At 46.0% G+C, this 144,179-nt stretch overlaps 4 protein-coding genes across 7 annotated transcripts in view; 3 read left to right on the top strand and 1 right to left on the bottom strand.

The window, feature by feature from the left end:
* Positions 1–20,738, top strand: part of LOC139228641 (dedicator of cytokinesis protein 7-like) — a 265,121-nt gene extending 244,383 nt beyond the window's left edge. The window contains exons 42-46 of the mRNA XM_070859854.1: positions 150–239; positions 2,347–2,583; positions 14,577–14,720; positions 15,767–15,873; positions 20,578–20,738. Of these exons, the coding sequence (XP_070715955.1) occupies positions 150–239; positions 2,347–2,583; positions 14,577–14,720; positions 15,767–15,873; positions 20,578–20,734 (735 nt within the window). The 3' untranslated portion in view covers positions 20,735–20,738. The remainder of the gene's footprint in view (positions 1–149; positions 240–2,346; positions 2,584–14,576; positions 14,721–15,766; positions 15,874–20,577) is intronic.
* A 15,131-nt stretch (positions 20,739–35,869) lies between these two features.
* kank3 (KN motif and ankyrin repeat domains 3) lies at positions 35,870–106,450 on the top strand. Of its 2 annotated transcripts, XM_070859852.1 has the most exons (12): positions 35,870–36,192; positions 74,367–74,516; positions 78,940–79,043; positions 80,210–82,144; positions 83,441–83,540; positions 84,761–85,018; positions 89,815–89,902; positions 93,008–93,227; positions 93,806–93,948; positions 97,499–97,699; positions 103,183–103,278; positions 106,187–106,450. In XM_070859852.1, the coding sequence occupies exons 3-12, from the start codon at positions 79,007–79,009 to the stop codon at positions 106,196–106,198; spliced, it is 3,090 nt and encodes a 1,029-aa protein (XP_070715953.1). In that variant the 5' UTR covers positions 35,870–36,192; positions 74,367–74,516; positions 78,940–79,006; the 3' UTR covers positions 106,199–106,450. The 2 variants fall into 2 exon arrangements, with proteins under 2 accessions (XP_070715953.1, XP_070715952.1); XM_070859851.1 differs by lacking the exon at positions 74,367–74,516.
* A 6,588-nt stretch (positions 106,451–113,038) lies between these two features.
* On the bottom strand, positions 113,039–119,762 carry rps28 (ribosomal protein S28). Its single transcript, XM_070859850.1, has 4 exons — positions 119,698–119,762; positions 118,375–118,422; positions 117,495–117,644; positions 113,039–113,147 (listed from the first exon to the last, which is right to left on the bottom strand). Exons 1-3 carry the CDS (start codon positions 119,734–119,736, stop codon positions 117,522–117,524), a joined length of 210 nt encoding a protein of 69 aa, XP_070715951.1. The 5' UTR covers positions 119,737–119,762; the 3' UTR covers positions 113,039–113,147; positions 117,495–117,521.
* Positions 119,763–120,074: 312 nt separating this feature from the next.
* ndufa7 (NADH:ubiquinone oxidoreductase subunit A7) lies at positions 120,075–130,769 on the top strand. 3 transcript variants are annotated; one of them, XM_070860845.1, is made up of 4 exons: positions 120,075–120,173; positions 124,498–124,547; positions 125,335–125,484; positions 130,406–130,769. In XM_070860845.1, exons 1-4 carry the CDS (start codon positions 120,123–120,125, stop codon positions 130,536–130,538), a joined length of 384 nt encoding a protein of 127 aa, XP_070716946.1. In that variant the 5' UTR covers positions 120,075–120,122; the 3' UTR covers positions 130,539–130,769. The 3 variants fall into 3 exon arrangements, with proteins under 3 accessions (XP_070716946.1, XP_070716947.1, XP_070716948.1); XM_070860846.1 differs by having other exon boundaries at positions 120,076–120,173; positions 130,471–130,769; XM_070860847.1 differs by having other exon boundaries at positions 120,099–120,173; positions 130,474–130,769.
* Positions 130,770–144,179: the final 13,410 nt, after the last annotated feature.

Raw genomic sequence — 144,179 nt, 5'->3', positions numbered from 1 at the left:
GAAAGATTATTAAAGGATATGGGAAAAGACCAAGGATATGCGATTACAGTAACTAACTCTAAAACGATGTTAGCACCCAACACGGTTTTGATGGGCTGAATGGCCTTCTTTACTGCTAAAATTTCAATGAATGTGTTTGTTTGTTGTAGGAATTTTACAAAAAGAGGTTTGGAAAAGATCAAGTGGAGGTTATCAAAGATTCGTTACCTGTTAAGAAGGGAAGCCTGGATTCCAGCAAGGTGCGTTGGCAGCTGTCACTGGTGTCAGCAAATTCAAACGTTAATGAGACCAAGAAAATAAAAAGAACCAAGGAAATGGAGCCAGTGTGGGACATGGTCTGTGTATAGGCAGAACAGGGGCACTGCGGCAGTGTGGGACATGGTCTGTGCACAGGGGCACTCACAACTCATGAACTTCGGGAAATTTTCTCCTTTTGAAGAGTGCTTCTACCTCCTCAATGGGTGTTGATTCTGGTACATCTCGTAGAATTACAATGCAGCGGTTTTGATTTGGCCTTACTTTTTCTCCCTTCTCATCCACATGGACCAAAGGCAATGACCTTTGAATCAGAGACCGATGCACAACAGGCTTACAGATATCTTCAAGAAGAAGTAAAAACCTTCCAGGCAAAGCCTATAAAGGCAAGGATAAAAGCAAAGCCAATGGCTATCAATACTTTTCTACCAAAGAATGGTTACAGACTTCTTGATATGAACCTATACACTCAACAGAGGTACACATCATTTTATGTGCCTCCGATATACAGCTCCGAACAGCAGTTCCCACTTTATAGCCTTCTTACTCCTCAGTCTTGGTCAACAACCCACAGCTACCTGGATCCTACATTGTCTGAGTGGCCCCCGGCCTGCGAGTACTATCGGAGCAGGCCGGGGAGTGGAAAGAGCAGCGTGGCAGTGTACCACTCCAGGGAGCAGCATGTGCTGGAGCAGGAGAGCAACGGCAGTGAAGAGGGACATCAAGGTCCAGGTCGCTGATTGTTTCGTGGGCAGGTACAGCAGGAGCGGCGAGGTCGGGGCGAAGGAGCAGCGAGAGATTGTAGAGGGATGTGATCGGAGCCCAGGAGAGGCGTGAGTTCGGGGCCCAGAAGAGGCGAAGGCCCAGGGGCAGCACGGGTCAGCCCACACTGCGATATGTGTGCGCACTAGGTCCATGCAGCAGAGCTGATCTCCAGTCGTCTTGGTTAACCCTTGCTACTGGACCAAGACCTAGCTCTGGTGTGCAACGGTCACCACACATTAAAAAAAAAAATCCAAGCACAGGCATCTTCCACCCTTCAAGATTTAGTTCGGACCTGGAATTTTAGGGTCCATCATTGAAACACCTGTGAACTTTTTGACGTGGAAGCAAGTCATCCTCGACTCGAGGGACTGCCTATGATGATGACGGGCACTGCGGCAGTGTGGGGGATGGTCTGTGTACAGATAGAGCAGAGGCATTAGGAGATGTGGAGTTCATAGAACATAAGAATTAGGAGCAGGAATAGGCCATTCGGCTCCTTGACTGACCTTTGACCTCAACTCCACTTTCCCACCTTATCCCCATATCCCTTGATTCCTCTAGAGTCCAAGTTGTCTCCAAGGGTATTCTCTAGAGTGAGAGGTGATCTCATTGAAACATATAAGATTCTTACAGGGCTTGACCGGGTAGATGCAGGGAGGATGTTTCCTCTGGCTGGGAAATCCAGAACCAGGGGTCACAGTCTTAGAGTAAGGGGTCAGCCATTTAGGACTGAGATGAGGAGAAACTTCTTCAGAGAGTGGTGAATGCTTGGAATTCTCTATCCCAGAGGGCTGTGAAGGCTCAGTCTTTGAGTATATTCAAGACAGAGATCAATAGATTTTTGGATAATAAGGGAATCCAGGGATATGAGGATAGTGTACAAAGTGGAGTTGAGTAGAGGATCAGAAATTATCTTATTAATGGCGGAGCAGGCTCGAGGTGCCAAATGGCCTACTCCTGCTCCTGTTTCTTACGTTCTTATTACGATGTTGTGAGGTGTGGTTGTACAGATCCAGCGAGAGCCTCGAGCAGGGGAAATGTTTAAGCTCCGTGCTCTGGCTCGACTAGTTATGGCAATAAGGAGCTGAGCCACACAGATCAGGAATATCCTGGGTTCACCCATTCTTGGTCTGTGCTGATTTCAGCCAGGGTGGCAATGGGGTGGGGGTGGGGGTGGGGCACAATTGGCCTCAGTGCCATTGGGGTAGAAAGGGTTAAAATCAGCCAGGGTTACTGCTGCTGATCCCATGACTCGGAGGAAAGTGCTGGATAACGTGAGTTCCACGAGGAAATGATTAAACGAATGAAACACTGTTTCCTTTGCAGGCCTACCTACAGATAACTTACGTTGAGCCTTACTTTGAAGACTACGAGCTAAAGAACCGAGTGGGCAACTACGAGAGGAATTCTAACTTGCGGCGGTTCATCTACAGCACGCCATTCACACTGAACGGCCGGGCGCACGGGGAGCTCAGCCAGCAGTATAAACGTAAAACCATCCTCACCACCTTGCACGCTTTCCCTTACGTGAAGACCAGGATCAGTATCATAGAGAAGCAGGAGGTGAGGTGATGCCGTCTCGGGCTTCCCACACGCAAGGGTCAGCTTGGCTCAGTTGTTAACGCTCTCTGTACCCGAGTCAGAAAGGATGTGAGTTGCAGCCCTACTCGTGGGAGCATAGGAACAGGAGGAGGCCATTCTGCCCCTCGAGCCTGTTCCAGCACTCAGTCAGATCAATGCTTGATCTATCTGCACCTCGACTTCATTCACCCACCGTTGCTCCACATCACCCGATACCCTTACCGAGCAAAACCCATTGATCTCAGACTTGAAAGTTACAATTGACCCAACAACCACAGATTTTTGGGGGGAGAGAGTTCCAGATTTCTACTACGCTTTGTGTGAAGAAGTGCTTCCCGATTTCACTCCTGAATTTCTTGGCTCTAACTTTAAGACCTTGCCGCCTTGTTCTGGACTCCCCCACCAGAGGAAATAGTTTCTCTGTATCCACCCTATCAAATACTTATATCATTTGAAACCCCTCAATCTTCTACACTCCAGGGAATACAAGCCAAGTTTATACAACCGGAACCTCATAATTTAACCCTTTAAGCCCCAGTCTCATTCTGGTGAATCTGTGTTATACTTCCCCCTCCCCCCCCCCCGCCTCCTTCCCAGGGCCAATATATCCTTTCTGAGCTGGAGTGCCCAAGTTGCGGTCCCCAGACTGAATGTAGTACTCCAGATGGGGACAGACCATGGCTCTGTACAACTGATGCATCACTTGCTGCCCTTTGTATTCCAGTCCCCTTGAGATAAAGGCCAGCATTCCATTGACCATTTTGATTGCATTTTGTGCGTGTGCACTAGCTTTTTGTGATTTTACAGGAACATTTAAATCTCTTTGCTCCTCCACAGTTCCTAGATTCTCACCATTTAGAAAATACTCTGATTTGTCTTTATTGGATCTAAAGTGGATGACCTCAAACTTCCCCACATAGAACTCCATTTGCCACAGTTCTGCCCACTCATTTAATCTGTCTGTGTCTCTTTGTAACTTCCTGCTCCCATCTGCACTACTTGTTGTACCTCCAAACTTCATGTCATCTGCAAACCAAGAGCTATGACTCTTTCTTCATCCAAGTCATTGATAAGTACGATGAAAAACTGAGAGCCCACTGCAGATCCCTGGGGAACATACTTGTCACTCCCACCAATCAGAGTATGTACCCTCTATCCCTACTTCCTGTCTCCTACCTCTCAACCTATTTCCAACCACTCTAATACTTGAGCTTATAATGAGGCTGACATTCCTTGCAGTTGTGAGAGAGTGCTGCACTGTCACAAATACCATATTTTGGATGCGACATTAAAGATCTATCTGCTCTGGTGGTCCAAGTGGACATTAAAGATTTCATGGCACTGTTGGAAGAGAGTTGGCTCCTGGCCGACATTCCTCTCTCAGCCAAGCCCGCCAAATCCCATTGCTATTTGTGGGATTTTACTGTGCACATATTGATGTGTTTGCTACATAGCCACAGTCACTACACTTCAGTCTAATTAACTGTACATGAAGCAATTCCAGACTTGTAAATGTGACACTGAGCAATGTAAATGCAAGTATAATTTATTTAAATGCTGTTCAGGGGCCATGTGTGTTTGGCGTCAGAAGAAAAATTAAAAATGATGCTTTTAAAGAAAGGATTCTCTGTGTTGCTGTAAAATACCACATGTAGATTGTGAGCTGGCAATCTCATCGGGTTAAACTGCGGACTAGATCACGGGGCAGTAACCGAGCAAAATATCCAGGGTGGGTGTAAGGCAAGTGGTTCAGTAGTTAACTATGGAAGTGAAACAGAAAGCAAATATTAAGTATTAAGGCATTTGAAATCAGAAAGAAAATATATTGAGCCAAAAATTGTGGTTGGAGGCTTCCCATGGGTGGATGCCTCCGACCGAAATTTTGTTAACGAAAATACCTGGTGGTCCCAGAGGAACGTAGACCTGTGCTCCAAGGCCTAGCTGTGCAGTCCAGCGTAGGGGCCCAAGTATTCCAGGAGCGTATGTACAGCCTGGGCCGGATTAACCAATGAAAATGGCGTATCCCCATTCACAGTAACAATGAGTTCCATTTGTATGGAGATTACCATTTCTGTGAATGGGGATACCCCTAAAAACACACACACATTTGAAATAAATAAGAAAAACACTTCACATATTTAAAATTAATTGAAATTGAATTTAATTAAATGATTTAGACAAAAAAAATGTTTTTGAAATGTTTTAATAGGGGTAACATTAAATTTACCTTAATGGACAGGGTTTTAATATAAAAAATTATTGCTGACATTTTATTTTTCTATCTTTTAAAACTCTTACGCTAGTAAAAACAGGCCTTATGCTTTTACCAGGCGTAAGAGTTTGAAGGACATTAGCTGGGCAGGAGCTGGGTAAATAGCCAAAATCTCCGCCTGCGAAGGCCCTTCTCCCGGTGATGCGTTGGAACTGTCAAAAGAAATGCTGACAGTTTGCAAATATTGGATTTCAATGCATGCGCATTGTGCGCGGAGAACTGGCACTTGCTGGGTCTCTGGGTGCATGTGCACATCGTACGCGCCCGTAGAGACCGCGATTTTTGACCCATTGTGCGTCTATGTGTGTGTGTATTTGTATGATTGTGTGTTTGTAACGCAGTGTGTTTATGTTTATATGGGTGTGTGTATTTATTTAAATGTAGTAAAATGTCCCTTCACAAGAGCGTAGTCAGACAAAAACACTGAGCCAAAGAAGGAGACATTAGGACAGGTGAAAGAGATAGGTTTTAAAAAGCTTCTTAAAGCAAGAGAGAGAGAGGTGATTCAAACAGAAATATTAAAAGTTCAGGGTAAAAATACACTACAGCTGCTCAGAATACTTTCATCCAGTGACTCTGCCAGTGCTGGATAAACCTTCCTTCACACCTGGACTACCACACTTGCTGTCTTAGTTGTATGTCACTGAGTCGCGTGGATCCCATATAAACAACCACAAAGAAACATCACATTCATGGAGTGCTCCTCAGAACATAAAACTTTCAATCATTGGAAAACTATTGAACCATAGACCTTTACAGCAGAGAGGGAAACTATTCAGCCCAGTGTGCCTGTGGTGGCTCTTCAATCCCAAACCAGTAGCGCATCGAAGGTGCAAATGCATGTGTCGACTGGCCTTCCTTCTCCAGAACCTTCAAGGACAGAGGTATGTCCAATAGGGATAATGAAAAGAAAGACGTGCATTTATATAGCGCCTTTCATGACCACCGGACGTCTCAAAGTGCTTTACAGCCAATGTTTCATCCGAAAGACAGCACCTCCGACAGTGTGACACTCCCTCAGTACTGCACTGGAGTGGGACTTGAACCCACAACCTTCTGACTCAGAGGCTCAAAATTGGTGTTAATGTGGCGGAAACAGAGTTAAAATCAAAGTGGTTCGAGGAACAAGCAGCTGCACTGAAAGGAGTGTCCCCACCACCTCCTGCCCCATTAACACCAACGAACAGCCCGCTACCAATATCAGAGGGGCCTTTCACTGGAGGGCTGAAGCATCTGCCTGTTACAGGCGGTAGGTCCCTTTTAATATGCAAATCAGGATCCTATGCCCTACATAGGGATCAGATTGCCATTTTAGGATAGAACTGGTCAGAACGTGCACTAAGTAGTCTCCAACCAGCTTCAATAGCGATAGAGCCCAAGTGGCCCTGGAAAGGTAAGTTCATTATTAGAATGAGCAGGCGTGGGGGGAGGGGAGAGGCAGGAGAAGGGGGAGGTGGTGGGGGCATTCCTTTCAGTGCAGCTGCCTGTTCCTCGAACCACTTTGATTGTATAATCCGGTCCCAACATTACACAGTTAAAGACATACTGAACCGCTCCTCAGGCCAGCTGCAGCACTTTGAGACTCAGCTAGAGGCACTTTTCACATAATCCAGTTGGTGATGTCTATTGCCTTGAGTGACACAGCCATTCTGGCAAACCAGGCAATTAAAGCAAACATGTTGCTCCATGTTAGGGGAGAATTATTATCACTAAAAGGGATTCATATACCCCAAAGTGAGCCACCAGGGGGAAAGTTGAGTAGTACCAAGTTTAATTCTATTTTATAAGACACAAAGGTGGTGGGGGGAATATTGAATATGCTTCCGCCTGATTTTGGGCAAAAAAAATTACCATTGGGCTGACAAATGTCAGGTTGCGAGCCCCCTTGATCGTGTGGCAGCTGCCAAACAGGAAGCTGGTTACTTCTAGATGTCCAGGGCACCTGCCTGAAATAGGTGATAGACCCCAATTTCCACATGCAAGACGTCTAATGCCAGTTGTAGGACCCTGATGCAAAATTAATTATTCAATGGGCGGAGCTTGCGTGTGCAGGTTGTTCTGGGTCTACAGCAGCCTAACCAACAGGCCCCAAAAAGGTAAGAAATCTTTTTTTATAGTTTCACTTCTGTGGCAGCCAGCCCATGATCGGCGCCCCCCCGATCCGCTCCCACCTTGTTTGGTACCCAACCTCCCCTCGCTGGCCTGCTGGTTGTTGGAGCTGGCCAAAATTCCTCAGGCCCTGACCGGCGAGCATCATTGCGACACCCGATTTGGTGTCCACAGCTCCCTGGTTTAACTAAATGTGGCCCGATGCCGAATTTGGCACAAACCTCCCGCTGTCATCCTCCGGAAAGTGTCAAGCTTTTGGCGCCGTAAAACCAGTGCAAGTCAAACTTCTCCTGGCTTCTTCTGTACTATGTTCAGCAAGAGTTGCATTTACATAGCGCCTTTCACGACCTCAGAACATCGCAATGCGCTTCCCAGCCAATGAAGTGCTTTTAAAGTGTAGTCACTGTTGTAATGTAGGAAACGCAGCAGCCTATTTGTGCTCCCTGGTTGGTGGGAAGTCCCCGGTAGGTGCAGGTGAATCATCGCTGGCAACTACACGATGTATGGAGTGAACTGGAGAGGGTGCGTCTCACTAAAATATAAAACCTCAACGATAAAGGTGAGGAGTGAACCGTTATGTTTTCAGTACGACATCACAAACACACAAGCTGTAAGATGGCTGATAACTTCAGGAAGCCAGTCACGTGATTTGTTCCCTCTTTATTGTTGTAAACAGCAATGGTTGCAATGCCACAGTAGTCCACTGGGTGGAGCTATATATATATTACACTTCTCCCTCCTTAATGAAGAAGTAATTATAACAAACAATCATCATACATAACTTGCATGTGATATGGACTTATTTTGCCATATTTACAAATCAAGCTTAACCACTTGTTTTCTGTTTCGAAGAGGTTACCTTCACTCTTGAACAGAACCTTCCAAACATAATGTCAAACTTAGACTTATTTGAGACTGATCCTGAGGAAAGTTTTCCTCCAAGGGATGCCCTTGATTTACATTTGAATTCTCTCTAACTCCAGACTGTTTGTCTGCCTGACACGGACTCAGACTTAAATTATGACTTTCACTTGCTCTGGTTTCCAGTACATTTGATGTAGGATACGCTACTGGTACTTTATTTGTATCAAAACTATCTGATGAGTCAGAAATAATCGAATCATTCCAACCTTCAATTTCTTCCACGTCTGTAGGTAAAACATGATCAATGTGAACAAACCTAACCTGTCCATGATCAAACATCTTGAGCAAATATGTGCGAGGACCACATATCTTCACCACTCTTCCTGGTAACCACTTTAACCATTTATGGTGATGGTTCTTCATTCTTGCCTTCTGATTTAATTTCACACTTCTCTCTTTTACTCTACCTCTATCATGATTCTCTTTCTGTCTTAATTGTTTTTCTTCTACGGACTGTGCCAAGTTTGGTTTTAACAATGAGAATCTGATTCGTGGCTCTTGTTGGAGAAACAATTCTGCTGGTGTTTTACCAGTAGTTATGAGGAGTATTACGATACGTAATTAGAAAATTAGAAAATTTTTGGTCCAATGACAACTGTCGTTTCTTTGGATTTGGATCCAACATCTGTTTGATGAGGGCACATTTTACAATTTGTACAGTGTGCTCTGCTGCACCATTTGAAGCAGGGTGGTACAGTGGAACCTTGGTATGTTTCACACCATTTTTGCTCATGAACTGTGCAAATTCTTCTGAACAAAATTGTGTCCATTATCAGAAACAATTTATTCTGGGAGACCAAATGAAGAAAATAATCTTTGCAAAATGTCTAATGTTTTACTTGTTCTTATTTTCTGCATTGGAAACATCTCGACCCACTTCAAATGGCTATCAATCACAATGAACAATTATTGTCCTTCTAGCTCAGCAAAACTGATATGTAACCTTTGTCACACCATGGGATACCATTTCCATGGCTGTAATGGTATTGATGGTGGTTTCTTGATTACCGATTGATATGTCGTACACTGACTGACGATGTACTCTATATCTTTATCGAGACCTGGCCACCATAAGTAACTGTGTGCAAAACTCTTGGTCAAGCACATTTCTAGATGCTAGTCATGAAGATCTCCAAATAATTTGGACCTGAATTTATGTGGTAGATCCACACTTGCACCCCACATGATACAATCTTTATCGACTGATAATTCATTTCTATGAATGAAGAATGGATGTGTATCTTTGTCTGTTATCTGGATTGGCCAGACATTTGCAATGTTATCATACACCTTTGACATAACTGGGTCACGTTTAGTTGCTCTGCTAATTTATTCAGCTGTGACTGGCAGTTCATCAATATAAGAAAAATAGAACACTTCTTCCCTATCGGGTGTAACTTGTGATGGGGAAGGCAATCTAGATATAGCATCAGCATTACTGTGATCAGCTGATCGTTTGTAGTCAATATGCTGATGAAATCAAAGCCCATCTCTGAATTCGGGCTACAACTAATGTTGGAACTGGGGACTTTGGATGGAGGATTGCTCTCTGGGACTTATGGTCCGTAACGATGGTAAACTTACGACTATAGAAGTATTGTGGAACTTCTTGACCCCAAAAATTAATGCCAACGCTTCTCTTTCGATTTGCACATAATTGCACTCGCTGTTACTGAGAGTGCATGAAACAAAAGTAATTGGTCTCTCCTCCCCACTAAATAGTACATGAGAGATCACTGCTCCAACTCCATACAAAGAAGTGTCCTGAGATACGTCATAGTGAACTAACATGGTGCTCTCTACCAATTGGCTTTTACACTCCTTGAATGCTGTGTTGCATTCTTCTGACCACTTCCAATGTATCTGTTTTTTCAATAGTTCATTCAGTAGATATAGTACTGTAGCCAAATTTGGTGGGAACTTTCCATAATAGTTCAAAAGACCCAAAAATGATCGAAATTCAGTGACATTCTTGGGAGTGGATGCATTTTTGATTGCATCCAGCTTTCCCTTGGTTGGATGTAAACCATCTTTGTCTACTCTGTACCCTAAGTACTCCTCTGAGGTTTGAAATAACTCACACTTGTGAGCATTCACTTGTACTCTGTGCTTCTCTAGCCGTTTGAGTACTTCATTCAATATGTTGTTATGAATTTGCCTGTTTGGTGCTGAAATTAGTATGTCATCTAAATAACATATTATCCCTTCAATACCTTGCAAAATCTGATTCCTGCTCCTTGGAATATGGCAGAGGCGGAAGATACTCGAAATGGTAGCCTATTAAATTGATATAGACCTAGATGAGTATTTATAGTCAAGCATGACATGGACTCCTCTCCTCTTCTCTTCTAGTTCAAGTTGTAAGTAGGCATTCATAAGATCCAACTTTGAGAAGACCTGACCACCTGTCAGTGTTGTGAACAAATCTTCTTTATTTGGCAATGTATTGGGGAGATTATCCTCGAGAACCTGGTTTACGGTTACTTTATAATCACCACACAACCTTATCTTACCATTGGACTTGGGTACAACAACAATGGGTATAGCCCAATTATGTAGATCTATCTTAGAGATAATGTTCTCAGTCTCTAGTCTTTTGAGTTCTTGCTCAACTTTCTCCTTGAGTGCATATGGTATGGGACGTGGCTTGCAGTAAACTGGTCTAGCGCCCTTCTGTACCCTGACACTCGCCTTGAAGCCTTGGATTGGACTGCCTGTTTCTCAGAACACCTTCGGATACTTCTTGATGACATCATCCTTTGATAAAATCTCGTTTCAACACGAAAAATCTCACTCCAATCCAGCTTCAGAGATCCCAACCAATTTCTTCCTCGTAAGGCAGGCTTGTCTCCTGTCATTACTAATAGAGACAAGCTCTGAAATTGATCTTTGTATTTCACCGGTACGATGATACAACTACCACAGGAATGTTCTCTCCTGAGTAGCTTTGCAGTTCTACGATTTCTCCAATGGGAAATCACGCAATTTGTCGAGTTATAGCGATTCCGGTACTACACTCATGGATGCACCGATGTCGATTTCCATGGGTATCTTGGTTCCAGCAACATCTACGTGGATGATGATACTTTTCGAATTGCTGTTAGTTACCCACGTGCTCCTGATGTGTAGCTCTAAAACCTCCTCATCCTGTTGTTTTTCTTCCATGCTATGTAGTCTCTGGAGATTTCTACTTATAGCTATGAAAGTTGGTTTACCCTTCAGTCAGCATGCCTTCGCAAGATGCCCAGTTTTCCTGCAGAAGAAACACTCTGCCTTCACATATGGACAACTTTGAGCAATGTGTTGTCCCAGGCACTGATAGCACGACTTCAATGTGCTGTTACCTTGGCCAGTTGCTGAGACCTTGGGGCCCAACTGCCTTTTACTTTTAACCAGCACCTCGGTTGTCTGACGACTGCAAATGGTATGAAATTCTCGGGAATATTGGTCGGCCATGTCCATTGACATAGCTGACAAGCTAAATCAAAAGTCAAATTAGGAGTTGTCAATAACTTTCTTCTGATTGCATAATTTTTCATCCCACAAACAAAGCGGTCACGCAATGCTCGGTCCTGAAAGTTTCCGAAATGACAGTGAATAGATAGCTTTTTTTAATGCTACCATGTACTCACATACTTTCTTCAGTTAACTCATCTTGTATTCTGAAATGTTAACTTTCAGCAATTTCCAGGGGCTCAGGACTGTAGTGTTGTTCTGCTTAAGTGATGTGTCCTTTGGCTTGACAGGCATAAGCAAATTTTTCAGAGTTTCATACACTTCGGGCCCTGCTTCAGTTAAGAAAATAGCCCATTGTCTTTCCAACACCACCCGGTTATGGTTTTCATCATTGGGGATGTCGATGATATTATTTGCAGTGAAAAACATTTCTAGCCGCTCCACATACACTCCGAAACTTTCATGGTCGCATTTCCTATAGGTGCAGCCAGCTGGACTCTGGCAGTTCAGCCAAGTATGCTTGTAATTTACCTTGGATTTTTAGCTGTTAAAACACAGAAGCTCTCAAAGTCTGTCTGTCAGTTGGCTGAATCATCCACCAACAAAAATTTCAGCTAGGTTATCCGATTATCCTATCCTCATCGCAAATGTTATGTTTTCAGTACGACCTCACAAACACACAGGCTCTAAGATGGCTAATAACTTCAGGAAGCCAGTCACGTGACTTGTTTACTCTTTATTGATATAAACAGCAATGGCTGTAATGCCACAGTAGTCCACTGCGTGAAGCTATATATATTACAGCGACACAGAGAATCTGTACAGATGCCACGCATGAAAAGGTAGATTAGTTAGAAACATAGAATGGTTACAGCACAGATGAAGATCATTCAGCCTGTCGAGCACATGCCAGCTCCCAGCTAGTCTCACTCCCCTTTCCCCATAGCCCTGCAATTTTTTTCCTTCAGATACTTATCCAACTCCTTTTGAAAGATAAGATTGAGTCTACCTCCACCATCCTTTCAGATCCAGATCTTAGCCACTCGCTGCGTAAAATAATTTTTTCTTGCGTGTGTCCTCTGGTTCTTGACCCTTCTGCCAATCGAAACAGTTTCCCTCTATCTGCTCTGTCCAGACCCCTCATGATTTTGAACACCTCTAGCAAATCACCTCTCAATCTTCTCTGCTCTAAGCAGAACAACCCCAGCTTCTCCAGATTATCAACGTAACTGAAGTTCCTCATTCCTGGAATCATTCTCGTAAATCTTTTCTGCATCTTCTCTAAGGCCTTCACATCCTTCCTAAAGTGTGGTGTCTTGGACACAGTACTCCAGTGGTTTATACAGGTTCATCATAATATCCATACTTTTGTACTCTATACCTCTATTTATGAAGCCCAGGATCCTGTAAGCCTTTTTAACTACTTTCTCAACCTGCCCTGCCACCTTCAATGATTTGTGCACACATACCCCTGGTCTCTCCCATTTAGTTTATATGTCCTCTCCTCATTCTTTCTACCAAAATGTATCACTTCATACTTTTCTGCATTAAATTTAATCTGCCACATGTCCGCCCATTTCATCTTCCTGAAGTCTATCACTCTCCTCACTGTTCATTATACTTCTGAGTTTTGTGTCGTCTGCAAATTTTGAAATTGTGCTCTCTACACCCACATCCAAGTCATTAATAGGTATCAAGAAAAACAGGGTAACACCACTGTGTACTGTCCTCCAGTCTGAAAAATAACCGTCCACCACTACTCTCTGTGGCATTTTGTCGAACGTCTTTTGGAAATCCATGTACACTACGTCAACCGCATTGGCCTCATCAACCCTCTCTGTTCCCTCATCAAAAAACTCAAATCAAGTTGGTTAAACACGATTTGCCTTTAACAAATCCATGCTGGCTTTCCTTAATTAATCCACACCTATCCAAGTGACTGTTAATTTTGTCCCTGATTACTGTTTCTAAAAGCTTACTGAGGTTAAACTGACTGGCCTGTAGCTGCTGGGTTTATCCTTGCACCCTTTTTTGAACAAGGGTGTAACATTTGCAATTCTCCAATCCTCTGGCACCAGCCCCATTGCTAATCATCGGACAACAGACAAGGAGAAAATGCGACGTCTAATATAATGAATGTGAAATGAAACTCTCTGCTGTACGAGTGCGGTCATGTGCTGGCAGGGGCAGCAGTGATCCGATGCCTTGGGCTGGATAATCCGCCTCTCGGGGGAGGAGCTAAACTTCAAGCTCTGTAGTACAGCACAGCACACCTGGCCTGGAAATATAACAAAACATGGCAAGCGGCAAGTTCACTGAATTTGTTCATACTGGTTTCAGTTGATGAACTCAGAATTCCTGAATGTAAACTCGTGCATCCTGTTTCATGTTCCCATTTCTCCATTTTCTCTGTCTGGCCTGGTTTTCTGGGTCATCCGAGACTTCAAATCTAGGATGACACTCCAGCGCAGTACTGAGGGACTACCGTTGATTTTATTTTATAGTTAAATAGCAAAGCTTACAGCAATTTGGGAAACACACAAGCACAGTTGATTAGAGCAAAGGGATTTCCCTGTAGCACGGGTCGAGGGGCCTTGAGACGTAAAATTGTGATGCCAGGGAGGTGTACTTAAAGCATGCCAAGGTGACATAGTCAGCAGTATAAATGCGGACATTGGAATTGATGGTGAAAAGAATTAGCACAAAAGTGTGACAAAAACATAGCGACAGGAAGAAAGGTTTAAGACAGGAGCTGTGTGCAGGTGTAAGATTTTAATATATTAATAATTCCTTCTATTAAACTTCAGCCCAGAGTTTGCAGCAGTAATGGTCACTGGGTTAGGGACCCCCCCAGGTGTGAGCAGGAGTTTAACTTGCTAAAACTATGCAGTTTACCATGCATGACGAGCTTCGCCCTGCTCACCCAGCCTGGACCCAACCTGTCGGTCAGGGCACTGGCCCATTGGACTTGAGCTCAGCGAGAGGAAACGAGAGTTTGCCTCATCAGATATTGTGCAGCAACAGGGCAGGATTGCCACCTGAGTCACCTGACCTCCCACACAGCAGAGGGTGGGTGGGGTGGGGCTGGGGGGGATTATAAATACAAAAATAACTCTTTGGGATTTGACCAGGTGATGATTTGCTGCAAGTTGCCCAGATCACTCTCTCTGTTGCACGCTCTGTTGGATTCCAGCTGATATTCCATATTTTGCAGATTATCCTGAGGCCGATTGAAGCTGTGATTGAGGACATGCAGAAGAAGACACATGAGCTGGCACAGGCGACGAGTGAAAACCCACCCAACATGAAGATGCTGCAGATGGTGCTGCAAGGCTCTGTGGGCACCACCGTCAATCAGGTCTGTGCATTCATCGGGGGTGGGGGGCATGGGAATAGAGGCTAAGGCTTACCATCAATACATGAATATATTTAGCCACATCTGCTGTAATGGGGAGCTTCAGGGAAGTGGGACTGAGGAGGCTGCTGATGTTCTACAAGATAGGGTTGTGATTTGAGCCTGCTGTAGTTCATTAAACCCCAGTACTTCCAGGAACGGTGCAGTGGCTCTAGGCCTTTTGGCTAAGAGCATTGGCGCAGAGTGATCCTTGAATGGGCCCAAGGTGACCTCTGGCGTTTGTGATTTGACAAAGAATTGGAACGATTGGCTACGAATTTCAAAAAAAAAAAAAAAAAATTAAACCCCACGAACTGATGCTGAGATTGTGATTCTATTTACTGAAGTTGGTACACTTCTCTAACTGAGGTGAAACCTCCATCTTACATAGCACCCACTAACTAAAGGTGCATTAGGGAGCAGGACCAAGCAATAACACACAGAGCGGTTCAAGGACAGAGCCAAGGTATAACACAGTGTGGTATGGGACAGGGTATAACGTAGTGTTGTACAGAGCCAGGGTATAACACAGTGTGGTATGGGACAGGGTATAACACAGTGTGGTACAGGGACAGGGTCTAACACAGTGTGGTATGGGACAGGGTCTAACACAGTGTGGTACAGGGACAGGGTATAACACAGTGTGGTACAGAGCCAGGGTATAACACAGTGTGGTATGGGACAGGGTATAACACAGTGTGGTACAGGGACAGGGTCTAACACAGTGAGGTATGGGACAGGGTATAACACAGTGTGGTACAGGGACAGGGTCTAACACAGTGTGGTATGGGACAGGGTCTAACACAGTGTGGGACAGGGTATAACACAGTGTGGTACAGGGACAGGGTATAACACGTTGGGGACAGGGTATACACAATGTGGTACAGGGACAGGGTATAACACAGTGTGGTACGGGTCAGGGTATAACACAGTGTGGTACAATGGATGGACCAGCGTATAACACACAGAGCAGGTGCTAAATGCCAGTATTTTGTGGATTTTTGTTGCAGGGTCCCTTAGAGGTAGCTCAAGTATTTCTGTCTGAAATTCCTGATGATCAAAAACTTTTCAGACACCACAACAAACTCCGAATCTGCTTCAAAGACTTTCTGAAACGGTAAGGAGCCCGGGGTTTCTGGGAGTGCAGTAACACTTCCTCATTTATAGTCCTGTGCTCAGACACAATTCCTGGAACAATCAGCTGAAGCTTGGGTGATCCTGTTGTTTATTCTGGGAATAATGTATATGTCACGATAGACACTGCCCCCCGGCCCCCCCACCCCACTCCCCTCCCGCAATGAAGGTGAGGTTAATGAAACCCACATTCATCTACCAAGCCCTCCCTTTTCATTGGACAAGCCCAGCTACCTCCCTTTAACCGTGGAGCTAAGGACAGACTGCTCAGGGTCAGAGTGCAGAAGGTCAGAAGGAATGATGAAAAGGGTCTCGCTGTATTTTGCCAGTATCTTCTGTTTAAATTTCAAATCTGATTCTCCAGGTTTTTCATCGCTCCCGTTTTACTTAGGCTTCCCGCTGCCTCAGTTACTCACACGTCCTTTGCTTGTCAGCCTTGGCTCAGCTGGCAGTGCTCTCACCACTGAGTCAGAAGGTTGTGGGTTCAAGACCCACTGCAGAGCCTAGGCTGAGGGAGTGCTGCACTGTTGGAAGTGCCATCTTTCAGACGAGTTGTTAAACTAACAATAACTTCCATTTGTATAGCATCTTTAGGGTAGTAAAATGTCTCAAGGCACTTCACAGGAGCGTTATCAAACAAAGGTTGACAGTGAGCCATATAAGGAGATATTGGGGCAGATGACCAAAAGCTTGGTCAAAGAGGTAGGTTTTAAGGAGCATCATAAAGGAGAGAGAGGTAGAGATGCAGAGAGATTAAGGGAGAGAATTGCAGAACTTGGTGCCTAGGCAGCTGAAGGCACGACCATCAATGGTGGAGTAATGGTGGAGCAAGAACCAGAATTGGAGGAACGCAGGGACGTCCGAGGTTTGCAGGGCTGAAGAAGGTTACAGGCCTGGGAAGGGCAAGGCCATGGAGGGATTTGAAAATACAGATCATTTTAAAAACAAGGCACCATCTGCCCACTCAGATGGACATAAAAGATCCCATGGCATTATTTAAAGACCAACAGAGGAGTTCTCCTGGTATCCCTCAACCAACATTGTATAAAAAAAGAATGCGTCTATTTGTACTAACTGAAATGCAGCCATTTCTCTGATTGGCTCTCCAGAGCTATTGCTGATTGGTCCCCTTGGAGGATAAGCCACACCCTGAAGTTCCTCTGGAATGTGTAACTGGAACTGCCCAGCCCAAGTTCTGAGTGAATTTCCAACTTGTAATTCGATCTATTGATTTCAGAAGCCAGAGAATAGATCTCCCCAAAAGCCACCAATTTCCAGCCGAAGTCCATTATCCCAGCCCAAGTGCATCCCTCCCCCAACTGAAAACCCGTACCCAAGCGCAAGGCGTTACCCCCCCCCCCCACATAGATGGGGCATTGTGTGCAGCTTGTTAACATGTTTATTAGGTATGAAGTGAATAGTGACAGTGTCGTGACTTCTGGATTTCATCCACCCCAACGATGTCCCTTGTAACACACGCACTGAGCTTGCATGCACCAGGGAGAAGAACATGATCCGTCTTCTGAATTCCCTCTCTCCCCTCCAATTCCCCTGCCCTCCCAGACTCTCTCTCTCTCCTGCCCAAGCTCGCTCTTTTCCCCCCCCAATCTCTCTCTCTCCCCCCCCGCCCCCAATCTCTCTCTCTCTCCCCCCCAATCTCTCACTCTCTCTCTCTCTCTCCCCCCGCCAAGCTCTCTTCCCCCCCCCCCACCAAATCTCTCTCTTTCTCTCCCTCTCTCTCTCTCCCTCCGCCCCCAAGCTCTCTCTCTCTCCTCCCACCCTCAATCTCTCTCTCTCTCCCCCCCCCCCCAAGCTCTCTCTCTCTCTCTCTCTTTCTCCCCCCCCCGCCCCCAAGCTCTCTCTCTTCCCCCCCCCCCCCACACCCCCCACCACCAAGCTCTCTCTCACTCTCTCCACATGCCGCCCGCTCTCCCCGGCGCTGTGGGAGGCTTGGTGGATGCATTCAGCTGCTCAGTGGAGGTCATGTGGTGTTGGACGTATGCACCGAAAAGGGTTAGCAGGAATTGCACTGGGGGTGGGGGGGGGGGAAGCGGAGTTGGTGATACTTGTCTGAACTCTCGCTTCTGCGCATCCATTGGGAGACAGAAGGGAAACTTAGTACAAATAGTTACTCTGATAAAAAAACATATATCTGGTTATTTCTCTCATTGCTTGTGCGTAAATTAGCTACTGCATTTGCCTACATTACAAGTATTTTATTGTCTCTGAAGCACTTTGGAATGTTCTAAAGTCATGAAAGGTGAGCTATAAATACAAGTTGTGTCCTTTCCTCAATGCTTCTATTACATGACTGCTCGAAAACCCAGAACTTGCGATCTGTCCAGGTTCGCCTTGACAGATCATACGAACCGACCACAAAATAATTTCACTGGTGCAGAGTTGGGCTATTTGCCCAACTACTGCCCAGCAACTGCCCACGAACATAAGAACACAAGAAATAAGAGCAGGAGTAGGCCATTAGGCCCCTCGAGCCTGCTCCGCCATTCAATAAGATCATGGCTGATCTGATCTTGGCCTCAACGCCACTTCACTGCCCACTCCCCATAACCCTTGACTCCCTTATCGTACAACAATCTGTCTATCTCCACCTTAAATATATTCAATGACCCAGTCTCCACAGCTCTCTGGGGTAGAGAATTTCAAAGATTCACGACCCTCTGGGAGAAGAAATTTCTCCTCATTCCCCATTTAAATGAACGACCCATTATTCGGAGACTATGCCCCCTAGTTTTAGATTCCCCCACAAGGGGAAACATCCTCTCTGCATCTACCCTGTCAAGTCCTCTTAGAATCTTATACGTTTCAATAAGAGTACCTCTCATTCTTCTAAACTCCAATGAGTATAGTCCAAACCTTCTCAACCTTTCTTCATAAGACAACCCCTTCATCTCAGGAATCAATCTAGTGAACTTTCTCTGAACTGCCTCCAATGCAAGTTTATCCTTCCTTAAATAAGGAGACCAAAACTGTACGCAGTACTCCAGAAGTGGTCTCACAATGCCCTGTACAGTTGTAGCAGGACTTCCCTACTTTTATACTCCATCACTCTTGCAATAAAGGCCAACATTCCATTTACCTTCGTAATTACCTGCTGTACCTGCATACTAACTTTTTGTGTTTTAGATCCCTCAGCATTTTGTAATCTCCCCATAATAATAATTTGTTTTTTTATTTTTCCTACCAAAGTGGATAACTTCACATTTTCCTACATTATACTCCATCCGTCAATTTTTTTGCCCAATAACTTAGCCTATCTATATCCCTTTGCATATTATTTGTGTCCTCCTCATAACTTGCTTACCCACCTATCTTTGTATCATCAGTAAATTTGGCTACATTACACTCGGTCCCTTCATCCAAGTCATTAATATAGATTGTAAATAGTTGAGGCCCTAGCACTAATCCCTGTGGCACTCCACTCGTTACAGTTTGCCAAACGGAAAATGACTCATTTATCCTGACTTTCTGTTTTCTGTTAGTTAGCCAATCCTCTATCCATGCTAGTATATTACCCCAACCCCGTGAGCTCTTATCTTGTGCAGTAACCTTTTTTGTGGCACCTTATCGAATGCTTTCTGGAAATCCAAATACACAAAACCTACTGGTTCCCCCTTATCCACCCTGCTCGTTACATCGAAACCCTTGCACCTGGTAAAAGCAGGTGTAGGGCCTGCTTTCACCAGCCTAAGGGTTAATGTTAAATTTAAAACATTTTAATTAAAAACTCATCCACAAACATTTAAAATTAACATTATATACATTTTGACCCCGAATAAAATGTTTAAAATTATATTTCAAAAATTAAATTTTTATTCTAAATGCTTCATTAAAAGAATTTTAATTAAATTTGAAAATGGGAACATTTATTTTTATTCCATTTGTGCAAATTATTTAGAGATTCCTCATATGCCATTGGGGATTCCGTTCGTAAATGGAATACGCATAAGCATATGAGGAATCCTCCTTTCTGATTGGAGGACCTGGCCCACATGATCCCAGAAATGCTTCCGAACTGCCTGCGTCCCTGGGATCAGTGGGTCTTTACGCAAGCCTACTTCCTGCAGGCCCAAGACCCCAAGACTTCGAAGCCCGGGAGCCAGCAGGTAGGTTCAGAATTTTTTTTTCGGGCCACAATTTCCAGCCCATAGTCCATAAGTGTCAGCTGTGGCTCAGTGGGTAGTACACTCACCTCTGAGTCAGAAGGTTGTGGGTTCAAGTACCACTCCAGTGACTTGTGCACAAAAATCTAGGCTGACACTCCAGTGTAGTGCTGATGGAGTGCTGCACTGATAGAGACGCCATCTTTCAGATGAGACGTTAAATCAAAGGCCTGTCTGCCCTCTCAGGTGGTCGTTAAAGACCCCATAACACTATTTCGAAGAAGAGCAGGGGAATTATCCCTGGTGTCCTGGCCAATATTTATCCCTCAATCAACGCCACTAAAAAACAGATTATCTGGTCATTATGATATTGCTGTTTGTGGGAGCTTGCTGTGTGCAAATTTGCTGCCGTTTTTCCTACATTACAACAGTGGCTACACTTCAAAAGTACTTCATTGGCTGTAAAGCGCTTTGGGATGTCCAGTGGTCACGAAAGGCGCTATATAAATGCAAGTCTTTATTTTCTTTATATTGTAGTTACCTTGTTCCTCTCCTGTCTATTGCAGATGTGAAGATGCCTTGAAGAAAAACAAAAGCCTGATCACGTCTGAGCAGCTGGAGTATCAGCGTGAACTCGAGCGGAACTATGACGCTCTTGAGCGCAACCTGCAACCGTTCATCAAACGCAGGATCCCACACCTTTACGTCACAACTCACTTCTAGTCATCTCCGATGGTGTGAAATATGCTGTGCAAAATGTGCCAAGCTCCCTGTAGCTGAAAGGAGCAGTGACATTACTACCTGTTTACAATTGAGATGTGAATAGTTATCTAATGTAAGAATAGGAAATGTATTTATATGACTGGAATGTGGCTTCAGTCAAAACTCACTTCCCCGCACTCACTGACTGAACCTCAACATTACACTTTGTTCAAATATCTGGAAGGATTTAAGTTTGCTTTCTGATGGCCTTCACTATCTTCGCCTCTCCCTGGGCAGAGTGTGGATTCTCTCACCTTGCTTACACTCCTATCACAACAACATTTCCATAAAGCCTTTAACACAAGACAATTGTCCCAAGACACTTCACAGAGACAGGTGGGAAATTGGCAACGAGCCGAGAAAGGGAAGCTCGGGAGCTTGGTGTCGGAGCTGGGTCTAGCCGAGATCAGTAAAGGGAGATAGGCAGTGGAAGAACTCTCAGGGTAGGACGCCGTGGGCTGAAAGTTCAAATCCTTTGCAACACACAAACTGCTCTGGACAGAGACAGAATGAGACTTTCCACTGAGAAATATAAATAATAGAGCATTTATAATTCATGCACAAACAAAAGCTACAACCACCATGGACTCCGTACCAAAATGGCGCCCAGATCTCTCTCTCTTGCCCACACACAAAAAATACTCAATGTAAACGTTCCCTGAATAATACTGCCAAAATTTGCTCTCTACTTTTTCTTTAAATAATTTTAAAAAACACAACTGGGCCCGAGGCTGGAGAAACATTTCAGCAATTGGCTGACTCGATGTGACTGCTGCATCCTGGGTAATTCTACAGGCCGCACATGCTCAGATTGCAAGGTCTGCCTTTAGCTGGAGGAGTCACAGCTCGGGGCAAAAGGTTTCACTTGAAGCCATTCTGAGAGGCTGAAGCCTCCAAACCAAACCTATTCTAGGCAGTGGGTCACTCCTCTGCTCTGCCTCTTTTGGCTTTGCAGAAACTGCCTCTACCTACTGCTAACCTGATGCATTAATCTGTCCACCTACCAAATGGACTTATTTGTCCTTTAAAAAGAAAAAAGAATGATTTATATTTATATAGCGCCTTTCATAACCACCGGATGTTTACAGCCAATAAATTACTTTTGGAGTGTAGTCCCGACACCTGGGAGTCCCTGGCCAAAAACTGCCCTAAGCACCTCGAGTCTCGTTGCCGAGAGCATGCAGAAAGCAAGCAGCAAATCAGACTCCCCACCCACCTTTTCCTTCAACCACTGTCTCCCCCACCTGTGACAGAGACTGTAATTCCCGTATTGGACTGTTCAGTCACCTGAGAACTCACTTTTAGAGTGGAAGCAAATCTTCCTCGATTTCAAGGGACTGTCTATGATGATGATGATGATGACTGTTGTAATGTGGGAAACACGGCAGTCAATTTGTGCACAGTAAGCTCCCACAAACAACAATGTGATAATGAGATAATCTGTTTTTGTTATGTTGATTGAGGGATAAATATTGGCTAGGACACTGGGGATAACTCCCCTGCTCTTCTTCAAAATAGTGCCATGGGATCTTTTACGTCCACTTGGTTTAACGTCCCATCTAAAAGATGGCACCTCCGACAAGTATGTCAGCCTAGATTCTTTTGTGCTCAAGTCCCTGGAGTGGGACTTGAACCCACAACTTTCTGACTCAGAGGCGAGTGTGTTACCCACTGTCATTTTACACACTGTCTCAGCACAAACATGCACTGACCATACAATAAGCTGATTACATAGTTGCATAAAAGATGCACTTATGCGTCGGTCATGGAAGCATTTGTGTTCCAGGAAGTATTAACCAATATTAACTGAGGCAGCAAACTGTGTGTTTGCTCTGCCCCCTACAGGGCCTGGTTGGTGTAACGGCTAAACTCCAATGCCTCCCTTCAGGCCAAACATCACTCGGGTTAATTAATACACACTGGCATTTCTTACACATTCTGAACTTATCGGTAGACAAGAGAATATTAATATGTACAATTGTCTATTGTGACAATTCGGGGAGAGTACAGCTTAGTTATCAACATCTCTGCAGCATTCCATCACAACGTATTGGGCCAGAATGTGCTGCAACATGACATCTAACGGCCCCAAACCATGAGCGAGACTTGCCCCTGCACCCTGCAGCTCAGCACATTGTTGCCCACAAAGTTGTGACAGTGCAGTGAGGGCGCCTGAGTGAAGAGGGAAAGCCAGGGGGTCTCTCCTTAACCAATCAGATTGAAGGATTGGGAAATACACAGCGGAAAGCTGAGAAGACGGGTGAATTATAGGGGTTGACAAATCAGGTACAGAAAGAGAAATAAAGAGAGGGGAAGAAAGATTGGATTAAGAGAGAGGGGAAAAGAGGCAGAAAGGAAACGCAAGATTAAAAAAATTCAAACTTGACTTTTTTTAAACTCCACAAAAAATTCTACACCTGAAGGAGTGAGACGCCACACTTGTAACAGTTAATTTTCAGTGCCAGAGAGGTTGATTATCAGTCATTAGAATTAACACGTTATTAGCAGAGTACTTGCGCTTGTAATGACAAGACTTAACTTTCTATGGCCAGTTTAATGGGCAAATCCAGCAAGAAAACAAACTGGGGAGGCTCAGGACGAAGTACCCTTTTCGCGAAACTTATAGCGGAACCACACAACCCGGACAGCAACTTTTGGATATTCGCGTTTACCTACGCCTCTGTTCCTCGCCTGAAGCTGTTGGACCAGTTCCCCATAAATAACAGCCAGTGCCATTAGCCGCACCGTTTGACAGCAAATTCTGGCCCATTGTTTAAAACCTGTTTAAACGGCACAAAATGGAGATTCGGTCTGATCTTGCTGTGGGATTTCGGGAATTACGGATAATGAAAGAGCATCCTAAAGGCTCAGTGAGTAAAGGTGCTCTGTGGTGTGTTACTGAACCGTACAGAGCAGGAAGGTCCTTGATGTAAATCCCAATCGGTGCGGCGTTATCTGTATCTGATCTCAGTCGGGGCAGCAACAAGGGGCTGAAATTGGCCTCAGTACCAAGGGGTGAGGGTGGGGAACATCCAGCCAGGAATCCCATTCCCGATCGTTATCCAGTGAGTCTTGCTGGAAAGTGAGACAGTGAGAAAACTGGGCCATACTGATGTTCCCCCCATGGCTGAATAGTCTGCAGATCCTCGCTGTCCAGCTCGCACATAAAGAATGGCCAATCAGCAAGCTTCCAAATGCACTTGGCAGCTGGGGAACTGTATCCCACTGAGTCAGTACCCGGGGAACTGTACTCCATTGAGGGTCAGTATCGGGGGAACTGTACCCCACTGAGAGGCAGTGCCCAGGGAACTGTATCCCAGTAAGAGTCAGCACCCGGGGAACTGTACCCCAGTGAGAGTCAGTATCCGGGGAACTGTACCCCAGTGAGAGTCAGTATCCGGGGAACTGTACCCCAGTGAGAGTCAGTATCTGGGGAACTGTACCCCAGTGAGAGTCAGTATCCGGGGAACTGTACCCCAGTGAGAGTCAGTATCCGGGGAACTGTACCCCAGTGAGAGTCAGTATCTGGGGAACTGTACCCCAGTGAGAGTCAGTATCCGGGGAACTGTACCCCAGTGAGAGTCAGTATCCGGGGAACTGTACCCCAGTGAGAGTCAGTATCTGGGGAACTGTACCCCAGTGAGAGTCAGTATCTGGGGAACTGTACCCCAGTGAGAGTCAGTATCCGGGGAACTGTACCCCAGTGAGAGTCAGTATCTGGGGAACTGTACCCCAGTGAGAGTCAGTATCTGGGGAACTGTACCCCAGTGAGAGTCAGCACCCCGGGAACTGTACCCCAGTGAAAGTCCGTATCTGAGGACCTGTACCCCACTGAGTCAGTATCCGGGGAACTGTACCTCAGTGAGAGTCAGTATCAGCACCCACGGAACTGTACCCCAGTGAGGGTCAGTACCCAGGGAACTGTACCCCAGTGAGAGTCAGCATCCGGGGAACTGTACCCCAGTGAGAGTCAGTATCCTGGAACTGTACCCCAGTGAGAGTCAGTATCCGGGACCTGTACCCCAGCGAGAGTCAGTATCCAGGGAACTGTACCCCAGTGAGAGTCAGTATCTGGGGAACTGTACCCCAGTGAGAGTGAGTATCCAGGGAACTGTACCCCAGTGAGAGTGAGTATCCAGGGAACTGTACCCCAGCGAGAGTCAGTACCCGGGGAACTGTACCCCAGCGAGAGTCAGTATCCAGGGAACTGTACCCCAGTGAGAGTCAGTATCCAGGGAACTGTACCCCAGTGAGAGTCAGCACCCGGGGAACTGTATCCAGTGAGAGTCAGTATCAGCACCCAGGAACTGTACCCCAGTGAGGGTCAGCACCCAGGGGAAATGTACCCCAGTGAGGGTCAGTATCCGGGGGAACTGTACCCCAGAGTCAGCATCTTCGGGAGAGGAGGGGGAGACAGAAAAAGTGGTGTTAACTAGTGTTGGAGTTGCATCAAAATTGCAATCTCTGCCGCAGCGCAGCTTTACATAATACATGTCAAATAACAGCAACGCTCCGGGTAACTGCAATACCCAACATCTGCCCAGCCTCTGACCTTGAACTCCGGGTTTCCCAATTGCCCGCTCACTGCTATATTTTGAAAGTTCATAATGATTCTGACTTGTTGGTTTCTACATGTTACAAACTGACACTGCACTTGCCATGACAGCGTGGTGTGTGATATCACTAGTTCTGGAGTGGCTGTGCCTTACCTTCCAAATCATACCTGTAAATGTTAGATCATTCTTATTTATATGACTATATTTTAAGAATCGTAAATATGCGCTAATTATCAATAAACATTATTTTAGCTCGTCCATATGAATCAAGTCTGCATTTTTGAGTCAAATATGCAATAATAGGCAGTATGGAACCCAACCAAGCTATGTGACAGCTTGCTGGACATATCATAGCCTGACTGGGCTGACACAGCCCTGGCTATCCAAAGTGAGGTGCTCCCAATCGTTTGGTGATTTACTGTGCCCTCTTGTGGAGAAAATGATAACCATCAACAGATACAGGGAATCCAACCTAACGGAATTGCATGGAGCTCAATTATTGTTTATTGCTGTCGAAATACCCAGGCTCAGTTTATTGAAACAATCCAATCTCTGAATGTGTTTCTGGGTGAATCTTCGCACCTTCCCCTGTGCCTGATAGTGTGGTGGAAACAGATTCAATGGTAACTTTCAAAAGAGAATTGGATAAATACTTGAAAAGGAAAAAAAATGCAGGGCTATGGGGAAAGAGCAGGGTGTTGGGACCAATTGGATAGCTGTTTCAAAGAGCCAGCACAGGCATGCTGGGCCAAATGGTCTCCTGCTGTGCTGTATAATTCTTTTTGAAGATTGAGATTGAAACATAAGCAAAACTAAAGGGGAAAAACATCAGAATTTTATATTTTAAAAGTTTCTGCATAAACATTTTACAGAAATCGGAATTGCACGTGGGCAGATTGTCATTCCGACTTGTCCATCTACTACTAGGCAAACCCTCGTGATGAGGATGACGCTCTTCACACAAAAAAAAGGTGGGCTCACAGGTGTTACAATGAGTTGCATCTTAAAGGGTGGAAGCTGCCTGTGTGTGAATTTTTTTAACGTGGGGTGGCCGTTGCACACCAGCCACCACACGGGCTTAACAGAGCTAGGTCTTGATCCAGTGGCGAGGATTGATCAAGACAACTGGAGACCAAGCTCTGTTGTGCTTCAAAAAACTGAGTGCAAAAGCTTCTATAGATATGTGAAGAGAAAAAGATTAGTGAAGACAAACGTAGGTCCCTTGCAGTTGGATTCAGATGAATTTATAATGGGGAACAAAGAAATGGCAGACTAATTGAACAAATATTTTGGTTCTGTCTTCATGAAGGAAGACACAAATAACCTTCTGGAAGTACTAGGGGACCGAGGGTCTAGTGAGAAGGAGGAACTGAAGGATATTCTTATTAGGCGGGAAATAGTGTTAGGGAAATTGATGGGATTGAAGGCCGATAAATCCCTGGGGCCTGATAGTCTGCATCCCAGAGTATTTAAGGAAGTGGCCCTAAAAATAGTGGACGCATTGGTGATCATTTTCCAACAGTCTATCGACTCTGGATCAGTTCCTATGGACTGGAGGGTAGCTAATGTAACACCACTTTTTAAAAAAGGAGGGAGAGAGAAAGCGGGTAATTATAGACCGGTTAGCCTGACATCAGTAGTGGGGAAAATGTTGGAATCAATTTCGAAAGATGAAATAGCAGCGCATTTGGAAAGCAGTGACGGGATCGGTCCAAGTCAGCATGGATTTATGAAAGGGAAATCATGCTTGACAAATCTTCTAGAATTTTTTGAGGATGTAGCTAGTAGAGTGGACAAGGGGGAACCAGTGGATGTGGTGTATTTGGACTTTCAAAATGCTTTTGACAAGGTCCCACACAAGAGATTGGTGTGCAAAATCAAAGCACATTGTATTGGGGGTAATATACTGACATAGATAGAGAACTGGTTGGCAGACAGGAAGCAGAGAGTTGGGATAAATGGGTCCTTTTCAGAATGGCAGGCAGTGACTAGTGGAGTGCCACAGGGCTCAGTGCTGGGACCCCAGCTATTTACAACATATATCAATGATTTAGATGAAGGAATTGAGTGTAATATCTCCAAGTTTGCAGATGACATTCAACTGGGAGGTGGTGTGAGATGTGAGGGGGACGCTAAGAGGTTGCAGGGTGACTTGGACAGATTAGGTGAGTGGGAAAATGCATGGCAGATGCAGTATAATATGGATAAATGTGAGGTTATCCACTTTGGGGGCAAAAATGTGAAGACAGAATATTATCTGAATGGCGGAAGATTAGAAAAAGGGGAGGTGCAACGAGACCTGGGTGTCATGGTTCATCAGTCATTGAAAGTTGGCATGCAGGTACAGCAGGCGGTGAAGGCGGCAAATGGTATGTTGGCCTTCATAGCTAGGGGATATTAGTATAGGAGCAGGGAGGTCTTATTGCAGTTGTACAGGGCCTTGGTGAGGCCTCACCTGGAATATTGTATCCAGTTTTGGTCTCCTAATCTGAGGAAGGACGTTCTTGCTATTGAGGGAGTGCAGCGAAGGTTCACCAGACTGATTCCCGAGATGGCTGGACTGACATATGAAGAGAGACTGGATCAACTGGGCCTTTATACATTGGAGTTTAGAAGGATGCGAGGGGATCTCATAGAAACATATAAGATTCTGACGGGACTGGACAGGTTAGATGCAGGAAGAATATTCCCGATGTTGGGGAAGTCCAAAACCAGGGGACACAGTCTTAGAATAAGGGCTAGGCCATTTAGGACTGAGATGAGGAGAAACTTCTTCACTCAGAGAGTTGTTAACCTGTGGAATTCCCTACCGCAGAGAGTTGTTGATGCCAGTTCATTGAATATATTCAAGAGGGAGTTAGATATGGCCCTTACGGCTAAAGGGATCAAGGAATATGGAGAGAAAGCAGGAAAGGGGTACTGAGGGAATGATCAGCTGTGATCTTATTTAATGGTGGTGCAGGCTCGAAGGACCGAATGGCCTACTCCTGCATCTATTTTCTATGTTTCGATGTTTCCCCTGGGCCACAACCCTGACGCTGTTAAATGCTGCACCATCCCTCGGTGGGCTCAACCTCCTCACCTGCTGGGTCCTGCTCTCATCCCCTCGCTGGGCTCGAGCTCCGCCCCTCGCTGGGCTCGACCTCCTCATCTGCTGGGTCTGGCTCTCAGCCCCTCGCTGGGCCCGGCTCTCATCCCCTCGCTGGGCTCGGCTCTCAGCCCCTCGCTGGGCTCGGACACCGCCCCTCGCTGGGCTCGACCTCAGCCCCTCGCTGGGCCCGACCTCCACACTGGCTGGGCCCGGCTCTCAGCTCCTCACTGGACCCCGCTCTCAGCTCCCCGCTGGGCTCAGACACCACCCCTCTCTGGGCTCGGTTCTCAGTCCCTCGCTGGGGTCAGACGCCGTCTCTCGCTGGGGTCGGATGGCGCTCCAATGGGCTGCCTGGACTCCAGTGACGTCAGTCCAGTCACCCTTGTCGAATTGGTCGCACTCCTGGGTCAGCTTGCTCCCTGCAGTGACTAGCGCTCCTACTTTTACCCCCGCCTGCTGCTGCTGTCTTCTCCCAGGTCAGAGGGGTGTCGCACTGGGTCCTGGGACTGCTCTCCTACTTATACCCCTGCCTGTTGATGCTGTCTTCTCACAGGTTGGGGGGGGGGGGGCGCCGACTTGTCCATCAATGCCGCATCCATCCACACAAAGCCAGCAGAGAGAATAGTGAGATTGTCTGTGCCACAATGTCATCGATGCTATTTCATGATGAACCAGCAGGAGGCGAAGCTGAGCAAGGGCAGCTATCTGCAGGATTAAATCTTGTGCCCAGACCCTCCACTGTCTTCAGATTTTTAAGCAATTAATCAGATCCTATTTGGTCGGGTTGTGGTTGGCTGCAGCTGGCAGGGTGATTTTACTGTAAACTTTGAGACTTTGATGTTGTATCTGACTAAAAACAGGTTTGAGGTGCTCAACATTTTGCACCCTATCTCCTTTGTAATTTTGAATAAGAATGAGACCCTTTGCGGGTGCTGCAGTTATCAACTAATCATTGCCCTGCCCGCTGCAAACATACTCAATTATGGCTGAACAGCAAGTCCCGGCAGGTCAGCTTGGGATCTGGTTCCCATCTGACGCCCATTTCCTGTGAGAATTTGTAATAACCAAGAGATTTGAAATTTGTCTGCTTATGGGGAAATGCCAGGATGGGAGTGCTCTGCAGCACTGGCATATCTGGCTAGGTAATATCTGGGGCCTTGTCAAGTTAGCAGTGAGATTCATTACATCAAGTCACACAAGGGTCAGGGAAAGGAAATTCAGCAGGTATTAAAGAGAGTGAGAGGAAGGGGCTGCCTTGTACAATCAGTGTCCATTTTCCATGTTCCCAAACAACAGCAACAACTTGCATTTATATAGTGCCTTTAACATAGTAAAACATTCCAAGACACTTCATGGGATCGTTATCAAACAAAATTTGACACCAAGCCACAGAAGGAGATATTTGGTCAAAGAAGTAGGTTATAAGGAGCATCTTAAAGGAGGAGAGAGAGGTAGCGAGGCTTAGGGAGAGAATTTCAGAGCTTATGGCCTCGGCAGCTGAAGGTAATGATAGAGTGATGACGACGGGCGATGCGCAAGAGGCCAGAATTAGAGGACCGCAGACATGTCGGAGGGCTGTAGGGCTTCAGGAGGTTACAGAGATGCAAATTGGTGGATGGGCTAAGCAGAGATAAATCTCACCCAATTGCAGCAAATGGACGGAAGTGACTGGCAACACCCAGGCTCCAGGGCCAGAGATCAAAGGTTAAAGGGTGCCTAGTCACAACTTTTCGGTGCAATGCCATTTCTCTCTTACTCCAACTCATTAAAGGCAAACTGTGATAATAGAGAGATGACATGTTGATTCCAGGAGCCTGTCCACGGGTGATCATAAATCCAACCAGCCCATTGCCAGGACCTGTGCAGCCTTGGAACTGCCAAGGGAATACCCTTAAAGAGGACGGTTTTACTGGCAGTCTCCCTGTGTACAAATCAAATCTTTCAGAACCAGTGATCTCATGAGAATAGAAACACTCAACAAGTCAGGGAGCATCTGCAGAGAGAGGAAGAGACTTAACAGTTCAGGTCAATGACTTTTCATCAGTTCTACTGAGCGTTTCCAACATTTTCTGTTCTTATTCCAGATAAAAATAATAATTCTGTTATTTCCAGCAACTTTTGCTTTTGATCTAATGAGAATGTTGTAAGTCATGAGAGAGTCAGTCTTGCAATCTATATAATATCCCAGGCACAGACTGGATTCCAGCTTCAGTCATTCCTCTATCTGTGGGCTCGGTTCCATGTCACCAATCCACGAGAATGTTTTTATTATTAAGAAAATCCACGTGAAGGGCCGAGGATTAGGAGAAAAGGTGAAGTAAACCCAAAAGTCATGATTAGCTAACAACAAGCTTGGGTTTTTAAAGCCAAGTGTTAAAAGTCTCCCTGCAGGTTCGGTAGAAATTAGGTAAAAAGGGTGACATGTGGTATGTGTAATTGAGGGGTGAGCAGAGGTCCTGCTGTGATGCAGCATGTGGCCGCATACAAGGAAGGGAGGGGGCCCTTGAGCACAGGCTGATGGAACGATCCTCATGTCACAGTGCCGGGCCTCAGTCAGGCTGGCATTGCTTCGGATTTCACCCATAGAAGTGAAACTCCCGGCTGTTTAAAATTTACAAACAGGAGGTAGAATGCTTGGGAGTGCTCCACTGCTGGTCCTTATTCTGGAACAACAACAACAAAAACTTGTATTTATATAGTGCCTTTAGCATAGTGAAACGTCCCAAGGCACTTCACAGGAGTATTATGAGTTACAAAATTTGATACCGAGCCGTATAAGTAGAAATTAGCGCAGGTGACCAAAAGCTTGGTCAAAGAGGTAGGTTTTAAGGAGCGTCTTGAAGGAGGAAAGAAAGATAGAGAGGTGGAGGGGTTTCGGCAGGGAGCTCCAGAGCTTGGGACTGAGGCAACAGAAGGCACAGCCATCAATGGTTGAGCGATTATCATCAGGAATGCTCAAGAGGGCAGAATTAGAGGACGCAGACATCTCAGAACATCAAAGCAGCCAATATCCTTCACTTGTTTCTGTAGTTATTCAGTTAAGGAGCTGGTAAGTGGTTAGTCACTGAAGCTCGCACACTGGTCAAGTCATCATCATAGGCAGTCCGTCGTAATCGAGGAAGACTTGCTTCCACTCCTAAAGTGAGTTATTTGGTGGCTGAACAGTCCAACACGAGAGCCACAGACCCTGTCACAGGTGGGACAGATATTCGTCGGGGGAAGGTGGAGGGGTGGCACTGATTTACCGCACGCTCCTTCCGCTGCCTGTGCCTGACCTCTTCACACTCGCAGCGTTGAGATTTGAAGAGCTCAACACCCTCCGGATGCACTTTCTCCACCTAGGGCGGTCTTCGGCCAGGGTCTCCCAGGCATCAGTGGTGATGTCGCACTTCATCAGGGAGGCTTTGAGGGTGTCCTTGTAACGTTTCCGCTGCCCACCTTTGGTTCATTTGCCATGAAGGAACTCCGCATAGAGCAGTTAATTAGGGAGTCTCGTGTCTGGCATGCGGACTAAGTGGCCTGCCCAACGAAGCTGATCTAGTGTGGCTAGTGCTTCAATGCTGGGGATGTTGGCCTGGGCGAGGACACTGATGTTGGTGCATCTGTCCTCCCAGGGGATTTGCAGGATCTTGCGGAGACATCGTTGGTGATATATCTCCAGCGACTTGATGCGTCTTCTGTAAGTCGTCCATGCATCTGATCCATACAGCCCTTTAGACCATGAGCTTGGTGGTAGGTTTGTGGGCCTGGTCTTCGAACACTCTTTTCCTCAGGCGGCCAAAGACTGTACTGGTGCACTGGAAACGATGTTGAATCTCTGCATCAACGTCTGCCTTTGTTGACAGGAGACTCCCAAGGTATGGGAAGTGGTCCACATTGTCGAGGGCCACGCCATGAATCTTGATGACTGGGGGGAAGTGCTGTGTGGCGAGGACAGGCTAGTGGTGGACCTTTGTCTTACGGATGTTAAGCGTAAGGTCCATGCTTTCATATGCCTCGGTGAATACATCGACTATATACCCTGGAGTTCAGCCTCAGAATGCGCGCAGACGCAGGCATCGTCCGCATACCGTAGCTCAACGACAGAGGTTTGGGTGATCTTGGACCTGGTCTGGAGACGGCGTAGGTTAAACAGCTTCCCACTGGTTCTGTAGTTTAGTTCCACTCCAGGGGGAGTTTGTTGACAGTGAGGTGGAGCATGGCAGAGAGAAAGATTGAGAAAAGGGTTGGAGCAATGACGCAACCATGTTTGACCCCGGGCTCAGGCGTAGAATGGGTCTGTAACGAATCCGCTGGTAAGGATCACGGCCTGCATGTTGTCGTGGAGCAGGCGAAGGATGTTGACAAACTTTTGGGGTCAAGTGCTAGTTTGCTCACCACTGGCTACAGATCAGACTGTTCATTGACAAAGGCACTGCAAGGAGTGACAGGGATGAATGCCCGGAATTCCAGGAATGATGGGATGTCAATCAGGCCGGTGCTGTAATTGGGGTCAAACCTTTATTAAAAATGATTACTGACATCCAAAAGACTTCTCTCCCAGTCATATTCATTCTGGACGGTATGCATCATCATCATCGTCATAGGCAGTCCCTCGAATTCGAGGAAGACTTGCATCCACTCGAAAAATGAGTTCTTAGATGATTGAACAGTTCAATACGGGAATTACAGTCCCTGTCACAGGTGGGATAGACAGTCGTTGAAGGAAAGGGTGGGTGGGGAGTCTGGTTTGCCGCACGCTCCTTCCGCTGCCTGCGCTTGTTTTCTGCATGCTCTCGGCGACGAGACTTGAGGTGCTCAGCACCTTCCCAGATGCTCTTCCTCCACTTAGGGCAGTCTTTGGTCAGGGACTCCCAGGTGTCGATGGGGATGTTGCATTTTATCAAGGAGGCTTTGAGGGTGTCCTTGAAATGTTTCCCCTGCCCACCTGGGGCTCACTTGCCATGTAGGAGTTCCGAGTAGAGCACTTGCTTTGGGAGTCTCATGTCAGGCATGCGGACAATGTGGCCCGCCCAACGGGTACGCACATGCTTAGTGGCTGCTTGCTGTGCCTGGTGTCAACCCATACACTCTAGACTAAAAACAGCCCAGGATTGAATCCCACTGTGTGCTGAGCTAACCAATCTCAATCTGGACAGCAATGTGGTGCCTCTGCATAGTGAGAGGAGAAATTCACCAGGGTTCCTGCTCCTGTTCATTATCCAGTGACCTTTGTGTGGCTGTTGGCTGCAGGGTCGGGCTTGGCTGTCATGTGTACCCTGTGCATTTGAAGAACACAAATAATTAGACTTTTAGATGTACAGAGGCCGAAAATCAGCAGGGCCTGATCATAGCAGCCAAGCAGAGGTTACACCTGTGATTTGGAGGGTCAGTGGGAGATCACCTCATTTATGCCGGACTAACTGGCATCTGCATCACTTCGTTGGAATGTACCGTCAATGGATAAAGATTGTATCATGTGGGGAGCAAGAGTGGTGATCCCAAATAAGTTCTGGTCCAAATTGTTAAGAGATCTCCATGACCAGCACCTGGGAATGTGCTTGACCAAGAGTTTTGCAGTTACTTATGTGGCCAGATTTAGATAAAGATATAGAGTACATTATCAGTCAGTGTACAACATGTCAATTGGTGAGGAAGAAAGCACCATCAATACCATAACAGCCATGGAAATGGCTTCCCAGGGTGTGGCAAAGTTTACTTGTAGATTTTGCTGAGCTAGAAGGACAGCAATTGTTCATTGTGATTGATAGTCATTAGATGTGGGTAGAGGTGTTTCTGATGCGGAAAATAACAACAAGCAAAACACCAGACAATTTGTAAAGATTGTTTTCTTCATATGGCCTCCCAGAAGAAATTGTATCTGATAATGGACTGCAATTTTGTTCAGAAGAATTTGCACAGTTCATGAGCAGAAATGGTGTGAAACATACCAAAGTTCCACTGTACCACCCTGCTTCAAGTTGTGCAGCAGAGCGCACAGTACAAATTGTAAAATGTGCCCTCATCAAGCAAATGTTGGATCCAAATCCAAGGAAATGGCAGTTGTCGTTGGACCACAAACTGGCAAATTTTCTGATTACTTATCGGAATACTCCTCATACAAATACTGGTAGCACACCAGCAGAGTTGTTTTTCAATTGACTGTCATGAACCAGGATTTTGTTGTTAAAGCCAAACTTGGCACAGTCAGTAGAAGAGAAACAATCAAGGTAGAAAGAGAGTCATGATCGAGGTAGAGTAAGAGAGAGAAGTGTGAAATTGAATCAGAACGTTAGAGTGAAGAACCAACACCATAAATGGTTAAAGTGATTACCAGGAAGAGTAGTGAAGATACATGGCCCTCGCACATATTTGGTCAAGATGTTTGATCATGGAAAGGTTAGGTTTGTTCACATTGATCATATTTTACCTACAGACGTGGAAGGAGTTGAAAGTTGGAATTATTCGATTTATCCTGATAAGTCAGATAGTTTTGTTACAAGTAGAGTACCAGTAGCAAATCCTACATCAGATGTACTAGAAACAAGTCCAAGAGAATGTCAGAATTTAAGTTGCGTCTGAGTCAGGCAGACAAACAGTCTGAAGGTGTAGACAGTCAAAATATAGATCAAGGTCAGCCCTCGGAAAAAAACTCTCCTTAGGCTCAGCCTACAATGAGTCTAATTTCTACAACAAGTTTGGAACGTTCTATTCAAGAATGAAGGTATCCTCTTCGAAACAGAAAACCAGTGGTTAAGTTTGATTTGTAAATATGGAAGAATAGGTTCATATCTTTTGTTGTGTATACCATGCAAGTTATGTATAATGATTATTTTATGATTAGCTTCTTCAATAAGGAGAGAGAGGTGTAATAGAGCTCCACCTAGTGGACTACTGATGTAATAACAACTACTGTTGTAAGAACAATAAAAGGTCATGTGGCGAGGTCATGTGACAGCGTCCTTGTTAAGGAGCCAACTTGTGTGTGTGTGTGTGTGCGCTTGTTAGTGGTGCCTTAAAGATATCACGTGGGCAGTGCAGGTTCGAGGGTGGGATAGGGGCAGTACAGGATTTTGGGTGGGATAGTGACTGTGCAGGATCGAGGGTGTTTCTTGTATCTAGTACGGCCGTACTGCCACCTTCAATGCTACCTGTGGCGGTGCAGAACGCTTACCCTGCAGATGAAGATGTGAAGTTTTTGAGCCGCTATATGGTGCTGAGACAAACTCGGCTCAGAGCCAACCCGCAGCCTCTGACAGCCTGTGGCATGCAATGCCAACATCACACACTCTCACAGCTGGCAAATGTGGCTATCCCTCAAAGGAACGATTAAGACTGGCCAAGCCAGGGTTAACCAGCTCTCCTTCACCCCCTGGTGGCCAAGTCGGGAGCCTCTGCAAAGGTGGTGTGTGAGCTAACAGCTCCAGATTGTCAGATGCATCAACTCAATTCAACATCTGGCAGAGCTGACTGGGGCCATCGTGTCTCCCGGTCTGTCGCCTGCAATGCACTGAACAAACTGAGCTTCCTTACAGCGTGAGGGAGACTTGAAATAATAATTCATAATAATAATGATGAGTTAAGTCAGAACCCGACTGGAGTGCAAACAAATCGCAGCCACACGTTGCGGGCAACAACAAACAGGCGCATCCGGGCGTTTCTTGCAGCGTTCCTTAAGTCCGAGAATGACTCCTCCCTCCCTGGGACATCTGCTCGGAGCTGGGACTTGTCCTCCACTCACACCGGCAGCTGCTGAAAGTTGGGGAACTTTGACACAAAGTGCGTGGTTTAAGGTAAGCTGAATCCCGACGATTCTTTCAACAGAAGGAGCCTGTTTCGGGGCTGGGAGCTGACTGGTTTCTGTGAATATTTCCAACCCTGGGAAGTTAGTGAGAGGGAGAAATTCCCAACTGCGCTGCGCATCTATGGGGCTATCTATCGCTGGCTCACTGGGACCTGGTCTCACAGATACTAAAATGTATAGACAAAAAGCAAAGACCAATAATCAGCATAGGGGAAAGGGAAATGTTAAACTGTCTAAAACCCAGACCAGGAGGTGTCTGGGTCTGAAATCTGCACATGTTTCACTGAGAAGTGAACAGGTCGATGCTGAAACAGGCTTTCGTTTACTGCAATGAGTAAAGTTCCCGTTTAAACCGCTGAAAACGCTAGATGGACAAACTCCCAGAAATATTGACAAGCAAAATCCCAGAGGTATAAAGATGCAAAATTCTAGAGATATAAATATAAGCTCCAGACGTGTGCCTGGGAGAGGAATTGTACATTGCTGCCCTGGTGTGTGTGGTGTGGGTAGTGTACACTGCAGTCCCGGATTGTGTGTGTGAATGGTGTGGGTAGTGTACACTACAGTCTCTGTGTGTGTGTGTGTGTGTGGTGAGGGTAGTGTACACTGCAGTCTCGGGGTGTGTGTGTGTGGTGAGGGTAGTGTACACTGCAGTCCCGGGGTGTGTGTGTGTGTGAGAGTAGTGTACACTGCAGTCCCGGTGTGTGTGGTGAGGGTAGTGTACACTGCAGTCCCGGGTTGTGTGTGTGAATGGTGTGGGTAGTGTACACTGCAGTCTCGGGGTGTGTGTGTGTGGTGAGGGTAGTGTACACTGCAGTCCCGGATTGTGTGTGTGAATGGTGTGGGTAGTGTACACTACAGTCTCGGTGTGTGTGTGTGTGTGGTGAGGGTAGTGTACACTGCAGTCCTGGGTTGTGTGTGTGTGTGTGGTGAGGGTAGTGTACACTGCAGTCCCGGGTTGTGTGTGTGAATGGTGTGGGTAGTGTACACTGCAGTCCCGGGGTGTCCCCACCTGGGGTTAATTTGGGGACACGGTGATGATGAATTTGGGGACACTGTAGGCTGCATACTGCACATAGTGGAATTATGAATATATTTCCATTGTCACATTGATACTGGCTTCACTTTGCTTCATGAACAATGTGGAGGCATTGGCATTTACAATTCCACTTGACACAACCACGCCCTGCACACTGCTCCTTCATGATTCCGAACTATTTTGAAACTTCGCTCCAGCTCCTACAAGGACATTCCTTCCCCAGACCACAAGATTGTGGAGCTGCTCACTCACCTCCGCCATTTCTCTCAGCCGACAATCTACCGGCTTGGAGAACTCCCACGTGCCGTCATTTAGTCACTCCCTCATCATCATCTCATCTTGTGTCCCCGATCTTTTCAGCCGGGGCGAGAGGCCGAGGGCAGTGCACGGACGTTGAATCTGGTGGGACAGAGGGCAAGGTGGAGCAAGAAGCAGTGGTTGGCCCTTCGCCATGAATATTAGAAACAATGGTGAGTTTGGGGAGGAGGACAGGAAAACCACACATTGTGACCCCTGGGCCCGATGCACAATGCAAACAGCACTGAACAGGCGTCTGTAGAATGAATAGAGCAATTTATTAAATTCGAACAGAAAGCAGTAGGAGCGAATGTGCTGGGCGAGCCAATCACAGTGCGAATTCATCCTGTTCTGGAGCTGGAGCTGGTTGAGTGAAATTCCAAGTAATGGGTTTCTGTTCCTCTGCCGGGCACCCTCGGCCTCTTATTGAGCCGGTCACTGCGCGTAGAGGATCAAAAGCAGCTTCTGGCCTCTGCATCTGTTGCACATAAAAGGAAGTGGAGTTGAGGTCAAAGATTTACCTTGTGATCCCAACAAGTTACTGAGTTCGGTCCTCAATCTGGGACAAATGGGGTTTGGGAGCAAACGGTCTGGTTGAAATACTTATCAGGATTTGTTTCAGTGGCTTTAGTTTCCAGTTTTTAACATTTGACCTCGGTGTCCTGTTCAAGCCATAGACCAGCTTCATACAATCATACAATGATGCAGTACAGGCGGAGGCCCATCGTGCCTGTGCCAGTTCTTTGAAAGAACTATCCATTTAGCCCCACACCCCTGCTCTTTCCACATAGCCCTGCAATTTGCACCCTTTCAAGTATTTATCCAATTCCCCTTTGGAAGTTATTATTGAATCTGCTTCCGCCATCCTTTCAGGCCGTGCGTTCCAAATCACAGCAATTCACTGCGTAAAATAATTCTCCGCTCACCCCTGGTTCTTTTGCCAATTATCTTAAATCTATGTATTTTGGTTATCGACCCTCCTGTCAGTGGAAACAGTTTCTCCTTATTTACTCTATCAAAACACTTAATAATTTTGAACACTTCTAATTAACCTTTTCTGCAACAAGGAGAATAATCCCCGCTTCTCTAGTCTCTCCATATAACTGAAGTCGCACATCACTGGTACCAGTCTAGTAAATCTAGCTTCACCGAGACTGCCTACCTCCAGCACGGCGGAATCAGCGCGGTCCCGGCCTGCAAGACCATCAGCAGGCTGGGGCCATTGGAGGGAGCAGCGTGCGGTGGCATACCACTGCAGGGAACAGCGCGTGCTGCTGCAGTAGGGTGGCGGCTGTGAAGCCAGGTCGCTGACTGCAGTGCGGGCGGGCACAGCGGGAGGGGCGAAGGAGCAGCAAGAGTTTGTAGACGGAAGTGACCGAGGCCCAGGAGAGGCGTGAGTCTGGGGCCCAGAAGAGACGAGGGCCTAGGGGCAGTGCGGGTCAGCCCACACTGCGATATGTATGCGCACTCGGTCTGTGCAGCAGAGCAGGTCTCCAGTCGTCTTGGGTAATCCTTGCCACTGGACCAAGACCTAGCTCTGTCAAGCCTGTGTGGCGGCTGGTGTGCAACGGCCACCTCACGTTAAAAAAAATCCAAGCACAGGCATCTTCCACCTTTCACGATGTAGTTCGGGATCGAGAATATTAGGTCCTTCATTGAAACACCTGTGAACTCATCCCTTTTTGGCGTGAATGCAAGTCATCCTCGTTTCGAGGGACTGCCTATGATTTCCTGCAGACCCATCATCGCACTCCTGCCCCTGCTGAAACCATTATCGACCTTTAGACTTGATTTCTACAATGCCCTCCTTGCCAGCCTCCTCCACCTTACTCAGGACTCTGTTGCCCAAGTCCCACTATTCCCTCAGTGCTGTCCTCACTGACATACATTGCATTCCTATCATCCTTGGCTCCAAACTCTCCATGGCCTTGCCCATCCTATCACTGAACACCTCCAACTTTATGACCCACCACCAATCCTCTGACTCTGGCCTTTTGTGTATCCCCCTGCCTCCCTTCACCCCACCTTTGGTGGCGGAGCCTTATGCTGTTCTCTGGAACTCTCTCCCTAAACCCCTCCACCTCTTCACTTCTCTCACCATCTTTAAAACTCAGCCTTTTCACAAAGCTTTCAGTCATCTCCTCTAACTCTCCCATCATGTCCATTATAATACTCCTGTGAAGCACCTTGTGACATTTCACGATGTTGAAGGCACTATATTGTTGTTGAGAATATTCTTGTGAAACTGGTTGGGTGTAACTTAATCTTCAGCAGGAACGAATTAGATCATTGTTTAGTTTGCTAAATACATTTCTATACGGGCAGTACAGTGCCCCTTTAACAACAACTTGCATTTATATAGAGTCTTTAACTTAGTGAAACGTCTCAAGGCGTTTCACAGGAGTATTATGAGATAAAAAATTTGACACCGATACACATAAGTAGAAATTAGCGCAGATGACCAAAAACTTGGTCAAAGAAGTATGTTTTAAGAGAGCACAGTGTCCCTTTGAGAGAGCACAGTATCATTTTAAGAATTACAAGATGTGGCATTGTCTCCTGTGGGCTGGAAGAAGTGTTAGTGCAAATATCAGTAGAAAGATAGGAGTGTCTTGCCTGAGGGCATAATATCACAGCAATGCAGTTCCATAGAAACATAGAAATTAGGTGCAGGAGCAGGCCATTCGGCCCTTCGAGCCTGCATTGCCATTCAATAAGATCATGGTTGATCATTCAACCTCAGTACCCCTTTCCTGCTTTCTCTCCATACCCCTTGATCCCTTTGGCTGTAAGGGCCATATCTAACTCCCTTTTGAATATATCTAACGAACTGGCCTCAACAACTTTCTGCGGTAGAGAATTCCACAGGTTAACCACTCTCCGAGTGACAAAGTTTCTCCTCATCTTGGTCCTAAATGGCTTACCCCTTATTCTTAGACTGTGACCCCTGGTTCTGGAACTCTCCAGCAACGGGAACATTCTTCCTGCCTCTAACCTGTTCAATCCCGTCAGAATTTTATATGTTTCTATGAGATCCCCTCTCATTCTTCTAAACTCCAGTGGATACAAGCCCAGTTGATCCAATCTCTCATATGCCAGTCCTGCCATCCCGGGAATCAATCTGGTGAACCTTCGCTGTACTCCCTCAATAGCAAGAACATCCTTCCTCAGATTAGGAGACCAAAACTGAACACAATATTCCAGGTGTGGCCTCACCAAGGCTCTGTACAACTGCAGTAAGGCCTCCCTGCTCTTATACTCAAATTCTCTAGCTATGAAAGCCAACGTGCCATTGGCCTTCTTCACCGCCTGCTGTACCTGCATGCCAAACTTCAATGATTGATGTACCATGACACCCAGGTCTCGTGCACCTCCCCTTTTCCTAATCTGTCACCATTCAGATAATATTCTGTCTTTCTGTTTTTGCCACCAAAGTGGATAACCTCACATTTATCCACATTATACTGCATCTGCCATGCATTTGCCCACTCACCTAACCTGTCCAAGTCACCCTGCAGCCTCTTAGCATCCTCCTCACAGCTCACACCGCCACCCAGCTTAGTGTCATCTGCAAACTTGGAGATATAACATTCAATTCCTTCATCTAAATCGTTGATGTATATTGTAAATAGCTGGGGTCCCAGCCCTGAACCCTGTGGCACCCCACTGGTCACTGCCTGCCATTCTGAAAAGGATCCGTTTATTCTGACTCTCAACTTCCTGTCTGCCAACCAGTTCTCTATCCACGTCAATACATTACCCCCAATAACATGTGCTTTAATTTTGCACACTAATCTCTTGTGTGGGACCTCGTCAAAAGCCTTTTGAAAGTCCACCCACTACAGCTTCACTCATGAGGAGTTGGTGAAGAAATATCACTTTGTCAGTTTCCAATTAGAGAGGCATATACAATTCATGATCGATTGAATTGTTGAGAGATTGCTTTATTTACACGCGTTTCTGTCTACTTTGCATAGCCCTCCCAAGCCACACCAGCTGGACTTTGAGTGGGGTGGAGGTAAGTGACGCGGGTCCAGCCTGTGCCCGGGGAATGAAGCAGGTCTGCAGGGGGGTGGAAGTGGGGCGGGGGGTGGAGTGACTGGCAGTCTCCCTGCCAACGGTTGGCGCTTCAGCTTCACTTGTGCTGCGGACCGTTCCTCGACTGAGGCCGGTAATGCCACACCCGGGGGGAAGCTGGGGTCGTCTGTAGCTGCGACTGAAATCCAAGTCTGTGAGCTGTTGCAGGGCTCACTGACACAATGCACACACACCTCCCATTATATCACAGTATGCCAGCAAAAGTTACTCGTTTCGCTCTCAGTTGCAGACGTGCACAACAACATGGCAGCATTAATGTACATGTTAGAAGGAACTTACACTCCTTCCTGCTTCCATCAGGGGAGAGACTGCCGGACACCGCACCCTTTGGCTGCAGACTCACAGGCCTTTTGGCAGGACAATGTGTTCATAACAACTGAGACTCTGCCAGTATTTTACTGTAGCGACTTGCACAACAGGGAGTCTGAGCAACACTGCTGATTATTATAAATGGCAAGTAAAATTGGATCAGCAGCTCAGCCCTGTCCCTCAGTCCCTGGCTCAGCCTCCTCCCTCAGTCCCTCTCTCGGCCTCTTCCCTCAATCCCTGGCTCTGCCCCCTCCTTCAGTCCCTCTCTTGGCCCCTCCCTCAGTCTCTCTCTCGGGCCCCTCCCTCAGTCTCTCTCTCGGCCCCCTCCCTCAGTCTCTCTCTCGGCCCCCTCCCTCAGTCCCTCTCTCGGCCCCCTCCCTCAGTCCCTCTCTCGGCCCCCTCCCTCAGTCCCTCTCTTGTCCCTCTCTCAGCTCTGTCCCTCAGTCTCTCTCTCAGCTCTGTCCCTCAGTCCGTCTCTCAGCTCTGCCCCTCAGTCCGTCTCTCAGCCCTGTCCCTCAGTCCCTCTCTCAACTCTGTCCCTCAGTCCCTCTCTCGGCGTTGCCCCTCAGTCCCTCTCTCCGCTCTGTCCCTCAGTCCCTCTCTCGGCCCTGTCCCTCAGTCCCTCTCTCGGCCTTGTCCCTGTGGACCTTTCTCTTAAGTCAATTGCTGTAGTAGAATACAAAACTTTATTGTGGTTACTGCTACATAAGTCAGGAAGAAAAATATCCCAATTACTGCACCCCACCAATATCCTAGTTACTGCACCCCAACAATATCCCATTTACTGCACCCCATCAATATCCCATTTACTGCACCCCATCAATATCCCATTTACTGCACCCCACCAATATCCCAATTACTGCACCCCACCAATATCCCAATTACTGCATCCCACCAATATCCCAATTACTGCACCCAACCAATATCCCAGTTACTGTACCCCACCAATATCCCAGTTACTATATCCCACCAATATCCTAATTACTGCATCCCACCAATATCCTAATTACTGCATCCCACCAATATCCCAATTACTGCATCCCACCAATATCCCAATTTCTGCACCCCATCAATATCCCAGTTACTATACCCCACCAATATCCTGGTAATGTCTGTAAGCTTGTAATGTTTGTAGCTCTACACTGTGAATGTGGACGTATTGTGTACTGCAACTGCATAGTTAATAATAAACAGAACCAGGCAGATTTCCGGAGGCTTCCGAGAGAGCTGCCTGCCATGTTAGGAGCTGTGTGTGCTGTGCTCTGTGAAGATATCACATTTAACAGCGAGATGTGATTTTTCGGATGATTTAAAGCTTAAATTTTGTTGGTGAAGGATTCAGCCAGCCGACAGAGAGACTTTGGAAGTTTCTGTCTTTGGAAAAAAGCTACAAAAATCCGAGGTAAAATACAGTACATGGTGTGAACAGCTAGCGATTAAAATGGCAGGTGTAATCGGACATTTGGGGGAATATAGACACGACTGGGACCATTTTAAAGCATATGTGGATCGGCTAGAAATGTATTTCACTGCAAATAACATAATCGAAGTTCCAGACAATGCAGTCCAGAACCGGGTTGTGTTGGAACATAAGAAAGCGATCTTCTTATCGGAGGCAGGTCCGGCATTATACGAAACCCTTGTAAATCTGCTTGTGCCTGACGAGCCAAAGGACACAACGCTTAAAGAGATTTTAACAAAGCTGGAACAGCACTATAACCCCAAACCGTTAGAAATTGCTGAAAGCTATCGTTTCGGGATTCGGAATCAAAAGCCTGATGTAAGTATCAGTGATTACATCGTAGTATTAAAAAAAGCTAGTGATGCACTGTAATTTTGGAAACTTTCAAAACCGCGCATTATGGGATCGTTTTGTTTGTGGGGTGAAAAATGATGTGATCAGAAGGAAGTTATTGATGACAGATGACTTGACTTTTGAGATTGCTTGTCAGACAGCGAGGTCGATGGGCATGGCCGAACAATAGTCCCGAGAATTAAATAATAATTACGGTCGTCAGTCAACTGAGGCAAATCACCTGCAGGTTCAAGGTAAAAGATGGTGAGGGCCCAAAGTCTCAGAAACTGGAAATTCTAACAGAATGTCGAAGTCGTGCTATAGGTGCCTGGGACAACACATTGCTCAAAGTTGTCCATACGTGAAGGCAGAGTGTTTCGTCTGCAGGAAGACTGGGCATCTTGCGAAGGCATGCCGACTGAAGGGTAAACCAGCTTCCAAAGCTATGAGTCCAGCGTTCAAAGCTATGAGTAGAAATCCCAAGAGACTACATAGCATGGAAGAACAACAACAGGACGAGGAGATGTTAGAGTTACACGTCATCAGGAGCATGAGGTTAACGGACAGCGATTCGGAAAGCATCAAAATCCACATAGATGTTGCGGGATTCAAGATACCAATGGAAATTGACACGGGTGCATCTGTGAGTGTAGTACCGGAGTCGCTGTACCTTGACAAATTACGTGATTTTCAACTGGAGAAATCCAAGATAGAGCTGCGAGGCTACTCGGGAGAGAAAATTCTTGTGGTAGGTCGTATCACTGTACCGGTGAAATATAAAGATCAATTTCAGAACTTGCCTCTAATAGTAGTGAAAGGAGACATGTCTGCCTTACTAGGAAGAAATTCTTCCTCACTGAAGCTGGATTGGAGTAAGATTTTCTATGTGGAAGCGAGATTTTCATCAACGGATGAGGTTATCAAGAAGTATCCGAAGGTGTTCTGCGAAACGGGCAGTCCGATCCAAGGCTTCAAGGCAAGTATCAGGGTACAGAAAGACACTAGATTAGTTTACTACAAGCCACGTTCTGTACCATATGCACTCAAGGAGAAAGTTGAGCAAGAACTCAAAAGACTAGAGACTGAGAACATTACATCGATCTATCTTACAATCGGGCTACACCCATTGTTGTTGTACCTAAGTCCGATGGTAAGGTAAGATTGTGTGGTGATTATAAAGTAACCGTAAACCAGGTTCTAGAAGGTAATGTCACCAATACATTACCGCCTATAGAAGATTTGTTCACAACACTGACAGGTGGTCAGATCTTCTCAAAACTGGATTTTACGAATGCCTACTTACAGCTTGAACTAGATGAGGAGTCCAAGTCATGTTTGACTATAAATACTCATCTAGGTCTATATCAATTTAATAGGCTACCGTTTGGGTGTCTTCCACCCCTGCCATATTCCAAGGGGTGATGAACCAGATTTTCCAAGATATTGAAGGGGTAGTATGTTATTTGGATGACATACTAATTTCCGCACCAAATAGGCAAATTCATAATAACATATTGAATGAAGTCCTCAAACGGCTAGAGAAGCACAGAGGACGAGTGTCTTCTCGTAAGTGTGAGTTATTTAAAAACTCAGTGGAGTAATTAGGGTACAGAGTAGACAAAGATGGTTTACATCCAACCAGGAAAAATTGGATGCCATTAGAAATGCACTCACTCCCAGGAATGTCACTGAACTTTGTTCATTCTTGGGTCTTTTGAACTATTATGGGAAGTTCCTACCAAATTTGGCTACAGTATTACATGCACTGAACGAACTTTTGAAAAACAGGTCCTTTGGAAGTGGTCAAAAGAATGCGATACAGCATTCAAGGAGTGTAAAAGCAAATTGGTAGAGAGCACCATGTTAGTTCACTATGACATATCTAAGGCGATTAAGCTAGCATGTGATGCCTCTCCGTATGGAGTTGGGGCAGTAATCTCTCTTGTATTAAGTAGTGGGGAGGAGAGACCAATTGCTTTTGCTTCACACACTCTCAGTGCCAGTGAGAGTAATTATGCGCAAATTGAAAGGGAAGCTTTGGCATTAATTTTTGGGGTCAAGAAGTTTCACAAATACTTGTTTGGTCATAAGTTTACCATCGTTACGGACTATAAGCCCCTAACAGCAATCCTCCATCCAAAGTCCCCAGTTCCAACATTAGCTGCAGCCCGAATGCAGAGATGGGCTTTGATTTTTCAGCATATACTTATGATATTGAATACAGATGATCAGCTGATCACAGTAATGCTGATGCAATGTCTAGATTTCCTTTCCAATCACAAGTTACACCCGATAGGGAAGAAGTGTTTTATTTTTCATACACTGATGAACTGCCAGTCACAGCTGAAGAGATTGGTAGAGCAACCAAACGTGATCCAGTGATGTCAAAGGTGTATGAGTATATTGCAAATGGATGGCCAAACCAGGTAACAGACAAAGATACAGGAATGAATTAGCAGTCGATAATGATTGTAACATGTGGGGTACAAGAGTAGTTATACCAAATAAATTCACGTCCAAATTATTGGGAGATCTCCATGACCAGCACCTGGGAATGTGCTTGACCAAGGGTTTTGCACGCAGTTATTTATGGTGGCCAGGTCTTGATAAAGATATAGAGTACATCGTGAGTCAGTGTACGACATGTCAATCGGTAAGCAAACAACCACCACCAGTACCATTACAGCCAAGGAAATGGCCACCCAGGGTGTGGCAAAGGCTACATATTGATTTTGCTGAGTTAGAAGGACAACAATTGTTCATTGTGATTGATAGCCATTCGAAGTGGGTTGAGGTGTTCCCAATGTGGAAAATAACAACAAGTAAAACATTGGACATTTTGAGAAAATTATTTTCTTCATTTGGCCTCCCTGAAGAGATTGTTTCGGATAATGGACCACAATTTTGTTCAGAAGAATTTGCACAATTCACGAGCAAAAATGGTGTGAAACATACCAAGGTTCCACCATACCACCCTGCTTCGAATGGTGCAGCACAGCGCACTGTACAAATTGTCAAATGTGCCCTCATAAAACAAATGTTAGATCCAAATCCAAGGGAACGACAGTTGTCATTGGATCACAAATTGGCTAATTTTTTGATTACATATCGAAATACTCCTAATACAACTACTGGTAGAACACCAGCAGAGTTGTTTCTCAAACGACAGCCATGAACCAGATTCTCGTTGTTAAAGCCAAATTTGGCACAGTCCGTAGAAGAGACACAATTAAGACAGAAAGAGAATCATGATAGAGGTAGAGTAAAAGAGAGAAGTGTGAAATTAAATCAGAAGGTGAGAGTGAAGAACCATCACCATAAATGGTTAAAGTGGTTACCAGGAAGAGTGGTGAAGATATGTGGTCCTCGCACATATTTGGTAAAGATGTTTGATAAGGGACAGGTTAGGATTGTTCATATTGATCATATTTTACCTACAGACATGGAATGAATTGAAGGTGGGAATGATTCAATTATTTCTGACTCATCAGATAGTTTTGATACACCAGTAGCAAATCCTAAATCCAATGTACTGGAAACAAATCCAGGAGAGAATCAGAATGAAAGTCTGAGTCCGAGTCAGGAAAACAAAGAGGCTGAAGTTAGTGAGTTCAAATGAAAATCAAGGAAATTCCTTGGAGGAAAACGTTCCTCAGGATGACCCTCGAATGAGTGTGAAATCGACACCGTGTTTGGAAGGTTCTGTTCGAGAGTGAAGTTATCCTCTTCGAAACAGAAAACAATTGGTAAAGTTAAATTTGTAAATATGGAAAAAAATAAGTTTATATCCTGTTATGTATAAACATGAAAATTATGTATGATGTTTGTTATGATGGCTTCTTCATTAAGGAGGGAGAAGTGTAATGTCTGTAAGCTTGTAATGTTTGTAGCTCCACACTGTGGATGTGGACGTATTATGTACTGCAACTGCATAGTTAATAATAAACAGAACCAGGCAGATTTCCGGAGGCTTCAGAGAGAGCTGCCTCCATGTTAGGAGCTGTGTGTGCTGTGCTCTGTGAAGATATCACAATCCCAATTACTGCACCCCACCAATATCCAAATTACTGCACCCCATCAATATCCCAGTTACTGCACCCCACCAGTATCCCAATAACTGCACCTCACCAATATCCCAGTTACTGCACCCCACCAATATCCCAGTTACTACACCCCACCTATATTCCAGTTACTGCACCCCACCAAACAAGGTTTACACTAACCCAAAGTGTCACTGGCCTTCTGACACTGTTTTGACTTTTAATGGGGTGCTGATTTTTTTTGATTGACGGGAGAAGAGATGCTTGTCATCTTCATCCTGCCTTTGTCACACACACGTGACTGAATGTAATATATGCTGGTGTTTCATGTCTTCATCGAAGCAAAGAAGATGCTTTGCCAAACATTTCCCCTGCTGTCCTTGCTTGTTTAATGGGTAAGTTCCGCGGCAGTGCCTTGTACCGTGCCGTTTTGGTTTTAGCTGGGGTGTTGTGAGCTGGTGTGGAGTGGGGCTTGTGACAGTATTGGACAGGGCACAAGGCAGGCGTGTCACCTGTTCGAATGAGCTGGGAGACCTGCCGCTGTGTCTCTCAAACAAAGGGAAAATGCTGGACACGCACGGCAGGCCAGTGAGAAAAAGAGGCGTGAGAATGTTTTGACACTCTCGAGTCCTATAGCCCAGTTAAAACATTCCTTATGCATGATGGATCCTATAGTGATTGGCCTCACCCTGTGTTTGAATCCTTTCCTGAAAAATTCGTCCCTGATGTGGCTTTCTGCTGCCTTTTGTTGTTGGGAATGTTGTGGGCGACGTACTGCAGCTGTTACAAGTTGTAACATTTGGGAATGTGAACTTTCATCGGAGGCCATCGAGGCAGCAACAATGGGACAATGAAAGAATGCCAGATTTTTAATCGTGACAGTTCCCGAAATGGCAGAGAATCAATAGTCGCCTTCATCCAGCCCACAGTGGCGGCTTGTGAGGGAGGTACAAATGGAGAGCTCTGTGTAGTTGGCCAGGCTAGGCCAGGCCGGAGACAGCACACCAGCCCGAAGTGTGCAGGCGGCCCAGTGAATGGGGCGGTTGTAAAGTATTATGAGCTGGCTGCTGTATTGACTATAAGATTAATTAGCTATCAGTCTGTGGGATCTGGAACTGGCACACATTTCTACTTACTTTCCTGCTGTTGTAGTTAGGTGATGTCTGACCACGATACTAATTCAAAAATTCTGATCGGGATCCAACTATTTACTGGAAATAGAAAAATCCCCTCTTTTCAAAGCTGTTATAGTTCAGTTGGCAAAGGGCAGCAAGTAATTGAGAACAGGAAAGACCCAAGTGCAATCGCTGATCTGTGTAAACCAGAGATTGTGTTTATGTGTGTATTTACAAGTCCGGTGTATGGAGTGAACTGCCTATTCGCACATCTTACTTCCTGTTGTCTCCATGTTCTGTCAGTGTCAAGGTTACAAAGCATAAACTTGGTAAAGATTCTGTGGCAGGATCTATTAGTGGAATATTTCTTAATTCCCTGAGAAAAGAGGACCATCTCTGAAAGGAATAGCAGTTGCTGGTGCTGGAGATGGGGTAGTAGTGAGTAATACTGTGATTTTGAAGAAGAATCATAGAAATTTGCAACACGGAAAGAGGCCATTTCGGCCCATCATGTCCGCGCCGGCCGACCAAGAGCTATCCAGCCTAATCCCACTCTCCAGCTCTTGGTCCGTAGCCTTGTAGGTTACAGCACTTTAAGTGCACATCCAAGGATTTTTAAAAAATGTGGTGAGGGTTTCTGCCTCTACCACCCTTTCAGGCCGTGAGCTCCAGACCCTCACTACCCTCTGGGTGAAGAAATTTCCCCTCATTTTCCTTCATGACAGAGGTTGTCATCAAGAGCAGTAGAGTTATCCCTGGTGTCCTGACCAATATTTATCCCTCAATCAACATAACAAAAAACCAGATTATCTGGTCTTTATCACATTGCTGTTTGTGGGAGCTTGCTTGTGCGCAAATTGGCTGCCGCTTTTCCTACATTACAACAGTGACTACACTCCAAAAGTACTTCATTGGCTGTAACGCTCTTTGATACATCCGGTGGTCGTGAAAGCCGCTGTATAAATCCAAATATTTATTTTCTTTGAAACATGTTTAGAATGACCAGAGTGGCAGAGGAAAGAGAGAAGGGCACAAGATCTTGTAGAGCAACTATTCATGAAGGTTTCCCTATGAGAGCAATGAGAAATTGATGCTGGGAGCTGGCTCTCTCAAGCCGAGCAGTGACTGTGACTCAACTGTGAGATCACCGGAATTGCTGGTTAAACATCGCAAGGAATAGGGAGGTTTCTCTTCAGAGTTCCTTCTCCCTTAAAGAGAATTGATCACTGAATGTGAGAGTCCTTCACTGCTCTCGAAACTTAACTGATAGGACATCCGATCAGATCTGTTCTCTTCCTCTAAATCATTGGCCTCTTGCCTGATAGGAAGGAGAACCTTGAAAATTGGGGAGTTCCAATTGGTCAAAATGAAACTTTTATTGAGGCCAGAGATCCTGAGCAGTCGAATCCTGATAAAGGAAAGTAGACTCCAGAACTATCCTTGGAGGCATCTTCAACATCTTCCTTCCAGAATATTGCAATCTTTGGAACATCCTTGTGATTTGTTCGCTTGCTCCAAGTCTATGGGATTTAGATCCTGGGATTTCCATTCAGAATTCATTCATTCTGTCCACTCGTCTGCTGACCATGTACTGCACACTTAGCATTTCAAACCTTGCTACTCGCAATCTGAGACATTGCACTTGGTTGGGGAGTTTTTGATGGTCAGATGTACTGGCTAATGGAGGCACAAAGGCAGTGTGTGGTTTATTTAACATCAACCTGCTATTAATAGCTTCTCCCACTCAATGAGATTTTGCAATTCTACTCATGCTGCCTTCTGCACCCTTGACGATAATGCTTCCCCCCACAGTGTACATACCTTCTGACCTTTTTTGATTGGTGATCTATCTATAACTGTTAGGTACTGAGGGGTGATGTAAATGGAGTCACTAATGGCCTGGAAGAGCCGTTTGTTCGAAGTGGCCAGGTGGTGCAGATCAAACGCAAGGCATCACATGGCGCATCATAAACCTGCAGGTGTGCCAACGTGTTTTTGATTCTTACTCAACCACTAATTGGCTAGAGCTGTGGATGTAAAACTAGCACGTCAATGTTACCTGAGTTAAACAAGGTGTGTCTTTAGTGCATTCTGGAAAAGGTATGCCATACATAGGATTAAATGGGCAGCATACATATCCCATTAGTGATGTAAGCTGGATGGTTAAGTTGAAAAAGATCTAGGGATTTTAATAGATTTCCTACTTCACATGGCTAATACCCCTAGATCTGGTTCAATTTAACCATCATCTATTTTAACATCACAAATGGGATATGTATGCTGAACAAAACAAATCGAATGCTGAATTATATGGCCAAAGCAATGGAGCACATGTTAGAGGAAGTCATGCTCAAACTATACAGTTCTCTCGTCAGACCACACCTCGAGTACTGTTCTAATCACAGAGGTATGGAGGAGATATTTGTGTCTGAAGGCAGTGCAGTGAAGAATCATGAGACTGATCTATAGGCGTTATGAGGAAAGACTTGAGAAAAATAGACACTGCATCTTTGAAAGGAGGTGGCAGAGAAGGATCCTCTTCGAGGTATAGAGGGTAATAAACAGTACAGAAAAGGTAAATCAGGAACACTATATTAAATCTTCAACAGAACGACAAGGGGCACAAACAACAACAACATATTTATATAGCACCTTTAAAGTAGTGAAACGTCCCAAGGTGCTTCACAGGAGTATTATGAGATTTAAGAAATTGACACCAAGCCACCTAAGGAGAAAGTAGGGCAGGTGACCAAAAGCTTGGTCAAAGAGGTACGTTTTAAGGAGCATCTTGAAGGAGGAAAGTGAGGCGGAGAGGTTTAGGCAGGGAATTCCAGAGCTTAGGGTCGAGGCAACAGAAGGCACTGCCACCAATGTTTGAGCGATTATAATCAGGGATGCTCAGGAGGGCAGAATTAGAGGAGCACAGATATCTCGGTGGGGGGGAGAGGCTGAAGGAGATTACAGAGATAGGGAGGGTCGAGGCCATGGAGGGATTTGAAAACAAGGAGGAGAATTTTGAAATCGAGGCGCTATTTAACTGGGAGCCAGTGTGGGTCAACGAGCACAGGGGTGATAGGTGAACGGGACTTTGTGCGAGTTAGGACATGGGCAGCCGAGTTTTGGGTCACCTCTAATTTACGTAGGATAGAATGTGGGAGGCCAGCCAGGAGTGCGTTGGAATAGACAAGTCTAGAGGTAAGAAAGGCAGGGATGAGGGCTTCAGCAGCGGAGGAACTGAGGCAGGGGCGGAGATGGGCAATGTTACGGAGGTGGAAATAGGCGGTCTTAGTTAAGCTGCGGATATGTGGTCGAAAGCTCAATTCAGGGTCAACTATGACACCAAAGTTGTGAACAGTCTGGTTCAGCCTCAGACAAATGTTGGGGAGAGGGATGGAGTCAGTGGCTGAGGAACGGAGTTTGTGGCGGGGACTGACAACAATGGCTTCGGTCTTCCCAAAATTCAATTGGAGAAAATTTCTGCTCAACCAGAACTGGATTTCTGACAAGCAGTTTGACAATTTAGAGATCATGGAGGGGGTCGAGAGAAGTGGTAGTGAGGTAGAGCTTGGTGTCATCAGCGTACATGTGGAAACTGATGCAGTGTTTTCGGATGATGTCACCAAGGGGCAGAATATAAATGAGAAATATGAGGGGGCCAAGGACAGATCCTTGGGGGGACACCAGAGGTATCGATACAGGGGCAGGAAGAGAAGCCATTGCAGGTGATTCTCTGGCTACGATTATATAGATAAGAATGGAACCAGGCGAGTGCAGTCCCACCCAGATTGATGATGGTGGAGAGGTGTTGAAGGATAGAGTGGAATCAGAAACTAGTGAAAGCCAAATTTAGGACTGGTTCAGGAAGTTCTTCACACAAAAATTGATCGACACGTAGAACGGACTCAGGTCAGGTACTGGAGGCAAAAGCCCTGTATGATTTAAGACTCAGTTGGATGATGTTTTGGGGCTTGTAGGATGTTTTGTACGGATGAGTGAAGATGGGCTGATTGTCTTCCTCATCTGTATTTTCCTTGTGATTCTGGACCAGCTGACCCCTTTCTGCCAGTAACCGAGGAATTGGGCAGTGTGAGAGAGTGGGGCAGATACAGTGACTTTGTGTGTGAGAGAGTGGGGCAGATAAGTGACCGTGTGTGAGAGAGTAAAAAGAAATTCTCGATTTTAAATAAAGATCCATTTGGCGTTGGAAATCTTTGTCCTTCAAAAAGCAACTGGAAAAATTGAAGGTTAGTTTTGATTATCATTTCCACCCTTTTGTCCGTGGGAACTTTGCAAAGTGACTGACAGAAGGATGTTGTGTGAGCCGCTGCATTGTTTTAATCCCAGATGTTTCCTTTAGAGGGTGAAACTCAGAACAATTGGAATCCGTGACCCTGTACTGGTGATTGGGGAAAGCTGGAGCTCATTAACAAGGGCACTTGTCTGTGGCCGAAAGTGTGGTTTCATTATATGGAGGGTGAAGAATAATACTTTCCCCCCTTGTTGTGGACATTTCTATCCAGTCACCAAAATGTGCACCAAAGTGTTTTAGTTGGAGTTTTTAAATCATTACTTCCGCCAATGGAACAATTTGGCAGAAAGTTCTATAAAGGCAGCTTGCTGTTAAACTGATTTTGGTGTCATAGTTTATCAAACACATTGGGCACTCGAGCTGCAGGAAGTGGTGAGATGTAATTTCTGCGACAGCACGCAGGATGTTACTGCGCTGGTTTCTAAGCCATGTTTCCAATATGCACAGATGTTATGTGGCTGTGAATTGTAGGTCAGATTTCTCTCCTTCAAATTCTCTTTCCATCTCCTCTTCTGGAGATGATGCTGGCACTGAGCTCTCCCTGCTGCCTTGCTTACGTGGCTTGTGTGAACCCAGACAGTTTCATACAGAGGGCCAATAGAATATTCCAACTATGGAGGCCATGCCAGGCAAGCCTCATCCTGACCTTGCCCAATGTCCACACATACTTTCCAGCAGAAGTCAGTGGATGGTGATCAGAAGCAGGAACCTTGGCTGTTTGTTTTCGTTCCCCTTCCTAATCCAAGGGCCATTGATGCCAGTTCCAGACTGCTGCTGCCAGCCCAGTTGACTTTGGATAGCACCTGGGATCTTCCAGGATTGTACAGCACCGTTTCCTAATGTTTAGCTTGTGGAGAACTTGTAGGACTCTTTCGTTCTGCAGCTCACTTCAATCCAGTATGACGCACCCTCCAATAACTGACAACAGACCCTCCACCCGTACCAACATGCCTGTTACTGCTGTGATTGCCTGACTGAGATTGCACATAATTTGTGAATCTTTACAGTTCGCACAGCTTGAACTATAGAATATTATTTTACGGTTCATATAGATGAGATTACCATCTAGTGAGCGGACTTGTCAATCTCGCACTTGGATCTGGTTCATGTGCATCTCTGCGACTCCTGACAGAGAGGCCGGACAGTCCTGGTTGAAAAGGTCAAATCATAACACCAGCATGAGAGACAAACTGTGTTTAAATATAAGCAGCACTATGTTTACTGAAGATCAGCCTGCAGAGGAAATTAGTGATCAGCTTCAGACAGCTGTTTTCTGATGCTGGAACAGCCATGTACTTTTCATAAATATTACAACACAATAGATCCCGCAGGATGCGACTATCTTGGTCTGAACTCCCTCAGGAAGTGAAGGAGTTAATTCTGAGATAAATGCAACTTACAGCAGTAACCCGTAGCCCAATCTGCAGTAGTAACCCGTACCCCAATCGGCAGTAACCCTTACCCCAATCTGCAGTAGTAACCCATACCCCAATCTGCAGTAGTAACCCATACCCCAATCTGCAGTAGTAACCCATACCCCAATCTGCAGTAGTAACCCATACCCCAATCTGCAGTAGTAACCCATACCCCAATCTGCAGTAGTAACCCATACCCCAATCTGCAGTAGTAACCCATACCCCAATCTGCAGTAGTAACCCTTACCCCAATCTGCAGTAGTAACCCTTACCCCAATCTGCAGTAGTAACCCTTACCCCAATCTGCAGTAGTAACCCTTACCCCAATCTGCAGTAACCCTTACCCCAATCTGCAGTAACCCTTACCCCAATCTGCAGTAAACCTTACTTCAATCTGCAGCAGTAACCCGTACCTCAATTTGCAGAAATAACCCGTACCCCAATCTGCAGAAATAACCCGTACCCCAATCTGCAGTAACCCGTACCCCAATCTGCAGTAACCCTTACCCCAATCTGCAGTAACCCTTACCTCAATCTGCAGAAATAATCCGTACCCCAATCTGCAGTAACCCTTACCTCAATCTGCAGAAATAACCCTTACCCCAATCTGCAGTAACCCTTACCCCAATCTGCAGTAACCTGTACTCCAATCTGCACTAACCCTTACCCCAATCTGCAGTAACCCTTACCCCAATGTGCATGGTAATGAGCTAGCCTCTCCATAAGGCTAGCTCATCACCAAGTCATTGATATATTGCTGGACAGGGTGGGGGGGCGGCTACTGCATACAGGTGGTCTACTCTGTACCGCTGGTGGCTCTACACAGGGGGTCTATTTCCACACAGTTGGTCTCTTCCACACAGGTGGTCTACTCCACACAGGTGATCTCTCCATTTAGATCTTCTCAAACAAGTCTCACTTTTTGTTGAAGCTCACCACCTGATATTCAAAAAGGAGTTAGATGAAGTCCTTACTACTAGGGGGATCAAGGGGTATGGCGAGAAAGCAGGAATGGGGTATTGAAGTTGCATGTTCAGCCATGAACTCATTGAATGGCGGTGCAGGCTAGAAGGGCCGAATGGCCTACTCCTGCACCTATTTTCTATGTTTCTATGAAACCTCTTCCAAAGGTGCAGGACTCCTGGCAGCAATCTAATGATTTTCGCTGCTGGATGCAGCGGGGTTTAGGCTCTGATACAGGATCTGCAGGTACTCAAGGTAAAAATGGGAACCATGGAAACTCCGTAGAAATCTGTGTCAGTTTATTCAAAGACAAATAATGCAGTCATTCCAAGTGTAAAATAATTGGGAGTGAATTATTAATCAGCACAGAATCAACACACTCTGAGGCACAAACATATGCTTTAGCCTTAAAGAGCAGGTACCAGCAGGAACGCAGTGATAGGTGGACAGGATCAGCACACGAGCATTCCGAGGAAATTTTCTGCCTCATTGGAAGTGGAAGCTCCATCTTCAGTGAATTATGGAGTGGAATTTTCCAACCGCCCTTTAATCTATGCATGAAGAAGCTGAATGGGGCAGTGTGGATTGTGAGGCCTTGTTTGCAGTTGAAAGGTTAATGAATTTGCAGGGAGCAATTCCTTTCAACACCAGATAGTATTACAGCCAGTGACAGCAAGCAGCAGGTATGAAGCATCGCAGGTAATTGTGCTGATGAGAGGCTACACACCAGCTCCCAGTGCCTCTGCACACTTTCTGACAATACAACACTGCAAACATTGCATTTGTTTCCATTAAACACAGAGGTGGTCGGACTGACTAGTTTCAAGTTGAAGGATTAACATTTAAGGCTGTGTACAGGATAGGGACCATGGATCGCAGGAAAGGAGTAAAGCTCAGCGAGACTGCAGTCTCGCTCAGTATCCCTCTGTTCCTGTACCAGTGCAATGTTGACGTTGCTGGTGTTTAACTTTTGCCACCAATTTGTGGAAATTTCTAATTTTGAACCTGCTTTCAAATGTGTCATTTAGATTCCCATCGAGGTGCGGACCCTCACTAACTTGGCTGTAGCCAGTTAATAGGCAGGACTCGGCTGTTCAAGACATTCTGAATGCTTGTGCGTAGCTCGGAAAGGAGAGGTTTGAGATATCTGCAATCTCAATAGTTACAGATCCTCAGCAATGACCAATTCTATCAACTCCATGCTTCTATCTGGACTATAAATGAGGCGGAGATTCAGATATAGACTGACCTAGGTTTATGATCTGGTGCTTTGCTGAAGACTCATGAAAGCACCGGGTAACAGGGTTATCTTCCAGACTAAATTCAAAGATGGTTACGTATATCGAGCAGGCTGTATTTAAGAATAACTGGGAATAATCATCCAAGTCAGCAATTGCAACAGACCTTTACCTTTAACAGTATGGCCTCAGTACATCTTGGCTAGGGAGGGCAAAGTCAACCAGGGTTTCTGTTCCTGATCAGCAGTTACCCCTGCCGGAAAGTATGTGCATGTTGGATGAGGACAGAATCAGGCTCAGCTGTAATGCCCCCTCCACAGTCAAAAAGCCTGCTCATGTATGAAGAATGGCCACTTGGACAAGTTCCTAGGGGCAAACCCAGACAAGATCTTCAGGACCAGACTCCAGCAAAGTCCCCATGACCATAACCTAGCAAGGTCCCAGGGACAAGACATAGAAACATAGAAAATAGATGCAGGAGCAGGCCATTCAGCCCTTCGAACCTGCACCACCATTCAATATGATCATGGCTGATCATGCAACTTCAGTACCCCATTCCTGCTTTCTCTCCATACCCCTTGATCCCTTTAGCCGTAAGGGCCACATCTAACTCCCTTTTGAATATATCTAACGAACTGGCCACAACAATTTTTTGTGGTAGAGAATTCCACAGGTTTACAACTCTCTGAGTGAATAAGTTTCTCCTCATCTCGGTCCTAAATAGCTTATCCCTTATCCTTAGACTGTGACCCCTGATTCTGGACTTCTCCAACATCGGGAACATTATTCCTGCATCTAACCTGTCCAATCCCGTCAGAATTTTATGTTTCTATGAGATCCCTTCTCATTCTTCTAAATTCCAGTGAATAGAAGCCTAGTCGATCCAGTCTTTCTTCATATGTCAGTCCCACCATTCCGAGAATCAGTCTGATGAACCTTCGCTGCACTCCCTCAATAGCAAGAATGTCCTTCCTCAGATTAGGAGACCAAAACTGTACACAATATTCAAGGTGTGGTCTCACCAAGGCCCTGTGCAACTGCAGCAAGACCTCCCTGCTCCTATACTCAAATCCTCTCGCTATGAAGGCCAACAAGCCATTTACCTTCTTCATCGCCTGCTGTACCTGCATGCTAACTTTCAATGACACCCAGGTCTCGTTGCACCTCCTCTTTTCTCAATCTGTCACCACTCAGATAATAAGATCGCAGCAAGGTCCCCCCTGGGACCAGACCCCAGCAAGGTCCTCCTGGGCCAGAACCCAGCAAGGTCCCCCTGGACCAGATGCCAGCAAGGTCCCCCTGGGCCATAACCCAGGCAAGATCTTCAGAACCAGACCCCAGCAAGGTTCCCATCACCATACCCCAGCAAGGTCCCCCCTGGAACCAGACCCCAGCAAGGTCCCCCTGGACTATATCCCAGCAAGGTCCCCTGGGACCAGACCCCAGCAAGGTCCCCCTGGACTATACCCCATCAAGGTCCCCCTGGACTATACCCCATCAAGGTCCCCCTGGACTATACCCCATCAAGGTCCTCCAGGACTATACCCTAGCAAGGTCCTCCAGGACTATACCCCAGCTAGGTCCCCAGGGACCATATCCCAGCAAGGACCCCCCATGATCATACCCCAGCTAGGTCCCCCTGGACTATACCCCAGCAGTGTCCCAGGGACTATACCCCAGCAGTGTCCCAGGGACTATACCCCAGCAATGTTCCAGGGACAAGACCCTAGCAAGGTCCCCATGACCATAACCCAGCAAGGTCCCCCTGGACTATACCTCAGCAAGATCCCAGGGACTATACCCCAGCAAGATCCCCTGGGACCATATCCCAGTCATGACCCCCCATGACCAGACCCCAGCGAGGTCCCCTATACCATACCCTAGCAAGGACCCTCCCCCCTCCCCCCCCCCCCCCCCCCCATGACAATACCCCAGTAAGAATCAGTACCTGAGATGAGAGGAGTGGAGAAAATTGGTGGAAAAATACAGCAAATTCCAGCTGCCAGATTGGCAGCAACCTCAGCCCCTAATTCTTACTGTGCGTACTGGTTAATCAAAGGGGACTTGACTCTGGCTTTACATCAAACCACAAAACGGAGCGATCAACAAAACAACACAGAGACAGGGAACAGACACAGTCCAGTTGCTGAGCTGGTAATAGGACCAGAAATACTCAGCTGGGAGTGTAACGTAGCCAAGTTTGCTGATGATACAAAGATGGGAGGAAAAGCAATGTGTGAGGAGGACACATAAAATCTGTAATAGGACATAGACAGGCTAAGGGAGTGGGCAAAAATTTGGCAGATGGATTATAATGTTGGAAAGTGTGAGGTCATGCACTTTGGCAGAAAAAAAAATCAAAGAGCAAGTTATTATTTAAATGGAGAAAGATTGCAAAGTGCTGCAGTACAGCGGGACCTGGGGGTCCTGGTGCATGAAACACGAAAGGTTAGTATGCAGGTATAGCAAGTGATCAGGAAGGCCAGTGGAATCTTGGCCTTTATTGCAAGGGGGATGGAGTATAAAAGCAGGGAAGTCTTGCTACAGCTATATAAGGTATTGTTGAGGCCACACCTAGAATATTGTGTGCAGTTTTGGTTTCCATATTTACGAAAGGATATACTTGCTTTGGAGGCAGTTCAGAGAAGGTTCACTAGGTTGATTCCGGGGTTGAGGAAAGGTTGAGTAGGTTGGGCCTCTACTCATTGGAATTCAGAAGAATGAGAGATGATCTTATCGAAACGTATAAGATTATGAGGGGGCTTGACAAGGTGAATGCAGAGAGGATGTTTCCACTGATAGGGAAGACTAGAACTAGAGGGCATAATCTTAGAATAAGGGGCTGCCCATTTAAAACTGAGATGAGGAGAAATGTCTTCTGAGGGTTGTAAATCTGTGGAATTCATTGCCTCAGAGAGCTGTGGAAGCTGGGACATTGAATAAATTTAAGACAGAAATAGACAGTTTCTTAAACGATAAGGGGTTATGGGGAGCGGACGGGGAAGTGGACCTGAGTTCATGATGATTAGCCATGATCGTATTAAATAGTGGAGCAGGCTCGAGGGGCCATATGGCCTACTCCTGCTCCTATTTCTTATGTTCTTATTGTGTTCCTAACACAGATCAGACTGCACACGGAGATTAAAGTAACAGTGACCTCAGTCTTTATTAAGATACTCCAGAGTGAGGAACAGGCTTATATACAGTGCTCCCAAGGGATGCTGGGATCCCTTGGGACTTCAGGGGATGCAATCCCTGGTGGCGGAACATGGGAGTGCATGCTTTACAGATACACAACATCACTCCCCCCGCAAAGTCAAAGTGAAAACTATTTACAAGGTGAGGCGGTCAGGAGTCTTTCTTTCCCTGGTGGACCGCCTCGGTACAAATGTCTGTTCTGGTGTGTTGGCTGTGCCCTTGCTGGGCTGACGTGTTGTTGGCCCTGCAGGGCTGCTGGGTGAGCCTGGCCTTGCTGGGCTGTTGGGCGTGATGGGTTCAATTTCCTGGTCCGGAGTGGTGTCGTTGATCCTTTGGGTGTGTGTTGTGGGCTCTCAAAAGATGGTGTCTGCTGTGGGTTGTTCAGGGCTGTCTGTGAACCGCAGCCTCGTTTGGTCCAGGTGCTTTCTGCAAATTTGTCCATTGTCTAGTTTGACTACAAACATCCTACTCCCTTCTTTAGCTATCACCGTGCCCGCGATCCGCTTGGGATCATGTCCATAATTTAGCACATACACAGGGTCATTCAGATCAATTTCCCATTACACAGTGGCGCGACCATCATTTACATTTTGTTGCTGCCGCCTCTCTCTCCCTGATCATGCAGGTTGGGGTGAACCAGCGAGAGCCTGGTTGAACCAGCGAGAGTCTGTTTTTAAGTGTCTTTTTCATGAGTAGCTCAGCCGGGGGCACCCCTGTGAATGAGTGGGGTCTTGTGTGGTTGCTGAGCAGTAGTCGGGACAGGCGGGTTTGGAGTGAGCTTTCTGTGACTCGTTTAAGGCTCTGTTTGATTGTTTGTACTGCCTGCTCTGCCTGCCCATTGGAGGCTGGCTTAAACGGGGCTGAGGTGACATGTTTGATCCCATTGTGGGTCATGAATTCTTTAAATTCGGCACTGGTGAAACATGGCCTATTGTCACTGACCAGTATGTCAGGCAGGCCGCGGGTGGCAAACATGGCCCTCAGGCTTTCAATGGTGGCGGTGGCGGTGCTTCCCGACATTATTTCACATTCAATCCATTTTGAAAAAGCATCCACCACCACCAGGAACATTTTACCGAGAAACGGGCCCGCATAGTCGACATGGATTCTTGACCATGGTCTGGAGGGCCAGGACCACAAACTTAGTGGTGCCTCTCTGGGCGCGTTGCTCAACTGAGCACACACGCTGCATTGCTGTACACAGGACTCCAAGTCAGAGTCGATACCGGGCCACCACACATGGGATCTGATTATCACTTTCATCATTACTATACCCGGTGCGTGCTGTGGAAATCCGAGATGAAGTTCTCCCTTCCTTTTTTGGGTAGCACTACGCTGGAACGGCTTGATTAGCTCTTACATTTCAACGGCAATGCTGGCCCAGCTCCCATGCAGTGCACAGTTTTTTTTACTAGGGACAGCAGAGGATCTTGGCTGGTCCAAGTCCTAATCTGGCGGGCCGTAACAGGTGATTTATCATTTTCAAACGCTTCCATGACCATCAACAAGTCTGCGAGCTGCACCACCATCAACAAGTTTGCAGGCTGCGCCATTTCCACCCACGTGGTGGGCAATGGTAGCTGACTGAGACCATCCGCACAGTTCTCGGTGCCTGGCCTGTGGCGGATGGTATAGTTATATGCTGATAGCGCGAGTGCCCACCTTTGTATGTGGGCTGAGGCATTGGTATTTATTCCCTTGTTTTCAGCGAACAGGGATATGAGGGGCTTGTGATCGGTTTCCAGCTCAAATTTGAGGCCAAACAGGTACTGATGCATTTTCTTTACCCCGAACACACACGCTAATGCCTCTTTCTCAATCATGCTGTCAGCCCTCTCGGCCTTAGACAAGCTCCTGGAAGCATAGGCGACAGGTTGCAACTTCCCCGCAACGTTAGCTTGTTGTAATACACCCGACTTCGTACGACGAAGTCTTTTACACGGGTTATACAATACAAGCAGCTTGTTGGAGCATAAAATGTTTCTGGCTTTCCCAAAAGCAATTACTTGTTTTTTTTCCCCCATACCCAGTTCTCATGTTTACGCAATAACATATGTAGGGGCTCTAAGAGGGTGCTTAACCCCGGTAGGAAGTTACCAAAATAGTTGAGGATTCCCAGGAACGACCGCAGCTCCGTGACTTTCTGTGGCCTGGGCGCGTTCCTGATAGCCTCTGTCTTGGCGTCTGTGGGCCGAATGCTGTCCGCCGCGATCTTTCTCCCCAAAAACTCCACTTCTGTTGCCATGAAGATGCATTTCGACCTCTTCAGCTGCAGCCCTATGCGATCCAGTCGCTGGAGGACCTCCTCCAGGTTTTGTAGGTGCTCGGCGGTATCCCGACCCGTGACCAATATGTCGTCCTGAAAGACCACCGTGTGTGGTACCAACTTGAGTAGGCTCTCCATGTTTCTCTGGAAGATCGCTGCAGCCGACCGAATTCCAAACAGGCATCTGTTGTAGATGAATAGTCCCTTGTGCGTGTTGATGCAGGTGAGGCCTTTCGAAGACTCCTCCAGCTCCTGCATCATGTAGGCCGAAGTCAGGTCGAGCTTGGTGAACGTCTTGCCTCTTGCCAGCATCGCAAATAGGTCGTCTGCCTTAGGTAGCGGGTATTGGTCCTGTAGCGAGAAACGGTTATTAGTTACTTTATAATCGCCGCAAATCCTGACTGTGCCATCACTTTTGAGTACTGGAACAATCGGGCTGGCCCACTCGCTGAATTCCACTGGGGAGATGATGCCCTCGTGTTGTAGCCTGTCCAGCTCGATTTCCACTCTCTCCCTCATCATGTGAGGTACCGCTCGCGCCTTGTGGTGAATGGGTCGTGCCTCTGGGACCAAGTGGATCCGCACCTTTGCCCCGGAAAAGTTTCCAATGCCTGGCTCGAAAAGGGAAGGAAATTTGCTAAGAACCTGGGTACATGAGGCCTCATCGACATCTGATAGCGCTCGGATGTCATCCCAGTTCCAGCGGATTTTGCCCAGCCAGCTCCTTCCAAGCAGTGTGGGGCCATCGCACGGGACAATCCAGAGCGGCAGTTTGTGCACCGTGCCCTCGTAGGTGACCTTGACCATGGCGCTGCCCAGGACAGCGATAAGCTCTTTGGTGTACGTTCTCAGTTTCGTATGGATAGGGCTCAAGGCTGGTCTGAGTGCCTTGTTGCACCACAGTCTCTCAAACATCTTTTTACTCATGATGGATTGGCTAGCGCCAGTGTCCAGTTCCACGGCTACGGGTAAGCCATTCAATTTTACGTTTAGCATTATAGGTGGACATTTCGTCGAAATTGTGTGCACCCCGTGTACTTCAGCATCTGCCTCCTCTCTCTCTCTGAGGCTTGAAATTGCTTTGATCCACCATGGACCGATCTTCCTCTGCCACGTGGTGGTTAGCAGGTTTTGCAGCTCTCGTTGGAGGTGCCCCATTGTTCCACAGCTCTTGCAAACATACCCTTTGAAGCGGCATGAATAGGCTGAATGGAAGCCTCCACAACGCCAACAAGGTGTGAATTGCCTTGCATTCATCCTTTGTTGCGGACTCTGAGGCATCTGGGTCACCTGAGGCCTGCTGGCAGTTGCAGACTCGTGGTTTCTGCCCTGTACATTTCTGCTCGCAAACACAGTTCTAGTTAATTTATGAACATTGCTAGCACTTGTGTGCTGAGAGATTTGTTTGGTGTTATCACTGGTGGACATAAACGCCTGTGCTATCACAATGGCCTTACTGAGGGTCGGTGTCTCTACAGTCAAAAGTTTTCGTAGGATGGTCTCGTGGCCAATGCCCAGTACAAAAAAGTCTGAGCATTTGCTCCAGTTAGCCATCTAACTCACATTGTCCTGCAAGTCGCCTTAGCTCGGCGACGTAGTTCGCCACTTCCTGACCTTCAGATCGCTGACACGTGCAGAACCGATACCTCGTCATCAGCACACTCTCCCTCGGGTTAAGATGCTCCCAAACCAGTGTACACAGCTCCTCATACGACTTATCTGTGGGTTTCACCGGAGCCAGAAGATTCTTCATGAGGCTGTAGGTCGGTGCCCCGCAGATCATGAGGAGGACCGCTCTCCTTTTTGCAGCGCTTCCTTCTCCGTCCAGCTCGTTGGCTACAAAGTACTGGTCTAGCCGTTCAACATAGGCTTCCCAGTCCTCACCCTCCGAGAACTTCTCCAGGATGCCCACAGTTTGCTGCATCTTTGCATTGGATTCGTATACTCGTCGCCAGTTATTGTGTTCCTAACACAGATGAGACTGCACACAGGGAGGTTAAAGTAACAGTGACCTCAGTCTTTATTAAGATACTCCAGAGTGAGGAACAGGCCTTAGGGGCTGGCTTATATACAGTGCTCCCAAGGGATGCTGAGATCCCTTGGGCCTTCAGGGGATGCACTACCTGGTGACTGAACATGGGAGTGCATGCTTTACAGATACACAAGTTATTATGTTCTTACTCAGTGACATTTCTGTGTTAAGAGCCAGTTCTCATTCTGGCTGAACAACATTCATAGGCCCACGGGAGGGATCAGTGCATTAAGCAGATGCTACAGTGTCTGACTGGGCCTCCTTGGATGTTCTTGTTTGTGAAGCTCGCCAAAGGGTGAGTGGAACAAAACTGCCACAGGGTTACCAGACAATCCATTCCATTCAGCAGTTTTACATTAAGGAATTATTGTCAACATTGTCTGGTAACCCCCGGGGCAGACCATTCACCCTTTGGCTAACTACATGAACAAGAACATACAAGGAGGCCCAGTCAGACACTGTAGCATCTGCTCATCTCACTGATCCCTCCCGCAGACATGGTGCCATTAATGTTATGAGGACGTCAGGAGAGAACAAGATCAGGCTGTGCGGCGTTGGACCCACAGTTGAATAGCCAGCCTGCACTCAATGTTTCGGCTCACTCTTGGAAAGATGGCTCAGGTAAGAGTACCCCAGCAAGCAGGCAATGCATTTGAGGAGGGGAGAAGAGCAAATGAGGATAAATGCTTCTTGGAACGAACCTAATTCGGTGCTGTGCTCTTTGTGACACGTTGTCACTTGCTCGAGTAGTAGTGGGGCTGAGATTGGAATTTCTGATTGTGTCAGTTACCTGTCAGTAGCCACCAGCCCACTGAAGCTGCATTCCAGGGAGTGGGACGGGTGCTGTGTATTATTTCCAACCGCAGTTTACTGTTGAGTGAGAGCTTATCCCCGGTTAAACCGCAGCTGCCTGTGCAAGTCGCCTGGCCCTGGCTTTACTGCACAATTCGCATGAAGCCTTTACACAGGCTGACCTGGATTCAATCGGCAAGAGTTTATTTGATTGTTTGTCACAGTTTGTACATTTTGCCCACACGGCATTTTCTAGGAGCCTGGAACTGCTACAGGAGTCTGTAGCCCGAGTTGGTTTTACTACAAATGTGTTACATGTTTCAGGAGCAGGGGGTTTTGTTGTCAGTGGGTATGGGGGAGGATAGGGTGGCATCTAGGGTGGGTTACATATGAACATAAGAAATAGGAGCAGGAGTGGGCCATTTGGCCCCTCGAGCCTGCTCCGCCATTCAATAAGATCATGGTTGATCTGATCATGGACTCGGCTCCACTTCCCCGCCCGCTCCCCATAACCCTTCACTCCCTTATCGCTCAAAAATCTGTCTATCTCTGCCTTAAATATATTCAATGACCCAGCCTCCACAGCTCTCTGGGGCAGAGAATTCCAGAGATTTACAACCCTCAGAAGAAATTTCTTCTCATCTCAGTTTCAAATGGGCGGCCCCTTATTCTAAGACTATGCCCCCTAGTTTGAGTTTTCCCTATGAGTGGAAACATCCTCTCTGCATCCACCTTGTCGAGCCCCCTCATTATTTTATATGTTTCAATAAGATCACCTCATTCTTCTGAACTCCAATGTATATAGGCCCAACCCACTCAACATATCTTCATAAGTCAACCCCCTCATCTCCAGAATCAACCCAGTGAACCTTCTCTGAAAAGCCTCCAATGCAAGTATATGTCTCCTTAAATACAGAGACCAAAACTGTACACAGTTAGCGGCGGTATACCTACTCACAAACAAGTATACTATCTATGGTACACATATCAAGGGCTGCAACCCTACACATCCATTATGGAATAGTCAGAACTAGTGGTGTTCAAGCTCCACTTACAACTGGAGACTACAGCCCCCTCTACACAACCCCATCAAACAGTCCAAGTCATGTACAGCATGGGCTATCTGCACAGTAAAGCTCCCTCTATACACCCCGCTGTTCATGATCCCGCTCAGTCTATGTTTACTGGATGTGGTTCACTTACTCAGTCTGAACTAGCTGTTAAATTGGATTTGCTCTGAATTGAAAGGCTGTGGTTTGCCTGGTGCTGGAAAGTTGAATCCAACGTTTTCATCCTCTGGTATGGAAACACAGTGTGTTCGGAATAAAATGAGAAGCTCGTCTAACTTTCGAGTGCAGGGAATAAACCTCAAAGAGCCTGTTACCCGTCAGTCTCTCATGCTATAACGCCAGCTGGTACCAGTCTCTGTGGGAGGCGACTGGAGGCAGCTCATTGCAGGGAAGGTAAAGAAAGAAGTGGCAATTATATATCATCTGAGGATCCTAAAGTGCTTTACAGCCAATTAATTACTTTTGAAGTGCCATCACTGTTATCTGGGTAAACATGGCAGCCAATTTGAGCACAGCAAGGTCCCACAAACAATACTGAGATAAACGACCAATTAATCTATGTTGGCTGAGAGATAGATGTTGGCCAGGACACTTAAAAACTATTTTGTTTGAATAGTCCCACAGGATCTTGTACAGCCACCTGAGCAGGCAGACGGGGCCTCCATTTAGCATCTCACGTGAAATATGGATGAGGGTAAGGGATTTGATGCTGATCCATTCTCTCTACATCTCTGTACCCCATCGTGATACAAATACAGTGACATACTGAATGGGGCAGCGTGTTTAACAGGCCAACAGCAGGTCATGTGAACCAAGAGAAGGAAAGTCTCCCTCTAGCTCTCATGGTCTAGTTTAAATTTGTCTATCCACCAGCATTTAATACTCCAATAATGTAGAAGCCTGCCTGTTCGCATGCCTGACACAAGACTCCCAAAGCAAGCGCTCTACTCAGAACTCTTACACGGCAAGCGAGCCCCAGGTGGGCAGAGGAAACGTTTCAAAGACACCCGCAAAGCCTTCCTGATAAAGTGCAACATCCCTACCGACACCTGGGAGTCCCTGAACAAAGACCGCCCTAAGTGGAGGAAGTGCATCCGGGAGGGCGCGGAGCACCTCGAGTCTCGTCGGCGAGAGCATGCAGAAAACAGGCACAGGCAGCGGAAGGAGCGTGCGGCAAACCAGTCTCCCCACCCACCCTTTCCTTCAACAGCAGTCTGTCCCACCTGTGACAGAGACTGTAATTCCCGTATTGGACTGATCAGTCACCTAAGAACTCACTTTTAGAGTGGAAGCAAGTCTTCCTCAATTTCGAGGGACCTCCTATGATGATGAATGTCGGAGCCCCTTTAAAGAGAAGGTGATGCTGGAAACGTGGTCTGGAATTTACACACTGGCAGTGTGACATCTCACCAGTGAAACTTGCTCGTCCCAGGGTTGCCAAACAGTTTGTCATGATGGCGCAACCCCTTTACCGTGAGGTACTGGCACAAGGATGGAGTGGAGCAAAACTGCCTGAACACAATGGGTCCCACAGACTGGGGTTATCCTACAGCTGGAGGTTTGGCGTCAGGAAATTTTTTTTGGAGCTGGCTTGGTGTTTACTTGCCTGCAGAAACAGTTCATAATTCTGTTGGCGAGATTAAAGGAAGCACCTCCCTGATCTGTATCTGACCGTGCAACTACTGTTAGTTAAGATTCAGCTTGCTTTTAACCGTTTGATAGATGGTAGCAAGTTGTGGACACGAAAGGAGGGGGTAGGGAGAGTTCCTGCACTTCCTAGAAAATCAGTTGAAAGAAAAAGGCCCAGTGAGAGGCAGACCAGTGGAAATGGGCCTTCCTGCCCTGTCGCCACAGCCCCCTGGCCTTTATCTATCTCTTTGCAACTCACTCCTGTCTCTCTCAGAAACGACATCTGAGAAAGAAAATGACTATTTAACATTCAGTAAAAATAGCCAAACCTTAATGGGACTTTGGCTTTACCTGTCAAAAGATTTGCTTGTTGCAATGGAAATTTCGATATCTCTCCCCGCCCCACCACCCTGTAACCGAAAGCTAGACCGAAACATCCCATAACAGCAAACGAGACTTCCCTTGCACACCGGGGCCCCTACGATACAGTGTTTAGACATTTTACTTCATGCAGTGTCGTGTGGAGTAAACTGACCAGCTTTGGACATTGTCCAAACAGGCAGCAGAATGGGTTGGAGGTCTTTTAGTTTATTTTTGACTGGGGATAGATTTTTGTGCTCATTAGGGCAAAGGCTACCTGCTTTCCTGATGCCCTGTGAATAGCTGATGCATTATCTTCGGGGTGTTGAGTAGGAGCCGGGTGCAGAGTTTAGCCAGATGATTTTCCACTCCGTGAGGAACTGGGTGCCCTGGGCTCCAGCTTGCGAGGGTGGGCTGTAGGGTCCCCTGCTGAGCTACTCCATGGCACAGTTGCAGTGTTAAGGCTGCACCTTCAGCCTTGCGCTGTTGAGTTCAGCAATGGGACTCACAGCTGGTTCTTTTCATTGTCTACGAGACAAACAATGTGGAATGCCTTTATCCAGTTGTGAGGATTGATTCTCTGTGCTTCGTGGGTGAGCAATGGTGTTTCCATCAAGAAATGTACATGGGAGACAAATGTATAAATTGCACACATTCCATGAAACTATGTGGGCTGGTGAACCATGTCCTCCCAGCTGCCGGCAGGATAGTCTACTGGTCACGGTAGCATAGTGGTTATGTTACTGGACTAGTAACCCAGAGACATGACTTCAAATCCCATAATGGCAGTTTGTATAATTAAATAAATCTGGAAAAAGCTAGTATTAGTGATGGTGACCATGAAACTACTGGATTGTGGGGAAAAACCCTCTGGTTGACCAGTGCCCTTTAGAGAAGGAAACCTGCTGTCCTTACCCAGACCCACAGCAATGTGGTTGACTCTTAATTGCCCTCTGAAATGGCTGAACAAGCCACTCAGTTGTAGCAAAAAAAATATAGTAAGAATAAAACCAGACAGACCACCTAGTGTGACCTATTCATCGGATTCGGACAAAGAAACATCCAGCCCAGTCAACCTTGTGTCAGCTGTGGCTCAGTGGGTAGCACACTCACCTCTGAGTCAGAAGGTTGTGGGTTCAAATCTCACTCCATAACTTTGAGCACAAACTCTAGTGTAGTGCTGAGGGAGTGCTGCACTGTCAGACGAGGCATTAAACCGAGGTGGATGTAAAAGATCCCATGGCACTATTTCGAAGAAGAGCAGGGGAGTTATCCCCGGTGTCCTGGTCAATATTTATCCCTCAATCAGCATAACAAAAACAGGATTATCTGGTCATTATCACATTGCTGTTTGTGGGAGCTTGTTGTGAACAAATTGGCCGCTGCATTTGCAACAGTGACTGCATGCCAAAACGTTACATTTGCTGTAAAGTGCTTTGGGAGGTCCAGTTTTCATGAAAGGCAAGTCTTTTTTTTTGGCATACTAACATCTGGGGACTTGTGCCAAAATTGGGAGAGCTGTCAGACAGGCTAGCCAAGCAACAGCCTGACATAGTCATACTCACAAAATCATACCTATCAGCCAACGTCGCAGACTCCTACATCACCATCACTGGGTGTGTACTGTCCCATCAACAGGACAGACCCACTAGAGGTGGCGGCACAGTGGTATGCAGTCAGGAGGGAGAGTCCTTCACATTGACATTTGACCCCATGAAACTTTCCATCAGAAGTCTTTCCTAACCTCCTTCTGATTACTACCTACCAGTCTCCCTCAGCTGATGAATCAGTACTCTTCCATTTTGAACACCACTTGGAAGAAGCACCGAGGATAGCCGGGGCACAGAATGTACTCTGGGTGGAGGACTTCTCAATGTCCATCACCAAGAGTGGCTCGGTAGCACCACTACTGACCGAGCTGGCCAAGTCCTGATGGATATAGCTGCCAGACAGGGCCTGCGGCAGGTGGTGAGAGAGCCAACACGAGGGATAAACCTACTTGATCTCGTCCTCACCAATCTACCTGTCGCAGAAGCCTCTGTCCATGACAATATTGGTAGGAGTGATCACCGTATAGTTCTTGTGGAGACGAAGTCCCGTCTTCACACTGAGGATACCCTCCATCCATTGCGTGGTCCTACCACTCTGCTAAATGCGGTAGATTCAGAACAGATCTCACAGCTCAAAGGTGAACATCCACGAGGCGCTGTGGACCATTAGCAGCAGCAGAATTGCATTCCACCACAATCTGTAAACTCATGGCCAGGCATATCCTTCATTCATCAGGCATGGTGACCAACCCTGATTCAATGAGGTGTGTAGAAGTGCATGCCAGGAGCAACACCAGGTATGCCTAAAAATGAGGTGCCAACCTGGTGAAGATATAACACAGTCCTGCCGCATCCATGAACATCCTCATACACAACGATGTCAGAGCTCAGCATTTAAGAGCAAAAGACAAAGCTGAAGCCAAGTGGATGACCCATATCGGCGGCCTCCTGAGGTCCCCACCGTCACAGAAGCCAGTCTTCAGTCAACTTGATTCCCTCCAAATGATATTAAGAAGCGGCTGAGCGTACCGGATACAGCAAAGGCTATGGGCAGCGACAACAATCCAGCTATAGTGCTGAAGACTTGTGCTCCAGAACTAGCCGTGCCCCTAGCCAGGTTGTTCCAGTACAGCTACAACACTACATCTACCCGACAAAGTGGAAAATTGCCCAGGTATGTCGTGTCCAAATAAAGCAGGACAAATCCAATTACCGCCCCATCAGTCTACACTCAAATTATCAGCAAAGTGATGGAAGGTATCATCGACAGTGCTGTCAAGTGGCACTTAATCACCAATGACCTGCTCACCGATGCTCAGTTTGGGTTCAGCCAGGACCACTTGGCTCCAAACCTCATTACAACCTTGGTCAAAACATGGACAAAAGAGATGAATTCCAGAGGTGAGGCGAGAGTGGCTGCCCTTGACATCAAGGCAGACAGAGTATGGCACCAAGGAGCCTTAGTAAAACTTAAGTCAGTGTGAATCAGGGGTAAAACTCTCCACTGACTGGAGTCATAGCTAGCACAAAGGACATCACTGCAGGAGTTCCTCAAGGCAGTGTCCTAGGCCCAACCATTTCCAGCTACTTCATCCATGACCTTCCCTCTATCACCAGGTCAGAAGTGGGGATGTTCGCAGATGATTGCACAGTTCAGTTCCATTCGCAACTACTTAGATAATGAAGCAGCCCGTGCCCGCATGCAGCAAGACCTCGACAACATCCAGGCTTGGGGTGATAAGTGGCTAGTAACATTCGCACCACACAAGTGCCAGGCAATGGCCATCTCCAACAAGGGAGAGTTTAAGCACCTCCATCCATCCATCATAGGAAGTCCCTCGAAATCGAGGAAGACTTGCTTCCACTCTAAAAGTGAGTTCTTAGGTGACTGAACAGTCCAATATTGGAATTACAGTCTCTGTCACAGGTGGGACAGACAGTCGTTGAAGGAAAGGGTGGGTGGGGAGTCTGGTTTGCCGCACACTCCTTCCGCTGCCCGCCTGCCCTAACGGATGCACTTCCTCCACTTAGGGCGGTCTTTGGCCAGAGTTTCACAGGTGTCGGTGGGGTTGTTGCATTTTATCAAGGAGGCTTTGAGGGTGTCCTTGAAACGTTTCCTCTGCCCACCTTGGGCTCACTTGCCATGTAGGAGTTCCGAGTAGAGCGCTTGCTTTGGGAGTCTTGTGTCAGGTATGCGAACAATGTGGCCCGCCCAACGGAGCTGGTCGAGTGTGGTCAATGCTTCGTTACTGGGGATGTTGACCTGATCGAGGACACTAACGTTGGTGCATCTGACCATCCATGGGATTTGCAGGATCTTGCGGAGACATTGTTGGTAATATTTCTCCAGCGATTTGAGGTGTCTATTGTATATAGTCCACATCTCAGAGCTATATAGGAGGGCGGGTATCACTACAGCCCTGTGAGCTTGGTGGCAGATTTGAGGGCCTGATCTTCGAACATTCTTTTCCTCAGGCGGCACTTGACATTCAGTGGCATTATTATCCTCAAATCCCCCACCATTAACATTCTGGCGGTCACCATTGACCAGAAACTTAACTGGACCAGCCACATAAATATTGTGGTATTCTGCAGCAAGTGATTCATCTCCTGACTTCCCAAAGCCTTTTCACCATCTGTAAGGCACAAGTCAGGAGTGTGATGGAATACTCTCCACTTGCCTGAATGAGGGTATCTCCAATACACTCAAGAAGTTCAACACCATCCAGGACAAAGCAGCCCGTTTAATCGGCACCCCATCCACCACCTTCAACATTCACTTCCTCCACCACCGGCGCACCGTGGTTGCAGTGTGTACCATCTACAAGATGCACTGCAGCAACTCACCAAAGTTTCTTCAGCAGAACCTCCCAAACCCGCAACCTTTATCACCTGGAAGGACAAGGGCAGCAGGCACATGGGAGCACCACCACCTCCAAGTTCCCCTCCAAGTTGCACACCATCCTGACTTGGAAATATATCGCCATTCCTTCATTGTCACTCGGTCAAAATCCTGGAACTCCCTAACAGCACTGTGGAAGTACCTTCACCACATGGACTGCAGTGGCTCACCACCATCTTCTCAAGGGCAATTAGTGATGGACAATAAATGCTGGCCCTGCCAGCGAGGCCCACATCCCATGAATGAATAAATGTTTTCAAACTGCACTATTTCTGGGGAATTTTGGGGGGTATTTGAACATGTGAGATCCCAGTTGTTCACTGCAACTTAATGCCTCCAAGCTGAAGCTGAACAGGTGCAGCCTCCTGTGTGAGAGATATCAACAACAACAACTTATATTTATATAGCTCCTTTAACGTAATAAAATGTCCCAAAGCGCTTCACAGGAGTGTTATTAAAAAAATAACTTACATGTAAGGAGATGTTAAGGGCAGATGACCAAAAGCTTGGTCGAAGAGGTTGTTTTTGAGGAGCGTGTTACAGGAGGAAAGAGAAGTAGAGAGGCGGAGAGATCTAGGGAGGGAGTTCTAGAGCTTGGGACCTAGGCGGCTGAAGACACAACCGACAATGGTGGAGCATTTAAAATCGGGGATGTTCTAAAGTCCAGAATAGGTGGAGTGCAGAGGTGTAGGGGGATTATAGGGCTGGAGGCGATTGCAGTGATGGGGAGGGGTGAAGCCATGGAGGAATTTGTAAACAAGGATGAGAATTTTAAAATCGAGATGTTGCTTAACCTGGAGCCAATGCAGGCCAGTGAACACAGGGGAGATGGGTGAGTGGGACTTGGTGCGAGCTAGCACACGGGCTGCCGAGTTTCGGATGACCTCAAGTTAGCAATTGTAATGTGTGCGGTCTGGTGCGAGGAATCCTGATGACGGTAACAGGTTGAGGAATCCTGATGATGGTAATATCTACAGTCTGGTATGTAGAATGCTGATGACATTCATGACTGCAGTTTGGTGGGAGGAATCCTGGTGACAGTAACAGATGCAATCGGATATGTGTGCAGTCTGGTGTGTCTTTATTGATACAAACATGCCGGGCTCGTGCGTGGGAAGAATGCAAGTTGTGTGCCTGGGATGCATGTATTATCTAACAGAATCTTAGAGCCTTGTCATTCTTAATGAGTGCAGGAGTTAGTGTTTTTCAATTATCCTCGGATGACTTGATTTAAGGGACCCGAGTGAATATGCCTCATATTTATGAGGAGCTTATTCAATGACACTGGAGTGCTGAGCGTTATAATTACAATTGCAACGCAGATAAATAATTAGGGCAGGCAATGGAAAGATTTGAGAGAAAAGTTTGATGATTGTTTTGGGGCAGAGGTTGTCTGACTGCCTCATAACCTCCTCCTGTGTGTTCATTGTTTTAACATTTTGTTAATGCTGTTTCTTACCGACTAACTTGTGTCTGGTGTCTGGAGATTGAGCAAAGGCCCATTGTCATTGAGGTTTCTGTCGGAGGTTGTGACCGAGCCAGGTTGTAGTTCATTAGAAGTTCTGGCGGAGAAATTGGCCTGGTTTGCGCCTCCCATTAGTGCCTGCAGGGGGCAGTAATGGGACGGTAAGGGGTTACTGACTGGGTGCAGCGGAATCACCGATGCCTGTGAACTTCCTGGCAGTTTGCGCAGGCGGTTTTGCGTTGGCGCTAACTCTTACCACCTCGCTCTCTTGCGCCCCGTAGATCGTGACATCATCTGATGCGCAGGGCCCAGTTACCGCCCTGGATCCCGCCCCCTGCAGCATCGGCAGGCATCAACAACAGCAGCTGCAGGAGGCATCGTCACCTCGGCTGGCTGCTTGGGGAGCGATATTTAAAGGCAGTGGTGGTCAGGTAGGGCAAAATTTATTTATCTCCCCATTCTGATGCCTCCTGATTTCTTTCGCCCCCGCAATTGCTCAGCCCTGCACTCTCTCAGTGCTTGGGACTGCTATGCATGTAGCACAGGTACCGTGGCCCAACAGAGACCGCGGCCCAACAGAGACCGCATGAAGATTCATTCAACTCATCAATGGCCCTTCCCTTTAAGCGAGGGAAGGAGCCTGTAATGACAGTAGCACTGCACTGAACATTGCTCAACGCTGTGCCAATACGTTCGCGCTCTGAGGGAAGTGGTAACGCTTGATTTAGCACTCCACTTCCTTCTTGGAGCACTAAAGCTGTAGTTCCCGGCAGCAGCAAATCTTTTTCGCCTGGCGATACTTTTGCGCTCCCTGAAAAGTTATCGCCCCAAACAGGGCGCTACGCAATTTCTAGTCCTCTATCTTTTATAACCATACGAAAATGACGGGCGGGAAAAGGCCAGCTGGTCCATCAAGCCAGCCCCACACTCATGATAGCTGGAGCACCATGACTAGATAATTCCTACACCATGCCATACCCACCACCAACACCCCTCGCAGCCTGCCCTGCCATCCTGGGAGAGGCAAGAAAAACCATCAGCCAATAAGGGAAAAAATGCTCTGGAAAATTCCTCTCCAACCCCCCCATGCGATCTTTTTATCTGAAATGTTAGTTAATCCATGTAATGTATTTGATTCACGGGTTCTTTGCTTAAGAATTCATCGCAACACATTGCTAGTTAAGAACTAGTTGGTTTATTAGCAAAAGGTTTAACAATCACACTACACATTACCAGTTCATCCACGGACTCACAACCACCTGCCTCATCGTGGAGCCCTCTAACCCAACTGGCTGGGGTTTTATTGAGTCTTGTGAACATCATGTGACTAGCTAAGCCACTCACAACAGCTCTACAAACCTGTGAGCATGCTCACAGGGGCATACATTACAGTCCAAAATAAGGACATTGGTTTCTGTTCATTGATACTGCCTGTCTATATGAGTGTGAGTACATGGCACTCCAGTCGGGCCTTAGGTGGGTGAAGGCTCAGCCAGCAATTGTGGGGTGAAGGAAGGGGGATGCGCAAGAGGAATGGAGAGTATGGGCTGGGTAGTGGTTGGGGCTGCAGTGCTAAGGTGGTAAGCCCATGGAAGGATTTAAACACAAGGATAAAAATATTAAATTTGCAGCATTAGGTTAGCAGGCACCAGCGTAGGCACGTGAGGAGGGGTGTGATGAGTGTGACTAGGTGTGGGATAAGATATGGGCAACTGAGTTTTGGATGATTTGAAATTTCTGGAATGTGATGGGTGGAGACAAACCAGGACAGCATTAGAGCAATCATGTCTAGGCTGAGCAATAATTATTGCCTTGTCAGTGTCCCTCACATCCCGGAAACAAATTAAAAAAATTAAAGACCTTGATAGTACTGAGCTTTTGAAGATAAAGGACGGAACATAAATGGACTACAAATGCAAGTATTGAATTCAGCAACATGTAACTTCCTGTCAGTGCTATTTATTCCCCAGCCGTTTGAATTAAAAGCAGCTTAATTACACATAGTCAGTGTGAACACATCTGGAGATTAATCTGAGTATCAAATTTTCTCCAATTAACTGCTATGCTCACTGAAAGAAAGAAAAAAGGAAAGAAAGAAGAAAGCATATTTTTCTGATACAAGTCAGAAATTTGTCATAAGAATCCATTGGGAATGAGAATGAATATGTTTCTAATGAAATGAATCAGGGTGTGCAGTGGATTAAGCAGACACCTGTTAGTGTTACCACAGCCACCTGGAGAATGGGCAGTAGATCAGAGTAACCGAAAAGTTACAGAGTTACAACATACACATAGCAGAATTCCTAAATATATTCAAGAAAGGTCCACATATCCCATTCATTCATCTTACTTTCTCTCTCTGTTACTCTTCTACTCTTAGTGTCAACTGTGGGTCAGTGGGTAGTACACTTGCCTCTGAGTCAGAAGGTTGTGGGCTCAAGTCCCACTCCAGGCTGGCACTCCAGTGCAGTGCTGAGAGAGTGCTGCACTGTCGGAGGTGTCGTCTTTCAGATGAGATGTTAAACCGAGGCCCCGTCTGCTCTCTCAGGTGGACGTAAAAGATCCCATGGAACTATTCCAAGAAGAGCAGGGGAGTTATCCTCCGTGTCCTGGCCAATATTTATCCCTCAATTCACATAACAAAGGAGTTTATCTGGTCATTATCACATTGTTGTTTGTGGGAGCTTGCTTTGTGCAAATTGGCTGCCGTGTTTCCTATATTGCAACAGTGACTACATTTCAAATGTACTTCATTGGCTGTAAAGCCCTTTGGGATGTCCGGTGGTCATGAAAGGCGCTATATAAATGCAAGGTTTTTTTTGCCACACTAACATCTGGGGACTTGTGCCAAAAATGGGAGAACTGCCCCACAAACTAGCCAAGCAACAACTTGACATAGTCATACTCACAGAATCAATACCTATCAGCCAACGTTCCAGACTCCTACATGGCCATCTCTGGGTATGTCCAGTCCCACCGACAGGACAGACCCACTAGTGGTATACAGTCCCGGAAAAAGTACTTCATTGGCTGTAAAATGCTTTGAGACATCCAGTGGTTGTGAAAGGCGTTAAGTAACTGCAAATCTTTCTTTACTGCTCCTGGTCCTTCTTGTGTGTGTGTGTGTCTCTCTCTGACTGGTGCTTTCTCTCTTATTTCAATGATCTCTAGATTCTGGGCTGTATTCATTCCTTCCAGCAATCTCTCCCAACTCCACATCTCTATTCCTACAAATGCAACATAAGGCACTTGTAATGCTCTGCTTCCCAGGCCCCTGAACAGCTGGTCAGTACACATGTTGGGGACACAGTGACTGCTGCACCTGCTAGTGCCTTGAACCAGCCTTTCAATACTGACTGGGTAAGATGGAGAAGCGGAAGCACAAATTAGATGGGCTGAAGGGATGTTTTTGTCCTGGACTTTATCTTATGCCAATCATTGGGGAACTGTGGTACAAATAGAGAGGTTGGGCTGTGCAATATCCCACTGCACTGGCTGGAGAGCAGATGGAGAAACTGCTTTTTGAGCGGTTAGAGCAAATCCTCGGGGCAGATGGGGAAACAGCAGCAAATTGCCCCTCGTGTGGAGTGGAACTCCTGTTAAAACTGAACACAGAGTGTTGCGCGTGATTGTTCGGGATTTAAACAGACACTCATGTTGTAACATCGCGGGGATGCTTGATGACTGGCTGGCTGCTTCATAAAGGGTGTTTGAGCTATCCAGTGAATAGCCTGCCTGTGAGAAACTGCTAGCCAGTGAGGTGATTTGCAGAATAATATTCCTGAGGGACTCTCCAACTGCATTTTGCAGAATGTGTCAGGTCATTGGGCCCTGAGCACATCATGTGAGACCTATTCTCCCCTCCCCCCAATTGCTTTAATGTCTGTTGTCGTGCCAGGAATGTGCTAAATTGAACGTTGTTGGGAGTGGATTTGTTTTCCACATATTAAAATGCCTGATCTTTCCACACACACACACACACGGTCTCCTCCAGCCTGCAGGTGATGTGCTTCTGGCTCCCTGCCAGGGCAAATCTGACGATCAGCACAATGGTGGGGCCCCTCACTCCACTTCCTGCTGCCCTGGCTCCGGATCCGATTCCCGCTCCCTCCTGTTCACCTGCCATTTCCTATTCATTCCCTGCCATCTGAACATCTTTGGCAGGTGTCCATGAAGCTCATTTACTTGGGAGCGGAGGAGGCTGGAACCCGCCTGGGACTGGATCCCAGGGTCTGTATCGGTGCCTCCCAATGTTTCACTCGGAAACTCTTTTAAGGTATTCCCATTATCTGTCATTATTCTTTCTTTATATTGAGACCACTGATTTAGTTTATGGGATAAATGAACAGTATCACAGAATTTGATTCCCAAAAGAATAGTAAAAAGAAATCCCAGAAAACCATGTAATAAAAACAGAATTGATCTATTGTGCCACGGTGGGTAATGTGAACCTAACTCACTGGGCCACGGCATCGGGTGGAAGGCGCGTTTTATATAACGCCCAATATTGCCCTCCATTCACTTCGATGGTGAGTAAACTCGGGTGGGGTGTAAAACCTGCGTTGCACCCGATCCCGTCAGTTTCCTGATTGGCAGATTGGGTTAAAATAGTCCGCTGTAAATCAGTGGCCCTGGTTATCCTGAGGTTGGTTTGCTCTCAACCCCTGCAGCTGGCCAGCAGGCAGGACTCTCCCTCCAGTTCTTCCTTTTGGAGAACAATATCACAGCCTCCATTTAGTCAGGAGCTGACCAGCATCCATCCTCACTGGGGCTCCGGGCATCCGCACATCCGCGCATCCAACCCTGCCTTGATACTAGATAGTGGCGTTACAATTCCATTGTGTTTTGTTCCAGGCTGCCTGATTGGCTGGAAGCACCATTGCCTGCTGATTTCATAGGCACTCTGAACATTTGAGGAGAGATGGCACAACCGGTGCGAATGAATCTGAGTATCCCAGGTAAGCACCCCCTCACCCACTATTGTACCTGTTATGTCTCAAATAAAGCAATGTGATTGAGTACTGTAGACTTGAGTAAGTGTGACCTTAGTCTCTTTATTCTGACTCCAGAGTGCTGGTACAGCATGGGAGGCCTGCTTATATACAGTGCTCCCAAGGGATGCTGGGATCCCTTGGGACTCCCAACAGATGCGCCCACTGGTGGCGGTAGAATGCTGGTTACAAGGTGTTGCATACATAACAGTACCCACTAACAGGTTTTCTCCTCATCTGAATTGCAGCCACTTCTGCGGCTTGGGGTGGAGGCTGAAGTATGATGATTCCGTCATCCCTTTACAAGAATTATTTTCATTCTAGGTCCCGGGTGGTTATGAGTGCCCGGTTAACAAAATCCAACCAAACTACAGCTCCCAAAATTAACCCCAGCATCTCTATTGTGAACTCCCAACTCATTCCCGTTATTCTGCGCTCTCAATCATCCAAAGTTTTGAATGCAGCCTGTAGCTCAATTTAGTAAAGAGTGTTGGTGTATCAGGTCATTATACACATTCCCCACAGGCCGTGCCAAAGTTTGAATCATTGGAAATGTACCACCATCAATCATGTGGATAACTGGAATTCCTCCATTTGAAAAACTCGGAGCAGAAGTGTTCCGTGTTTATACTTCTGACCCACTCATTTTTTTTTTCCACGATGGTGTTGTCATATTCACAAGGTCACAAGATAATTACAGATGAGGAAGGCCATTCGGCTCATCTTAACTGATCCAACAAGAGCGATCCTAATGTAGCATCCAATTGTGTCTTCAATGATTGTAGGTTTTTTGCCTCCACCATTCTGTCTGGCAGTTGATTCCACATGTCAGTCACTCTTTGTTTGATGAAGAATTACCTGATACCCATCCTAAAATTGCTTTTTACTCATTTGAATTTGTGCCCCCAGTACTACTTCTGCAGTTTAATTTAAAGCAATATACTGGGTTAATTTATTCTATGCAATATCTATCTTGTATATCTGGGCTATTTAATCACTCATCAGATTCAAAGCAAAAATGTGCTGTTTTAGTGCTGCAAAATCAGCACTTATTTCAATGTGAAAAACTCTAGATAGGTGCAGGGATTTTTTTTTAAACTATAGACCTGATAACAATGTTCTATCTTTCCTAGATCTGGGCAGTCATGCTTTGTATAACGAGCTGGATGACAGTGAGAAGAGCCCGTATGCTGTAGATACACCATACGGTTTCCAGTTGGATCTGGATTTCCTCAAATATGTTGATGACATTCAGAGTGGAAACACTCTTAAGAAACTGAGCATTCATCGTAAACCGAAAATAAAACCAACAACAAACACCAGTGGATGGACCTCCACAGAGTCATTGTCCTCCTCAACCAGCGAGGACGTTAAAACTTTGCCCACAACACCAAAGTTTAGAACTCACGCAGTTGCCTATGAAACAAAGGAACCTGTTTGTAGTCAACTCTTAAATGTAATGTCACCGCCACCAGTCAATAGTCTTCTTCCACCACCTTCCCCAAGGTCTTCTCTGAGGAACCTTCGTGTGGAAAAGACATTGTTGGAGACCAGTCGGAGGCTGCAGGAGGAACAGTTGACTACTGAAAACATTCCGAGACCCAGATTGTCAAGCACTGGATCCAAATCCGGCATCAATTCATACAGTCAAAGCCAAGCATCCCCATCTGTTCAACAGAACACTTCCATAGGAAATGGCGACTTTAACGCAGTCTCCAATCTGTCGTTCGCTGGCTTTTTCAGGTTTAGCCCCATGAACTCGGGAAGAAGCTCACCGGTCGCAAGTATCACACCAGCTCACCTTCAGCACATCCGTGAGCAGATGGCAGCTGGCCTGAGGAGGCTGAAGGAGCTCGAAGAACAAGTGAAAATGATTCCATATCTGGAGAGGAAACTTATGGCAGTAGATGAAGAGAAGAGGCAGCTCATGGCAGAGCTGAAAAAAAGAAAAGTCTGCAGTCCGACTGAGGCCCTCCGTCTGAGGCAGAGGTCATACAGCACAGGGAACGTGGCCCAGTACCAACCAGAAGCCAAGAAGATGGTGGAGCTTCATATTGATTTAGCTGGTGACAACACTGAGAAGAGGTCCAGTAAAATTAAAGAACTTAGACGACTAACTGAGAAATTGACAGTTGTAGAAAGGAGCAGACCATGCAGTAAAAGTTCTCCAACTTCTCCAAGCAAAAATGTGCTGTTGAAGTCAGTGGGTGTAGGAGAAGAAAAGAACATGAATGAGGTTGTCTTTTACTACAAGTCAGAGAGACCCTCTCAAGAAGTAGCAGTTGGAACGGAAATGAGAGTAAGACACGTCAGTGTTGGAGTTGTTGAATCAATGTTGGGGCTCACCACTGAGGCACAGGAGGAAATTGAATTTCTGCAAGAAATTATTGAGGGTCAGAAAGCAAATATCTCCACGATTGAGGCGGAGCTGGACGATACAAATAATGAACTGAACAACTTAAAGCTGGACGTGCCACTTGTCACTTGTAGGAAGATGGTCGATGCCAGCGTGATGGCCCAGCCACTTATGGTCGATGCAAGTGTGGAAGCCAGAGTTCCAATCATGAGTCGAGCAGTAGGTGATCACTTGGAGATTACAGATGCCGCTGTGAATTGCACACCGCAGTTGTCTAGTATAGGAATCAACTGCAGCTTAGAAGTACAGGAGGTCTCTGTTGGTCCAGATACTCCAACTACACAAGAGGACACGGATGATGCACATCCTGGAAAGAATCTGGGTATTTACATTCAGTGTAAGAGTGGATTTAGACAAGAGAGGGCCAGAGAAATACTGGAGAGTGACATGAAGATGGAAACTATTGAATATGTTACAAATGACAGCGATCAAGTGTTGGAGTTCAGTCAGAGTGTTGAAATAAAAGATTGTGACACTGAACATAAGGTTAAGGACGAGGTGACCAGGGTGAACTTATCAAAGGTCCAAGAGAATCGTGTTGCAGTCAAACTCTGTAGCACATCTTTGCAGGTTGTGTGTAAGAGCAATGCAAATACTGAGAAAAATGAGCAAAAGCCCCTGGAACAGCAGCACACGGCCAGCCCTACCAAAGGTGAGTCTGTGGTTTTATACTATTTTAATGTGATGTAGCATCCCGTGGGTAAAAGTCTAATCAAAAATAACTGATCATTTTGCATCTTGAAGGTTGAAGTTAGCAAAAATACTTTTCCAAACCTTCTTTCCATCCATTGTCAATTCCAGGGGTTTATGGCTCACACAGTAAATAATCTTAATGAGGTACTCAAATCGATGAATCAACAAGATGGGGAGATCAGAACAAGTGTTATGGCATCAGCCGCCACAATGTTAATCTCAAACTTCACAGCTCTAACTTCCAAACCTTACCCAACTATTTGGCATTACTAGGTTATGTGTTGATACATATTTGACCACATACCCACAGCATAACTAAGACTGCCTATTTCCACCTCAGTAACATCGCCCGTCTCCGCCCTTGCCTCAGTTCATCCGTTGCTGAAGCCCTCATCCATGCCTTTTGTTACCTCTAGACTTGCCTATTCCAACACACTCCTACCCTACATAAACTAGAGGTGATCCAAAACTCAGCTGCCCATGTCCTGACTCGCATCAAGTCCCGTTCATCCATCACCCCTATGTTCGCTGACCTACATTGGCTCCTAGTTAAGCAATGCCTCGATTTCAAAATTCTCATCCTTGTTTTCAAATCCCTCTATGGCCTCGCCCCTCCCTATCTCTGTAATCTCCTCCAGCCCCACAACCCCCTGAGATGTCTGCACTCCTCTAATTCTACCCTCTTGAGCATCCCTGATTATAATCGCTCAACCATTGTTGGCCGTGCCTTCTGTTGCCTAAGCCCTAAGCTCTGGAATTACCTGCCTAAACCTTTCCGCCTCTCTACCTCTCTTTCCTCCTTCAAGTCGCATCTTTAAACATACCTCTTTGACCAAGCTTTTGGTCACCTGCCCTACTTTCTCATGTGGCTCGGTGTCAAATTTTTCATCTCGTAATACTCCTGTGAAGCAACTTGGGATGTTTCACTACGTTAAATGCGCTATATAAATACAAGTTGTTGTTGATTAATTAACTAATATAATGAAAGGTTGGTATAGAAGTGGAGCGATGGAGCTAATGGGAACCTGTATTCAGTTGTGTTCCTGAACTCAGGTCAGGGCTATTAGTTGCAGTGCTGGTGGATCTTCTCCACTTTGACAGTAAAACTCAGTCAGGTTCTCCTGTTTGAAGGCCAAATCACCATCACAGCGATGATTCAGACAGAGCTATTCTATGCTGATAGTGTCTGGCTGTCTTGGATTAGATATACTGAATTATTGTAACCAATGTCATTATACCAGTCTCTTTCTAATAGGAGTGCTGAAGTCAATCATGAAAAAGAAGGATGGGTCAAACAATACAGAGTCAAATGGCAGCAAAAAAAACCTGCAGTTTGTTGGTCTTTTGAATGGAGAGTAAGTAATTACAATTATTAGTCCAAAGTTTTGTAAAGTTACATTCATGTGGATAATTTGTGCGTTTATCAGTGGGTTATCTGTAGAATAATGGAGAATACAATGTGATTAACCAAACTACACCAATCAAGGATTTCTTGATATGGAATACACGGGTTGGTATTCAGGAAGGATGAAATAAAATGGGCTGAAATGAGTGTGAAGGTCCACCTGATTTTGCACAGCACCTGAACCCCAAGGTTTGACAACTGTCTGGAAATTGCTCTCCGACATTTGCTACTCACAGCCGATGATGGATGCTTTCACATCATTAACTTTACTAATTATACTGTTTTGGTCCGTGATCCTGGGCTGTAAGAGATAAGAATTTATCAACATATTTCATTTCAATAGTAATATTTTGTTAAATATATTATGGTCTTGATAGTGGCTATGACAATGGGTAATCACAATAAAACACAAATAGATAAAACTATCTGTGTTTTCATTCTGAGATACAGTTAGAGTGGTGTGTAATTTGCCATTCTAGGTACTGGAGCTGGTCACAGGGCATGTTCATGTCCACTATGTATTGTAACTAGGACACTATCTCTTGTCTTTTACTGCTGGTATCTCTAGTTTCTGGTCAAGCCCAGGTTGTGCAACACTTGATACCAAAGCTGGTGCCACTTCGCCAGCCTGCCTCATGGATGGTTTGTAACCACTAGTCCAGAAATCTGATTAGTCAGCTTGAGAATTTGGCCATTTGCTGTTCCATTTAATGCCTTATCTGTGGTGCACACAGACCATTTGACTTGGACATGAACACTGCCCAGTGATTATGTGTGAAACTTTTTTTCTCCTTCTCTCTTGTTGCATAGTTGAGGTTTGATCACAGGTCAGCATGTCACTGAAAAATGAAAGGGGCTAATGGGACTTTGTATAAATTTACTAATTCTAAGTGTACAGTGACAGACCAAGGCTGAACAGTGGACATGAAGGAACATTCTGCAATTTTGCTGGATTACCTTTGGGCATCAGGAAGTGTTTATTGAGCAGAGCAGGCTGGAGCAAGTTCGATGGGCCAAAGGGCCTGTTCTCGTTCTGTGATTTGTTATGATCCTATGATTTTTGACTGCAAATGATTTCTGGGACTGCGCGAATTACATTAGGATGTGACATTTGAGGGGCTGTGATGTCTCTTGATTACAATAGAAACATTGTTGCATTTAAAATTACAGATACGAGACAACTTCGAGCGAGGAATCAAGTGGCGAGGAGAGCTCCTCTGACAAGGTGGTTGGAGACAGCTCGGAAAGTGAGTTGGGAAATTGCAGTGACAGCTCAGATGAAGATGGCGTTGCAAACCTGAATGACAGTGACAGCGACCACTGCGAATGTGCCGAACCACACAGGGTTAAGGTGGAAGAGGAAATGTTTGAGCACAGTAAACAGAGGAGAGAAGAGGAGAGAATCGATGAAGAGGAAGTCAAGGAAAAGTGAGAATTTATTAATTTGCTCTAATACGTAAATCATCAAAATGATTGGCTTTTGTCCAATGCAACAAAATTGGTGAATTTTATATTACATCCTTTTTTGTGGCTTGGGGAAAGGGAAATATTTATTTATAAATGATATTATAAAAACATGAATACATTTAGAATTTTAGTTTGAACATGTCGCAACTGCTTCCCAATGCTTAGCTGGTTAACGCAGTGAGTGGCTGAACTGTTCAGATTTCAAAAGGTCAAAGTTCAATTTGAGTTGAGCTGAGCAGACTACTCCGCCATAGCATATACTCTAAGCTGATGAATAAGCTGACAGTAGAAAATTGAGTGTAAATGCCCCATTTCCAGTCTGTTCAAAACTCACCAATAGCCATTCCAGTGGTAATTACACTAAAAGAAGAAATGTTAGCCTCTTATGTCTTCAGCTAGTAAATATTGTCTTATAATCCGCCCCATTCTGTCTGATTGTTTAATTTGACTCTGATATTTGTTGAAGAGATCTCAAGCACTCATTTCCTCTTTGTATTTTGAATGTTTGCTGTGTTGGATGCAGGACAATCGTCACCAACCATCCGCATTGCAGAAAAAAATGTGTAAATCCATGTGGAGCCTCTAACTCCAACATCGAAGGCACAAAAGAAACTGATAAAATTAGACTAACGTGAGACTGGAATCAGGAATGTGCAGCAAAACAGGAAAGAGCACCGTTGCAACAAGTCAAGTAAAAGAGCAGCAAAAGCATCTGCTGCCGGAGAACAGAAAGAAAGGCAGGAAATGCTGGAAATATACAGCGGATCTGTTAATAGTGTCCGCAGGTTAACTAGAAACCGTGCAAGCGGGTTAACTAGAAACCGTGCAAGCGGGTTAACTAGAAACCGTGCCAGTGAGGTAGATGGTTCCCTTGGTAGTGGGGCAGCTAAAAACTGGAAACCAAACTATTGGGGTAGCTAGTAATCATGCCAGTGCCAACAGGGCAGCAGCAAGAAACTGGTGTGAAGGAGTAGCTAGAATATGCATGAGTGAAGTAGTTGGAAACTAATAGCCATTGTGGGTTACGAGCAATTCACAATGAAGAAAAAGCACCACATGGTCACATGGAGACAGATTCAGGGAGAATTCAGAGTGTCGACACATAAACACACCCACACTTAACATCGGCCAATCAACACTCACTTATCACTCAATTAACACTCACTTAACATTGCCCAATCAACACTCACTTAACATCGCCCAATCAACACTCACTTAACATCTCCCAATCAACACACACTTAACATCGCCCAATCAACACTCACTTAACATCTCCCAATCAACACACACTTAACATCGCCCAATCAACACTCATTTAACATCGCCCAATCAACACTCACTTAACATTGCCCAATCAACCCACGCACATTAATTCACCCAATAAACACACTTCATAATCTTGAGAAATTGATCAATCAGAATTAAACTGTTAAATCACTTTGGGAGCCCTAATAATCATTAGTATTAATCCCAGGAGTCCTCGTACAACAAAATTTATCACTTTACTACAGCCCAGCTCCAACTAACCAGACAGTGAAGTTAATCGCCTGAAATTAGCACCTTGCCACATTGACTGCTGCCATGTAGTTGGAGCAGGTGAAGACTGTAATAAATAAGGGAATGGGACAATCGTGGTTATGTTACTAGACTAATAATCCAGAGACCTGGACAAATAATCTGGAGACAAGAATTCAAATCTCACCACGGCAGCTGGGGAATTTAAATTCAGTTAATTAAATAAATCTAGAATTTAAAAAAGATATCAGTAATGGTATCCATAAAGCTACCATTTTGTTATAAAAATAAACCATCTGGTTCACTAATATCCTTTAGGAAAAGAAATCTGCCGTCCTTTCCCAGTCTGACCTATATGTGACTCCAGACCCACAGCAATGTGGTTGGCTCTTAACTACCCTAGTAGATCATCACCACCTTCTCAAGGGCAATTAGGAATGGGCAATAAATGCTGGCCTTGCTGGCGATGCCCACTACCCATGAACAAATACATTAAAAAAAAATGTGGGTACAACTGAACCATAATTTTACCACGCTTGGGAAAGACTTGAAAGATCACTAAAACCATCCTTTTAATATTTGCTGCAGAGTGACAAGAGTAAGATAGAATCAATCTACAGCTCCCAAATTCTTCCTGATGTGCACCCCTGTGGCAGTGACAGAGTCCCATGCTGCTCATTCTCCAGCTGTGCTGTGTGTGGCTGTGGAATTATACCTTTGCCGCAGGTTATTGTGCAAGTCTATGGCCTGCCTTTATTTTTAGGAATGAGATCATAAATGGAGCATACCTGCCGTTGCTGTGTGTTGGAGACATTGATAACTGGGCCTCCTTGTGTTTGGATCCTTGCTGTTCAGTTTCTTAGAGCTTATTTTTTTACTTTTCTTTCTTGCATTTATTGTTTTATCACTTGTCCTTTTAATAAAATTTAGTTGCCTAAGAACATTCCTGGCGCTGTGTGCAGTTTTGTTGTTAATTCACTAATTGGCGCGTGGCTTGTTTGTGGGGTAGACCTCTCCTTATCTCCGCACACTCCTGTTTCCTGGTTTGGAGAAATTGTTTCTTTAATTTGTCTCCAACACATCATTTCCTTCCTGAGATCAGGGACTTGCTGCCCCTGTTGGCTGGTGCACTGATTCCATATCCACAGTTACACTCAACCATAGTAAACCAGAACAACTCATCTCGCTGAAATCCACTGCTGCCATTTGGACCTGCATTAGACTGTTCCCGATGGTCTGAACTTGTTTCTCTTCATTCTGTTTGGATCTGAATTGGCTGCACTTAAACCACAAGCCGGGTCCTGACCGAGCAGACCTTGTGCGATTACACAAATATTCTGCCTTTTTATATTTCCCACATTTACAATTTTAAGGTTATGTTATAGATGTCTAAATATCTTAGACTGACCCTGATATTAAACATTCCTGGCGTTGTGTCCAGTTTCTGATTTAAATCCAGAACTCAATACTGAACGAGCACAGCTGGCTCATCCTCGGACACAATCAATGCGCCATCTGTTGTCATTCAGCCGGGACCTACATTACTCACACCACAAACCTGCCATTGCCATGACAATTGCTTTGGTGAGCTGGGTGTCTGACACATGTGGAACCCATCGCTGTGTTTAAGTCTCCAAACCAAACTACTCCCCCATTCCACACAGAAAGGTTTCTTTTGCCCAAAATACAGTCCCTCCCAGTAAGGGCGAACCCTACCACCCACTTCTCTCCCTATCACCCCCCTTCCCTCACCTCTCTCCCTATCACCCCCTCTCCCCCCAGCCACCTATTTCCCTATCACCCCCCACTAGCCACTCCCCTCCACCTCTCTCCCTATCACCCTCCCCCACCCACCTCTCTCCCTATCACCCTCCCCCAGCCACCTCTCTCCCTATTATCGCCCCTTCTCCACTCACCTCTCTCCCTATCACCCACCCTCCCCCATCCACCTCTCTCCCCATCAGCCCCCCTCCCCCACTCACCTCTCTTTCCCCCCCCTCCCCTAGCCACCTCTCTCCCTATCACCCTCCCCCACCCACCTCTCTCCCTATCACCCACCCTCCCCCATCCACCTCTCTCCCCATCAGCCCCCCTCCCCCACTCACCTCTCTTCCCCCCCCCCTCCCCTAGCCACCTCTCTCCCTATCACCCCCCCCCCACCCACCTCTCTCTCTATCAGCCCCCCTCCCCCACTCACCTCTCTCCTTATCACCCTCTCCCACCCTATCAACCCCCTTCCCCACTCACCGATCACCCCAACCCCCCAGCCTCCTCTCTCCCTCACCTCCCCTCCCCACCCACCTCTCTCCCTATCACCTTCCCCCAGCCGCCTCCCTCCCTATCACCCCCCTCTCACTCCTCCCAGCCACCTCTCCCTATCCTGTGTAAAGAATCTCCCTCATACCAGTACATGGAAAATATCAATAAAATGCATATTCTTCCTTATATATTTATTTTAAAGTAATATTCATAGAAATTTTCATAGTTTATAAAATGTTCTTATAGAATCATAGAATGATCCCGTAATGAAGGACTATGCTGGCTGTTTAATAGAGCTATTCAATTTGTCCTATTCCCCGCTTTCTCCATAGCCTTGCAAATTTTTTTCCTTCAAGTATTTATCTAATTCCCTTTTGAAAGTTATAATTGAATCTGCTTCCACCAATCTTTCAGGCAGTGCATTCCAGATCATAACAACTCACTGCCTAAAAACCGTTTTTCCTAATGTCACCCTCGGTTCTTTTATCAATCACCTTGAATCTGTGTCCTCTGGCCCCTTCTGCCACTGGAAACAGTTTCTCCTTATTTACTCTATCAGAACCCTTCATGATTTTGAACACCTCCATCAAATATCCCGTAACCTTCTCTGCTCTGAGGAGAATAGCCCCGGTTTCTCCAGTCTCTGCAGGTGACTGAAGTCTTTCATCCCTGGTACCATTCGAGTAGATCGTCTCTGCACCCTCTCCAAGGCCTTGATGTCCTTTCTAAAATCAGGCACCCAGAATTGGCCACAATATTCCAGCTGGGCTGAGCTAGTGTTCTTATGAATGTTTAGCCTGATTCCTTTGCTTTTGCACTCTGTGCCTCTATTTATAAAACCAAGGATTTTAAGATGTGATTAGGTCGTGGTTTATAAGCTACAATATATCCTGTGCGCCATTAAACGCTTCTCCCCCGAGCGTGTTGGAGGTTGCTGTGGTTTGTTCTCTGTCCTGAGTCTCCTGCTGGTTGTTTTCCTGCAGGTTTGAGCTGAGTCTAAAGATGCGGGAAGTCTGTCTGATCCTGAAGAATCATTTCAATGACCCCAACCCGGTGAAGAGCAAGGACGTGGTGAGTGTCCCCCAAGTGCCGTTAGTGTGATGTAATTTGTAGTGTCAATGGCAGCGTGTGATGTCATGGAGAGGCGGGGGTAGAGGTTTGTGTCAGGATCGTCGCGTCAGCTGTGACTCAGTGGGTGGCACTCTTGCCTCAAAGTCAGAAGGTTGTGGGTTCAAGTTCCACTCTGGAGACTTGAGTACAAAATCTAGGCTGGCACTCCAGTGCAGTACTGAGGGAGCGCTGCACTGTTGGAGGTGCTGTCTTTCCGATGAGAGGTTAAACCGCAGTTCCGTCTGACATCTCAAGTGGACATAAAAGATCCCATGGCACAATTTCAAACAGCAGGTGAGTTCTCCCCGGTATCCTGTACAATATTTATCCCTCAACCAACATCACTAAAACAGATTATCGGGTAATTATCTCATTGCTGTTTGTGGGGCCTTGCTGTATGCAAATTGGCTGCCACATTTCCTACATTACAACAGTGCTTACGCTTCAAAAAGTACTTGATTAACATCCTGATGTTGTGAAAGGCGCTATATGAACATAAGAAATAGGAGCAGGAGTAGGCCATTTAGCCCCTCGAGCCTGCTCCGTCATTCAATAAGATCATGGCTGATGTGATCCTGGCCTCAACTTCATTTCCCTGCCCATTCCCCATAACCATTGACTCACTTATCATTCAAAAATCTGTCTATTTCCACCTTAAGTATATTCAATGACCCAGTCTCCACAGCTCTCAGAAGAAATTCTTCCTCATTTCCATTTTAAATGGGTAATCCCTTATTCTGACCTCTAGTTCTCGATTCCCCCATGAGGGGAAACATCCTCTCTGCATCTACCCTGTCGAGCCACCTCAAAATCTTCGACATTTCATAGAAACATAGAAAATAGGTGCAGGAGTAGGCCATTCGGCCCTTTGAGCCTGCACCACCACTCAATAAGATCATGGCTGATCATTCCCTCAGTACCCCTTTCCTGCTTTCTCTCCATACCCCTTGATCTTCAATAAGATCACCTCTCAATCTTCTAAACTCCAACGAGTATCGGCCCAACCTGCTCAACCTTTCTTCATATGACAACCCCTTCATCTCAGGAATCAATCTCATGACCTTCTCTGAACTGCCTCCAATGCAAGTATATCCTTCCTTAAATAAGGAGACCAAAACTGTACACAGTACTCCAGGTGTGGCCTTACCAATGCCCTGTACAGTTGTAGCAGGACTTCCCTACTTTTATACTCCATCCCCCTTGCAATAAAGGCCAACATTCCATTTGCCTTCCTAATTACTTGCTGTACCTGCATGCTAACCTTTTGTGTTTCATGTACAAGGACCCCCAGGTCCCTATATACCGCAGCATGTTGTAATCTCTCCCCATTAAAATAATAATTTGCTTTTTTATTTTTCCTACCAAAGTGGAGAACCTCACACTTTCCCACATTATACTCCATCTGCCATATGTTTACCCACTCGCTTGGCCTGTCTATATCCCTTTGCAGATTCTTTGCGTCCTCCTCACAACTTGCTTTCCCACCCATCTTTGTTTCATCAGCAAATTTAGCTACATTACACTGTAGAAATGCAAGTCTTTTGTCTCTTTTCCACCTCGCACCTGAGGGCTCCTCTCTCCCTCCCTCTCTCTCTCAGCGGTTCAGATGGAGACCAAATGGAGGGTTCCAACCTACCGTCTCTCTGCCGGAGTTGCCGCTGGTTCCAGCCATAGGCTTTCATTCTTAACACATTATCGGAAAGCTCAGCACCAGAGACTGCAGTACAGCTCAATCTCCGACACAAGATGCTCTTTGTTGTGCTGCCAGAGGCACAGACCCTGCTAATGACCCAGAGGCAGGTTCTGAGCTGTGAGGAGTGGGGGCGATCTTTTGGTGCATCTGAATGTCCGATTTCAACACGGATACCTAATTATCATTTCACTTCCGGGTTTCCGTCCCCAATGTACATCAGCAGGCGTGATGCATGCCTACGTGATGCAATCTCAATTGGACTATTTAAAGGCCCAATTCAAAGATGGAACTTGGAGGTGTTGCATAGAGACAGCAGTTGGATCAGAAGGATTCAGGATGCTCAAAGGCTACGCCCAGCTTTACCAACATCTGGTGGTGCCCTGGAAGGATCCGGAGGCAGAAAAGTTGAGGATGGTGCTCACTTTCACAGCCACTAGTAACGTGTGGGCACTAGGTCCAGCAGGCAGCAGGTCTTGTTCTAGGAGGCCGCAGATGTCTGCCACCGCCTGACGCTACAACCTCCGCCTCCGGAAGCACTGCTCTTCTGAGAGGTCATGAAAGCTGAGCCTCTGCCTGTACACCCTGTTACACTGATAGTGTCTCCTGTGACTTTGACTCCTCTGCTGCCCCGCCTCTCTCTCTCTCTGCTTCCCCCTCTGCCGCTCCTCCCTCTCTTTGCTCTTGTCTCTCTCCCTCTTTCTCTCTCACTGCTCCCCTCTCTCTCTGCTCTTCTCTCTCTCCTGATCTTGAGCCTCAATACCTCCAAAATGCAGAAATTAACTTCTCAACACAAGTACTCTCAACAAACCCTTTCCCAGTGAGTGGTAAGAAAGCCGCTATGAGCACTGAGTATTTGTTGATGTCCGTTTGCGGGGCTTTGAATGTGCCCAATGAATGGCCTCCTCACCTCCGTTTCAATGGCGAGTTTCAGGAAGCCCGGGAAAGATGTGCATGTCACGTTAAATTTAAATCCCGGTGAAAATCTTGTTGAAATTGCCTGATTTAAACATTGGAAGCAGTACCCCCGCCTCTCCGCAGGAGTTTGCGCACAGACATGGAAAGATGCCCGAGTTAAACCTGGAGGTCGATCCTCCCCAACCCCCCCACCTGCTGTTTTCGAGCTGCTGAAATGTAGTGACGATTAATGCAAGCAGTTTGGACTGGGGTTGTTAGTTGCTGTGGGCTGACACAGGCTGTATCTGATACTATATTTAGGGTGGGTTCATTTGGAGAGGAGGCAGGGATCTGTGGCCAGTTGGCTCCAGCTCCCGGCCGGCTGATTTGCTTTGGGTGGGAGCAGGCGAGTCAGATGGCTGAATGTCAGCAGCAATAGTCCTGGGAGCTCGCTGACTGCTCGTGTTGTGTGTTTGCAGATGTCCAGTTTGAATGCGATCCAGCAGGAGTGGTTCAGAGTCTCCAGCCAGAAGTCAGCCTCTCCCCAGAGCGTGGCTGACTATCTGATGGGCTTTGCAGAGATGTCACCATCAATCCTGAAGCACGTTGTCAACCTGTCTGATGGAAATGGCAACACGGCCCTGCACTACTGCGTCTCTCACTCCAACTTCCAGATTGTCAAACTTCTGCTGGACACTGGTAAAACCCTCTGGCCTGCGGGTGGGGGCCGCATGGGGTGAGGGGGGGGGGGGGGGCAGCAACGATGTTCCCAGCTGGCATTTAAAACATTCCCCGATGTATCTCTCCCCTGAACATTATAATGTTGTTGATATATTAATAAGTTATAAACAGAACTAACAAATGTGTGTTTTATGAGCAGGCACCTGCACACTGAGGGGTCAACACATGACTTGGTAGCTGACGAGTGAGCACCTTGCTCATTAACTTTATACAATCCCCCTCTGCCTGCAGTGGTGAAATACCTGCCACACACCATTGGCACCGCTTCAGATACTCCATTTACAATTGCAGCTAAATTGATTGATGCCTGGCTACAATAGGGTCCATTGATGTGCCGCTGGGTATTCTCGCAGTGCCGCTGGGTATTCTCGCAGTGCCGCTGGGTATTCTCGCAGTGCCGCTGGGTATTCTCGCAGTGCCGCTGGGTATTCTCGCAGTGCCAGTGGGTATTCTTGCAGTTGTTGTGGTTAGTTGTGCGGTGTCCATAGTCTTTCATTTGTTAAGACACTCTAACGACTCATTCTTTTATTTTGCAGGTGTCTGTAACGTTGACTGGCAGAACAAGGCGGGTTACACTGCTATCATGCTCGCCGCACTGGCTGCCATGGAGACCGATGCTGAGATGAACGTTGTGAGGCAGTTGTTTAGTTTGGGAAATGTCAATGCCAAGGCCAGTCAGGTGAATATAAAAGGTGGAAGTTAACATTTGCACCAAGTAATACGCATGAAACTAACTCAAAGATTAAAACAGTAACTGTTTCCATAAAAGTAATCTAAACTCGATGGTAAGGTTATGCAGTTCGTTCCCTCTTTATTCAATTCTTGGGTTAAAAATTCACCGACCTTGCAACCGGTTTTTTAGCAATATTTCACCGTTTTTAGCGATAAATGGTGAACCAGGAAATTCGGAGAAGTCTTGCGCTGGCGCTTTTCAAATACCGCTGGAGAGAGGAGCGCCGCTGTGCAAGACTCGCAATATCGCTTTCGCCAAAAATTTGGCTCTAAGCGCACCCGTATTATTTAGGACGAAAAAAAACACGAAGGAAAAAGCTGCATTGTAGCCCTTGGATCAGCAGTAAGTATGAAGACCTGCAAAAAAGGTAAGTTAAAGTTTTTATTTTTTAATTCTTTTGCAGTGATTTGCTAGTTAAGTGTTTTGTGATTTAAAAAAAAAAAAAAAAATTTTTTTGTTTTTTGCAATTTATTTTTAGGTGTTTCTCCCCCCCTCCCTCGGTCCAACTCGCAGTGGTATCGGCCTCAGAGTAAAGTTGGTGAGGATCGCGGTTTGCGCCACGAATCCTCGTGCAATGCTGATTTTTACCGCTGCGCAAATTGAAGCTTGAATTTACTGCCTCATAGCCATAGTGTTGCCATAACCCTAATTTTGACGAAAAAATACAATTATGGCTGAGAACTGAATTTCTAGCCCATTAATATGTTTAAGAATTTGTGTCCTAGCTGTCTCTTATATTCTGTGCCCAGAGCATTCCGTGTTCGAATTTTAAGTCACTTGTGTTGGGTAAATGATGAGATGAAAGTCTTGTTTCTTTGTAAATCTTTGCGTCTCCTCCTAACACAATCCAATATAACAAGTGTGTAGATCAAAATTCACAAACTAGCCTACGCGCACAAGCTTATACATCCGTGTAGAATTCATGCATACACTCTAACTGACATATACTCTCATGTACATACAAACCTGCATGTATACACACGAGAATGTATACACGTATATATGTAATCCGATGCACAAATATATTCAGTCACACACACAGTAGAGTGAGCCCTGTGATATTTGGGTGTAGGGTACTCGTGATGTATGAGCACAGCCCCTGGTCTCTCGTGGCCCCCAGCCCCTGGTCTCTCGTGTAATTCTTAATCCAGGGTAATAAAAGTGTCCTCTAAACCTGTGTGGGGACTGCATTCTTCAGGATTTAAATGTGAACTGTAGTTCCTGAGGAAAGATTGGACACTGCACTAGCTGATTGTGTGGCTTTATGTGCACAGATTTGAACATTGAGTGGAGTAGTTCAGTGGGTGCAGCCTTCATAAAATCGAGCCACTGAAGAGCTCAATCATTCCTCCTGTTCTTGTGGCTCCGTCAAAGCAAGAGTATTTCAACACATTCCGATTGATTAAATCGGGGTCAACCCGTCTCTTGGGTGCTATCGTCATGAGATTATTGGCACCTAATTCATCTAAAAGACCATCTGTGATTCTTTGTCATTGCAGCTGCACAGTGGGAGGTTGGGAGGCCGAGTAATCCATTCTCAGCCAGTCCAAACCCCCCTCTATCTCCAATTCTAATTGAATTACAGTTCCTCCGCAAGCTGTTCTGGACCTGCCCGTGCAGCTGGGTTGAAACCTTGTTAATGGCCCTCCAGTCAAGGCCAGGGTGCCTGGGTGCACAGAGGGGTCCCAGCCACTTGTTTCCCTCAGCAGCTCTTTCCGAGCTCGCGGGGCTAAGGGTAGTGACACATCCGACCTTATTTTTTCTTGTGACATCCCATGGACCTGACACGAGGTTCCTTCATTGCCACTGGGTCAAAATGCTAGAACTCCCTCCCGAGCGGCACTGTGGGACAATGTTACCTTTGAGCTGTGTAGCTCCGCAACGCTCCCGACCTCCCGCGCAGCCAGCTTTTCAACGGGAAACACTGCGCGTGCGTGGTATTTTGAAGGGGCCGTGCTCGCCCCTCCCCCCAAATTTAACAGGAACATGGCTGTGGGAGCACCTTCATCACACGGACTGCAGCGGTTCAAGAAAGAGGCCCACCACCACCTTCTCAGGGGTAACTAATGATGGGCAATAATTGCCGACCTCGCCAGTCACACACACCCTAAGAATTTCTTTTAAATCGATGTGATGTCATCGCATTGTGTATTTGCAGATGAACCATTCACCATTCTCATTGATCAGGATGCACACAGGCGCCTGAAACAAATTATTAGAACTTAGGAGTTCAATCACAGTTCGACTCATTAGAAAGTCTATTTTTAATATCTAGCTGTGATGTGATTGATCACTTTGATTTTTAGTTACTGGTACCTTGCTCTCCCCTGGCAGCAGAGAATATGTTTTACAATCTGCTGTACAAACAGTTGCCTCACAGCCATTGTTACAACACAAACACTATTTGGTTGCACACAATTAGAAAGCACTAACCAAAGACTGCTGGCTTTGTCCTGGGCTCTGTTACATTACAGTAAAGTGCTGGGTAACACATGCAAATAGGTGGATTCTTCGCATCTGAAGAATCATCAGGACACTATTGTGTTACGTCGATAAACTTGCTTTCAAAGAAAGGAACCTTTTGTTTTCCTTATAGCGCATGTTTTAACTTCAAAGGGTGCAATAGATATACCTCCAGCCAGCAAGCATCTACATGTGTAAAATCCTGTGGATGTCTAACAGCCAGTTACAATTGTCACAGATATCACTGATTTACATTGTTCCTGATTGAACTTCAAAGGGATGGAAAGTATATCTCAGATAGTTTGTCAGTTCTTCTGAGGTCATCTAGATAGGAGCTGGAGACTCCAACAAAACTTCATGTGACTCTTACAGACACTGATCCAGGTCTAGTCTCAGTCAGTGAATTGGTGAAAGGTTCCAACGTTTGTCGAAGGGCGAAATTCAAGTTCAGCAAAGGCTTAAAACAGGCAGCAGCGGATCCTCTCCCCATCATCCATGTCCCCCTTCCCCACCCCACCCATCGTCCCCCCCCCCCTCCCCCATCATCCACACACATCCCCAAGCCGGCCCCCACACATCATCCCCTCCCCATCATCCATGTATGGAGGCAGCCTGTATTTCCCCACCGCTGAAGTTGAATTGTTTCGTGTTGTTTTTGGATTGAGCAGATGTGGGTAAACTCTGTAAATGATATAACGTGCTATATTGTCTGTTGCTGTTGCTCTGCCTGGTACCTGTGCTGTAGCTCATAGCCTGAGCTATGGTCCGACTGGAAAGTGGTAAAATAAAGAGTCAAAGTGTAGTTGATCACGGTGGGTCGGTGGCCCGTGCAATAAGCTAAATACAATAACAGTGCTTCCTGTTGGATCCCTGGGCAACGTGACGTTGCCAGATATTGTGCAGGGAAGCTCATACACTTGGGTTTAAAGGGAGGGGGTCCTCCTGGTCCTCGATGCCAAGTACACGGGAGATACTGAGGTAAAACCCCAAACATGTAACACAAAGTTCAAAAATGTCTTTCTTTCTCCCCTAGGCGGGTCAGACAGCCTTGATGCTGGCCGTCAGTCATGGACGTATCGAAATGGTGAAAGCCTTGCTTGACTGTGGAGCTGATGTCAATAGTCAGGACAACGAGGGCTCCACTGCGCTGATGTGCGCATGTGAGCATGGGCGCGCGGAGATTGTGAAAGTTCTCCTGGACCAGCCCGATTGCAACATCTCGCTGACCGATAACGTAGGTTATAGGTGCGGCAAGCGGACGGATTCGTTGAAATGAGCTTTATTGTTTCCTGGAACAGAAACACTAAAATGTGATTGGCTTGAAAAGCCCTCTATAGACAACCAAACAACTCTCCTCGATTGGCCGCGACGGACGGGCCTCATCTGCATCCTGTCGGCGGGCTCAACGATTCCTGGCGGGGCAGCTCGCTAACTGGGGGTGGGCAATCCAGCAGGACAAGGGACTTCAGGGTTATTCTCCTCAGACCAAAGAAGGTTGAGGAGAGGTGTAACGGAGGTGTGCAAAATTCTGAGAGGTTTTAATAGAGCAAATAAGGAAAAAGCTGTTTCCAGTGGCGGAAGGGTCAGTAACCAGCGGACACAGATTTGAGGCAATTGTCAGAGGCGAAATGAGGGGGGAAATTATCAACAAGTTATGATCTGGAACGCACTGCCATTTACAATAATAACTTTCAAAAGGGAATTTGATAAATGCTTCAAGGGGATCAAATTGCATGGCTATAGGGAAATACCAGGGACTGGGACTAATTGGATAGTTTTACCAAAGAGACAGTACTGGCACCATGGGCTGAATGGCTGTATCATTCTGTCATTACTCCACAAGCTGCGCTGGAATTCAATGCTTAAAGCGAGGGAGGGGAGGCACCGAGCAGCTGGCAGTGGATGGGAAGATTTATTTGGCACCAGGTGGAACATTTATGTACCTCCACAGCCCACAACCATTTGTATCAAACCCACCTGCAGTGTTTCCCGGTCTCCTGTGGCCAGAGTGGGCCCTCCATTTCCAGGCTCGCTCGAAAATCAAGTCTGGCGGCCTGCGGGTGGTAGGATTTAAAACAAATTCTGGCCGCCTATCGCCCGATTTTCAGTGTGCTTCAGGCAGATTTCATTGCCACCGCTCCCACCCAATGTTTGTGTCTGTCAGCAACATCACCACAGCTGGGGGTTGAGTTTCTGCCAGATTTGCGACCACACTGGCTGGCCGAACCAGCGTAAAAGATCGGGGCATTTTAAACGTGATGGAATTACACCCTGAAACACTCAGGCTTGTTTTTTCCGTGATCTTTTATGCTGGTTCAAGATTCACCCCCACAAAACTGGCCGTGCCTCCAGGTTGAAATTGCGAGTTTCTGGTGATTGCGTGGTTCGGGAAAGCTCTTCAAACTGGGCTCAATATCTCAGGTGCACAGGCGCTAGTCCGCCTGATTTTAAAATGTTTCCATATCAAAAAATATTTACTTTACTAATTAACTGACTGGTGTACACCAGTGAAACGATAAAAGGGGTCAGTATAGTTATTTTAAATCATTTTTAGTGGTTTTAAAACAGGTTACTCACAGAACTGAGACCCTTACTAAAAATGCTTACTTTTGTGATAAACCCATTTTCAGCTGTTTAATAAAACTGCACCAGGTGAAAATACCTCTTAAATACAGTACATCATGGAATAATTTTAATTAAGTTCGAATATGCTGCCAATTGCGTGGTTCATGGAAGATTTCACTTATGTAATTGCATTTTAGCGGAAACGGGCACTGGAACCAAACCAGTGCAATTGGATTGGTGGGTCTGGTTCTGGGGAGGGTAGAAAGGAGCCGCCATGTGGGCCTTGTCCAGGGTCCTGGAGTGATGGTCAAGCCCAGCTCTCCATCACTGAGTATGGCAGCTGGGCCTGTGACTGGAGCTGGACTAAACAGCGGAAGGAGCGTATGATAAACCAAGCACCCCACCCAGCTGTCCCGTCCGGCCAACCACCTGTGGCACAGACTGTAGATCCCGCATTGGTCTCATCAGTCACCTTGGAACTCATTTAGTGTGGAAGCAAGTCATCCTCGACTCCGGGGGACTGCCTAAGGGAAGAGACTAAAGCCGCGGTCCCAGTTACTGGCGCTGTCCCGATGGCAGAAATGCCGCACGTCAGGCAGCGTCTCGGTGATATTCTGGTGCAGACAGTATAGGTAAACAGCACAGGCTGAGGGAGAAAACCCCGCAACACTCAGTAACGCCGCAGGGAGTGGACGGGTGGTGGAGGGTTACACCTGCAGCAGTGTCAGTGTTCCCAACAGGAGCCACCGAGCCTAATCCCACTGCAGGAAGAGCAGCGAGGTGTGGTGCAGCAAAGTATTCAACAGGCATGTTGCTGAACTTGCAGGTCTATAGCTGAAGGGATGATATTTCACATCACCAATCACATCAATGGTCACCATATCGGACACAGGCAGCCTGCCAAAATTTCATGCAAGTCCCTTTCACAGGACACTGAGGAATGTTACATTCAGAAATGTAAATGTGCAATGAGTTTTTAGTATGGGAGGGGGGGTCCGTGATTACTAATCCATTTGAAAAGGGGTTCCTCAACCGAATGAATGAGAACCACTGTACTGGAACACTGGGAACACCAGCAGGCTCATGGCGGTACTGCAGCTGCTGGTGGCCTGCTTAATTTGGAGATGCTTTTCATGAAGGTCCATTAGTAAATGCTCCAGTACCAAAGTGGGTACAGTGTGTACTGAGCCAGTAGCTGGACAGACCGACTTAATTCCGCAGATGGTATAACACAACTTTTGAGTGCCACTCACATATAGAGTATCTGTTATGTATTAACTGTATTAACTCTTAAATATAATTCGTGAAACAATCTGATAATCATTGGCAAATTAGCAACTGGGTTTTTAGAGCTCTGACGGGTTTCCTTTGGCTGATACTAACATGTCTTTAGTAACCCAACTTTGTTAAAGATCTCGCCTGAATGTTGGTGCCTTTAGCTTTAAAGGCAAGTAAATAAAAAAAAAAATGGAAATATGAAATATGCGAATCATTTATTTCTTGTTTGGGTTGGTAGATTTGCTCATTCACTCCAAACTTCTGGGTATTAAAGGTCGGAAGCATGGAGTCTGACTGCACCTCAGGCCTGCTCCCAAAATCCTTCCGGCTTGAGGAGTCGCTGAACTGATTTTAAAAGCTATGGTCGTGAATGAGGCATTAAATAAAGACCAAAGGAAGATGGCCCATTCAGACCAGGTGCCATCTGCACTCTCATAGATTCATTTAACTCAGGGTGGTAACTAATTGGAGATACAACTTCCAAAAATAGAAAGCTCTGAACTTTTCTGCAACCCAAAGCAAGTGGTGCCTCATTCCCGTGGTAATCATCAGCAGCCCGGGGGAAGACGGAGGACACACCAGCGGGGCAGATTTGGCAAGTGGACCCAGCTCCAGTTCTCAGATGTGGTGCAGGAAGATGTTGCTTAACTCAATGTGAATGAATAGATTCTGACGTGAGCACAATACCTCACCTCACCTCATCATCATAGGTGGTCCATCGAACGAGGATGACTCGCTTCCACGTGAGTTCACAGATGTTTCAATGAAGGACCCGATGTTCCAGTCCTGAACTCCAATTGAGGGGGTGGAAGATGCCTGTGCATGAATTTTTTTAACATGTGATGACTGTTGCAACATCAGCCACCACACGGGCTTGACAGTGTGCAAGGGTTAACCAGGACGACTGGAGACCTAGTGTGCTGCACGGACCTAGTGCGCACACATATCGCAGTGTGGGCTGGCCCGTGCTGCCCCTGGGCCCCGTACCCTCATTTGCCGCACCTCCGTCACGATCTCTCGCCGCTCCTCCGCCACAAACATTCACCTCACCTCATACCCTAACATGATGTCAGGTCCTGCGGAGAAACCTCACCCTCTAACATCTTTCGTTCTTCAATTGCAAGCATTAACACAAGGACGTCATTATTTGCGCTGTCAAAATACTCTCGATTGTCTCTGATAGGCTCTCCATGATCACATGACATAATTGCTGATTGGTCCCCTTGACGTTTCTCTGGAATGTATAATCAGAACTGCCCCACCCAAGTTCTGAGTGACTTTGCAAGGTGTAATTCCAACCATTTTGACTTCAGACCCCAGACAGGATTGAGCTCCCAGCCCAAGTTCATGCCCCACTCCCCCCACCCCCCCCCCCACCAAAGTTCCTTACCTCCCCCAGCTCAAGTTCATGCCTCCCCAACCCAAGTTCCTTACTCCCACCAGCCAAGTTCCTGACCCCTCCCCCCCCAGCCCAAGTTCCTGACCCCTCCCCCCCAGCCCAAGTTTCTGACCCCCTCCCCCCCCCAGCCCAAGTTCCTGACCCCTCCCCCCCCAGCCCAAGTTCCTGACCCCCTCCCCAACCAGCCCAAGTTCCTGACCCCTCCCCCCAAGCTCAAGTTCCTAAGTCTCCCTTTAAGGGTACGATATAAGCAATACATTGTGTGGTCCTAAAGCAGATGTTTACAGCACAGAAGGAAGCGATTTGTGTCTGTGCTGGCTCTTTGTTCGAACAATCCAAAACGAATCCATTGCCTCACTCTCTCCCCTTAGCTCTGTATCTTCCTCTACTTCACATTTGTGTCCCATTTTCCCTTATGAGATGCAATGCTTTCTGCCTCAATCACTCGCTGAGGCAAAGCACTCCAGGCTCCAGCAATCCTCAGTGTAAATCAATGTCTCCTCACCTCTCCCCTCACTCTTAGTGACTATTTTAAATTGATAACCTATGGTCACTGACACCCAAAACTGCACACAGTAACACTGGCCTAACCAGCTGGAGGAAATAGACTTTCCCTATTCAATGTCCAAACCCTTCATAATTTTCGTCTCATAAATCTCTCCTTAGCCTTCTTTACTTCAGTGGAATAGTCCAAAATTCTCGCAACTTTTCTCATGACTGTCGTTATCCCTGGTGCCCTGGTGAATCTACACTGTACACTCTCTCTGGCTTTAATATCCTTTCTATAATGAGGTGCCCCAAACTCCACACACTGCCCTTAATGCGGCCCAGTCAATATTTTGTACCAATTTATCCTTACTTCTTTACTCATATTCTCATCCCCTGTCAATTATACCCAAAATGCTGCCGGCCTTTGTGAAGGCTTTATCGCCCTGCAGTCCCCCACTTTCATGCACCACTTGTAAGTACAGGGATTTCAAGTTTTGTGCAATATTTTTAGATTTTCAGATTATCATTGACACCCAGCCCTCCTGGACTATGCAGCTATTTTATTTTAATTTACTGGGTGCAGCAGAAATATGGAAAGTGGTTAAAAACTAACACACACACTGGGTCCATCAGCATCTGAAAGGAAGAAGGGCATGTTAATATTTAGGTTGAAAGCCTTCTTCATCAGTATGTTGGGTCAGGAATGCTGTTTGCTGTCACTGAACATTAATGGATTTACTAACAGTTTGTGAACGTGGTTTTTAAAAGCATGCCTGGCCCTTAGCTTTCATTTCCTGCTCTTATCCTCCTTTCATTTATCTTCAATTTCCAATTCTCAGAAAAGCTTTGGAGCTGATAAGTTAAGCTCCCTACTCTCTTGCAAATGCTGACAGAACCTGCGATGTATTTCCAGTATGTGTGGTTTGTGTTTATATTGCCCATGGACAAAGTGGTAACTAGAGCTGTTGTTCTCTGTACCCCCACAGGATGGCAGTAACGCGCTGTCTGTAGCCCTGCAGGCCAGTAACAAGGACATTGCTGTCTTACTCTATGCACACATGAACTTCAAGCCACCGTCACCGGTCAGTACAAATATTGTTACTCATAACCTTCACAGCAGCGGGGTGGGAGTGAGGGAGGGCGGGGGGGCTAGGTGGGCTATTGTTCTACCTTTGTCTGCTCCTTTCCCTCTCATTGTGTGACCCCGGGAGGAGGTCTGCTTTGCCTTGACTGAGGCTAAAACTGTCCTTGAGCAGGTCGTGAAGGGCTTACCAGAGGTAGGAATCCACATTCTTGACCCAACCTACTGATGGAAACAGAGAATAGGGATAAACGTGTCATTTTCCGGTTGGCAGGCTGTAACTAGTGGGGTGCCACAAGGGTCAGTGCTGGGGTCTCAGCTATTTACAATCTATATCAATAATTTACATGAAGGGACTGAGCACAATGTACCCAAGTTTACTGATGATACAAAGCTAGATGGGAAAGTAAGCTGTGAGGACACAAAGAGCCTGCAAAGGGGTATAGACAGGTTAAGTGAGTGGGCTATAAGGTGGCAGATGGAATATAATGTTGGGAAATGTGAGGTCATTCACTTTGGTAGGAAGAATAGAAAAACAGAATATTTTTAAAATAAAGACAAACTATTAAATGTTGGTGTTCAGAGAGATTTAGGTGTCCACAGAAAGCTAGCAGCAGGTACAGCAAGCAACTAGAAGGCAAATGGTATGTTGGCCTTTATTGCAAGGTGGTTGGAATGCAAGAGTAAGGAAGTCTTACTACAATTGTACTGGGCCTTGGTGAGACCACACCTGGAGCACGGTGCACAGTTTTGGTCTCCTTATTTAAGGATGGATATATTTACCTTCGAGGTGGTGCAACAAAGGGTCACTAGATTGACCCCTGGGATCAGGTTGTCCTCTGAGGAGAGATTGAGTAGATTGGGCCTATACACTCTGGAGTTTAGAAGAATGAGGGGGTGATCTCATTGAAACATATAAGATTCTGAGGGGGATGCTGAGAGGTTGTTTCCCCTGGCTGGAGAGTCTAGAACTAGGGGGCATAGTCTCAGGATAAGGATTTTGCCATTTAAGACTGCTATGAGGAGGAATTTCTTCACTCAGAGGGTTGTGAATCTTTGAAATTCTCTACCCAAAGGATTGTGGATGCTGAGTCGTTGAGTATATTCAAGGCTGAGATACAGATTTTTGGAATCTAGGGAAATCAAAGGATATGGGGATCGGGCGAGAAAGTGGAGTTGAGGTGGAAGATCAGCCACGGTTTTGTTGAATGGCGGAGCAGGCATGAGGGGCCGAATGGCCCACTACTGCTCCGATTATGTTCTTGTGTAACTTGTGCGTGAGTCCTGGTTGATATGTGGAAATCACTGGGAGAACCTGAACTGTGTCCTACTCAAGACAACATCAGATACCAAACATGTCAAATCATCTGTTCCCAGCTATAACATCCTGCAGCATGAAGCTATTAAATGTTTTTGGTCTCATTTTTAAAGATTTGCCATCCTCCCATTGGATCTCTCTATTCCTCGTACCATCCCCCCAGCTGCACAGTTTGCTCTCCGGTCTCATTTACACCACTGTAGCCCCCGAGTGGCTGTGGCTTCTAATCCGACACAACCTCCTGTGTAATTCCAGCATTTGTGGTTTGTGTTTATATCGCCCATGGACAAAGTGGTAACTAGAGCTGTTGTTCTGTGTGCCCCCACAAGATGGCAGTCCCATCATACAGTCCCTCGAATTGAGGATGACTTGCTTCCACACCAGAAAGGGGGATGAGTTCACAGGTGTTTCAATGAAGGACCTAATATTCCAGATCCCGAACTACATATTGAAGGGTGGAAGTTGCCTGTGCGTGGATTTTTTTAACGTGTGGTGGCCATTGCACACCAGCCACCGCACGGGCTCGACAGAGCTAGGTCTTGGTCCAGTGGCAATGATTACCCAAGACGACTGGAGACCAGCTCTGCTGCACGGGCCTAGTGCACACATATCAGTGTGGGCTGGCCCGTGCTGCCCCTGGGCCCTCACCTCACCCCTCTCCCAGGTCCCAATCACATCCCTCTACATTCTCTCGCCGCTCCTGCAGCCCGACCTTGCTGCTGCTGCTGCTGCTGCTGCTGTATCTGCCCACACTCCAATCACCGACCTGAACCTTGATGACATCCTCTTCGCTGCCGTCGCCCTCCTGCACGAGCTCGCGCTGTACCTTAAGTGGATGAAGTTGAAAGGATGGCAGTAACACAGTCTGTAGCCCTGGAGGCCACCCTGGGGGATCCCCTGGGGCATCGTGGTCAGTGCCTCCCCTCACTCAGAATTCTGTGTTAAGTTTTGTACTTCAGTGTGTGGAGCATTCATGAAGCAGGACCGTGCCCCTACACAATACAAGACTCCCAGGTACCAGCGTCAAGCCTGCCTTGGGCAGTTAGGTGTTATCTGTGGCTCAGTTGGTAGCACTCTCACGAGTCAGAAGGCTGTGGGTTGAAGTCACCACATCAGAGACTTGCATACATAATCCAAGCTGACACTCCAGTGCAGTACTGAGGGAGTGCTACACTGTCAGAGGTGTCGTCTTTCGGATGAGCCCCATCAGGTGACATAAAAGATCCCATGGCGCTATTCAAAGTGCAGGGACGTTCTCCCTGGTGTCCTGGCCAATATTTAGCCCTCAACCAACACTTAAAACAGATGATCTCGTCATTTATATCGTTGCTGTTTGTGGAACTTTGCTGTGTGCAACTTGGCTTCTGCATTTCCTACATTACACTTCAAAAGTACGTTATTGGCTGAAGAGTCCTGAGGTTGTGAATGGCGCTATATACAAGTTCTTTCTTAATTGGAGCCTCCTCCAAGCGTCAGTTCAATCGTTGCTGTTTAACTCACATTACACAAGGGCTACAATGCGCTTGCGGGAAGCTGCGGTGTCTGAAGCCCAGGTGAGCTGTGTTTTAATCCAGATACTTTCTATTTTCAGGGCACTCCATAGACTGATGCAGTGACAGCGTGCAGCCTACCACACAAAGCTCAGAGCCGCAATCGCCATTCAATCCAGCTGTATTCTTCCTGTACAATTTATTTTTGTAATGTGTGGAGTGGCAATTGATTATACGCAATGTATTGCTACACTAATGTCATTCATTGTCACTATGTCAGTCCCGAGACATGCTTTTTAAATCTAATGTGAAGCAAAAATTGTATTTTACATAAAACAGCTTCCTGTGATTGTTGCAGTCAGAATTCTCTTCTTACCTAAAGTTGTGTTTGTCTTTAAATCTCTGTGTGACGGAGTCCCTGCAGATATTGCCATCACAATGCATAAAGTGAACACTCTGAACAAATCCTGTCAGGTGCTCTACTCATTGCCGAATGACCAGAAGCAGATTACTGCCCTACATAAACTAGAGGCGAGCCAAAACGTGGCTGCCCGTGTCCTAACTCGTACCAAGTCCCGCTCACCCTGTGCTCACATTGGCTTCCGGTTAAGCAACCCCTCGATTTCAAAATTCACATCCTTGTTTTCAAATCCCTCCATGGCCTTGTCTCTCCCCAGCTCTGTAATCTCCTCCCCCCCCCCGCCCCCAGCTGCGATGTCTGCGCTCCAGAACAATGATGCCCAAACTGCAACCAATGGAACTTTTTGTGGCCCAACTCCTGGCAATCCAGCCCATGAAGCTGAGTCTTATTACCAGCTCTACTTCTACTCTGCTGGTTTATCCTGTTTTATGAATCTGGAGGGCTATACTTAATGCTGTTGCCCCACTGCTTGAATAATCCTAAAGCAGAAGGAGATCTGTTTGGATCAGGAACTTGAACTCGTTGCTGATTACCAGGAGCATGGATTTAAACTTTAGAATACTGATTTCTCAAACGCCACCTGCTGAGACTGGACATCACCAGGTACTCCATATAGTTCATGGGGTTGGGGGAAATATATTTGCATGAATAGAGGATTGGCCAACTAACAGAAAACAGAGAGTGGGGATAAATGGATCATTCTCGGGTTGGCAAACAGTAACTAGTGGGGTGCCGCAAGGATCATTGCTGAGACCCCAACTATTTACAAGCTATATTGATGACGTGGATGAAGGGACTGAGTGTAACGTAGCCAAGTTTGCTGATGATACAAAGATGGGAGGAAAAGCAATGTGTGAGGACACAATAAACCTGCAAAAGGACAGACAGGCTAAGTGAGTGGGCAAAAATTTGGTAGATGCACGTATAATGTTGGAAAGTGTGAGGTTATGCACTTTGGCAGAAAAAAATATCAAAGAGCAAGTTATTATTTAAAAGGAGAAAAATTGTAAAGTATAGTGGAACCTGGGGGTCATGGTGCATGACACACAAAACGTTAGTATACAGGTACAGCCAGTGATCAGGAAGGCCAATGGAATGTTGGCCTTTATTGCAAAGGGGATCGAGTATAAAAGCAGGGAAGTCTTGCTAGTTATACAGGGTATTGGTGAGGCCACACCAGCCTGTCCTCACCGTACAACACTTCCCTCCAGTCATCAAGATCCACGGCGTGGCCCTGGACAACGTGGACCATTTTCCTTATCTCGGGAACCTCTTATCAACAAGAGCAGGGATTGACGACGAGATCCAACACCGTCTCCAGTGCAGCCTTTGGCCGCCTGAGGAAAATAATTTGAAGACCAGGCCCTCAAAATTGCTACCAAGCTCATGGTCTACAGGGCTGGAGTAATACCCAACCTCCTGTATGGCTCAGAAACATGGACCATGTACAGTAGACACCTCAAGTCGCTGGAGAAATACCACCAACGATGTCTCCGCAAGATCCTACAAATCCCGAGAGGACAGACGCACCAACGTTAGCGTTCTCATCCAGGCCAACATCTCCAGCATTGAAGCACTGACCACACTTGACCAGCTCTGCTGGGTAGGCCACATAGTTTGCATGCCAGACATAAGCCTCCCAAAGCAAGTGCTCTACTCGGAACTCCTTCATGGCAAACGAGCCAAAGGAGGGCAGTGGAAACGTTACAAGGACACCCTCAAAGCCTCCCTGATAAAGCACGACATCTCCACTGATACCTGGGAGTCCTTGGCCCAAGACCGCCCTAAGTGGAGGAAGTGCATCCGGGAGGGCGCTGAGCACCTTGAGTCTCGTCAAGAGAATGCAGAAATCAAGCGCAGGCAGCGGAAAGAGCGTGCGGCAAACCAGTCCCACCCACCCCTTCCCTCGACAACGGTTTGTCCCATCTGTGACAAGAGTGTGTGGTTCTCATATTGGACTGTACAGCCACTTAAGAACTCATGCTAAGAGTGGAAGCAAGACTTCCTCGATTCCGAGGGACTGCCGATGATGATGATGGTGAGGCCACACCTAGAATACTGCGTAGTTTTAGTTTTCATATTTAAGAAAGAATATACTTTGCTTTGGAGGCAGTTCAGAGAAGGTTCACTAGGTTGATTCCGGAAATGGGGTTGACAAATGAGGTTGAGCCTCTACTCATTGGAATTCAGAAGAATGAGAGATGATCTTATCGAAACGTACAAGAGTATGAGGGGGCTTGACAAGGTGGATGCAGAGAGGATGTTTCCAGTGATAGGGGAGACTAGAACTAAGGGGCATAATCTTAGAAGAAACTGAGATGAGGAGGAATTTCTTCTCTCAGGGGGTTGTACATCTGTGGCATTCTCTGCCTTAGAGAGCTGTGGAAGCAGGGATATTGAATAAATTTAAGACAGATATAGACAGTTTCTTAACCGATGAGGGAATAATGGGTTATGGGATGCGGGCGGGGAAACATAGAAAATAGGTGCAGGAGTAGGCCATTCGGCCCTTCGAGCCCGCACCGCCATTCAAGATCATGGCTGATCATCCTCCCCAGCACTCCCCCCCCCCCCCCCCCCCCCAGCCACAAGGACCACATCCAACTCCCTCCCGAACACATCCAATGAACTGGCATCAACAACTCTCCGCAGGAAACCCCACAGGCCAACAACTCCCCGAGTGAAGAAGTCTCTCCCAATCCGAGCCCCAAACAGCCCCCCCCCACCCCTGGCTCCGGACCCACCCAACACCGGGAACACTCCCCCCGCACCCAACCCGTCAGAATCCTTCCCAAATGCCGAACACCCGCGGATGTCGAGCCCCCAGCCTCGGCCACCCCCCCGCGACGCCAACCACACCACATCCACCAACCGCCATCTGCGCAGTCAACCCGTCCACCCCACTCTGAACACTCCCCGCACCGAGGCACAGAGCCCCCAGGCCCGCCACTCCAACACACTTCGCCCCCCCCAGACCTTCGCTGCAATGTGGCCCTTCCTGTCCCCCACCCTGGGTTTCTCCGCCCCCACCTCCACCACTCTCCCCTCCATCAGTCTCCCCTCAACTTCCCTCTGCCTCCTCCTCCTCCCATCTTGGGGGCGGTAACCTTCTAGGGCAAGGAATTTTAGCCCCCAGCGTGGAAGTCCTGCTCCCACCGCAGAAGACAATGGAAGCGGAGTGCAATTTCCCACACTCAACTTCCTCTGGGGGCAGTTACCGGGGCACAACTGGATGCTCCTGTGACAGTTTGAACTGGTGCTCTCCACCCTCCCGTCCTGTGACAGTTTGAACTGGTGCTCTCCACTCTCCCGTCCTGTGACAGTTTGAACTGGTGCTCTCCACTCTCCCGTCCTGTGAGTTTGATCTGGTGCTCTCCGCTCTCCCGTCCTGTGATAAGTTTGAACTGGTGCTCTCCACTCTCCCGTCCTGTGACAGTTGGAACTGGTGCTCTCCACTCTCCTCCTCTCTCGGGGAAGTAGATCCGAGTCCATGAACGGATCAGCCATGATCGTATTAAATGGCGGAGCAGGCTCGAGGGGCCGTACGGCCTACTCCTGCTCCTATTTCTTGTAGAAAGTCATGGGGCAATGCACCCGGAACTTCCTCCTGGTCGGCAGTAATCTATATTAGGGGCACATTCAGAAAACTGGCACATATATAGGATTCCTGAGGTTACCCTGGCACAAATTTAAAACAGCAAGAGCGAACTCATTGGCACACATATAATCGAAGTAGTGTTCATTTCTTGTGATATTCTGGTACTGTATTTGTCAGAGTAATCTTACTTGGACAGTTCCTCTCTAAAGTCTGAATGTTTAGAAGACAGTCCAGCCATCTATTTTATAGGGTGTAATTCAAATCTATTCCCATCATTGAAACTAGTAGCACCTCTTTGAAAGGCCACTTTTCATTGCATCATAATGAAGCTCCCACTTGTTTTTGGCAGGAATGTCTTGCAGCTAAGTCACACCTGATTAGAAATGCACCTAACATTTGAAAAGCTGAGGTTATCTCCAGTTCATGGCATCTTAATGTATGTAAAATAGCTGTGTATTTAGCTGCATGAGACGTGAATTGGCTCGGCTAGACTGACAAATGATACTTAAAGGGTTGACAGGGGATAATGGCAGACATTTATAGATCACATGGATGAACTTCAACAATTGTACATCCCTGTCTGGAGTAAAAATAAAACGGGGAAAATAGCTCAACCGTGACTAACAAGGGAAATTAGGGATAGTGTTAAATCCAAGGAAGAGACATATAAATTGGCCAGAAAAAGCAGCAAATCTGAGGATTGAGAGAAATTTCGAATTCAGCAGAGGACAAAGGGTCTAATTAGGAGGGGGGAAAGAGAGTATGAAAGTAAGCTTGCAGGGAACATTGCAACTGACTGCAAAAGCTTCCAAAGATACGTGAAGAGAAAAAGATTAGTGACGACCAACATAGGTCCTTTGCAGTTAGAATCAGGTGAATTTATAATGGGGAACAAAGAAATGGCAGACCAACTGAACAAATACTTTGGATCTGTCTCCACTAAGGAAGACACAAATAACCTTCCGGAAATACCAGGGGTTCAAGGGTCTGGCGAAAATGAGGAACTTAAGGATATCCTTATTAGTCAGGAAATTGTGTTAGGGAAATTGATGGGATTGAAGTCCGATAAATTCCCAGGGCCTGGTAAGTACTCTGGGATGCAGCGTAAGGAAGTGGCCCTAGAAAGTGGATGTATTGGTCACCATTTTCCAACATTCTATTGACTCTGGATCAGTTCCTATGGACTGGCGGGAAGCTAATGTAACACCACTTTTTAAAAAAAGATGGGGAAAATGTTGGAATCAATTATTAAAGATGAAATAGCAGCGCATTTGGAAAAGCAGTGACAGGATCAGTCCAAGTCAGCATGGATTTATGAAAGGGAAATCATGCTTGACAAATCTAGAATTTTTTGAGGATGTAACTAGTAGAGTGGACAAGAGAGAACCAGTGGATGTGGTGTATTTGGACTTTCAAAAGTATTCTGACAAGGTCCCACACAAGAGATTAGTGTGCAAAATTAAAGCATATGATATTGGGGGTAATGTACTGACGTGGATAGAAAACTGGTTGGCAGACAGGAAGCAGAGTCGGAATAAACGGGTCCTTTTCAGAATGGCAGGCAGTGACCAGTGGGGTGCTGCAGGGTTCAGTGCTGGGACCACAGCTATTTATAATATACATCAATGATTTAGATGAAGGAATTGAATGTAATATCTCCAAGTTTGCAGATGACACTAAACTGGGTGGCGATGTGAGTTGTGAGGAGGATGCCAAGAGGCTGCAGGGTGACTTGACAGGTTAGGTGAAAGCAGTATAATGTAGATAAATTGAGGTTATCCATTTTGGTGGCAAAACCAGGAAGGCAGATTATCTGAATGGTGACAGATTAGAAAAAGGGGAGGTGCAACAAGACTTGGGTGTCATGGTACATCAGTCATTGAAGGTTGGCATGCAGGTCTAGCAGGCAAATGGCATGTTGGCCTTCATAGCTAGAGGATTTGAGTATAGGAGCAGGGAGGTCTTACAGCAGTTATACAGGGCCTTGGTGAGGCCACACCTAGAATATTGAGTTCAGTTTTGGTCTCCTAATCTGAGGAAGGACGTTCTTGCTATTGAGGGAGTACAGCGAAGGGTTCACCAGACTGATTCCCAGGATGGAAGAACTGACATATGAGGAGACACTGGATCAACTGGGCTTGTAGCCACTGGAGTTTAGAAGAATGAGAGGGAATCTCAAAAACATAAAATTCTGACGGGATTAGACAGGTTAGAGGCAGGAAGAAGGATCCTGTTGCTAGGGAGTTCCAGAACCAGGGGTCACAGTCTAAGAATAAGGGGTAAGCTATTTAGAACCTAGATGAGGAGAAACTTCTTCACTCAGAGTGGTTAACCTGTGGAATTCTCTACCGCAGAAAGTTGTTGAGGCCAGTTCGTTAAGATATATTCAAAAGGGAGTTAGATATGGCCCTTACAGCCAAAGGGATCAAGGGGTATGGCGAGAAAGCAGGAAAAGTGTACTGATGTTGAATAATCAGCCATGATCTTACTGAATGGCGGTGCAGGCTCGAAGGGCCGAATGACCTGCTCCTGGCACCTAATTTCTATGTTTCTATGCATCACCGTGACTATGCTTCAAAAAAATAATTAATTGGCTGTGAAGCACATTGGGGCTTCCTGAATGTGCAAAGAGCTATATTAATGCAAGTTTTCTTTCTTCTTTAATGCACATTATTGGAGCGAGACCCTGTGAAAGCAATCTCTTGCTTCCACTCTCAGGGGCAATGTGAAATGCAGCCCACACCCAGGGTCAGCCTCCCTCCCAGATGCTAGCCAGGGCTCATGTTGATTTGCTCTTTTACCTTTTACAATGTTTTAAGAAAACCAAGCCATGCTCAAACACATCTTCCATGAAAATTATCTTTCAACAAGTAAAAGTTTCAATTGGTAAAAGGATAAATTAGGCCCAACAACAAACTCCACATTAAAGTTCACTCATTTATCGAAGAAATTTATTTTCCATTTTGTCAAAAAAAATTGTTCGTGTAAATGTCCATAACCAGTTATTTAGATAGGGGCTTCAGTTGGCATCAGTTTTGTAGATCTGCAAAACAAGTTAAAATAAAATCACAAAAAGTAGGTTAATAAGACCATTAATAAAAAGCAAAGAAAGCACCTGAGTATAGAATTGAAAAGCAGATGTTAAATGTGCATCAAACCTTGGTTAGACTACACGTGGAATATTGGGAACAGTTCTGCTCTCCATATTATAAAAATAGAAGCACTGAACAAATGAACAAAGTACAAAAATAATTTACTGGGATGACACCAGAACTGAGAGGTTATACTTGAACATGCGGGGCTCTTTTCTCTAGAAAAAAAGACAGGTAACCTGATCGAAGTCTTTACGATTATACAAAACGTAGAGGTGTTTCCACTTGTGGGTGAGACCAGAACTAGGGGCCATAAATATAAGACAGACAGTCACTAGTAAAATCCAATGGGGAATTCAGGAGAAACTTCTTTACTCAATGGTTAGAATGTGGAACTCACTACCACGATGAGTAGTTGAGGTGACTAGCAATGGTGCATTTAAGGAGAAGCTAGATGAACAGATGGGGGAGAAAGGAATAGATGGATGACGATGGGGTTAGAAGAAGGGTGGAAGTTGGCTCGTGAGCAGCATAAAAACCAGCATGGAGCCGTTGGGCCGAATGGCTTGTTTCTGTGCCATAAATACAATGTAATCTTTATCCACTCAAACCTCCTGTGCAAGTGTTTACTATAATTACATTTAGTTCACTTATTCACTTTTACAGTATGGTTATAAATTACAACTCCTAGATGCTCTGAATGGCAGCTTGGCTGTTTGTAGCACTCCTGTGAATCAGAAAGCAGAGTTCAAGCACAACTCCAGGAATTGTGCACATAACCTAGCTGTCAATCGGATGCTGCTCAGATATTATACTGTAGGCAAGACTTCAAAACTCGAGATAGACAGATCAAAGTTCTTTGGTTTAAGTTTCTGACCCATCTTTTGCTGACTAGAATGTTTTTCGATGTTTTAAACATAGAAAACACACTCATCAGCATGCCAGAAGGCTATTGAACATTGTATGCAGTACCTGTATTTAAAACCCATCGTGCAACAACCAAAAACTTCCAAATCTGACAAAATTTGTAGAGGTAAATAGAACCCAAGAGTTGGAGAAGTTGGATTTAAAAAAAAACATAAATCAAAAGATTGCAAACTAGAAGGTAACAAGATAAGTTAGCTGGAATTTATCACAAGCAAGAGATAACTTGCCTTGATGCTGGAAAAAAAAAATTGGCAAGGCAAAGATTCGGGATGCAAGGGAACATGCAGAAGTCATAATGCTCATCCTGCAAAGCAATCCAGCACCAGCTCGGTCCTCAGCAGTGGACAAGGTCATGGACTATACACCTGCACTTCTAGAATCTGGGTTCAAATGGAGGGCAGACAAAGCTGACATCCTTAAAATGGCATACAAGATGTGATGTATATGGGCTGTATGTACTTTTGATATCCCATTTCATTACCGTCCTAGAATCATGCACCATTTATACAACATTTCATAGAGGATTTTAATTATTCATTTTGCTTCTACATCATTTGGGAGATCTGATAATTCATGCTGCATATTTTTCAGATCAATACTTGCACTGGATTCCTTCTTTGAGGAAGACTTGTGCAGTATCCAATCCAGCAGACCAATAATCATGACATTTCCACTATTGTGCTTGAGCTTGTAAGTTCTTGTAAGGGCTGATTGTGATTTGATTAAAAAATGACCAAGATTTAAATGTGAAGCAAGTTAAGAAGTGCAGCTGCAACACATACTCTCCAGTAAAGTTTCTTTAGCTCCAATGAATTCTGGACACTGGGGTAAAATACTTTAAACTCGTGTTACTTTTATCATGTGCTAATACTCATGCTTGTGGTGTCAGCCCCCAATGCACAAGCCTCAGGCAACCAGCCCCCAGAGATAAAGGACGAATGTAGATTTATATAGCATCTTTACATCCTCGGGATGTTCCAAAGCATTTTACAGCAATGAATGACGTTTGAAGTGTCAATGTTTTGCAGTCAGTTTGTGCACAGCAAGGTCTCGCAAACAGCAATGAGGTTAAGTGACCTGTTGATCTGTCGGTTTTGGTTAAAAGCAGGACACCAGAACTCCCCTGCTCATCTACCCAAACAGGCACTGGTTTAATGTGTTGTTCATTACATCACCCTCCAAGTACGGCAACCAAAATTGTGCGCTGAAGTAGTAGTGGGACTTGAACCCGTAACACTAGGTCAGAGATGTGCCACCACCAAACCAAGCTGACATTTGGTTGAATACCAGTTTTCCCCAAAAAACTAAATACTGTCTTTTTGCTAGTTGCTCAGTTACTAGCATTCTCGCCTCGGAGTCAGAAGGTTGTGGGTTCAAGTTCCACTCCAGAGACTTGAGCATATAAATCTAGACTATAAACATAGAAAATAAGAGCAGTAGTAGGCCATTCAGCCCTTCGAGTCTGCACCGCCATTCAATATCATGGCTGATCCTCTATCTCAACACCATATTCCCGCTTTTCCCCATACCTTTTGTGTCTAGAAATCTATCTGTCTCCCTCTTAAATATATTCAGTGCCTTGGCCTCCACAGCTTTCTGTGGTAGAGAATTCCACAGCTTCACCACCCTCAGTGAAAAAATTTCTCATCTCGGTACTAAATTTCGTACCCCTTGTTCTAGACTTCCTAGCCAGGGGAAACATCCTCCCCGCATCCAGTGTATCCAACATAGTCAGAATTTTATACGTTTCAATGAGATCCTCTCTCATTCTTCTAAACTCTAGTGAATACAGGTCAAGTCGACCCAATCTCTCCTCATACGACAGTCCTGCCATCCCAGGAATCAGTCTGGTGAACCTTCGTGGCACTCCCTCTATGGCAAGTATATCCTTTCTTGGGTAAGGAGAAAAACTGCACACAATACTTCAGGTGCGGTCTCAGCAAGGCCCTGTATAACTGTAGTAAGACATCCTTGCTCCTGTACTCAAATCCTCTTGCAATGAAGGCCAACATACCATTTGCCTTCCTAACTGCTTGCTGCACCTGCATGTTTGCTTTCACCGACTGGTGTACAAGGACACCCAGGTCCCTTTGTACATCAACACTTCCTAAGCCATCACTATTTAAATAATACGTTGTCCTTATGTTTTTCCTACCAAAGTGGATAACTTCACATTTATCCACATTATACTGCACCTGCCATGTGTTTGCCCACTCACTCAACCTATCTAAATCACCTTACAGGGTCTTTGCATCCTCCTCACAACCCCACCTAGTTTTGTGTCGTCAGCAACCTTGGAAATATTACATTTGGTTCCCTCATTCAAATCATTTATAGATATTGTGAATAGCTGGGGCCCAAGCACTGATCTGGTGGTACCCCACTAGTCACTGCCCGTCATCCCGAAAAAGACCCGTTTATTCCTACTGTTTCCTGTCAGTTAGCCAATTTTCAATCCCTGCCAATACATTACCCCCAATCCTATGTGCTTTAATTTTGCACACTAACCTCTTATGTGGAACTTTATCAAAGGCCTTCTGAAAATCCAAATACATTACATCCACTGGTTCTCCCTTATCTATTCTATCAGTTACATCCTCAAAAAACTCCAGTAGGTTTGTCAAACACGATTTTCCTTTCATAAATCCATGTTGACTTTGTTTAATCCTGTTGATATTATTTAAGTGTGCCGTTATCACATTCTTTATAATAGCTCCAGCATTTTCCCTGCTACTGAAGTCAGGCTAACCAGTCTTTTAGTTCCCCGTTTTCTCTCTCCCTCCTTTTTTAAATAGTGGGGTTACATTTGCCACCCTCCAATCTGTAGGAACGGTCCATAATCTATAGAATTTTAGAAGATGACAACCAATGCATCTACTATTCCCATGGCTACCTCTTTCAGTACTCTGGGATGTAGATCATCAGGCCCGGGGATTTATCGGCCTTCAGTCCCATTAGTTTCTCTAGCACTATTTGCTTACTAATAATAATTTCCTACAATTCCTCTTGCTCACTAGACCCTTGGTTCCCTAGCATTTCTGGGACGTTATTTGTGTCCTCTTCCGTGAAGACAGAACCGAAGTATTTATTTCATTGTTCTGCCAGGGATCAGTAAACTGCCACAAAAAATGCCGTGCCAATATTCAGTCTTAGTAAGTCCCAGCAGTACAAGATCTGCACGTCAGGAAGCAGCAGTAGTAACGCAGGTGTTGCACAATGTAGTAGCTAAAGATTCTCTCCACAACATGCTTCCCAGAAAGGAGCAGCTGGTCTTTGTACACAGCAGTTTGTGAATTGATTATAGGCACATTGAGAGATTTAATCTTCATCCTACCACTATGATAGAATCAGAGACCGATGTAATGGAATACCTTAATTAAATTTCGGGGAATCACTTGTTATCGTAACCTTCTTGCTTCACGCTCAGACTCCAAAAGTGTAAGCACATCTCCTTCGCGGACTGGTCCCTTCACATTTCGGATGATGGATCGGTTGCTGTCATCCATAAATTCCACACGGACCTAAAGTCAAATTAGTCTGGATTACAACCCAAGCACTGGCTTTAAACAAATTAATTTTCACTCTGGTGGCCCAGTTTCTAATGAACTGTCTTGTGTAGTGGTGAACACACAGAAAAACATTGTTTCATCCTCTGCTGACAGCAAGGATCCTAAAATAAGAGCCTCTTAGTTCACCTTGGTCAATTCTGCCCCAAATCTGGAAACTATCTTCAAGAGGCTAGAACTTAGGGCGAGAAATCAAACATTCACATTGGTACCTGTACAGTTTGAGCAGAGGCAACAGCACTTTTCTTTGGGTCTGCCTCGTGCTACAAGACCAAGAAAAGTTTTAGGTTCAGCTGCATGTTTCAGTATAGTGGATGCTTAGATTCTTTGCTTGTGACAAAAATGCAATCTTCACTGGAAGATTAACTTGGGGGTGGGGGGGGCAGATCGAAACAGCTGTATGGCAATTGATGCTAGGTTAATTATTAATTTTAAATCTTAGATAGATTTTTGTTAACCTAAAGTGATGCGTTAATCTGAACTTGAAGACAAGTTTATCCACGTACAGGAAGATGCAGGTATTTTTTCGGATAGCACACATGCAGTCTTTATCAAAAGATCACTGCGGCCTCATTAGCCGCAGACCCATGTTTTTTTTAAAAATCATACTGCTTCCACATTTCACATTCCAGTTTTATAAAATACTACAGTAATCGAATGACTAATCTTAATATAAACTCCTTACCTGAGTACACTGTCCCTGGGAGCCAGTCCTTCCAAGAACTTTGGTAACCTATAATTTTAAAAAAACTCATGTAACAGAAAGCAGTTTGCAGTAAACTGTGTACATGCATTTGGACAATCAATAACTTTACTGGATAATCAATAATTTTACTATCAAGCAGTAACTTTGGATGTACGGCATTCTGCTAAACATTGTCATTCTGCTCAATGCATTGAATTACAAAATCCCCATCGGTTTATAAATCCCTCCACAACCTAGCCCCACCTACTGCTGCAACCTTCAGTGCTCCTCCAGCACCAATGGCAGACTCCAGAAATCTTCATTCTACACACTCCCGAACCCCACTACAGGTCTTCCATTCTACCCTCGAGCCAACAGCTCACTTCCCCTTCTCTGTGGGACATTTGATACAAAAAACCTAAATGTTATTGGAAAGGTAGTATGGTTCAAAGGAGGATATGCAAACTCCAGCCCTTCAGGTCTGACAATGCAACTCATGGAGCTGAGGAATCTCCATTTATTTGCATGTATAGTTCTTAATTTTAGGGTTGTTCTGGAATGTTATTGGCCTGGCTGGAGTTCTATAAAGGGCTGTTCCTAGAACTATTGCCCCATTTGTGGATAAAGTCCATCACAATACTTTTAGATCATTGGTATCTGCAGCTTGAAATATTTGCAAATGAATAGTGATGTTACTGTAAGTTTTGTGTGACTTCAGGCTCCATGATACACACCCAAGCAGCCTAAATTGAAATAATTACTGGAACTTCTGTGCAGAGTATTTTCCACCAGGAGCCATTTTAATAAGTGAATCTGTGGCTTCTTTCCAGTGTTTTCTGGTCAATTAATGGGAGCTTTCGGCAGGCCCGGTTTAGAGCAAACCCGGGACCTTCGTGCTCTGAATGTATCGTCACATCGGGCAGTGTGTTTACTGAGCGGGGCGCGACTCTGCCTCCAGCGAGGCGCGGAGCCAGGGCGAGCGGTAACCCCTAGTCTCGGGCTAACAGCCACGGCCAACAACTGGGTTTAAAAAACAACAGGCTGGGGCAGAGGGCCGCACAGGGGGCCGGGGGTGGAGGGCAGCACCAGGCGCTGTTGCCATGAAGCCGGGACGGTGGGGATGGGCGAGTAGGGTTGGCAGCGAACCGCCGGCCCGGGAGGCCCCAGCGGCCTGCGCCTCGGGTGAAGCCTGCCGTCCAGCCGCGTCGATTTGACGGGCGGACAGGCGTTGTCTGTGCAGTCAGCCCCAGCCCGCGGAGCCGCGCTCTCGCCCTGCCCGGGTACAGTGCGCTGCGCCGTCGCCGTGGCCGCGGCCCCGTTTACCCGCGCCAGTTTGACGGTCTGTGTCCGCGGACCCTCCATGATGGCGGCTGCTGTGGAAAAGGAGCACGTGGGGCGCGCGACTGCTATTTATAGCCACACCGACAGACCGCGTTAAATCCGAGCGGGCACATCCTCCGCCGCACCGTTTTATATTTTAATAACCCGCGCGGGCCCAGGGGTTAAATCCGCTTCAAATTCAAAATAAACTTTAAAAACCGGCCGTTTTCTCCCAGAATTCCGTGCCCGTATTTTGACACGTGATCAAAAGAATTCCCCTGAGAACTGATTTCATTTTTTTAAAGTTATTTTATTATAAATTCACCAGACCGTTTCGAAATAACGTCACGCGAATCTTAAAATAATAATTTTTAAAATAGTTTTATTTCGATCCGTCAGGCTTTGCGCGTTCGTCCTTCACAACAAAGATGGCGTCGGCGACAAAGATTATTCAGAAGTTGCGGAATTGGGCTGCGGGGGTAAATATATCCGCTGTCTCTAGATAATAGAAACAGCACCAGCGTTCTTTCTTTCTCTCTCTTTCTCTCTCGTATATATTATGTTATATGTGTGTGTATAGTAACTGTATACTCATCATCATAGGCGGTCCCTCCAATCGAGGATGACTTGCTTCTACGTCAAAAAGTTCACAGATGTTTTAATAAAGGACCTATTATTCCAAGTCGGAACTACATCCCGAAGGGTGGAAGATGCCTGTGCGTGGATTTTTTTTAACGTGTGGTGACCGTTGCACACCAGCCACCTCATGGGCTTGACAGAGCTAGGTCTTGGTCCAGTGGCAAGGGTTAACCAAGACGATTGGAGATCAGCTCTGCTGTACGGACCTAGTGTGCACATATCGCAGTGTGGGCTGCCCCTGGGCCCGCGCCTCTCCTGGGCCCCAATCACGTCCCTCTACAGTCTCTCGCTGCTCCTTCGCCCCGACCTCACCGCTCCTGCTGTACCTGCCCACGCTCCAATCACCGACCTGTACCTTGGTGACATCCATTTTCACTGCCGATGCTCTCCTGCTCCAGCACGTGCTGCTCCCTGGAGTGGTATGACTCCACGCTGCTCCTTCCGCTCCCCGGCCTGCTCCGCTGGTACTTGCAGGCCGGGTGCCGCGCAGACTGCTGGGCTAGGCTGCCGCACTGCTCCTTCTGCTCCCCGGCCTGCTCTGATGGTGCTCGCAGGCCGGGGGCTGCGCAGACTGCTGGGCTAGGCTGCCACGCTGTTAAGCTGGGGTAAATATACACACACATACACAGTTAATGTACAATAAAACTGATTGCTGAGGTAAATATCTCCACTGTATGTAGATAATATATTACAACGCCAGTTATAAATATATGTACTATAGTTACTGTATATTAACACTGCTGTGGTAAATATATACATTGTATATAGGACTTAGTATTAGGCAGTCCCTCATGTCGAGGATGACCTGCTTCCACACCAAAAAGGGATGAGTTCACGTGTTTCAATGAGGGACCTGACATTCCAGGTCCCAAACTACATATTGAAGGGTGAAAGGTGCCTGTGTTTGGATTCTTTTAATGTGGGGTGGCTATTGCACACCAGCTCCCACACGGGCTTGACAGAGCTAGGTCCTGATCCAGTGGCAAGAATTAACCAAGGCGACTGGGGACCAAGCTCTGCTGCACAGACCTTGTGCACACACATGCTCCTACTATCCATAGATCGCAGTGTGGGCTGGCCTGTGCTGCCCCTGGGCCCTCGCCTCTTCTGTGCCCTAACTCTCTCCTCTGTATATAGTTAATATGTAACAACACCAGTTACTAGGGTACATACATCCACACTATAAATAGTTAATGTATACTAAAACTACTGAGGTAAATATATACATTGTGTATAATATATAATAAAAACTGACTGGGTAAATATGTACAGACTGCATAGCTAATGTATAATGAAACTACTGGGGTAAATAAATACATTATATAGTTAATGTATCATCATCATCATTATCATTGGCAGTCCCTCGGAAGTGAGTTCTTTGGTGGCAGAACAGTCCAATACGAGAGCCACAGACTCTGTCACAGGTGGGATAGATAGTCGTTGAGGGAAGGGTTGGGCGGGAATGGTTTGCTGCACGCTCTTTTCGCTGCCTGCGCTTGATTTCTACACGCACTCGGCGTTGAGACTCGAGGTGCTCAGCGCCCTCCCGGAGACACTTTCTTCAATTAGGGCGGTCTTTGGCCAGCGACTCCCAGGTGTCAGTGGGGATGTCGCACTTTATCAGGAAGGCTTTGAGGGTGTCCTTATAACATTTCCGCTGGCCACCTTTGGCTCATTTGCCGTGAAGGAGCTCTGCGTAGAGCACTTGCTTTGGGAGTCTTGTGTCTGGCATGCGAACTATATGGCCTGCCCAGCGGAGCTGATCGAGTGTGGTCAGTGCTTCAATGCTGGGGATGTTAGCCTGGACGAGGATGCTGATGTTGGTGCGCCTGTCCTCCCAGGGGATTTTATAGGATCTTGCGGAGATATCGTTGGTGATATTTCTCCAGCGACTTGAGGCATCTACTGTAGATGGTCCATGTCTCTGAGCCATACAGGAGCGCAGGTATTACTACAGCCCTGTAGACCATGAGCCTGGTTGCAGTTTTGAGGGCCTGGTCTTCAAATACACTTTTCCTCAGGCAGCTGAAGGCTATAGTTAATGTATAATAAAACACTGATTGCTCCGGTAAATATGTATACACTGTCGAGGAAATTTTAGCTTAAATTAACTCAGGCGGAGGCTTTCAGAGCCGTGCTTCGAGAGAATTTTATTTCCTAACAAGATATCTCGGAGAGTCCGCTCAGCCCGCACTGAGACAAAACTCTGACTTTTACAAGAAAACCCGCTCTATCTTTATACAGTTGAAACAGGAATCTAAAACACACCACACAAGTACATTAATCATACATTCTTGTAAATGCAATCAAAGCAAGAACTTTATCTAAAACACCTCATATGAGCATTAATCATACATCCTGTAAATACAAAGGTCATTTCAGGAGGCAGACTTTTATCTTGTCCTTCCATAGTTTCTCCTTGTCCGTTTTCTGATAAGCAGGGTATCTGGAAACTCATGTAAACACTAGACAGTCATTTATTTACAACGTTCTTTGTTCCAAGATCTGAGAGGTTTGGGTGTTTTCTTTTCTAGCTCCACTAATTTAATTAACTCAGCAAGAAGTGAACTTAACCCTTTCCTTAAAAATAGGGCTTAGATCATTTTCTTCCACATACACTGTAAATAGTAACTCTATAATGAAACTGCTGATGTAAATACTTATCCATTGTACATTGTTAATATATAATTAAGCTACTGGGATAAATATGTACACATTGTAAATAATAACCATGTAATAAAACTGCTGGGGTAAATATATACATACTGTATATATAAAACACTGGCTGCTGGGCTAAATATATACATATTGTATTTAATAACCATATAATAAAACACTGGTGTGCATGTATACCTTATTTGCTGTTATGTTTTTTGTCACAGTTTTGTGATCATTTTCCTCATTATTAATTCCTGTGTTCACGTTTATAATGGGAACTGTCTGTAAAATTTGTTACACTAAAATGAAATTCTCCTGTCAGCGGTAATGCTGTAATGTCTCAAATATGTATCTTAATCCTGTACTGCAGTGCATCTGCTGTGCTCCAAGCAACACTTGCTCTCTGCTTCCACAATTGTTCTATGTTTAGCTGTTTAATACATTTAAATATATAAAAATAAGGACCAATTGTATGGCTGAATTACATCTGCAAGCCCTGGTCCTGTTTCCCCCCCACTATCTAACCTTGTTTCACCTGAAGACTACACTCGATCTTGACTCCCTATGTATAATACCATGGCAGATTGACGATCATATATATTTTGTGTGTGTGTGTGTAAATAGGCTGCTGGGATAAATATATTCCTCAAAGGTTCCTCTGCAGTTGAATTCTGCTACTATACTAAGGACACGACAGCCTTGAAGAAAAGGCAGTGGACATTCTCAGATTTCTGAGTGCTATAATGATGTCTGGTAACCTGCCATGAACATTGACTCTCACCTATAACCACAAGACATCACTTGCAGACAGCGGTGTGGGGTGGGGTAAGGGGAAAAGATGCACCTTGCCCCCCTTCCCCTGCACAAATGTAACTGACTTTCAGACAGGGAGGGATGATGGGACATTCGAATGAGGACAGACAAATCAGGTGCTGCCAAATAGCAGAGAGCTTCTTTCCAATCCCCTCCACCTCCCTCCTGCACTCTAACCCGTGGTCTGTAAATACAGGTTTTTGTTAGGTAAGGGTATGAAGGGTTATGATCAAAGCCAGGTAAATGGATTTGGAAGGTACAGATCAGCCATGGTCTAATTGAATGGTTTAAGATGCTGAGTTTTGTGTTCCACTAATACTCGCTCTCCAAACTTACACTCAAAGAATGGCCACCTGAGGTACTTTAGCATTACTGTGGTCTGTGGAACCATACACAGCGCAAAACACCAACTTTAGGAGAGAGAAGAATATGGGGAGAGGATACAATGACCATTATTTGTTAGGTTATCAAGACAACATTCAGCTGAGCATTACATTCTTAAGTCTTTTGCATTTGCACATCAGAATTAAAGCTACGTTACCTGCTCCTGTTTCTTATTCTGTGCTTGGTCTTTCTGGATCTGAGTGTTTAGCCGCCTGAAGCTTTGATGTTTACATCCAACACCCCAGCCCTAAAAAGTGCAGCCTTATTACAAAATGGTTGTGCACTGACTTGTCTTTATTTTTCCTGCAGAGGAATCTCCAAGCGAAGTTGCAGCTTCGATACACTGAAATTGCTTCCAGGTAACACACAAAATAAACTAAGCTGTGATCGTCAGAATCTAACTTCTTGGTAGATTTAATGACTTGTACCTGACCTGGGTGTGTTTGATGAGGCAGAGTAGTGGGAGCTTTACTCTGTGTTTTATTTGTGCTGTATCTGATATGAGGCTGTTTGATGTGACAGTTTTGTGACATCGTCACTCTCTATCTAACTTTGACTGTACATTACCTGGGAGTGATTGATGGGGCGATGCAGAGGGATTTTCACTCTGTATCTAACCTTGGCTGTACCTGACTTAGAAATGGGCAACTGTCCCATTCCGCAGTATCCCTTACCTCGACGAGTGAATCTATGCTGTTACCCCTTTGATGCCAATATATTTTTCCTGAAATTCAGTGCTCGAGACATTTATTAGATTCGTTTTGAATGATTGAAGAACATATTAAATAGTATTTTGAAATAGTTAAATAGTTTTTTCCTGATAGCTAAGGAACAGAAATTAGAAAAAGGTACAAAAGAAACCAATTCTTGATACCTGTACTAGAAGGGGCCGAGAAAGGGAAATCAGTCCCACAGATTTTTGTTTTCAAGGAACCATTCCCCAATTGCAAGAGGGCAGCAAGCAATGTGCTGCTGTGTAACCACCTACTGTGACATGTGAGAGAATGGTACAGAGTGACGTGTTTGAATTTCCTTCCCTCCGGTGAAAGTATGGTGGGTGTTCTCAATGTGGCCTTTTATGAGATATTGTGTTCACCTTTAAGTACCTTTTTTGTAACAACAGAATTTTGAAATGCTCTGTTTCAGAAGCCCAGCTCCGCCAAATCTCCCGGTTGGTCCCAGCCATAAATTTGCAAATAACTACTACTGTATGCGAGATGGTCGTCGAGAGACAAGACCACCTACTGTCACTTGGTCACCACAGAAAGCGCTAGCAGCAGGAACACAAGCAGCCAGGTTAGTCGCAGAAAACTCATCGTACGGTGAGCTCTTGGAACGTAACATAGGCTAAGGAAAGGAGTTAGAGGTGACAGGGTTGTTGGATGAGGATGTAACTAGTAGAGTGGACAATGGAGAGCCAGTGGATGTGGTTTATTTAGACTTTCAAAAGACTTTTGACAAGGTCCCACGCAAGAGATTAGTGTGCAAAATTAAAGCACATGGTATTGGGGGAAATGTACTGACATGGATAGAGAACTGGTTGGCAGACAGGAAGCAAAGAGTAGGAATAAACGGGTCCTTTTTAGAATGGCAGGTAATGACTAGTGGGGTACCACAAGGTTCAGTGCTGGGACCCCAGCTGTTTATAATATACATTAATGATTTAGACGAAGGAATTGAATGTAATATCTCCAAGTTTGCAGATGACACTAAGCTGGGTGGCAGTGTGAGCTGTGAGGAGGATGCTAAGAGGCTGCAGGGTGACTTGGACAGGTTAGGTGAGTGGGCAAATACATGGCAGATGCGGTATAATGTAGATAAATGTGAGGTTATCCACTTTGGTGGTAAAAACAGGAAGACAGATTATTATCTGAATGGTGACAGATTAGTAAAAGGGGAGGTGCAACGAGACCTGGGTGTCATGGTACATCAGTCATTGAAAGTTGGCATACAGGCACAGCAGGTGGTAAAGAAGACAAATGGCATGTTGGCCTTCATAGCGAGAGGATTTGAGTATAGGAGCAGGGAGGTCTTATTACAGTTGTACAGGGCTTTGGTGAGGCCACATATTGAATATTGTGTACAGTTTTGGTCTCCTAATCTGAGGAAGGACATTCTTGCTATTGAGGGAGTGCAGCGAAGGTTCACCAGACTGATTCCCGGGATAACAGGACTGACATATGAAGAAAGACTGGATCGACTAGGCTTATATTCAATGGAATTTAGATGAATGAGAGGGGATCTCATAGAAACATGTAAAAATTCTGACAGGATTGGACAGGTTAGATGCAGGAATAATGTTCCCGATGTTGGGAAAGTCCAGAAGCAGGGGTCAGTCTAAGGATAAGGGGTAAGCCATTTAGGACTGAAATTAGGAGAAACGTCTTCACTCAGAGAGTTGTGAGCATGTGGAATTCTCTACCACAGAAAGTTGTTGAGGCCAGTTCGTTAGATATATTCAAAAGGGAGTTAGATGTGGCCCTTATGGCTAAAGGGATCAAGGGGTATGGAGAGAAAACAGGAATTGGGTACTGAAGTGCATGATCGGCCATGATTATATTGAATGTTGGTGCAGGCTCGAAGGGCCGAATGGTCTAATCCTGCACCTATTAGAAACATAGAAAATAGGTGCAGGAGTAGGCCATTCGGCCCTTCGAGCCTGCACCGCCATTCAATGAGTTCATGGCTGAACATGCAACTTCAGTATCCCATTCCTGCTTTCTCGCCATACCCCTTGATCCCCCTAGTAGTAAGGACTACATCTAACTCCTTTTTGAATATATTTAGTGAATTGGCCTCAAAAACTTTCTGTGGTAGAGAATTCCACAGGTTCACCACTCTCTGGGTGAAGAAGTTTCTCCTCATCTCGGTCCTAAATGGCTTACCTCTTATCTTTAGACTGTGACCCCTGGTTCTGGACTTCCCCAACATTGGGAACATTCCTCCTGCATCTAACCTGTCTAAACCCGTCAGAATTTTAAAAGTTTCTATGAGATCCCCTCTCATTCTTCTGAACTCCAGTGAATACAAGCCCAGTTGATCCAGTCTTTCTTGATATATCAGTCCCACCATCCCGGGAATCAGTCTGGTGAACCTTCGCTGCACTCCCTCAATAGCAAGAATGTCCTTCCTCAAGTTAGGAGACCAAAACTGTACACAATACTCCAGGTGTGGCCTCACCAAGGTTCTGTACAACTGTAGTAACACCTCCCTGCCCCTGTACTCAAATCCCCTCGCTATGAAGGCCAACATGCCATTTGCTTTCTTAACCACCTGCTGTACCTGCATGCCAACCTTCAATGACTGATGTGCTATGACACCCAGGTCTCGTTGCACCTCCCCTTTTCCTAATCTGTTACCATTCAAATAATAGTCTGTCCCTCTGTTTTTACCACCAAAGTGGATAACCTCACATTTATCCACATTATACTTCATCTGCCATGCATTTGCCCACTCACCTAACCTATCCAAGTCACTCTGCAGCCTCATAGCATCCTCCTCGCAGCTCTCACTGCCACCCAACTTAGTGTCATCCGCAAATTTGGAAATACTATATTTAATCTCCTCGTCTAAATCATTAATGTACAATGTAAGCAGCTGGGGCCCCAGCACAGAACCTTGCGGTACCCCACTATTCACTGCCTGCCATTCTGAAAAGTACCCATTTACTCCTACTCTTTGCTTCCTGTCTCCCAACCAGTTTCATGGAACATAGGATCAGGAGTAAGCCCCTTGAGCCTCTTCTGCCGTTCACTTAGATCATGGATAAGAACATAAGAAATAGGAGCAGGAGTAGGTCATACGGCCCCTCGAGCCTGCTCTGCCATTTAATACAATGTTGGCTGATCCGACATGGACTCGGGTCCCCATAACCCCTTATTCCCTTATCGTTTAAGAAACTGTCTATTTCTGTCTTAAATTTATTCAATGTCCCGGCTTCCACAGCTCTCTGAGGTAGCAAATTCCACAGATTTACAACCCTCTGAGAAAATAAATTTCTCCTCATCTCAGCTTTAAATGGCGACCCCTTATTCTAAGATCATGCCCTCTAGTTCTAGTCTCCCTCATCAGTGGAATCATTCTCTTTGCATCCACCTTGTCAAGTATGCTCATAATCTTATATGTTTCAATAAGATCACCTCTCAATCTTCTGAATTCCAATGAGTAGAGGCCCAACCTTTTCTCATAAGTCAACCCCCTCATCCCCGGAATCAACCTAGTGAACCTTCTCTGAACTGCCTCCAAAGCAAGTTTATCATTTCATAAATATGGAAACCAAAACTGCACGCAGTATTCCAGGTATGGCCTCACCAATACCCTGTATAACTGTAGCAAGACTTCCCTGCTTTTATACTCCATTCCCTTTGCAATAAAGACCAAGATTCCATTGATTTTCCTGATCACTTGCTGTACCCCGGGTCCTGCTGTACTGCAGGACTTTGCAATCTTTCTCCATTTAAATAATAACTTACTCTTTGATTTTTTTCTGCCAAAGTGCATGACCTCACACTTTCCAACATTATACTCCCATCTGCCAAATTTTTGCCCACTCACTTAGCCTATCTATGTCCTTTTGCAAATTTTTTGTGTTCTCCTTACACATTGCTTTTCCTCCCATCTTTGTATCGTCAGCAAACTTGGCTACGTTACACTCGGTCCCTTCTTCCAAGTTGTTAATATAGATTGTAAATAGTTGGGTCCCAGCACTGATCCCTGCGGCACCCCACTAGTTACTGATTGCCAACTCGAGAATGAACCATTTATCCCGACTCTCTGTTTTCTATTAGTCAGCCAATCATCTATCCATGCTAATATATTACTCCCAACCCCGTGAACTTTTATCTTGTGGAGTAACCTTTTATGTGGCACCTTGTCAGATGTCTGCTGGAAGTCCAAATACACCACATCCACTGGTTCCCCTTTATCCACCCTCTTCGTTACATCCTCAAAGAATTCCAGCAAATTTGTCAAACATGACTTCCCCTTCATAAATCCATGCTGACTCTGCCTGACTGAATTATATTTTTCCAAATGTCCTGCTACTGCTTCTTTAATAATGGACTCCAACAGTTTCCTGGTCTATAGCCTAATCTCTACCTAACTCTATTTAACTGCCTTTGCTCATATCCCTCGATAACTTTTATCTATCAAAAATCTATTAATCTCATCCTGAAAATTTCAATCGACCCAGCAGCCATAGCTTTTGGGGAGTGAGTACCAGATTTCCACTGCCCATTGTGTGGAAAAAGTGCTTCCTGATTTCACCCCTAAAGGGCCTTGCTCTAATTTTATTATGCTTTAGAGGAAACAGTTTCTCTGTATCTTACCCTATCGAATCCCTTTATCATTTGCAAGACTTCGATTTAATCATCATGAATTTCTAAACTCCAAGAGAATACAAAGCATGTTTATACAATTTGCCCTCAAATTTGAACTTGGTTTTACTCTGATGAATCTGCGCTTTACCCACTCCAAGGTCAATGTATCCTTCCTGTGGTTTAGTGCTCACAGTTGAACGCAGTACTCCAGATGGTGCCTGACCAAGGCTTTGTACAACTGAAGCATCACTTCCTCACTTTGGTATTCCAACCCCCTTCACATAAAGGCCAACATTCCATTAGCCTTTTTGATTACTTTTTGTACCTTTGCACCAGCTTTTAGTGCTCTATGCACATGGACACCCAAATCCCTTTGCTCTTCCACAACTCCTCTTCTCTCACCATTACGGAAATACTCCAATTTGTTTTTCCTAGATTCAAAGTGGATGATCTCTCACTTCCCCCATATTGAATGCCATCTGCCATAGTTCTGACCACTCATGTAGTCTGTCTATGTCCCTTTGTAACTTCCTGCTCCCATCCAAACAACTTGCTATGCCTCCAAACTGAGCGTCATCTGCAAACTTGTGGCATTATCTGTTAAACCTTGCATACAACTTCCAACAGCTCTCCTGATTTCTGCAGACCTGTATCTTTGAAAAAACTTTAATTATTCCAATTATTTGCCAGTACTTTTCTCCCTCCCAGCATTGTGTTAAATATGAATGCACAAAAATGCTTGTGCCTTTGTACTATATATAATAAACTTGTGTTCTTTCTGTCCACATAGGCAGTACAAGTTAGAATGAACCTTGTCTGATTTAGAAATCAGTCTTGAATTTATGCAGAGTGACATTGATGAGAATTGATGACCTTGCAATTTATTATCTGTTAAATAGTACATCTCTGGAACTGAATTACATCAGGGTCCACAAGTCAGCTGAACTCACTTTCATTGTTCCAGCAGCGAAGACACTGAAGCTACCACCACTGTTAAGAAGCCAGTTCGGCCTGGACAGGCAGTCAAGTTGAAGCTTTCCACGGATCAGCCTTATCTGTGACCTGGAGGATGATTGGCTGGAATTGTGGTGAACTCTGACCCTTTGTGTGCAGTATTGAGGTGCAGGAGTTTGAGGTACTGAGTAAATGACCCCTGGAGCTTACAGCACTGGATGGGCACCCTGAGATTCTGTCACTTTGTGGAACTTATGCGCTCCTCTTCTCATGTTAACCGGCTCAGTAAATGTTCATGTTAACAAACAACATGGTGTTTTGTGCACTTTTATAAAGATATAATCATTCTTCCTCTGCATCTAGGAGCCAGCCGCACATCAGTTCTAATTCCTGTACCTTTTATAATCCATAAAGGTAGTAGCGAAAACATATTTTTCATTACAAAAGCAAAAGACTGCGGATGCTGGAATCTTGAATCAAAACAGAAAATGCTGGAAATCTCAGCGGGTCAGGCAGCATCTGTGGAGAGGAAGCAGAGTTAACGTTTTGGGTCGATGACCCTTCGTCAGTTAGTTTGATACCTGAAATGTTAACCTGTTCTTGTACAACAGATCCAACAGCATCTGTAATTTGCAGCATTTTCTGTTTTCATTTCAGTTTTTAATTGATTTGACATTACTGCAAATTACTGTATCTTAGAATTCACTGGCCATTTGTACCTACAGTGATGGGCTTGCTCACTTCAGGGTATGTCTGAGGTTTGTCGGGCTCATGTTGTGGAGTGAGAGATGGAAAAAAAACAGGCATCTTCTGATCTCAAGCCCGATCAGCTGTCCCAGTCTTAGAATTAAACTGTACTTGGCCACAGAGGGTTTGATTTTCGTAATAGTCCAATACTTTATGGAGGAGACTACTGTCACCTTGTTACACTAGAGTCATACCACACTCTGACAAACGCATGGCAGTGTAAACTGGATTGATGTTTAATTTTGTGAGCTGAGCTCAGGTTCAATACATACCAGGAACAGTAGCATAGAGGTAATGTCACTGGATTAGTAATCCCAGAGGCCTGGGACTAATGATCCAGAGACATGAGATAAAATCCCACCACGGCAGTTGGGGAATTTAAATTCAATTAATTAAATAAATCTGGAATAAAAAAACTAGTATCAGTAATGGCACTGGATTGTTGTAAAACCTCATCTGGTTCACTAATGTCCTCTAGGGAAGGAAATCTGCTGTGCATACCTGGTCTGGCCTATATATGACTCCAGACCCACAGCAATGTGATTGACTCTGACTGCCCTCTGAAATGGCCGAACATGCCACCCAGTTGTACACAACCACTACAAAAAACAATAATAACAATAAAACCAGACGGACCACCTGGCATCAACCTCGGCACTGGCTACGAACACAACAACGCACACCCAGCCCAGTCGACCCTGCAAAGTCCTTCTCACCAACATCTGGAGACTTGTGCCAAAATTGGGAGAGCTGTCCCACAGACTGGTCAAGCAACAGTCTGACATAGTCAGACTCACAGGATCATACCTTTCAGCCACTGTCCCAGATTCCTTCATCATCATCCCAGGTTATGTCCTGTCCCACTGGGACAAGACAGACCCACTAGGGGTGGTGGCACAGTCGGAAGGAAGTGGCCTTGGGAGTCCTCAACATTGACTCTGGACCCCTTGGACAAGGAAACCTGCTGATTACCCCCCCACCCCACCGCTCAGCTAATGAATCAGTATCATGTTGAACACCACTTGGAAGAAGCACTGAGTAGCAGAATGTACTTTGGGTGGGGAACTTCAGTGTCCATCATCAAGAGTGGCTCGGTCGTACCACTACTGACTGAGCTTGCCAAGTCGTGAAGGACATAGCTGCCAGACTGGATCTGCAGCAGGTGGTGAGAGAACCAACACGAGGGAAAAACCTACTTGACGTCGTCCTCATCGATCTACCTGTCACAGATGTATCTGTCCATGACAGCATTGGTGGTAGTGACCACCACACAATCATTGTGGAGACGAAGTCCCTTCACACTGAGGACAACATCATGTTGTGTGGCACTATCACCATGCTAAATGGAATAGATTCAGAACAGATCTAGCAGCTCAAAACTTGGCATCCATGAGGCGCTGTGGGCCATCAGCAGAAACAGAATTGTATTCCACCACAATCTGTAACTTCATGGCCTGGCATATCTCTCACTCTACCATTACCATCAAGCCAGGGGACCAACCCTGGTTCAATGAAGAGTGTAGAAGAGCATGCCAGGAGCACCAGGCGTACCTAAAAATGAGGTTCCAATGAGAAGCTGCAATACATACTACACAGCAAAAGCAGCATGCTATAGACAAGTCTAAGTGATGCCACAACCAATGGATCAGATCAAAGCTCTGTAATCATGCCATATCCAGTTGTGAATGGTGGTGGATAATTAAACAACGAACAGGAGGAGGATGCTCCATGAATATCCCCACTCAATGATGGCGGAGCCCAGCACGTGAGTGCAAAAGTCAAGGCTGAAGCGTTTTCGACCATCTTCAGCTAGCAGTGCTGAGTGGATGATCCATAGCGGCCTCCTCCTGTGGTCTCCACCATTACAGAAGCCAGTCTTCAGCCAATTCGATTCACTCCACAAGATATCAAGAAACGGCTGAGCACACTGGATACAGCAAAGGTTTTGGGCTCCGACAACTTCGCGGCTGTGGTGCTGAAGACCTGTGATCCAGAACTAGCCGCACCTCTAACCAAGCTGTTCCAGTACAGCTACAACACTGGCATCTATCCGACAATGTGGAAAACTGCCCAGGTATGCCCTGTCCACAAAAAGCAGGACAAGTCCAATCCAGCCAATTACCGTCCCATCAGTCTACTCTAAATCCTCAGCCAAATGATGGAAGGTGTCGTCAACAGTGCTATCAAGCGATACTTACCAATAACCTGCTCATCGATGCCCAGTTTGGGTTCCTCCAGGACCAATCGGCTCCAGACCTCATTACAGCTTTGGTCCAAACATGGACAAGAGCTGAATTCCAGAGGTGAGATGAGAGTGACTGCCCTTGACATCAAGGCAGCATTTGATCGAGTGTGGCATCAAGGAGCCCTAGTAAAACTGAAGTCAGTGGGAATCGGGGAAACTCTCCACTGGCTGGAGTCATACCTAGCACAAAGGAAGGTGGTTGTGATTGTTGGAGGTCAATCATCACAGCCCCAGGACATCACAAGTGCCAGGCCATGACTATCTCCAAGAAGCGAGCATCTGATCCACCGCTCCTTGATATTCAACAGCATTGCCATCACCGAATCCCCCAACATCAACATCCTAGCAGTCACAATTGACCAGAAACTTAACTGGACCAGCTACATAAATACTGTGGCTACAAGAGCAGGTCAGAGGCTGGGTATTCTGCAGCGAGTGTCTCACCTCCTGACTCCCAAAAGCCTTTCCATCATCTACAAGGCACAAGTCAGGAATGTGATGGAATACTCTCCACTTGCCTGGATGAATGCAGCTCCAACAACACTCCAGAAGCTCAACACCTTCCGGGACAAAGCAGTCCGCTTGATCGGCACCCCATCCACCACCTTAAATATTAATTCCCTCCATCACCGAAGTACCATGGCTGCAGTGTGTACCATCTACAAGATGCTGCAGCAACTCACCAAGGCTTCTTCGGCAGCACCTCCCAAACCCGCAACCTCTACCACCTAGAAGGACAAGGGCAGCAGGTGCATGGGAACATCACCATCTCCATGTTCCCCTCCAAGTCACACATAATCCTGACTTGGAAGTATATCGCCGTTCCTTCATCATCGCTGGGTCAAAATCCTGGAACCCCCTAACAGCACTGTGGGAGTACCTCTTCACACAGACTGCAGGGGTTCAAGAAGGCGGCTCACCACCATCTTCTCAAAGAAAATTAGTTATGAGCAATAAATGCTGGCCTCTCTTTAGTCCTTTGGCATCTTTACTTCTATATATAGCGAATCTCTTCATATATCCATCGAGATGTGACCAATTTAAGTTGCCATCTCCTTTTGAATAAGTTTTGAAGTCTGTCTGGATTAGATGTCTTGGTCTCTTTTGGTATCCTTATGAAATTCCACTGTCTGATTTTGTAGTGGAGGCTTCAAGTCATTTACAGTAAACATGTTAACATCCTCATAAAACAGAGGAGAGACAAATGTCATGTGACTACTTTTAAGTGTCTGCAAATATTGCAAACAGTAAATGCAGGGTAGTTATGAGCTCCATTGTGGGCAATGAAAGGATGTAGTACCATGCTTCTACCAACAGATGGTACTGTCACATAATAAATCAATCATTCAGCCATTCAGCAGAAGTACCAAAAAGAGCCCAGCATCATTGACTGCAGTAATACATTGTCCCCTGGGGTTCCACCACAGTTACTGATGTCCTGTAAAGGAATTGGGAGCTAGATTAAAGAGCAAGCCTCAGATAGTAATCTCAGGATTACCCATGGTGTTATGTGCTGATTTATAGAACTAGGAACATAGGAATAAGAGTAAACCATTCAGCCCCGAGACAGGGGGAAGCCCCCCCCAAGGAATCATGGGGCCCCTGTTCCCTTATTCCTTAACTCTGATCAAATAGATTCAGCTTTTGCATCATCCCCTATATTATTTTTTCGTTGTAGCGATGTGATGGAATCCCTCCAGGCCTTGCATTTAACTCCCTTATCCAACTGTTTTCGCTAGACAGGGGTATAAAGGGATATGGAGCCAAGGCGGATGAATGGAGTTAAGATACAGATCAGCCATGATCTCATTGAATGGCGGAACAGGCTCGAGGGACTGAATGGTCTACTCATGTTCCTATTTCTGTGAACCAGCCCATAGCACCGTAAGTAATCCTGAGATTACAATCCTTGGGGCCCTGCTCTTTAATCTCACCCCGAATACCTTTACAAGACTCTAATTCTCTTTCGTTGAATGCCACTGGTTTCAATATGAAGCAAAGATTCTGGTTGTTTCTCTTCCCTTTCCAAAATGTTTTGCACCCCTTTCCATTGTATCCCTTATCCTGGCACCTGAGCAGCAGCAAACCATTTGGGCCTATTTTAATTGGACCATTGGGGGGACAGTGAGTTACCCTAATGTCACCTGACAAGAATCAGAATCAATATTGCCCCTTTATGGGCACCACTACTATAACAAAGACTATGGACCAATCAAACTAAAGGTGCTTAAAATAAAGCAACAAAGTCCCAACAAAACCAAAAGAAACAAATTATAATGTGATTCCCAGTGACACTGTATTCCCTGCGGTGCCCACCAGTCGCATAAGGCCTCAAGTGACTACATGATCCCTCTCCAAGCCACACGGACAATACAGCAGAAGAGAGGCAGGCCATTCCCCCCCCCACCCCCCATGGGTCCCGTCCATCCTGGACCTGTAAATCACTGCCTTGGCCGAGCCCAGGACAGACCCATAAGTAGATCCTCCGATATAAACGGTCAGAGATCAGAAAAGATCAGCCACCTAAGGACTCATTTTTAGAGTGGAAGCACTCGATTCCGAGGGACTGCCTATGATGATGAGGGCTGAGGTGCAGCCAAAAATTGAGGAGCTGCCCCTTTCAATGGCTAAAGTCGTCAGTGGCCTGGGAATCCGTGAAATAACTTAAAAATGTGTTGCATGTTACTGCTCCGTGCAACACTCTCCACCCCGGATTCCCAATGGTGCAGCGAGGAGCCCTGCATTAGGGTTCCCCACCTCCACTGGAGAGCAAAATGGCACGCCAAGGAATGTCCGCACGGAAAACGAGTGCGAGGAGCTGGAAACTGTGCAGGTGCAGCCCGTACAGGAAACCCCTCCGCACAGAGCCGAATTTCCCCGAGATGGCATGCGTCATGAGGCAGAGATTCCTAAGGGGCATTTCGGGGCCTCGCGCTGATGAAAAATTCTGCCCGAACCGGGATCAGGTGAGACGGGATCGCTCCGCATGCTTGAACCTCCTCGATACACCTGGTCGAGTAAAGACTGCTGATTGAAGGTGCTGTGAAAGTGCGGAGCTTGAGAGCAGCCTCTGGTGGCAAGAAAGGCCTACTGCACTTGGTAGACCCAGGCAGTCTCCCATCCAAGTACTAACCAGGCCTGGCTTTTGTTTGACGGGATTGGGTGCTGGGCACGCACCATTTGGGATCCTTGTGACTATGAAAGCACCTGTCTATTCCCCAGACTATGAAACCCCGAGCCCTGCTGTATTTCAACACTTCACCTCCCTTGGGCAACTACTTGCTCTACAGTATCGTAGTTTTGCTTATGAGTGCCCCCCTCCAAGTTGTTATTGTCACAGGTATGCAGTACCGAATGCCCGTTTCTCAATTGAACACCCTCGGGAGACCCCTGCACCGCCTCCCGTCTCCCCCACCTGCTCCGATATATTGTGTTGCCAGACCCTCCTCAGGCTCAGAAACCTCAAGTTCGAGCACAAGCAGTTGGAGACACTTCCTGCACATGTGGTTATCATGAAAACACAAGGTGCACGTAGGTCCTCCCACAATGCGCAGGTACCGCACATCATGGAATTCAGCTGTTCCCTACCTCCACTAAATGAAAGTATATTTTCTTAAAAGTTTAATAAAATCAAACATAACAACTTAGTGATTCAAATACAAGTTTAGGCCAACTGTACCTTAAGGCTGAACTAATTTTAAAGCTGACTGCCCCCTGCTCACCCCCAGACGAATGCTAAACTCCACTTCTTGCTTTTAACACTCCATTGTTCTCCACTTAAGAGTAAGATTTTAAGTCAAGTGCTGGTTCTCCCCATTCATTCGAGGCCCTAAAGCTGTTCTTTAATCATCCCTGCACTCCTTTGACTTGCTCCTCCCCTTCATCCTGTGAGCACCACCCTATAATCTTCATTGGCTGTAAAGCTTCCCCTCAATCTACCACTCACCTTTATTAATAATAATAAAATAAGACTTGCATTTATATAGCACCTTTCATGATCACCGGACGTCTCAAAGCACTTTACCACCAATGAAGTACTTTTTAAAGAGTGCAGTCACCGTTGTAATGTGGGAAACGCAGCAGCCAATTTGTGCACAGCAAGCTCCCACAAACAGCAATATGATGATGACCAGATAATTTTTTTTGTTATGTTGATTGAGGGATAAATATTGGCCAGGACACCAGGGGGTAACTCCCCTGCTCTTCTTCGAAATAGTGCCATGGGACCTTTTACATCCACTTGGGAGAGCAGACTGGGCCTTGGTTTAACATCTCATACGAAAGACTTGACCCAGTAATAAAACTTGCCCTCTCTGACCCTGAACGATCAGTCCTCAGCGAAGGTGTGAGCTTCATCCCCTTACGCCCCCACCTCAATGAATTTCGAGCTCGGCATGTCGTTGAGCTCCTTTTCCGTCGCTTTCAGCCCCATGCCCACTTTTTTGTCCAGGAATCTTTCCCCCGCCCGTCCTCTTCCCCCAGCCACAGCTGACCCTTTCTCCCATTTTCAGAATTCTCACTCTACCTGAACCCATTCCTCTGGCCTTTTACTCTCTCTCGAGATCATTTGATTGCGAACTGCCGGCGTGACATCAGCCGTCTCAATTTCTCTGCTCCCCTCACTCACCCCTCCCTCTGAACTTGCAGCAATCCGTTCTCTCAGATCCAACCCCACTATTATCATTAAACTCATCATCATTGAACTAGAAAGTTTCCAATTATCTCCTTTCCCTCACCTTCACATGGCCCATCTCTGACTCTTCCCTTCCCTTCCTCGACTTCTCTGTTTCCATTTCTTGGGATAGGCAATTGACAAACATCCACTATAAGCCAACTGTCTCCCACAGCTCCCTGAACTACACTTCCTCCAACCCTGCTTCCTGTAAGGACTCCATTCCATTCTCCCAGTTTCTCCGTCTCCGTCACGTCTGTTCTGATGATGCCACCTTCCATACTAGTGCATCTGATATGTCTTCCCTTTTCCTCAACCGAGGATTCCTCTCTACTGTGGTTGACATGGCCCTCAACCGTATCCGTTCCATTTCCCGCACTTCTCCTCTCACCCCTTCCCCTCCCTCCTAGAACCACGACAAGTTTCCCCGTCCTCACCTTGCACCTCACCAGTCTCCACATTCAACGGATCATCATCCACCATTTCCACCACCTCCAGCGTGATCCCACCACCAAACACATCTTCCCCTCCCCCTTTCAGCATTCCAAAGGGATCGCTCCCTCCCCGACACCCTGGTCTACTCTTCAATCACCCCCAGCACCCCCTCCCCTTCCCACGGCACCTTCTGTCCAAGAGCAGGAGATGCAACACCTGCCCTTTTACCTCCTCCCTTCCCAGTGTCCAGGGTCGCAAACACTCCTTCCAGGTGAAACAGCGATTTACTTGTACTTCTTGCAATTTAGTATACTGTATTCGCTGCTCACGATGCACTCTCCTCTACATTGGGGAGACCAAACGCAGATTGGGTTTACTACAAGGCAGTCCTTCGTGACGAGGATGATGCTCTTCACACCAAAAAAAAATGGGCTCACAGATGTTACAATGAGTTACATCTTAAAGGATGGAAGATGCCTGTGCATGGATTTTTTTAATGTGTGTTGCACACCAGCCACCACCCAGACTTGACAGAGTTATGTTTTGGTCCAGTGGCGAGGATTGACTAAGATGACTGGAGACCAAGCTCTGTTGCGTCTCCCCTGGGCCCCGACCCCGCTGCTGTTAAATGCTCCGCCACTCCTGGGCCACAACCCCTCTGTTATTATATGCTGCACTGCTCCTGGGCCGCGACCCCTCCGTTGTTATATTATGTGCCGCTCCTGGGCCACAGCCCCGCCGTTGCGTCACCCCTCGCTGGGCTCGAACGCCTCCCTTCATTGGGCTTGAATGCTGCTCCCTGCTGGGCTCGGATCGCATTAGGTGAACACCTCCATTCAATCCATAAGCATGACCCTGAGCTTCTGGTCGCCTGTCATTTTAATTCTCCACTTCATTCCCACTCTGGCCTATCGGTCCTTGACCTCTTACACTGTTCCAACGAAGCTCAACAATAGCTTGAGGAACAGCACCTCGTCTTTCGATGGCACTTTACAGCCTTCTGGACTCAACATCGAGTTCAACAATTTCAGACCATAACCTCTACCCATATTTATTCACATGGCAGCTGTTGATGATTCTGCCATTCCAATTTACACCCTATCTAGACTTATCTTTCATTTCTTTACATGTCCCATCACCATCTCCTTTTGCTTTGTACCATCATACCTTTAGTCACTTCTGCCTTCCAACCTATCACAGTACTTCCCTTTTGTTCTTTCCTCCCCTCCCCTCTTTCCCTGCCCCTACACTTGCTTAAAATCTGTTACTTTTTCCAGTCTAACAGAAGGTCATCAACCTGAAACGTTAATTCTGTTTCTCTCCATATATGCTGCCGGACCTGCTGAGTATTTCCAGCATTTTCTGTTTTTATTTCAGATTTTCAGGATCTGCAGTATTTTGCTTTTGTATTTGTAATAAAAACTATTGGCTCTGTAAGGGTCGAAAATCCAGTGCTACACAAAAAAAAAGGCACCCGGTAACAAGGAAACAGAGCATGGGACCATTCCATGCACCCTTTTAATCGAACTTTGGCCAAGGCAAGCCGCAGGAAGAAAGGCAGGCTGGGAAATACGTCTGTGGCCAGACACTATGTGAATTCAGGGGCCACAGGCAGGATGAGAAGCCAGCCAATCCCGGGAAAGTGCATCCTGGGCCAGCCAATCAGTGAATCGAGCCGGGCCAGAAGCAGGGAAATCCTCGACCAATAGGGAATACTCTGCCCATTTTGTAAAGGACAGCTTACCTGGATCTAATCAAGGAGAAGGGCCCATCACCAGCCCATTACCCGTGTACATAAAGACAATAGGAGAGGCCAATACCTCAGTGCATCCTGACCCTGACACAATAGCCAGCCAGACTATCAGGCACCGAGATGCACAAGAAACAATGCTTTACCTTAACACCTCATCCCCACCTCGACTCAAACAATGAGGCACTGATTCAGTTTGGGCGCGAAAAGGGCCGGAAACCAAACCGGGTATAAAAGTGAGAGCTGGCAGCACTTGAAGAACACAGACAAGGGACCTGACGACACCTCGAAGGAGGAGAGAGGGACTCAGCCTCGCAAAAGAACGACCCAGGCTAAAGAACTTCGGAGCGGCCAAAGATAACTGCCACCAGCGGACCCAGACTCCATCCGTGTGCTGAACCAGCGACCGAAAACCAAGGAAGAGGAAAAAAAGGAGGCCCAACCTTGCCCTAAGCAATCGAGCCGCACACCAGGACCGTGCTCCGAGGCCCACCGACTGGACAACCGACGACCGAGGTGACCGGGGGAGGCAACATTCACCCCAGTCCACACCGACAACTCACCCGGCCGAAAAGAAACACAACTGCGAGCCCATACAACCTCCGAGGATAACTGGAGCAAATCCAATTTAAGGTGGGACCCACTATACCCGTCAAAGGGAACTGAGTATCACCCTGGATCTTCTCCCAACTGTCAGCTTAGGCTAGTTAGGTGTAAAGGAGGGGGTGGGTGATAGAGTGGGTATAAGGATTTTAAACTTGTGTAGAATTTTGTTGTGTCCGTTCCTCCCATAAACCTTTTTTTTAGTTCAAAGTGGTTCAACAAACCAGTGCGTCGACCTTGTATTTCACTTGGTCCACACTTTGGGGGCTCGCACCACTTTTATTATGTATGTATTAGTTTTGTGTTGTCTTTAGCAACTTAACCTTGTTTAAACGTTCACCTGGGTTTTAATAAAGTAGGACTTACCTGACTTTTCCAGGAACATTTCTTGTCTTTTGCATCTCTGAGTATTTTATTGTGGGACGCTCATTATCCACCTAAATTCTGAGGTCAGAACCAGATAGGGATACAGGACGCCTCAAAACGTCAAGGTTGCGATTGGGTATAAGCAGCCTCAAACCTATTGGTGGTATCAAACATATCACTAAGCTGTAATTGGGTATAAGCAGCCTCAGACATATTGGTGGTATCAAACATATCACTAAGCTGTAATTGGGCATAAGTATCCTCAGACCTATTGGTGGTATCAAACATATCACTAAGCTGTAATTGGGTATAAGCATAAAAGGGGTCCACTGGTGATAGCAACTCAAATCACCATAGTCTGAAGGTTGTGCCCGGTCACAAGCAACAGTAGAAGGAAAAACCCCTACAGCTCCCAATAATTTGTGATGTTCTTTACTCCAGGCTTTTGCCATTTGTAAAGCTGCTAAAAGTATTCGATGGATGGATGGGCTTGAAAGAATCACTCTGTATTCCTTTATTCGGAGTATAAGCACAGCCCCATATTCTTTGCTCACCCTGGAATTACCTAGCCTTTTTTAAATGGATAAGTGGAAGAGTATGGTATAGCCAGAGACACTGTTATAAGGACCGATGTCTCACAACTTTCCTTTAGTTGCTGAAAGAACAAAGACTTGGAGAAGTTATACTATGAGGTACCATAGGCAAGTCTAACACTCCCTAATCTGATGCATGTTTCAGCAACTTTCTGTTTCTATTGGCTCACACTGGGAGCACTTGCTGTAATATTACACAGCTCCGGCCCATGATTTAAAAGGAATGGATGGAAAATCTACAGGCTAGTGGTGCACAGTTTCATGATACGCACTTCTGGTATACACGAGGAGCCCAGAAGAAGAAGGGTTTTTTTTACCCCTGAATGTTTAAAACTACTTTGTACAGCAGAACACTGTCTATGTGAGTCTGACAATGGTAGGATGACACTTACTGTACTGCTGGATTAATACTGAATGTGGATTTAGGGCAAATGTTGTCCCTTTAAAAGAGAGTGTATGATGAATTGCAAAAGGAGGCTAAAAGCTCAGGTGTTTGATTTGAGAAAGGAAGCAACTAAATGCAGTACAGTTTGATAGTAATGGATGGTTTGAAAGAACTGCCAAATATGCAAAATGATATTGGGGGTTGGAAGTTGGGCCTGTACTAGAACACTGTACTAGGGCTTGTACTAGAACTATGACTATGATCTACATTTTATTGATGAGGTGCTGACAGAATGTGATGATTAGTCAAGAGTGTTTGGAATGTAGGACGTAGCCAAGATAAGCTTAAAGCTTGTCACAGCTTGTTTCAATGAAGGAGTGATGATAAGGATTTTAAATGCTTCACATTTATTTAGAGAATTTGGCACATAAGATTCAAAGTGAATTAACCTCTTACTGGTTTGTAACATAATCCTATTCCCTTTCTGTCCAAAGTGGCAGAAGGTGGGTAGTGTTCCACAAGGATCAGTGTTGGGTCCACTGTTGTTCACAATTTATATTAATGATTTAGACTTTGGAATTAAAAACGCAATTTCTAAATTTGCGATGACACCAAATAGTCAATACTGAGGAGGACTGCAACAAGGGGGACATTAATAAACTTGCAGAATGGGCATATAATTGACAAATGAAGTTCATCATAGATAAATGTGAGGTATTACATTTTGGTAGGAAGAATAAGGGGGTCAATTACTTGGAGGGTTTGAGTCTAGGTGGGGCAGAGGAGCAAAGGGATTTCGGAGTACAAATACACAAATCACTAAAAGTTGTGACACAGGTGAACAAGGCCATAAAAAAAGCAAACCAAGCACCAGGGTTTATTTCTAGAGGTATAGAATTGAAAAGTAGGAAAGTTATGCTAAACCAGTATCGAACCTTGGTTAGATCACACTTATTAAGAGTACTGCTTACAGTTCCGGTCGCCATATTATAAAAAGGATATAGAGGCACTAGGGAGGGTGTAGAGAACATAAGAAATAGGAGCAGGAGTAGGCTCTATGGCCCATTGAACCTGGTCCGCCATTCAATAAGTTCATGGCTGATCATCGACCTCAACTCCATTTTCCCGCCCGATATCCATAGATGATTTACAAGGATCATACCAGAAATGCGAGGGTATACATATCAGGAAAAGAACAGGCTGGGTCTCTTTACTCTTGAAAAAAGAAGGCTGAGGGGGTGACCTGATAGAGGTCTTTAAAATTATGAAAGGTTTTTATAGAGTGGATACAGCATAATTAAAGGCCATCAATATAAAATAGTCACCAAGAAATCCAAAAGGGAATTCAGAAGAAAATTATTTACCCAAAGAGTTGTGAGAATGTGGAAATCGTACCGCAGAGAGTGGTTGAAGCAAATGGCATAGATGCATTTAAGGGAAGTCTAGACAAACATATGAGGGAGAAGAGAAGAGAGGTTTAAACTGATAGATTTAGAGGAGGAAAGACGGGAGGAGGCTCAAGTGGAGCATAAACACTGGCATGGACTGGTTGGGCCGAATGGCCTGTTACTGTGCCGTATATCCGATGTAAATACAGGAAATCCTATTCCCTTTCTTCCCAGTTCAAGAAATCCTATTCCTTTTCTATCCAATACAAGACTGCTCCCAAGATTTGAAACTTCTTTCTGTAATACATTACACCAGATGTACCAACTATTCTGTCGGTCTTTTTGAAGAGAAATTCCTATTATAGAATCATCTAGGGAAGGAAATCTGCCATCCTTACCTGGTCTGGCCTCTATGTGACTCCAGACCCACAACACTGTGGTTGACTCTCAACTGCCCTCTGAAATGGCCCAGCAAGACACTCAGTTGTAGCAAACTGCTACAGAAAGCAATAATAATAAAACCAGACGAACCAAC

Source organism: Pristiophorus japonicus, chromosome 18 (assembly GCF_044704955.1).
Source record: "Pristiophorus japonicus isolate sPriJap1 chromosome 18, sPriJap1.hap1, whole genome shotgun sequence".
NCBI lineage: Eukaryota > Metazoa > Chordata > Chondrichthyes > Pristiophoridae > Pristiophorus > Pristiophorus japonicus.
The sequence above is the reverse complement of the archived record's forward strand: the minus strand, read 5'-3'. Positions and strand labels throughout refer to the sequence as shown.

Excerpts from the sequence above, each read along its gene's own strand:
- rps28 (XM_070859850.1), bottom strand. The coding sequence starts at position 119,736 with ATGGAGGGTCCGCGGACACAGACCGTCAAACTGGCGCGG. Across the intron at positions 118,423-119,697 it reads AGACCGTCAAACTGGCGCGG|GTTACCAAAGTTCTTGGAAG; the intron begins GTAAACGGGGCC and ends TTAAAATTATAG. Across the intron at positions 117,645-118,374 it reads CCCAGGGACAGTGTACTCAG|GTCCGTGTGGAATTTATGGA; the intron begins GTAAGGAGTTTA and ends ATTTGACTTTAG.
- ndufa7 (XM_070860845.1), top strand. The coding sequence starts at position 120,123 with ATGGCGTCGGCGACAAAGATTATTCAGAAGTTGCGGAATTGGGCTGCG. Across the intron at positions 120,174-124,497 it reads TGCGGAATTGGGCTGCGGGG|AGGAATCTCCAAGCGAAGTT; the intron begins GTAAATATATCC and ends TTTTTCCTGCAG. Across the intron at positions 124,548-125,334 it reads TACACTGAAATTGCTTCCAG|AAGCCCAGCTCCGCCAAATC; the intron begins GTAACACACAAA and ends GCTCTGTTTCAG.
- kank3 (XM_070859851.1), top strand. The coding sequence starts at position 79,007 with ATGGCACAACCGGTGCGAATGAATCTGAGTATCCCAG. Across the intron at positions 82,145-83,440 it reads CACGGCCAGCCCTACCAAAG|GAGTGCTGAAGTCAATCATG; the intron begins GTGAGTCTGTGG and ends TCTTTCTAATAG. Across the intron at positions 83,541-84,760 it reads GTTGGTCTTTTGAATGGAGA|ATACGAGACAACTTCGAGCG; the intron begins GTAAGTAATTAC and ends TTAAAATTACAG.